The sequence below is a fragment of the Rhizophagus irregularis genome, chromosome 7 (genome assembly GCF_026210795.1).
Source record: "Rhizophagus irregularis chromosome 7, complete sequence".
Taxonomy (NCBI): Eukaryota; Fungi; Glomeromycota; class Glomeromycetes; order Glomerales; family Glomeraceae; genus Rhizophagus; species Rhizophagus irregularis.
The window spans coordinates 823,696-967,874 of NC_089435.1; the positions used below are offsets into that span (position 1 = coordinate 823,696).

The window sequence follows — 144,179 nt, forward strand, 5'->3', positions numbered from 1 at the left end:
ATCTTACTTTATATATATATGTTGGCCATGGTTATTTATACCCCAATTTTGTTATTCGTACCCCATGCCAGAATTAAGGAAAATTTTGCCAAGAGATGGTCCAAGTTACCGACTCTTAACGGATAATATCCGTATATCCGGAATTCTGCATGCATCCGTTCAATGAATATCCGCGGATATAACGGATAACTCTAATGCGTAATATAAAAAATATTGTACGGTACAGGCAATAAATAGAGTGATGATTAATGTAAAAACCCAAATAAAGAATGGTCAATCCCGTTATTGAATTTCTAAATCACGTGAGTCCCGTGAACCAAAAAACTTACCAGTTAACAAAATAACGAAACAAACTGTAAAAAGAGAAGATTACGTAATTTGAAATTTACATACAAGATTTGCATATTTATTATTGCAGAATATAAGTGAACAAACTAATGAGAATTTCTGTTATAACTTGATTTATATCAAATGAATCTTCTAAAGTTGATTTTTAGACAAATTATTAGTAGTTGGTGCTTCAAATCAAGCGATTATAAAATTCGAATTAATTATACAAAAAATAATCCACTGTTGATTAATAAGAAACCATGGCTTAAAGTTAAACAAGTCACATGCGTGTCCTACTACATCATAACCCTATACGGTATCGTTGTCATACTTTATATTGTTTCTGTTATATTACAAAAATTATAAGATAAATAAATAAATAATAAAGTGGAAGAAAAAAGAATTGCAAATTTGTTTATAAACAAGAATAATTATTTTATAAAAATATACATTTTTTTTTATTACGCAAAAAAATTCAAAAAAAGTGTATTTATCTATATATTATAAAAGTTTAAAATAGCTAATTTTTATGGTATTATATATTATGATATTACGTGATTTGTTATATAGATCATAATTTAGTTTATTAAAAAAAGAAATTGTTTAATTTTATTAAATCATATATAACTTTTAAATAAAGTGAATTATTCAAATTACAAACTAAGAAACTTTGCAAATATTGCTACTCTAAACCTTAGTGTTTAAATAATTCTAAATAATAACAACAATAAAATTTAATTTAATAGATAGTTAAGATCCATCTTACCTAAAAATTGGTTATTAAAGTTAATAATAATAATAGTAAGCAAGAAGATATTTTAAAAATATACTTACAGTCAGAAACTTTTAATTCATCTTGTTCTTCTGGATGAAAATTGGGATTATATATTTCATCATCATCTAATTTTAGGATTAAAATAAAATTATAAGTATCTTATTTTATTACACATATAATTCTTAAATAATTTTTATAATAACGAAATAAAATTTCTGAGATCTAGAAATAATTACCATTATCATTATTATCCAACTTTACTTTCTTGAGGTTAATAGTTAAATCATCTTGTCCTTCTACTTTTAAGTAATAGAAAATTAATTATTTTACTTACTGCTGATAAATAATTCATAAAATAACTCATTACCGTTAAAATAAATTCTTTTATTAGATTCATCTTTTACTTCTTAAAAAAAAAAATAATAAACTATTAAATTATTTCAATTAAGAAATTTCAAAATTATGCATTAATTATACCTGTAATCATGTCATCTTGTAAATCAAAGTCAAATTGTATACTATGATAATCTATAAAACAAATGTTATAAATACTATACTTTTCCATATATAATTTGTTTTGATAAATATTGATGATTACCTTCTTGTTCTTCTATTAAATAAATATAGATGACCAGTTATTATGATGTTAACTAATCTTGATAAATAAAATTTTTTACCTTTAGTTGCATTTCTTGGTTCAGGCAAATCTTTAAAATAATAAACTCTGCTACTAGAATTTCTAAAAAAGGAGTTAATAGAGTTAGTAGAACTAATACTAAAATTTGTATTTAATTGAAAGTTATCTATGCTTGTAATGTTATTTGTCTGTTGTTCTTCATTTTCATTAATAAGATATGATCTATATAAAGATCTTATTTCATCCCAAAGGTCAAAAATATCAGGTCTTTTTGTTGGGTCAGCATCCCAACATTGTTCCATTAGTTCTTTATATTTTAAAGGAGTTCCCGGTATTATTCTTGGCCTCATTCCATTTATTATTTTTAGTGCAAGATCATAATTATGTTTATAAACAAAAGGTGGTTGTCCGGATGAGATTTCCCACATAAGCATGCCAATACTATATACATCAGACGCAAAAGAATATTTCATTTTTACAATAACTTCGGGAGCTATATAAGGAAGATTTCCGTATATACTATTTAATGGTTTATCAGCTGGTCCACAAAATCCTAAATCACTTATACGAATATTTACATCATTAAACAATATATTTCCAGAATGCAAATCTCTGTGAATTGCTTTTTCTTTATGAATTCTAGATACACCATACAATATATGATAAATAATATGAATTCTTCTTTTCCATGTAAGTTTATTATGATTTTGATGTAAATATTCTCTTAAATTATTATCCAATTCAAACATTACAAGCATATAATTCCCATCTGATGGATCTTTTGTTATACCAAAGCATTCAACAATATAACTATATTTGTTACTTATAGATAAATGAGATTTACTCTATAAAAAAATAACGGATATTATTATATAGTAATTATTTTAGTCACTTTTTCAAATAATTTTAAATTACATACCTCTTCAAACCAACTTTTATTAGCACTTTCAACATTTTCTAACTTTTTGAGTACTACATTATGTCCTCCATATCTTTTTAATTGGTTTTTTTTTGAATCCCATTCTTCATAACTTCCATCAATCCTGTATGCTGTATAAATTTCAGAACATCCACCTTTAGTTAAATATTCAATATTTTGTAATTTATCATATGGAATCCATTCTACTATTCTATTTGGTTTAAGTGTTTCCATTTGACATTGTTTTATTAAATTATCAATATCATTATTTCCAGATGTCCAGTTTGAAAATTTTGATTTTAAATAATTTCGAACACAATGTTCACAGTATAATGTAGCTAAGCATTCATCATGACAATTTTCACAAATTCTTTTTATTCCTTCATTATCAAGAATTTTAAAATAGTCAAAATCTTTATTTAATAATTTTACTGCATATGATTTTTCATCTTTTGTAAGAGATTTGTCAGCAAGAATAGTTTGTTGCCTAAATTCAAATTGTTTGTCTAAGGTATCTTGAGTATTAAAATCTGTTAATGCATATGCTCTATGATACGCAGCAAAAACTATGTCTTCTCGAATAGAAGTCATAATGTGAGATAAACATAAATTTTTTTTATTAAAAATGAAAATTATGGATTAACAAATTCCGGAGCGAGTAATTCTTGCTTTATTGCGCGATCTTTTTAATTAGACGAGTTAATTGTATCATTCATGCGTAATAGAGTTTGTATCCGTTCATCTGGATATCAGATATCCGTTTATAGCTAATTTATCCAGATTTAATCCGTCCATCCGGATATCCGATTTTTGTGTTATCCGTTTATCCGGATATCCAATTATTTTTGCAGGCTAAATCAAGCCAAATTTATAATTCCGACCAGGATTATACCTTGGTAAGATGGTTATTTCCATTTTTATTAGCGATAGCCGTTCCATAAAAATTACTTTTCTAAAAATCGAAATTTTCCTTTTTATGAGGTTGTGTAGCATATATTTCTAAAAAAGGAAATAATTTAGCATAATTCCGGCCGGCATTATAAAATTGGTCCAAGTTACTCTTAGCGGATAATATCCGTATATCCGGAATTCTGCATGCATCCGTTCAATCTTGATATTCGAATATCCGCGGATATAACGGATAACTCTAATGCGTAATATAAAAAATATTGTACGGTACAGGCGATAAATAGTGTGATGATTAATGTAAAAACCCAAATAAAGAATGGTCAATCCCGTTATTGAATTTCTAAATCACGTGAGTCACGTGAACCAACCAAAGAACTTACCAGTTAACAAAATAACGAAACAAACTGTAAAAAGAGAAGATTACGTAATTTGAAATTTACACACAAGATTTGTATATTTATTATTGCAGAATATAAGTGAACAAACTAATGAGAATTTCTGTTATAACTTGATTTATATCAATGAATCTTCTAAAGTTGATTTTTAGACAAATTAGTAGTTGGTGCTTCAAATCAAGCGATATATAACATTCGAATTAATTATACAAAAAATAATCCACTGTTGACTAATAAGAAACCATGGCTTAAAGTTAAACAAGTCACATGCGTGTCCTACTACATCATAACCCTATACAGTATCGTTGTCATACTTTATATTGTTTCTGTTATATTACAAAAATTATAAAATAAATACTGAAAAAAGATTTGCAAATTTATTTATAAACAGAATAATTCTACATGTCACAGAATTAGTACTTAATAAATTCTAATTTTTTTTATAAAAAAGGTACGATCAAAAATTAAATTTTTTTCTGATATAAAATTTTATAAAAATATACATATATTTTTTTTTATTACGCAAAAAAATTCAAAAATTATGAACAATCAAAACTGCGCCATATACCAAATCACGCGTACACTGAATCACGTGCCTAAGCTTTTTTTGACGTGGAAGATAAATTGTAATACCTACGCAACATATGCTGCGTTGTATTCCGTTGTTACTACTACACCATAGCACTTATTTGAGAAATAGTTGTTGGAGTAGATATAATAAAAACATGTTCGTAGCTCTGGAAGTTTAGATAATTCAAAAATGGTACTTTAGAATTTATGCATGAGGTATAACTTAATTATTAATTATTCTGATGTTTTATAATTAAGATAATCTTGCTAATATATATTTAATATAGATTACATAGTACATAATAAAGGGAAAATAAACAATGCTTTTATTATTGGATTTTATAGAATAACTCAGGATTCAGAAACAAAAAATTATATGATAGTTTTAAATTATGCGAGAAATGGAAGTTTACGAAATTATTTAGATAAAGAATATAACAAATTAAATTGGAATAGAAAGATCGATTATATTTATGATATTATAATTGGAACGTATTCATGAAAGGAATTAATTCATTGAGATTTACATATTGGAAATATATTAAAGCTTAAATATGATACTGCTATAACTGATATGGGATTATGTAAACTCGCAAATTATATTGAATCAGAAAATAACATATTGTGTTTACCTTATATAGCTTCTAAAATTTTAAGAGGATAAAATTATACAAAGGCTGCCGATATTTATAGTTTTGGCATAATTATGTATGAAGTAATTTCTGGACTACTCTCATACATTTAAGCCATGATAAAAATTTAGTAATAAGAATATGTCAAGGGCTCAACTCAATTAATTGTATATTTCTTAAGAGATATTTAGATGCAAATCCACTAAATCGACCGATAGCAAGAGAAGTTAAAGATGCTATAAACAAATGGAGATATGAACCAGTAGAATTGCAACCACAAAATTAAAGAAACAGAAATAAACAATTCATTAAATAACATCATTCCATCGACTAGTTTAGGATTATCATACAAAACATATTCGGAAGCAAGTACTGTAGATTGCTCGATTTTAAGAACCTTCTTGAACCAAAAAATTGTTGATTAATGATAATATAATAAGCACGAAATTTTCAGGTATTAATAATAATTTCATAATGAAAACAATTCTTAAAGATACTAATAAAATTTTTAATTAATTAAATGGAAACTTTATAATTTATTATTTCTCAATTAAATACTAATTAAGATGTAATTTACACGATTAATAATTAATATTGATTTTTCTATGATTTAATATTAATTTATTTGTATTTTTTAATGTTCAAATATCAAATTTAATAATACAAAAAACAGGTTGAACAAAAATCATAATTCAAAGGTAATTAACAACTAAACTTTAGTTGACGTTGCCGATATTGTTGTGATATTTATAGTATAATATTCTTGATATATCGTGAATTACGCTAAACAATTTAAATTTTATTGTATTTTTAAATTATTTACTTGATTAACTTGATTATTTAATATTTTTGATATAATGAATATTGTTGATTTCGTTGTATATAATTTCCGACCTGACATAAAAGTTAAAACTAGTTAATATAAATGTAAAAAAATTAACTCTTACAAATAAAACAAGTAACACTTCAACAATGTTGTTATTTGAAATATCTTAACTAATGTGTTAATCCAAAATCTTTTTTATACTTGTGTAATAAAAAACGACTTTGCTAATTATTTCAATTTTAATTAAATAAACGTGCTTGTTTAACCCAATTTAGAGCTATCCAGAATCAATATCACAATTTAATCTAATTTATTAAATTTATAAAACATGTTATAAACGTTATAAACGTTATCTCCTTACCTAAACTTATTCAAATTGACCTTTAACATAAAAATTCTTGTTCATTTTTACGTAAATACAATATAAAAATTTCAATTTCTCTGATAATTTGTTAAGAGAAAAAAATTTTATATTGTTAATATAATATTTACTTATTTGAAAATAAAATAAAATTGAATTGTATGTTTAGATTATCAGCAGATAAATATCATTCGACATTTATAATCTATATAATTAAAATATTTAGATTACCATGTATAAATTAATTTGAATTGTGTAATGTGTAACAAATCGTTCTCTATAAGTTAGAATATTATTTAAAATCACTCTTGATAAAAGAAGGAGTTTGATTAGACAAATTAATTCTTTTTAAATTAAGAATACTATAAAAAAATTAAAAGATAAATTCCAATCAAATTTTGTTGAATTCATTTTCTAATAAAAAAAATATATATATATATATTTATATATGATATAATTCAGAAAAATAATGAGTGATTATCTTAAATGTATGAATTTGTCTTCTAGTATGTTTTGTTATTCTTTTCCTGCAATATGTATAATATGGTTTAAAAGCTATATACGCATTATTTTTAATTATCTTGAATAACCTAATAAAAAATCATCAAATTTTCTAATTAATTAATTTAAAAATCATTAATTTCGACGTCACAAACAAAATTCTATAATAAATTTATAAATTTTGAAATATCATCACTCGCTCCACCTCATAATAATTTCCATTTTGTCATTAATAAAAACATTACATCCTACTGATTCATATATGAATAATAAAATCTAAATTCATTTTTTTTACTCTTTCTCCTTTTTATTTAAAATTTTAACCATGTTCGGTAAAAAAAAATAATCATTTTTTATTTTCTTTTTTTACGAAGTTGATTACTTACATACTAAAAAATTGTCATATTTTAGACAATTACTTACATACGGAATGATTCACCGATGGAATACCGTGTCTATACATGTTATTCAGAAGAAAAGAATAAATGAGTTTATTTTCATCTCACGTATTCATGAACTATTCATGATAATACAACGATTATCATAATCTTGATGAATTTAATAAGTACCGTAATGTAAGTTAGTTAACATTTAGTTATTTGTATGTAAAAGATTTCCATCTTAATATATTCTATAGTTATGATAGTTCTTAAATTCTGCTTGTAACATTAAAAGAAGACTCTTATTTATAAAATAAGACGGCTTATACGCCGTATAAATAAGTGTGTACTCCAATGTTATAAATATGACCATAAACTTAACAGGTACTATCAGGATATCTTATCCCAATACGATATTTCTTAGGATATCTAAAGTTTTCCTGTCTCTTGATCATATGTCAATTACTCAGGATGAATTTCGTAGATTGTCCCAGATAGTCTATTAACCAGTAATTAACCTCCACCCAATTCCCAAATTTCGATCACCTCGGATTGCTCGGAATAATCTAACACGCATACGACCTATCCTGTCTTTTATTCTTAACAGTGATAAGGCCAGTTGTTCTATCATATGTATGCCCATATTTGGTGGGATTACATAACGGTATGTACTGCGTGGGATTAGCTACTGTCTTGCGCCTGTTGTTCCTTCCTCCGGTCGACATAACACCCTCAAAATAAATTTTTTCGGAAGGGGTAATCCAATTCAATTAATCCGATTGAGGCTTTGCATGTTTAGTCTTGTCACTGGAGGTTTAAATTTCTTTTTAGGCCGATTTGAAACTTCTTGCATTTCTTCTTCAGATTCATATGAATCGGAAAAATTCCCACATTTTTCGCTAATTAGCAAGGGAACCATTTCATTTATTATAATAAAAAACAAAGTATATATAAATTTGGATCGGAAAATAATCTTGATTAAACAATCCTTCAACTCTTTTAAGTCTAATTGAAAGAGTTTGTATGCCGTACCAGTTAGCTATATTTGTATATAAAGAATAACTCACAGAGACATACAGCAGAATGAAAAGATTACATCCTTTATTGTTAGAATAAGAAACTTGCAAAATATTTTTGCGATAATTACACGTATATCTCTATAAAATATAAAAATACATTGACTTTTAAAAATTAATAATCTCTATTTATATTCTTAATAGGCTGATATATTTTTGGCATTTCAACATTTTTTCCAATAAAATTATCAATCCTATTATTAACCGAATGAGGAAATGGGATTTCAGGTAGTCTAGATACCGCATCAAGTCTTGCCATTTGCTCAGACGTCAGTCTAATAATAAATAAATAAATAAATAAAATTAATAAACCAAAAAAAAAAGCAAACCACTTTTTTTAATAACATGACACTTACTTGAATTCAAGAGCTTTAATATTTTCTTCAAGTTGAGCAACAGTTGTAGAACCAATTAGAGGAGAAGTAATTCCAGGTTTTTGTTTAATCCAATTCAAAGTAACCTTAAATAAAAAAAACAATATTTTTTTTTATATCAATTAAAAAAAGAATTACTTTATATAAATTATAAATAATTACTTGAGCAGGAGTTCTATTAATCTCCTTTGAAATGGCAATAACTTCATCTAAAATTTCCCAATTTTTTTCATTTTTCGCAGTATCCGCAATTACTCGACCGCGATATCCTGATTTTGGATCAGGAAGTGTTTCTTTCGTATATTTTCCTGAAAGAAACCTATTTTATAAAAATATTATTATATTGCAATGTAATTTGTTAAGGTATAAATGATCAATTACCCCTCTGCGATGGATCCCCATGGTATAATCCCAACCTAAAATATTTTTTCAAAAAAAAAATAAAATAAAAATAAATAAAAATATCGATTAATTTACTTAATATAATACAAATATACAATGTATAAAGGTATAATAGGTATAATAATACATACACCAAGTTCAGCACAAGCGGGTTGTAAATCAAATTCCAACCAACGATTCAACAAATTATAACGCGTTTGAAGTCCAATGAAAGGACTAAACACAGTTGATATATATGTGTGAAATTATATTATAAATTTGTTAATTATTTATAATTTCGTACCTCCATCCGCGTAAATTGGCAATAGTATTACTACAAGCGAGTGCCCAAGATGGAATATTACTTGCTGCAACATACAAAGCCTATTCGTCCAAATTTATTTTTTTTTAATAAATCAATTTAATTATTTTTCAAATAAAATAAAAGGATTTACTTACTTTCCCACTCCGAACGACATCATCCAATGATCTCATCATTTCTTCAATTGGAGTTCTATATTCATGGTAATGAGTATACAAAATATCAACATAACCCATATTCAATCGTTTCAAACTTTCATCTAGATTTTCCACGAGACTTTTTCTATGATTTCCTCCTAAAAAAATATATATATATATATTGATTTTTTTATAATCAGTTAATATAGAAGGTTAATAATTTGTGTATGTATAAATTAGATTACCGGCATTCGGATTGTATCTCATGCCTTCATACATTTCGGTTTTATTTACTATAAACGAATTTTTTTAATTTAAATGTACAGTAAAAAAAAAAAATTTCAAATTAGATTTAGCACGATTCATACATGTATATTTTGTGGCAATCACGACTTCAGATCTTTTATCGGCAACATAACCTCCAAGGAAACGTTCACACTAAATTATTTTAAATGATTTTATTATTAAGATCAACGACTTTTTGAAAAATATTTACTTTTTTATTACTTACTTGACCATTATTGTAAATATTTGCAGTATCTAAAAAAAATAATAATAATAATAATAAATAAATAAACGAAATTAAATTAAAATATCAAAGATTAAGTGAAATAACTACAATAACTACGTAAAAAAGTTACCAAAAAAATTTCCTCCTTTTTCATAATAATGATCGAAAATTTTCTTCGAATTCTCATAATCACTATCTTTATCAAATCCCTGATAAATATAAGTGTACATAATATTTTGAATTCAAATTAATATTTCTTAAATTATTATTTCAATAAATCTTTTTAAGATAGTGATCTTACCAAAGCACCAAGACATAATGGAGAAATTCTTAACCCACTACGACCTAATAAAACATAATCATCAAGAGCTCCAATGGTTTCAGTGGACGAAGAAGTATCCTGAGCCATTTTCTTTTTTTTTTAAAAAAAAAAACCCTCTATTGATATGAGCTTATAAATATAGTTTTTTCAGAGTTTCCCGAGCTAAACTTTAAAAGGTTAAATTTATTGATGTACATTGTACAAGATCCACGGATAAAAAAATATCCGTCTCGATTCGCTATCCGGGTATTTAATAAATCCACCAAAAACATTATTACAATTAATCAATTAATCGTAATTCTTAATTTTAATTTTTTTTTAGAATTTTGAATTTTTAGGATAAAATTAGACTACTACAATCATAGAATTTTTCAATTATGGGAAAACTTACATAAACATTTTAAAGCATGTGATAATTTCAAAACTTTTTCTAATTAAAGAAAAATTCAAGTCCTTAACAAATAAAACGAGTTTTTATTCAAGATTTTAACATAAAAAGATTTAAATATAAATTTAACTCCTTAAAAATTACGTCAATTCGTTAATTTGACGAACAATCATTTTTTTTTTTTATGTATTACCCGATATATTAATCACACAATTGCTTAATATAGGAAAGTTACTATATTACATAAACGTTATTTCCCAATTAAAGTCACAATTTAATGTATTCATAAAAGGAAATTGTGTAAATAAAAAAAAATTTTTTTTCCCAATCTCTTTCTTTTTTTTTAATAATTTTTTTTCTAATATATAATATTATTTGTAAAACTGTTCTTTCTACTCATAATAAAGTTAAATTTAAGAGCGAACTTAACAAACTAATGATTAAATTACTCAACTAATATAATTCACACGAAGTGTATCTAAATCTTCCATTACAACCAACCTATTATAAACGAATTCAATATGACAAAACCACAGTCCTCAATATATATAAAAAAAACTTTAGAAGATTCAACTACATAAGAAATAATATAACTATATTAAATACATAATAATATTAAATAATTTAAAGCAATCATCTACATGCAATAATATAACTATAATACATAATAATATTATACCGACGCAATTTAAAGAACTATCAACGACTACGCGTAATTAAAATTACCGAAAAAGACGTTATTTTACGAAGTTTTCACGAAGACCTTCTTTGCTGGTTAAATAATTTAAAAGCAATCTTTATTGGATAATGGATGGAACGTTCAAACACTTCCAAATTCCAATCATATTTAAACAGTTATATACTCACATGAGTTATGTATGCCTCTTGTTTACGCATTAATAACTAGCAAGTCTAAGGACAGGATTTATTGATTCTATTCATAATATTTTGAAATCACAATTTGTTTTAACAGATTTTGAAAAATCTTCTATTGATACTATTCAGCTTTTACTTTAATATATGAAGCAATTCAAAATAAAAATCTTTTCTTTTAGTTGAAATTACTATATGTAAATCATTCAAAACAAAGGACTATTATATCTATTATCAGTAAATACATACTTCTGATCTTATTACTTAGTATAACATAGATGAAAATTTTAGTTTATTAATTCGACACATTCCTGCTTTTGGATTTTTTCTGCCTGGTGACGTTTCTATTAATTGAAGACTAATATGCCAATAGAAAGAAGCAAATGTAATTATGGAATGGTCTGAAGATTATTATGTTCATGATAGAGTAATGATATACATCAAGAAGTGAAAAGTAATATGATCTCACTAATATTTCCACCTTCACTTTGGTCAGTCACCGATAATATTGAACTCAAAATTCAGTAGAAGGTGTGAGACATTATTAGGTAGTGCATAATCATAATCGATGAGAAGAGTATGGTTGGAAGAAGAATGCTCATGCGGTTACGACAAGCCTTTCCCGAGAATAAGAACGAACCATTCGGTGGCAGATTTATATTTTTTCAGCAACTTCGAACAAAGTGTATTTAAAATTATAAAGGAAATCCAAAAAGAATAAATCAAATAGATCCAACTTGAAATAGCGAAGTTTACTAGAAAAAAGACCATGAGCGTGAATCCCAAATTCAAACGATGTGTAATTGACTTCCTTCGCGAAATTGCACATAATATGTCTTTTTAAATAATCTTAATTCCTTTTTTATATTATGGATTAAAATAGTGGTGGTTAATATTGTATAGAAGTGTCAAGAAAATGGATAAATGCGAAATTGTGTAATTATATTTAGTATCAAGCATAACTTTATATCTGAAAGTTTACGTAAACAGAAAATTTATATCTTTCTTTTATATCTCATTGTAGTTAAAGATTTATTTATATTTTCAATACTGTTGTATTAATATTTATTTAATTTTACATATACAATTGCAATTTAATTATTATATACTTGTTCATTTGTCCAATTGTCTTTATAAAATATTTTACACTTGATTCTGTATTAAAATTGAAATATTCATTTTGTCATTTTGATTGTTGATAAAATGTACTTGTTGATAAATATATTTGTTAATACTATTACAAGACTTTGCAAATAGATCATAGTCAGTTATAAATATGTGACATAATGTTTAATGTTATAAAGTGAGTGGAAAGAAATAATTTGATGCCTATATATTTTTTATAGCATTGCTCACTTCTTTATGTATCTGAAAAACTGATTAAAATTTCCCACAATTCAGGATACTCCGGCCAAAACTAATACGATTTTGTCCTATAATAATGACACATAAAATACAGACTAATAAAAATCTTTTTTGTCAATTTTTTTGTATAGCCATTATTTAGGGTTTTTATTCTTTTATGGATGTTGATTGATTAATCATGACCGCATGACGACTCTTTATTCAAAATGAATTAATACGTACGGTATCAAATAGAAATGTGACTTCGTGATAATTATTCATGAGTCATAATATTACGAAACATAAGTTTTAAATAGTTGTAATAACTAAAAGCGAGGATAAAAAAATGGTAATAACCATTTAATAGTGATCATATACATCTAATGGTGGTTCATGTTGGTTGTTCTGATATATATAGGCGCTTAGACTTTTGCATTTTGAAAACAAATCTTGGACGAAATTAAAATAAAATGAAGGAGCTCATCGACTTCTTGCAGCAGAAGGAGGACGACTTGGAACTTGAGAAGGAGGACTTGGAAATTGTTCGCAAGAAAAGGATTAATGGCTGTGGCTTTTTAAGGATAACTGAAAAAAAGCTTGAAAAATGGGTATGTCTGGTGGTCCAGCGGCTAGACTTGCCTACTTTTCCAAGGAATATAAGAAGAGAAAGTTGTGCTCGTTCTCCTTGTACAAGACCCAGAAAGACTTGAATGAGATGCTTGAGAAATATGGAATCGTTACCCTATAAAAAATTTTTATCCGAATATTTCCATTATTTCTCCGTGTCTTCCGTAAAAATTCCGTGAAAATGATACATTCACGGATATCCATGTTAGCAAGATGAAAATTTCCATGATTTAAGGCTATAAATTCCATGAAAATGATACATTTACTGAAAAAACATGGAAAGATAAAACACGGATCAGATTTTTTACAGGGTTAGCGGTGATATAGCTCGCATTCCACAGTTCATACCACGTAAGTAATCACATGTCATGTTCTTTATTGAAATATTTCAAACTCACTTATAAAGGATTACAGCTATCCAACCAATCGACGAAAATGCCCCGCAATTTGAGCTTTGCATTAACGATATTCTTCGCAGGATAAGAAATATGGGACCGGTTATAGATAGTAATGAGGCTATACGTTGTGAGTATATTTCTACAATCTTGCACACGGCAGTAAGTCTTCTCGAGGATTTGATGATCACACCTCAGGCAAATATAAACACAGGTCGTGTTGATTATGCAATCAAAAAAATTATCAATGAAATTTTGGAGGAGATAATTTGCATAACCGAGAGCAAACCATTTCAGACGACTTTGAGTGTTTGCCAAAATTTACTGCAGTGTCAAAGTGCGTGTGATGTAAGTATAACAATTTGTTCTACTCCATTGCTCGTTAAGGTTGATCATGGGTATTGCTAACTTGCTTCGCTACCCCAGATGAACATAAAAATGAACAAGAAAAAGCGAAAGGCAAGTGATGTGTTCAATCCTGATTACGAATATGTCTATGGTATAGTCAGTACTGGGACTGACTGGTACTTCACTCTTCATAGCACTGAGGGCATATATAGTACAAGCAGGACCGAATATCGAATTTCATTGACAGAAAATACTCTTAAGGACTCAACCGAGTTGCGCAAAAATGTAAAGAGGATTTTGGAGGTTATTGTGGGCTTGTTAATGGATAGGGCATCAGTTAGTAGAGAACCTGCAACTAAGAAGCGTCACGTGGAGGAAATAACAAATGTATTATAATAAATGTATATTTTTTATCTTTGTATTACAGTAAGGCTGGTTGAATTTATCTTCTTGAATTACTTAAATTTTGATAAAGATGAATCTCGCCTAACTGATGATATAAGTGGGTTAAGTACTATATGCAGGAAAATTTTCTCTGATGATATATATTTGACTTGAGTTAATCATGGTCAACTATATTTTGCATGAATCATTACGTGTATCAGTCTATTAGGATACTGATATTTATATTTTTATGATCTTGTTTGGCGTAATTGAATTTAGTTACCGGTATTTTAAATTTCGATATAATTTGATATCGGAACTCATAATCATGATAATCAGTTTTTATTTTTTTTTTTAAGTTAGAGCTGTGGTCAGTTACCAGTTTATCGGGTATACTCGGGTATTTATGATTATGGGTTATTGAAATATGTTTACTATTAATTAGAATTATAATAGATATTTAATAAAATAAATACAGTAGAAATAATGTTATTACATAATATTTATCAATATGTCTGTGTAAACCCGTGGGAAACTGGAGACTATATAGACTATCTGAACTATCTGAGTTAATTTATTTAATAGACGCGAAAACTGATATTTTTCGCGTTTTCGTGTGTTTATTGCTCATAGTTTATAAAAAGTTTGTACAACAAAAAAATATATAAAAAGGTCTTAATATCCTTTTCAATTTCAATATGAAAAAATTTATTTCTACGAAAAAATTTTACGAAATAAATTTTAATTTATAATTTTAATTTATATATTTTACGAAAAACTCTTTACGAAAATTTAACTTTATAATTTTTTTACCCAACTTCACACCAACTTCATCAAATTCACCCAAATGCCACGACATAAGAAATCGTCTAAAGGACATTCTTAGGGTAATTTGATAGTTGTTTATCAAAACGTAATTTCAATAAAAAAATATTTTAATATACAAAAAAGTATTCGTTATTTAATCATGTTGAAAATAATAGTACTCCGGAAAAAACACTACACAAGTTCCATCCCCACCACCCCATCTTCACAGCAATCACAAACTGAAAAAGAACAAGAGCAAAGAACAAGAGCCTGCTGTTGAGAAATCCGAAAAAGAAATTTTGAAGCCCCCAACTAATAAACCTGGTTCTTTAACAGTAAATAACAAAAACCAAAACTTCCTTTATCAACTCGTGATCACGTAGTTCAAATAATTAATGATTCAACGGTTGGAGATGACGAGTCAATTTGGGATGAGGGAGATCAACCTACTACTTCTTATAATATAGCCAGAAAACTTTCTAGTGTCGAAGAAGACGCTAACAAAGGTGATGGAATAGATTATAATGCATTAGAAGAATATACTACAGAAGAAAAAATTTCAGCAAAAAAAGATGAGGGAAATTATCATTTATTGCCTTCGTCTATTGATGTTAAACAGAATAAGGATAGGCAGAACGAGATTAGGGTATTACGTGGTATGTATAAATTAACAAGTTTGCCGGATGGACGTGAGTAGGTGCGCACACTGCAGGGTTCACGCCTCGCATGAGACATGCTTGGTGCATCCAAGGTTACAGCTGAAGCCTTCCGGATGGTGACTCAAGAGACTTTAAAAGAGGTGTGTATTTTTTTATTTGCAAAGTGGGTAACTTCCTAAGCTAAAATTAGAACGGATAACTCATTGAGTCGGGGAGTTCACAAATTTTACTTAGGAGGGTACTGGATTTGTTTGTTTTGGTTGGGTAAGGGTGAGCAAAGTGGGTAATTCCTATGAAATTACCTGCTTTTTTTTTTATTTTATTTTTATTTTTATTTTTTTATTCCCTTTTTTTCTTCTTTTTTATTTTATTTTTTTTTATTTCTCTTGTTCACTTGATAACCAACTAAAGCAGATAAATCCTACTTTGTTATTAGTAAAGTCTGCTAATTCTAAAGGAGGAATTAGCTATGTCTTCTTTACCATTAAATAAAAATTTAGCACACTATCAACAATTTCTTCTTTTTCATAATAGATAAATGCAACCCCTTGGAAAAATAATTTCCCATTCATAGTACTAGACTACTAGTACATGATTTAAATTACAATTTAGCAACCCTACACTGAATGTTGGAAATCCGCAATTCCTTTTTTATTTTTATGAAAATCATATAATAAAAAAGCAATTGAATTTATCAGTCATACAAATAATTTAAATAGTTTGCAATTATAATTACATAAAAAAAATCCAAAGGTTTTTTATTTCAAGTTTACCAATATATTGTATAAACAAATGATTTTTTGTCTTTTTTTTTCGTATTTCGTGAGTCAATTACAGAATCTACAGAGTCAACTCGTAAATATCTTTGTGATCGGAGGCAGTATAGACACCTTATTCTCATTCAACGATTATTGAATAATCTTACGCTAATTGGTTAAAAAATTGCGCAGTACTTTGTTTGATATATTTTAACTTTTTTCGCGTGTTGCAGTTGTATAAATTATTGGTTTCGAGTGAGGCAATGACAAAGCTCTAACTCGAATTCATAAGAACTGCGCCAATTAGACACGTGTTAATGATCATGAGAAAATCAAATGTGCTAACAGCTAAACAGAACAAGAGTGGTAATTATGTTCGCCTTGATTTTGTACGTCTATAAAGCCAAAAAATTCATGTGAATCATTATGAAAAGCTATCGTTAAATATTAATAAGAAATTTCTTTAATACTTGTGATGCCAACAAAATAACGAGTCACTGCGAGTGTGATGTCACTAACTTGTTACTCACGATTAGTAACTGATTTTTGATATAAATTTGACTAAAAATATTACTTCAAACTTTCACTTTTTTTTTTATTATTTTCACTTTTGATGAAAATGTCTGAATTAATTGAATTAACTGAATTGGTTTTAGGAATTTGTATAATGATTTTTATTAATGTTTGTTGTTGCGGTTGCATTTGGAGTAATTATCAAACATGGTTATAATTTTAATTATTCTCAAATCAATCGATTTATATATTAAATCACTTTCTATCACTTTCTATTGTATGACTAGAACCATTGATCTGGATCTTATTCAGAACGAAACGACGGTAATAATTAATTTACATACTTCTCTCGATTTCTAAGATATTTTAAATAACAAAATATTTTTCTCATGTTAACTCTATCAAAAAAAATAATAATAATAATTTATCGATTATTTAGTGTTCTACCTGATAACGAACACACATTCATCATTCTTTCACTCAAAGAAGAAAAACCTATAAGAGAATGTAATAATAAACATGAAAGCGATTCACTCAAAGAAGAAAAACCTATAGGAGAATGTAATAATAAATATGAAAGTGAACCTATTATCGAGAAAATAAGGTAATCATACAAAGAATCTCGATTTTTAATTATCTGACAATAGTCATAATATCTAATATGTCAATTATTTATTATGTCATTAGTAACGAACATACTGATATTGCTCCTTCACTTAAACAAATAGAAACAATAGAATCTGAGAAAGGATGTAATACACACATATATATATTAAATTGTTTAATTCTTTATTTTAAAAAAATTAATTTTTTTTTTTTGAAAAATAGTGTTTGATGATGATGATGAAAACCTTCACAAATATTTTGAAAGACTCAGTAAAAAAGTCGAAGTAGAAATTGAACGTAAAATTGATTATTAAATTTCTTTATTATCGGTATTATCTATTATTCTTAATAGGATTTCTTTATATTCTAGGAAAATTCCGGGATGGTACAACAATTAATGAAAGAGAATTTGAAAAGATTTAACTAAAATATGTAAATATATAATTCTGATACTAAAGTAATTGGGTTTCCAGTAATATCTAATGGAAACATCGGAAAAATAATTTAGAATATTAATATTATTATCTAAAATTCCTTTTACATTTAAAATGATTCAATATGTATGAGTTAATTTTACTTATATATAATTTTGTAATTAAATAATTAAAAATCCCAAGTCATTCCTCTCTAAAAATTAACTTTTTTTCAAGCAAAACCTTAGTTATCCAAATGCTTTAATTTGTGGTACGTAAATTTACATGAAGCGTTTTTAAAATAATTGTTTCAAAAATACGGTAATTTGACTAATTTCAACCAAGAATCGATAAAATGTATTTAAGAACTTCATTTCGGATCACGTGCTTGCGGTCTGAATTACTGCGTCATTTTAATTTGATCGTATCTAAATTCGTAAACATTTAAACATTTACATTAATTACAAAATTAACTAACTTATTAATAGACTTGGACTTTTCAAAAATATGAATATTAATGTAGAGAATAAAGTTGCTAATCTTGCGAACTCAGATGATTCTTCCGATGAACGAATAAAATGTAATAAATCAAATACTTTTCTTAATTGACGCAAAGAATGTAACTCCAAAAGATTTCAACAAAATTTTGACAATTGGACCATTGGAAATGAACATGTTGATAAAGTTATTTAAAAAGTACAATTAAACCCAAGGAGTAATTGGGAGTTACTTGAATGGATCCCTTATATAAAATTAAGAAAAATAATTATAAAGATGCAAATTACCCTGGAATTAAAAATCCTCTTAAAAGTAGTGCAAAGTATGATTATTCAGTAGTACTTAAAAGTTTAAATGATTCATCAAGTATTAATGAGAGTTTTTAAATGAGGCAAGCAATTATTAAATATACTGTGACAAAACAATGAGTGAAAATTTAGGTATGTATAGCATAATATACATATCCTGTATAATGAAAAAATGAAAAAATCAACTACTGTATTATAACATACTTATTTTAGATGAATATAATCGAAGATTGAAATATAAGAAAATAAATTTCTTATGAAATTACATTAGCATCAAAGAATTTTTTTAAAAAAAATATGGTTTACTAGTTTAGTTTATTTACAATTTTATATTATTTTTACAATATATATAAAAGAAATTGAAAATTACTAATGAAAATAAACTCTGCAATACGAAATAATAAAATAATGCAACATTTTAAAACTTCAAGATTTTTACGTATTCTCCTAAATACGCCTCTTTATCACACATTTATACATATCTAAAAAAAAGATCGTGTCAATTACTATAATACAAATCAATTTAGTATATCTGTTTCTAATGAAGTCCAACCACCCATCATTGGTTTGATAATGTTTCTAGAAATAACTGTTTTGCGTAAATCTGCTCGCCTATTTGAAAAGCTCGAGCGATCATTTTTGCTTGATATCCCATTTTTGTTATTTTTCTAGCTTACCTCTGCTTGATCCGCAACCACTTCACAACATGTTTTCCAAATGTTATTGTGAATTTTATTTACCATTCGAATTAAAATATCTTTTCTTCTCCAAGAAAGACTATTAATTTCAGAATCAATCCTTCGTTCTGTTCAAAAATATTTTGATGATAGCAAGAACACCTTATACCTAAATATAATTTTTATGCTTAAAGATCTGTCTTAGCTACCGTAGTAATACTGTATACTCCTATTCAGCAAGAGAGCTGAAAATTAAATTTTTATTCATGGTATTGAAGTTTTAATTGCACGAATACGGCAATATATAATAAAAGTTCTAAGACAATAAATAATTAGGCGGGATCCCACCATATCAGCATCAACAAAGTAAATGGTCTGAAAGTGACTTCTGGTTTTATTATATTTGGTGATGCTAAGTCTCATTTGAAGATAAGCAAAGCAATCTTGGTAGTTAGACGTTCAAAATAAACACTATGAATTATAAGTCAATCTGTACGAATAATAACATTCTTTGTCGCGGATTGAGAAATAAAAGAAATTCATGAATTTTATTGATAAAATACCAAAATAAAAATATTCATATCTAGCCTATCTGATCAGATCTCATTGAAAGAATTCGATGTGATGTTAATGAAAGATTCCATTTGGCAATGTCTCATTTTATCTCTAATATGGTTTAATAAAATAACATGACTTCGTTATTTTTCATAATGCAAACTAACCTACACACGCACACTAGCATGCAAGTAGCTAATAAGCGCCTTATTAATTCTTATAAAAAGATAAATTAGGTATATGATTCGGCTCATAGCTATGATACAAGGGTTTATTTTACAAAATGAAATGGCATCCCTAAACTAATACTGCGAACTAAATTAATCTAAACTAACACATGATCCAGTTTCATTTGTCTCAATCATCAATATTCTGAATAGAAAAAAATGGTCATCAGTTATATTTGAGACATGCAGTGTAAGAAATAAATTAACTTCATCTAACCTTAGTAAAGCCTCTCTCCTATTCAATAATAAAGTTGTACTGATTTACTTCTGTTAAAAATCCTTCCCAATGTGTTAGAAGTACTAGTATCAGTGGTGACGGAATACACTATAAAACTTCATTTGACGTAAGTCCTGAAAACAAAAAATGGGATGAGCAAATAAATACTATGAAAATACCTGACTAGAAAGACATTTATTGAATAACACGTCGTTAAACTATTTTATGATAGAACCTACTTTAATTATTCAACTGAGTGATAAAGTCTGCAATGTTCATGGCTGGTCCTCTCCTTAAACCATCTTGCAAAAGCGTATTTTTGGTAAAGAAACGCTACACCGTTTCTAAATCTCGATTTCACCATTGTTAAGAGAAAATTTATCTTTGTGGGAATTTAAAAAATTTTTGACAGCCACTACGCTCCAACCTTCAACTCCCTCAACTGACGGATTAGCGTGAGTACTTGTAGAACTTAACATGTCATTAAATTTAGACAAATATGTTGAATAGAAAAAATAGGATTTGGGTATATATAAGAGATCTATTATCGCACAATTAATCAGATACAATAATAGTAATAGCAAATATTAAGTAGCGAGAGAAATATATGATACTATCAAAGTACGCGGATCCTGGGCAGTTCCAGCATCATTTTGTTTCATTTCCGAGAGACTGGTTCCCAAAGACGAAGCTCCAAAAACAAAAAGGTAGCGGAACACAATAACGTTGTTGAATAATAAGACGTAAAATAGTAATAACTTTAATTATTCAACCGCACCACAACCTTGCATCAGTTTTTGTCCAGACTCGATCTTAAAATTCCTGTTTGTATCAAGGAACGCTAGAACAATCCTCAATTTCCCAATTTAAACATAAATAAGAAACAACTCCACTTCTTTGGACTTCAAAATAATGTTTGACCGCGTGAACTGTTTCAAATGGAGAATTTATAGAAGAGTACATTTCTTTGTTTTTCAGTGCAAAAAAATAGAGTCGGGATATATATATATAATCGATTGTCGCACGACACGATCCGCACGATCATTACATCATCGCATCGATCACGAGAGCTGTCAAAAATTTTGGAGGCAAAGTAAAAAAAATTCCGATTTACTCTCATTATTCTAACTTTGCAACCTATTCAAGGAGTGATCGAGTTGCTTACACGTTAATTAAAATCAGGTGACTAACGAAATCGATCATATGAAATTTTAAAAATAAATCACGTGCGTACAATTAAATCATAATGACGTTTCTTTCGTTTCTACTATTTTCAAATCCGTATTTTTAAACAAAACCACAATCACGTTCAGAACTTCTTTCACATTATTATGCGACACTTAATATGCATTGAAATTTGTCCTCGACCTTCTTCGTTAAATTTGATGACATATGAGATTTCGAAAACCTGATTGACTAGGACTAAAAGTCAGAAAATTTCAATCCCTGCAGATATCACAATACCGTAAATATTATCAAAATCGGCATCATCCTTTCATTTGTTTTATTTGTTTTCAATCTCTCTCGGATCTAGTCATAGATACTGTGTTAATTCCGTTCTAGATTCAGAAATTGCAATACAGATAGGATAGTAACATCGTTATGCAAATAGATTTATTTGATATATATATTTTAACATGGCCAAAATCTAAGAAAGTTGCATGAAACATTAAATTAGAATAATATAATTATATTCACTTATTTTAATAACTTTATCCAACTTTTGACCAAAATTCAAGGTTAGTTTATACACATTGCCATAATTCAAATCAATAATCTTATCCATATTTCTAAATTCAATTATTATTATCCAGAATTTAAATCCAAATAAATTTAATACAGTTAAAAATCTTTAATCTAGATCTCATTCAATGCATGCTAAACTACACGATTCGAAGCAAAAATCGCGGAATACACTAAACAACATGTACTGTACAGCGAGAAAGTAAAAGAACTTTTGAAACAGCTAATCATAGACTACTAAAGTTAGTCTATTGCAAGATAGAAACAAAAATGTATTCAAATTATTATGAATATTAACGTGTATAGAATAGCTACAGGATTAGGATCATTTACTATCACTTAATTCAGTAAATTGTTAGATTATTAATTATCGCTTTAATTCCGGCCAAGATATATGATAATTCCATTCTGACCAGCATTATGAACTTTGCCTTTTGTTTTGTAACTTTAGGTTACACTTTATTGGCATTAGCTGAATAATGAACAAAAGGAAAAAAAATACTAACAGCTAAAGATTATGATTTAAAAAATGATACACAACTGATAATCAATTCCTTCTCGCAAAATTAGTGGATCTATTGCTTTTTCTTTTATAAGATGAACAATATTCTATTTGAAATAATTTATTGGTGGAGCAGATTTTTTTTTTACTACTTAGGAATTTGAAATTTTCAATGAAGGAAAAACTCTCACGTTTAGAATAAAATAGGGAAAATCTCAAGGTTTTCATATGGTAGAAATATTTGGGGATGGTCACGAGCTAAAATAAGAATGTTCGACATTTCGAAGTTAATCCTTGCCTAAAAATTTGCAAACATATAAATAAATATATACCATGTTACAATCCGAATTTCGTGCGATTACATAATCTATCAAAAGAAATAATAAATAAATAAATAAAAGAAAAATATTTTAATATTTCATTAATTTAGGATATTATTATTTAATTAAATAATTAAAAATAAAATTGGCGTATAGATAGATAACAATGGCTTAAATATATTTGAACATGCTTTTTGTAAAATCGCCGGCCGATATGAACAGGTGAGAGTGTGTGTATCATTTGTATCATTTGTAATACATTATTGTTTGGTATTAAATGTTGTGACTGATTAATATTTGAAGTTGCTATTTATTCAGTCAAATTACAGTAAATCCCTTTTTACTATTTATTCTCCCAATACAAAAAGGATTTTGTTTGCAACACATGACGAATTAACCCAAAATTGTAAAGATTTGATAGGAAAAAAAGAGAAATCAAATAAGTACTCCCAAACATTTCTGCCTCATGTACCTTATCACATTTTCTAAATTATCCGTCCAAACATCTACACTTCTCTTAATTAACTCTTCCTCGGAAACCTTTTGAAATCAAAATTCTTTCATTTTTTAATTTTTTAAAATTTTTTAAAAGCAAAAAGTAACAATGGATGCTCGTGAATTGCGATCGGTTGCGATGTCTATAATACTCAAACAAAGAGTATGTCGGATGCTACCAACGCCTTCATCTTTACATAATAAACAGGGATTCCAAACTTATCCACCGATAAATCGTAGAAGACGTCAAACCTATGAATACAAAGAAATAGACATTTCAGCATTTGACGCCTTATTTGAAGGGAAACTTATCGAAGGCATTCCAGACATGATGCCCTCTCCAAAACCAACAACTACCTTTACATTTAACGAAAAAAGATCTCGATATAGACATATTAAAGAAAGAGAGTTCTTTATAAATTGTAAAAAATCTGTTTCGCAACTCATACTTTATTGGGAAACTGTGTGGCTAGTTGGAAAGGATAGCGCTGGAAGGTGTGCTGGTTGGAATTGGTAAAATAAAATTAATAAGATTACATAATTATATATATACATATACTGTGTATATATGTTTAATCGATCTGATCATATTTCATTGTCTCGCCCGTATATAAACATTCTTAATAATAGACTTGTATATTTTTTCAAAAATTTTTTTATTCTTAATTCATATAATTAACTTATAGACATCTCAGAAGGTTTTTATTATTATAGTAATCAGATTAAGATTCTCTTTTATTTACCAACTGTAAGAGAGAGTTTTAACTCTAAAACCTATTTAGTTATTATTTATATATTAATAAAAATATCTTCTTTTCTTTCAAATGATGAATGATTAGAACAATCAATGATTAATTTAAATGATGAAAAAAATAGAATATATATAGTTACATAAATTTTCTATCATTAGTACTTATTCTCAATATAATGTTGAATAACTTTTGGTTCATATTTGAAGTCTACCATTTTCACCCAGGTTTCAATATCAACTGGTTTATAATTACCAGGTATAACACTAACAATAGCTGATTGATTATTAAAATAAACTTTTGAATCTACCACGAAAGGTTTAGAATCAAATTGAGTTTTAATCCTATTAGCACATCCCTCGCAACTTATTCCATTGATTTGAACAACAAATATTTCAACTTCTTCTGTTAAAGGCTTTTCTAAATTAAATGGTGATATTGTAATTTTTCCTTGATTATATAAAGAAATCAATTCTGGAGATGTTGATAAAGATAACGAAATCAGCAATGTAACTAAGGTTTGTTTCGAATTTAACCCATACTTAGTCATCGTATATAATATCAGGACCGTGGTAAAAGATAGAAATATTGGTCGATATGGTGTTAAAATGCTGAATCCTGCACAACTGATCGAGAATATGTTAAGGATTAGTTGTATAATACAACAGCTTGAGCCTAGAAGGCCAGTAGTAATTGCCCAAATATATGATGATTTATCCGAAGGAAAAGCGCTTTTAGGTTGCATATTGTATAAAAATAATTTTGAAAATTAAGAAATTGAGGAAGAACACGCATAACGACCAGCAACCATAAACAACACATATATCCATAGAACTATTGTAACACAAGTCACCAGATTTAATTAACGCATTTGATTAGATGTTAGAAATCTTCATTTATTAGAACTATTAATTTTTATTCATGTCTTTTAGACGAGTAATTCCTTTATTTAAACTCTTCACTAATACCGAAAACTATAACAGACGTGTATTATGTCATACCATTCCTTTTTCTAGTCCACAAAAACATTTTATCAAATTTCGGTATTATTCAAATACAAGGGATTTACCCGACAGGGTAGAATTTCTATTGAGTAAAATTGGAAAAGAATCTGGTAATTTGCTTTTACTTTACGCATATGTGAAGTTTTAAAGCTTAAACCTACTTATTTTTATATTGAATATAAGATATATCTCAAACGTCAACAACGACTGAAAAAGCCACTACAGAAATTAAAGAAATTATCGGTTCAACATATGGGTAAATAAAGTTTCTCTTATTTACGTTACGATTAAGTAAAAAATTAAGAACATCTTATTCTTTAGAGTAAATTATCGATTAAAATGGATGGAACCTCCACGCTCAGTTCTGGTTGTGAAAAAACCGTTTACCAAATCAACTGATAAAGCACTCTTGGAAATTGTAAAGTACGTCTGAAAAAAAAAATTCCTTACATATGATTTATTATTAAATCATTAAACTTATTTCCACAATAAACTCTTCAGTTGGTTACATGAATCTTATCCTAATATAAATATCATTGTTGAACCTGAGGTAGCTAAAAAATTTGAAAATGAATTACCATACGTGTTTATTTCACAAGGTGGGTGGTTTAATCAAATGTTTTTTTTATATGAATTAAACTAAATGATATTTTAAAACAAAATTAGGACATGGAGATGAATATACACGTATTGTAGATTTTGTTATAACAATAGGTGGCGATGGAACAATTCTTCACGTTTCATCACTTTTCAATCAATGTGTTCCTCCAGTCATATCATTCTCGATGGGGACATTAGGATTTCTGCTTCCTTTTCGTATCCTTAATAAACTGTGTGAATAAATATCAATACATACTTTAGAATACCTTGACTGATGTAATATCATTGGATAGATTTACAACATTACAAATCTGCGTTAGAAGACATAATCAAAGGAAACGTCTCGCTATTACTTCGCATGAGACTTTCTTGCTCGATGTGGAACACAGAAGGGAAAAGAATTACAAAAGATGACATTGAGATTGGTAATTAATGGCTACACAGCAGCGTAAATTTTATTTAAACAATAGTTCTGATTTAGATATTGTATTTTTTTTTTAATCAGGTAATTTACAATCCATGAATGAAGTCAATTTACATCGAGGGCGTTATCCACACCTTACTGCCATCGAATGCTTTGTGGATGGACAATTTTTAACGGATGCTGTGGTAAATTATCTTAATGGTTTACTAAGTAATCTTATGAAGTCAACCCCTTTTCTCCACAGATGAAATATGAAATATTTTTAGAATACAGTATAAGATATAGCTAATCACATTTTCATTCTTTTATCTAGGCGGATGGGTTGATAATTGCCACTCCTACAGGCTCAACAGCATACTCATTGTCAGCTGGCATGTTTTCTTATTTATTTACTTATGAATAGAAATTTTTGAAAGAACTGAATATTGACCTGGCATATATCAGTGGAAGATGTTTATCTCTTCAATGGTTTGGATCAAATTGCCTGGGGTTTATTAATCAATGATGAATCTTACCATTGAAGGGATAAGTAGCTCAAGGTACAAGTTGGACGCGTTTTATGCTCGAAATATTATTGATAAGATCATATTATTTTATTGATAATGCCAGAATCCAAAAAAGATACTCGTAAATTAAAATTAGAAACTCAATGTATTGGATTGTAAATTAATATAGGAGGACCTATAATACATCCATCTGTGCAAAGTCTCATTGTTACCCCTATTTGTCCAAGATCACTTTCTTTTCGACCTATTTTATTACCACCAGATGTAAAAATACAACTAATGGTAAGCTTGATTAGTATGTAATTACGTAATATTAATTTTACTCTTCATTTTTAAAGTTTTGATTTAAATTTCTAGATTGGTGAAGAAAGTCGTGCTCCAGTAGAAGTTACAATAGATGGAAGAATAATATGCATGTTGAAAAAAGGAGAATGGTTAGAGGTAAGATCATATAATTTAATTTGACTTTTTTTTTAAAAAAAAAAGAAATATATAGTTTTTCTCTAAGGGCGTCATAGCACAATCAAATTAAAGATATGGTGGTTTACAAAAAAGATACAGTATACAGAGAATGAGAATCGGTTTGATTCTGAAAAAGGGTCCTAATCAAATACATGGTACTTGCGCTAAATGTGCCAATAAAAGAACCATATTCGTCAATAAGGATATGAAAGTTTAACATAATATTTATTTTATTTATTTAATAGGTACAAATGTCACCTTATCCAATTCCTTGCGTGAACAGAATTGATGAGGGAGTTGATTGGGTTAAGGATATTAATGATTTATTAAAGTGGAACCAAAACTTTGTAAATAAGCAATTACTTACACACGGATTTGTTTAATATACATTTATCCTTAATAATTATTTTCGTAGAATTACTTTCAGGAAAAATTTAATAAATAAGACAAATTATTGTTAAAAAATAATATTAAAAAAACTTTTTTCAGTATTTTCACAAGGTTATTTTAATACTAGTGGCAGAAGGGATATAAGGAGATTATTTTAATAAATGTCAAATTAATATATAGATCCTATCTAAGGAAGTCATGGTTATTACTTATTGAAGTTCTTGTAAGAACTTTTCTCAAATTCTCTAAGTTTAAATTTTCGTTTCCTCTTTTTCACTTTAACTCGAGGTTCTATTATATTACGTTCTTCTAAACTAACCATCCTATCACGAAATAGGTTTCCTTCCGGCTGTTTGTTTAAGAATATTTTTATTAGATTTTGTTCAAAATGTATTTATGCATTATAAAATTACGATACCTTTAATGTTCTTAATGATTCAGACAGTTCTTCCTGAAGTTGTACATCAATTGGCAATTTTTTAACTCTAATCATAGCAAAAATAAATAAAAATTCACATTTTTTTAGTCGACAAAATTGATTAGGATAAGAGAATATACAGAGCTAAATTACATACGAATATTTTCCAATCTTCTTCAACGGTAAGTTTGCTTTTTCCTCAGCTGCCTTGGCTTTTTCAGCTTGCTGTTTCTCACGTTCTGTAAATTCTTGATTGAAGCTTTGAATTATCTCTGGGAGCCTAAGCATTAATTGTAAAGTTAAATTTTTTTGTTTGAAAAAAAAAATCATTGAGTATATAAATTTTTAATACTTTTCCAATTCTCTCCTAAATTCTTTTTTAGCTTTTCTTCCTTGTTCTTCTTTTAATCTAGCAAATTTCCTTTTTTCTTTATTTCGTTCTGTCCTTGTTTTTTTATGCTGATTATTAACTTGTTTTTCAATCACTTCATTTCTTTCATTTTCCTCAACTTCATCCTCCGAAGATTTTTCTTCATCAATATCTTTAACCACCATATCCTCTGGATTCATTACTGAAGTTGGCATTTCAGATAACACAGGAAGCTGAGATTGCAATTTTTCTTTTTTCTGTAATTTGACTACTTCTTCTTCGTGAGCAATTTTAAGTAGAGACTTTTTGATTTAATAAAACAATATTATTAATATGCAAATTTCATGTGTTATAATAATATAAATACTAAGCTACTAAGTTAGTTAACGGGCAGCAACGCCTATACTAAGATGGAAGTAAGTATAATTTATACCTGATGATCCTCAAATTTTGGATTATAACTAGTTCCTGGATGCGGAAAATGTACAGCTGGAATAGTATCAAATGGTTTCACGTTCATAGTTGGAGGTGGCTTTCAAATTAAGAAATAAATAATAATAATTTAATAATTATTAAACGAACTAATTTTTAATAATTTTGAATGATTAATTCACCTTAATTTTCCGTTTCTTCATTGGAGGCAAGAAATCATTGTCATCATCTCGAAGTAGTTCATCGGATTCTAAATAATCATAATAAAATTATTAAGTCTACATCAGAAAAAAAAAATCTGTTTTTTTTTCCCAAAAATTAATTCATACCTTCTTCATTCCATACATCATATTCACCAGTTTTTAATAAAACTTTAGTAGGTACAGAATTTTCAGTAGTTAATTTAACATGATCACTTTTTTTTTTTTTTACCAACTCTTTTGATTCTTTTGATTCTTTCGATTCTTCTTCTTCTGATTCTTCTGATTTAAATTTATTATACTTTGATACATAATGTTTTTTATGATCATTTTGTTTTTTTGGTTTTGAAAATATTGCGGGAATTTTACTATTATTTTCTATTATTTGATCAATTTTTAGTTTGGCAAATTTTTTATTTATTTTCTTCCTAACTTTAGATTCAATAGAACGAATCAATGGAAAAAAAAATGAAATTATTAAATAGTTTTTTTTTTTTAGAAAAAATTTTATTTAACATTAAAATATGATAAAATAATATTTTACCTTCAACATCACCCAATGTATCAATTGTAAAAATTTTTTCGTCCGGTAAATCACGAATTCTACCTCTAATATTCAAAAATAAAATAAAAAATAAATATTATGATATTATTATTACAATTAAAAAGAAAAAATTGATATAAAATAACAATAATTATTTTATCTTTTTTTTTACAAACCCAGTAATTCTCTCTTCGTCTCTTATCCCTTCTAACGTTTTTTCTATTTCAGTAATATCAACATTCTTTCTCCAAGCCTTTTTTCCCTTACGACTCGGTTGAGTTTTCTTTTTTTTTATCACAGGTTCAATAGGTTCAATAGGAATTACCGAAGCCATTTTTTCAAAAAAAAAAAAAATCGATCGAGATCTATGTATGTCACTTTTTCAGTGTACTAAAAAATGTAATATAAAAAAAAAATATTTTATTTTATGATTGGATGATCAAATCATATTGTGAATCGTGATGTGCGTTTGATTAATTTGAGTTAATTTTTGAATTAACCATTTCAATGCGTATTTATTAATTAAAAATCTTTAAAATTTTCTTTTTTTGCGAAAATCCCAAATTTTAAGAGTTTTTAATTAAAATTTTATTATTTTGATTTACACGTGTTAATTAAAAAGCATGATTTTTACATGAAAGAAGCTTTTTTTCTTCTTAGTCTTTCTTTTTAAGTGTTTTTTTTAAAAAAGTGTGTGAATGTTCTTTACAATTAATTATTATTATAATCAAGTCTATCTATTGCTGTATAAACTGGTAAAATGTAATAAAATGCTATACTTTTTTCTATATTAAGAAAAGTAAAAAAAAAAAAATCGTCTAAAAGCAAATGTTATTATTATATTAAGGATTAAAGTTTTACCAATCAAAATTCCTTCCACCACAACCAGAAGCAAAACTACCATTCATTGAACCCCGATATAAATCTTTGATTACTAAACCCTCAATTATAGTATGCTCTATTATGCTTTTAGCATGACATGGTATAACTCTTCCGTACCATATTCCTTTTCCTTCTTTATATACAATAACATTACCAGCGAATCGATGTCCTAAAATTTTAAAAAATTAAAAAATTTGAATCGAATTTTCGCAAAAAAAAAAAAAAAATATAATATAATAATATATATAATAATATATACCTCCAGTGTGACTGCTTAAAAAAACTCCAACGCCATCGTTTTTACGCGTTTGAGGATCCAATCCTTTTTCTTTCAAGACTTTGTCAAATTCTTCCTTTAACAAAGGACCAGTAATACCACAACGTTTATCCCTTCGTTTATGAGAACAGATTACAATAATAGCTTTATAAGGCATTTTTTCAATTATAAAATTATCATCAAGATAACTATTATCCAAATAATTTTCTGCATTTTCTGGTATTAAAAATCTTTTATAAAAATCCGTAACTTGTTTAGTAGTAACATCTTTAATTAAGATATTTTCAGGGAATATTAATATATCATTTCCTTTTGTAGATGATGAATCATTTTCTCTTGAAGAATTTGTGATTATAACCCTTGAATGATCAGTATTTTCATGTTCTTCATGATTATTTTTCAACGACTTTTCATTTAATTTAATATTATTGATAACTTTATGTAAATTAGCAGCAAAACTATCACGTTCATCTTCAATATTTGTTTCCCAATCACCTTTACCAGTTGATATTAAAACATGTTTTATATATGGTTTGACAGTATTATGCATAGAAGATTCATAATCAATTTTCAAATAAGATGGATAATTAGAATGAGAATCACAAGGATTCAAACAATTCAAACACGAATCATCATCAGATTTTTCCAGTTGTTGTAATTCATCAAAAGATATTAATTCATTTGGCGAAGGAACAGTTTGTAAAAGAGCAGCAGTTTCAGCATCAGGAAATTCACTAACAGTTTGAGTAGGCTGAGGTTGAGGTTGAGGTTGAGGTTGAGGTTGAGGTTGAGGTTGGGATTGGGATTGGGATTGGGGTTGGGATTGAGGTGGCGAAGATAATGATGATTGGCTTTTTTCCGAAGAAATGGGAGATGATGATGATGACAGCGACACAGAACGAGACGATAAAAATGTGGAAGAAATTATATTAAATAATTTTGAACTAATACGACGAACCGGTTTTGGCATTTTTAATAATATTATAAAAATTAATAATATTATAGTATAAAATATTAAGATTGGAGCGAAAAATTGAATATTTTTATTTAAAGTTGTTATTAATTGATGTTGTGTTAATAAGTTTTTCATAGTAATAAATCTATGTACATATATAATATTATTATTATTATTAAGAACGATTATTTTTAATAAAAGAAAAAAAATAATATTTTTTTTTCTTTCTCGAAAAAAAAAACTGGGGTCGTATTTATAACCGTTTTTTAAAGTACAATATATATATGTTGAGTATAGTTGAGTATATAAAAAAAAGATCTCCGAGTATAATAAAACGTGTAAATTACATATAACTTTTTTTTTATCAGATTTTTTTTTTTCAGAGTTTCCAATTCAGGTTAGATTTATTGCATGCGCTCATCCACAAATCACTTAATATTGTCAAATAGGGACTTATCACTTATCAGATCCCGATACGAATTGTTCCTATAGTTGTTCCTTATAATATTTTTATATTATTTTGAACCAGCCCCATTTCCTATTCAAGTTTATCAGATCCTAAACAACAAAAAAACCTTGTACACAAGGAAATTAAGATAATTTATTTTTTTTCTTCAACATCTTTATCTGAGAAGACTTTATAAAAAAAAGAATTCCATCTAAAAAATCAAAAAAATTCGTCACATGATAATAACAATATTTCCATAAAAATTCAAATAGTTTACTCTTTAGGAGGAGTGATCGGGGAAGGTTTGGTAAAAGTAATTCAATGGTGTCACATTAGTTTACCATGTCAGTAGGGGTTTAAACTTGTTAAACGTTACTTTGCAAGAACTAATTAAATGATTTCTTCTATACACAGAATTTGTATCATTTAAATTTATTTATATAGGGATAGACTGAAACTATATATATACATGATAATTATTAATACGGTTTTTCTTAAACAATAAAAATTTATAATACAATAAATTTATAATACAATAAATATACTTGTTTTTAAACATTTATAAACAAGTGTGAACTTAAAATTTGCACTGCCACGAGATCAATTATTGAGATCTGAGCTAAAAATGATTGAAATCCAATGAAAATAATGATGCAAAATCATGTTATCTCATTCAAACACGCCAGAATTATTACATTATTATTAAAGAACAAATCAAAAATCATAATGATTAGCCCTTCTAGATACGTTCTTTAACCATATTAATCATATAAGTATAAAATGATCTACATATGTAGGACAATTTGTCACGTTTGGTTGCATATTGCATGTATCAAAATCTGATAATTAATTTATTTGTTTATTTTTTACTGGCTTATTATAAACCACCCCACACTTAACATACCTGATTTATTCTTTTTTTTAAAAAAAAAAAATATATTCATTATGAGTCAGTGGGGAGTATGAGAATGAGTAAAATGAGTAAAATATCAATTTGAATAATGTCAATAGTAAATTGGAAATATCATTGTTCATGTAAAATTTCATGCATTGTTTAAATTGCGAAATTATGAGATTTACTTTCTTACCAGATGGTCGTATCAGGTGATAATTGATGATCAGCGGACTCCCGTCATCCGCCGAAAAAGACTCATATTATACATAAAAATATTATTGGAAAGAAAATCGTCTAACCCATTTTTATTAATTGTTTAACAGACACTTGTCTATCAATTATCTCTAGTCTTATCCTTATCTCGTAAAATCATTAAAAAGATTTAAATCAAAAAAATATAATATTTTAGGAATAATGAATTTTATTTTGTAAAACTAAATGTTCAACATGAAACAAGTTCAAGATGCCTTTCAAAGAATCATCAAATAATTTCAATTCTGAGCAGTAATTATCTACTTGATCTTGTTGTACTGGTATAGTCGTCACTTCTACTATCCAATTTTCTTTTGGGTCGAACGGTGTTAATTTCGACACATCATGCCGAACTTCCAACTATTAGATCATGTTATTTATTAATTTACAATCACGAGTAAAGAACGAAAATAAAGATTTCGTTACCTTGAAGATTTGTGTAATACTTATTTTTAAAATATCACGATATGTAAATATAATTCCCTTCTTTGTATATTCGAATGCATAACTAAAAGGTACGTTAAATAATTATTATTCAAATCTGAAAAATTTTAAAATTTTTTTTTTTGTTTCTAACCTGTATCCAAGCACTGTCATAAATTTAAGTGCATCACCAACTGTAATTTTTGAATATAATACAGGTCTAACTGTAACGGTTCTACCTCTTGTTTCTGGATGTCCAAGTTGACATAATGTCCTAGATTGAAATTTTAAATATTATATTATATATATTTAAATTAAATATGTAAATATGTTATAAATATACCATTGTCGTTTGGTTAAATCATTTTCTTCAATTGGTGATTTTATTCTTAATAAAACATCCTCATTTCGTTGAGGTCCTTCCGCAGTTTGCGCTATAAATTAATAATTAATTATTAATTATTATATATTTTCTTTATTGATTGTTTTACTTTTAATAAAAATTCATAAAATTCATAGTATAATTGTTTTATTTAACTTGTTGGTATAAACCCAATTTCATGTTCAAAAAATGGAAAAGGATGAGTCCCACAAATTCCTATTAACCTATCTAATAGTTTCGCTTTTAACTTATTGCTAATATGACCATGTAAGCTACACTCAAATACAGTTACCATATTTTTTTTTTAAAAGAAAAGAAAAGAAGTGAACAAAGGAACTCTAAACAATTACAGATTGACTGCGGATTCAGTTCAGTTTTATACTGGTGTTACAAAAAAAAGATTACATTAAAATTGGTAAGATTTGACAATTTTTTTTTTTTGGCGACCAAAAAGTCCGCTGCTCCTCATTGGCAGTAGTAATTATCTTTTCCTTCGTTTAGTTCACAAAATGTCAACAAAAGAAGCAAAAGAAGCAAAAGATGAAGACTCTAATTCGGCTACTTCAACTACAGCAGCTACACCTATACCTTTTGTTACTTCAAGTTTAGCTTTTCAACGTACTCAGTCTTGGTCTACAACTTCTTCAGGTGAAGAACATCGTCAATTTGAAGAGCTTATACCACCTGATAACTTTAATATGGTGTCAAATTGGGTTTATAGAAGTAGTTTTCCAAAAAAAAAAAATTTTGCTTTCTTGAAGAAACTTGGGCTAAAAAGTATTCTGTATGAATAGTAAATATCTATAATATATTGTGTTTTACCACAATTGAATTATCGATTCGATTGAATCGTTATTTTTTATATATAATTCGTAAAAAAAAAAGAACGTTGATCTTAGAAGAATACCCTGAACAAAATATGAAGTTCTTGGAAGCTAATGATATTAAATTTTTTCAATTTGAAATCGCTGGTAACAAGGTAAAAAAAATCACGTGTTTCAATGCTATTATATATGTATAAAAAGTTTGCATTTAACATTAATTCTTACTCATATTTATAGGAACCTTTTTGTCATAGTAAACATCATATGATTTAAACTTTCTTCGTAATTTTTTCGTGTCGTTTTTTCAAGATCAGTGTTTAATAATATTTTATTACCAATTTATTAGTACCTGAAGACAAAATAAGTGCTGCTTTGGCCGTAATTTTGGGTATGTTTAATTAGAAAATAAAAATTATATAATTCATTTAAATCTAAATTATTACTGTTGAAATTTTCATTCTAGATCGACGTAATCACCCTATCTTAATTCATTGTAATAAGGGCAAAGTAAATATAATAATATTTTTATTATATATATATATATATATATATATATATATATATTAATTTTGTTTCTTTAAAAAGCATCGAACAGGGTGTCTGATCGGATGTCTTCGCAAGCTTCAACGATGGACGTATACTTCAATCTTTGATGAGTATCGACGCTTTTCGCATCCAAAATCACGCTCAATGGATCAACAGTTTATTGAATTATTCGATGTATCTCAAGTATGGAAACTCGTTGATAGAAATTATGTTCCGAATTGGGATGTTTTGGGTAATTATAATGAATTTAAATATCTGATATATTTGTTTCATTTAAATCGTTTATTTTTATACATTTTATGATTTCATCATAGGTTGCCCTTGGTGAATATTTAGTGATAGATAATTAGATGGGTTTTTTTTTATTGCCAAACTATTTAAATAAAATTATATCAAAAGATTTACATTAATATTTATAATTTATTAAAAATGAGTGCATATTATAATTATCAAAAGAAGTAACCACGGTACAGCTAGTGTAACGAAATAAAAATTACTTATCCCATTAAAAGGATCTTATATACTATATTGTAATCTCGATTTGGGAGATTTATCCTGTTATGATCACAATCAATCTTGTACAAACCCCAGCGAAATAATGGCGGTCAGTTTATTTTAATATCACATAAACTTTATAATAAAGTTGCGGAGGTTTTTTTTATTTTCGGGAAGAGGATCAGAAATCAGAATACATAATTAATATTAGGTTTGTCCTCCATCTGCATCAAATTTGATTTTGCATGCTATTATTACTAATAACTTCGCTATTAATAAATAATAACTATGATATTTTCAAAATTATTTAAATGGTTCGTAAATCCCCCCGTATTACCACTTTCCTTTCCCTGACTTTTCTCAAAATTAAAAAAATGTGAAATGATCATCATTTATGAATTTTTTTTAAGGATAACTTTAGTGTGACATTTTGGCTTTTTTGTGTTGCTTATAGAAATGCAAAAAATTTTCTGTTCTAAAGGTAAATCCATTTTGAGTAATAAAAACAAAGATAATGTCGGTTACTTTTTTTTATTGCTTTTTAAAAGAGCATTCCACTGTTTCAATTTGGTATAATAAGCAATGATCTATTCGGGATAGTAATGAAGTTATGTCCAAATTAAGAAGCGGTGTTCTCACCTCCATTATTTTCGCCGAGGACTACATAAAAATTGTAACGTGAGCGTGGAAAACTAATGTCGTCCAATGTCACTTGATATCCGTGATTGCCGGTTTTACTGTACAAACCTAGTAGATTTCGTCATTTTCACATGGAAAAAGCATGATTTTAATTTAATTATATAACAACTAATCTACAAATTTGTCCTTCATAGCAAGTTTAACGTAATTATTATTTGTAATTTACCATTGCGGGTCAATAGGAATTTATCTCCACTCACTTTGAAACCCATACCAGTACAGATCAATATACGACATAATAAGTCTTAAATAGCTCAAAAGTTGAACTGTACGTACTTTAATAATTTTTTATTAATAAACTGGTTGGAATTCACAATGTTGGTGGAGGTAAGATCTAGATAATTTTATTTAAAACGTGTATAACGCGCTATTTTATTATACTAACACGTAAAGTTTTGATTTTTTATAGATTATAAATTTCTTTCTTTCCCCACTTTATTTTCTTTTCGAGCCTTACATTACCCGTTTCACAAATGCACTGACTTCTCAAAAAACTCAGCGGACTGCTGTAAAAACAATTTTTATAAGCGCTGTTGCCTTTATATTAATTTCAGTCGCATTTGTGTCATATTTGGGCTTTTATATGATATATGTTCCAAAAATTGCTCATGCGAAACCTGTATATTTACAATATCAGTAAGTGATAAAATTTTGTTGATCATGATCAATCTACTAAAAAAATATGGAGCTTTATTAATTATATTAATTATATTACGCTTTTTTTTTAAAAAAAAAACTTCAGTAAAGATGATTCTCCTTATGCGATTATTGATTTTACTGAAAATGGCCGATACGACAGCGTGAGTTTTTATGTCTTTTTTTTAGTAGCACTTATGCCTAAAATTAAACTATTTTTTTTTTATATAGTTTTTAACAGCAGATCAAGCATATGATATTTTAATTGATCTAGATGTTCCTAGTTCGGATAGAAATGTTGCATTAGGTAAGGCTAATGGTTATTTTTAATCAATCATATTATTCGTGTATTCGTGTTTAAATTCATCATCTTTTCGTGATGACGGTAATTATAATTATAATTAACCCACGATCCATCATTTCAGGAAATTTTATGGTCGGTTTGGAATTAATGGCCAAGAATGAGACGGTGCAATATTCGAGTCGCCCTGTAAGCTTTTTTTTTAATACCTTTTGTATTTTATTATTTTCAAAAAACCTGAGTTCTTAAAAGATTTTTATTTTTTATCTTAGTGCATTCTTACATATCAATCGGGTCTATTTCGCGTCATTTATACTTTTTGGCGGTTGATCCCTTTAGTTCTAGGTTTCACAAAAGAAGATCAACAACTCAAAGTAGTTATGTTTGAGAACATGATTGAGAGTGCCGTAAGTCTTTTATAAACGAATTTTGTATTTATCATCATTTATTTTAGTGTATGTAATCTCAAACTTTTAATTATGCAGGAAAAGCCAATAACTAAAGCATTAATTACTATATCAAATAGTAACCTTGATGTATATAATGCTCAAATTCGGTTGGATGCTCACTTCCGTGGCTTACGGTATGATATAAAAAATATTTTTTTTATAAAATAAAGAAAAAGGTGAAATTAATTAATTCTTAATAATCTTATTATAGGTACTTCATGTATTATCATTCAATTCCTACCGCTATTACTTTCATGTCTATGTTCCTTACCTGGGAAATATTATTCTCAATCATTGCATGGAGATCATTTGTTTCATGGTGGCAAAGGAAAGTTCTTGCAGATTCATTAACAAGTCCAATTACACCAATTATGAAAGTTACCGACAATATTACTGAGAACAATTATCAAGATGACGAATCGGATAGAACAACTAGTCGACGTAGTGAAAGAGTAGAAAGAATTTCGGATGATAATGGAACAGTAACTGAATCGGAGAGTGAATATGAATCGGTAAATAAATTATTTGTGATGTTTATATATTCATTAATATTATTGATTAATTTACATTTTCAATTTGTAGTCGCGTCCTGTTTCGGTAATTTCTCCAACAGACACGGCACTAGTCTCTGAGTCCGGAGAGATGAGTTATAATACAGAATCATATGTCACAGATGATGACGAGTCCAATAGCGTTATTTCACGATCTTTGGATGATGATGATGCTGCTAGCGAATCTAATGATGGTCAAATTGATGATGATGATCAAACGGAAGGAAGTGCTACACCAACTACTCGAAGTCGAAAGAGTACAATATCCGAAGCCTCAACAACAAATAAGTCAGAAGCTGAAGGTGCGCCTAGTACTAGTAGTGCTACTTTAACTTCTAGATTACAAAGTGATTATACGAAACCATACGTTAAAAAGGCCAGCTCGAGCGGTGGTAATAATGGAAGTGATAGGGAATAATTATATTGCTAGTTGGTAAAAAGTATAAAGGGAATGACGTATTCTTTTTACCTCTATATAAATTTTCTTACCTTTGCATTTTTATGATTTCATTACAATTTTAATTATTTGCTTAATAACATATAAACATATGGATACTAGGATCGCAAAGAAACTTATAAAATTGGAATATTAAGAAAATTGTTGTAAAATTGTTATTATATTTTCTTATATTACATTTTTTACATTATTAAATTCTTTACGAACATAACGCATTATTTCATAAATAAACACAAATAAAAAAACCAATTAAAACCATTATTAATGAATTAGAAGAATTTACTAAAGAAATTCTCAAATGGCTTAAAATGTGTCATTAATGGAATTCTTGGCTTTATAAAAACATTTGATGATGATGATGTTGAAGTAATAGCGGGATTTGTTAAACTACAAAAAAAAATGGACCGTTTAATATTTTTTCCTTTTTTTTTAATAAATCCAAAATGGTTTTTTTTTACTTACGTAGTAAAACTTTTCAACCATTTACCATTTAATTTTCTAGCAGTTTTAGCATTAGTACTAGTACGTTGGCCCCTTACAGGATAACCCATAGCATGACGTTTACCTTTATAATTACCGATTGCTCTATGATGTAAAATATTATTTCTAACTTGACGACGTAAATCACTTTCTATAGTCATATTATTTAATTCTAAAGAAATTGCATTTAATTGAGATTCTGTTAAATCAGATATTTTACATGTATCATGAATTGAGAATTTACTACATAATTTTTGAGCTGTTTTATGCCCTATTCCATAAAAATAGGTTAAAGCAATCTAAAAGAAAGGAAAGAAAAATAAAAAAATTTATATATATTTTTTTTCCTTTTTTGTAAAAAAATTATTTAATTCAATAATTTTATACTTACTCTAACGAGCTTTTTATCGGGTAAACTAACACCAAGTAACAAAACTGGCATTATTAAATTAATTTTTTTAAAAAAAAGATAAAAGTTTGAAACATTTTTAAATTTTTAAGTTTTTAAATTTTATCAATCAATTTTTGATTGGATATTCACATCTTGTATGACAACGAATTAAATTTTGTGCTATAAATATTTAGTTAAAATATTTATAGAAAAAATTTGGGAAATTTTTATATTGTGATATTTAAGGTATTCAAAAATACCAAGCAAGCTAAATAATACTAACACTGCAAAATTTTCTTTTTTTTTATTTACTTAACTCAATGAATAATGCTTTTTAAAAATGAATCTAGTTTATAATAATACTTTTCCTTGATATTATTATTATTTTTTTTTTGTAAAGAAAAAGAACTAAAGGATTTATTACAAAAAAAAATTTTGTTTGTTTCATTTAATACATTATACATTTATATAACTAAGAAGTAATTCACAAAAGTATGGCAAATTAAAATGATGTTATCAAATAGCTATCCTGCATTTTATATTATTATTACATTGTGGTTTTTTTAATAAATAGTTCAAAGAAGTGCCTATTATAGCACTCATAATATGATAATAGAATGGAATGAAGGAGATACTAAAAACTTTACCACCGGAATTTGAAATGAGATACGACAAAGTTTTTAACAGCCAAGATAATAAGAAAATTAGTTCAAAATTGGTTCCTGAACTATTAAGATCATTAAGACCAAGATATAATCCTTCATATATACAATTAAAGAATGGCTTCGATCATTACATAAACATTGAAGAGACAGCCATTTGTTAATTATGAAAAGAACATAGGATCAGACCAATAGACGTGTTCATAATAACAATTGTGTCGCTGAGGTATGAAATCCATTAATAAATTTGCATTTATATCACTTTAACATTCTACTAACATTTACTTTACTAACGTTTTGTAAACATTTAACATTCTGTTCATATAGAAAAGACCCAAAGAAGGTATATTGTAGCAGTATCTTAGCAAATCAATAATGATATTAAAACTTTTAGGGAGGAATTTAATAATATGAGATTCAATGACCTAAAAAATGATACGAATATGAATAGGGCACCTCGTCTTAATGATAAAGATGTTGAGACATTAAGCAAGGCCCTGTATTATTCTAAGAAGGCATATGAAGAAGCTCTTTTAGCTAAAGAATTGTCACTTTGAACAGAAAACGTGATCAAGGGGATTTGACGGTATGAACAGGAAATTTGACGACGTCAAAAGCGATATGCAAATTTTTTAATTCTCAAGATAATCGATGACAAACACGATCATTGAAATGAATTTCTCAACAACCGTTAAAATACAAATAATTAATGACAAAAAAATCGCCCAACCCTAACGATAAATTAGATAAATTACAGGATGTTATTGACGGTATTTGTAATCAATCGAAAAAAATAAAAAAAAAAAGAATTAGATTGTTAGATTTTAGGAAATTGGTGTTATATGGTATGTATACAATTTAAATTAAAGGATAAAATAATTTTATTTATTATTAATATATTTTATTTATTTTACATGAAAAAGGATGAATTATATTACGAGTTGTCATTTCTTTACCAGTCATACTCCGGTCACTATAAAGAGAAAAACAAAAAATATTTATTTCATTGTAGATAAAGGTTGTCCAAAGACATACATGTGTATGAAAATTTTAAAGTAATTTTAAAAAGAATTTTCCAAATATAGAATTCTGATGAATCAGTAATATTGAAATATGGAGTGAAAATTTAAACGGAGATAGACGATTATTCAACATTGTCATATTACCATGACCAGGGTTGGGAATTGTACTAGTACAGTACTAGTACAGTATAGTACAGTACTAAGTACTGTACTTGTACTTGAAAATTTAGTACAAATACAATTTTAATACATACTATTAATAAATTTTATTGGTTAATTTTATAAATATAAACAATATTGATCACATGATATCTACCTAAAATGGTTAAATTATATCCTAAAAAGTAATAATTGTATTAGTACAGTGTACTTAGTACTTGTACGAAATTTTTGCTAGTACAGTACGTACTAGAATTTTGCTAGTACAGGTGTACTACCACAACCCTGACCATGACCAGTGATGTAACTCTTCTGTCATGAAGTGAATGATTATTATTATTATTTAGCCAACCGACATGATATATTATGGGTAATTTGTTTGTTGATCAAATTTAAATTATCTAAAATAATTTCTTAAAATATTAATATTAATTTTATTGGCAAAAGATGGAGGAAGAGGTAGTGGCGGTAATGGTAGTCATGGTGGTCATGGTGGTTATAAAGATTGAAAATAATCTCTCTACGAGGTTCAAAGTGAATATTATTCTACTAAAAATGTCAGTTATATCACTCATATGTGTAACTAAGAGTCATAAAGTGCAAAATCAAGACATTTCAAATAGCAATTGATACTATGTTACAGATAAATTATTAATGTTGTTTAGGCATTCTATTTATCTATTGGAAATTCAGTCATCCTTCCATTTGGAGAATATGATATCATGAAGATTAGCTTCGTATTCATTTCATCTCAAGATAATAATGATGGTCCAAAATCGAGGTTGCTGCTAAGACGGAGATGATATCATTTTTGTTAATCAAAAATTTTCTTTTCAAGATCATGCTTATGAAGGTTTATTTATTTTAATTCTATTATTTTTATAAAAGATACAGTATCTATTTTCTAATTTTTTTTTTTTAGAAATTTAATATAGCATTTTTCAATTGTAGATTTTTTTCATCATTTAATTCATATAATGAAACAACATTACAATTAAACACCTTACCAAAACTTTTACATAAATTTGGTAAAACTTCTTCTACACTGATTTCCTCCATCAAATCATTCTTATTTTTTAAATTATTTAATTCTTTTGAAATAGAAGTCATTTTCTTGTCTTGTAATCCACATGGCATTATATGTTCAAACCAATTTAAATCTGTATTACAATTTAACGCAAAACCATGTGATGTTATATATCTTTGTACTTGAATTCCTATTAAAATATTTATAACAAAATTATGAGAATTTTTTTTTTTTTGGTAAAACAAGGTTAAAATCAAAATATTATATTACCTATTGCACATAATTTTTCATCATCATTAATCCAAACTCCTGTATTCTTGGTGGTTTTAGCCTTAATTCCATATGTTGAACATGTGTCTATAATCACTTGTTCTATAGCTTCAACATAACATCTTACCGAAAGCTATCATTAAAAGAAACTATTAATTAACGTTTAATAATATTATTCTTAATGAATTATATATTTTTTTACCTTAAAATTTCGTATATTCAAAATTGGATATCCAACCAATTGTCCAGGTCCGTGAAATGTAACTTGACCACCTCTTAGCGTCTATTCAATAAATAAATAATTATAAATCAAACATATTTTATTTAAATATTTAATAATCGAAACACCTTTCAAATATGATATTTTACTTCATAATATTCCGCACCAAATTTTTTTAAACGGATTCTTTCATTTTCACTCTTCTCTTTTTCTCTTCTACCAGTTGTATAAGTAGGAGGATGCTGGACCAACAATAATACGTTGCCTAATTTATTTTCTATTCTATTTTTTACTAAATAATTTTGAAGATTTAATGCTTTTATGTATGTTATTTGATTCAAATAAATGTATGGAAGGACTAATGAATGCGAATGTATTAATGGAAACGTGCATGTTGATTTATATACTTTTTGAAGTGAATTAAAAGAATACATTTAAATTTTTTTTTCATATATTATTATACAGATAAATTATCAATTATACATTAAATTTCATTGGTTAATATTGTTATAGCTCACCGCAGCAAGGTAAATACTAGTTAATAATAATACTATTAATTCATATCTTTTCATATCTTTGTTGATCTTTTTTCTTATTAATATAACTATCGTGCTTATTCATTGAATCTATCAATGATGTTCTTAATATAAATATTCTCCGAGACTTATATTGCTTTGCAAATAAGTATGTAATATTATAAATATGTAAAAAGTTTATAAAAGTTTATAAGTCGAAATTACAACAAAAAAAACCCAAGTTCCTACAATGCGATCTATATAAAAAAATTGAAAATCTCATTTTTTATCTGCTTTATCTACTTTATCTGCTTTATCTGAGTCTGTCGCCCTTGAAGTACCCGGTTTCTCTGGGAGTGAATGATGTCTGTATTCTTTTTTTGAACGTTTTTTAGGCTGATCAGAATTGTCTTCCTGTTCATCACCATCTGAACCACGTCTTTTTTCCTTACGCATGCGTTTCGAATTTTCAGGAATATCTTTCCGTTCGTCAGCTAACCCTCGCCTATTTTTTGAATGTTCTTGATTAGCAATATAAATACGATTACGTTTTTTATTAGGCTCATGGTCACGCTGTCTTTCTGGACTTCGTGCTCTCTTTGACTTTTTACGTTGTTCTCTTCGATCATACCCTTGACGTTTTTCTGTCGACGTGATTTTTGAAGACGTTTCCTCTATTTTATTATGTTCTTTCTTCTCTTTTGGTTTATTACGCCGATTGTACTCATGACTTGACTCATATTGTGGTAAGCTGATAATAAAGATCACATTAGAACACTATAATACTATACGAATATGGTTTGTAACTTACTCTTTAGGTTCTGCAGGTAAAGGATCTGTCCAGAGATAATCATGGTCCAATGCTTGAAATGCATTTAGCCGTTGTCTTGGATCAAGTACAAGTAATTTATCCATTAAATCAGCTGCTTGTTCACCATATCTTAAAAATCAACAACTTTAGATTATTAGTCTGATCAAATAAATCAAAATTTGTTTTTTTTTAAAAAAAAAAAAGATTATTCTCTCAACCTTTCGTATTCAGCTATTACTTTTCGTGGAGATTCTTTTTCAGGCTCGACTTGCAGATCTGATATTCCCAAGTCTTTAAAGGTATCAGTTGTTGGTGTCCCGCACAATTTATAGATAATTTCTAACTGATGAATATCAGAATTACCTATAATTATATTAAAGCAATAAACGACACTTAGTTATTGTTAATATCTCTGATATGGGCTACACTATATTTTATAATTTTGTTAAAATTGACAATAACCCATCAGTATTGGTTGTCTTTTTAACATCTCGCCAAAAACGCAACTAGAAAAAAAATTTCATAAATGAGTATAATGTATAATAATTAAGAACAGTAAAAATTTTATTATCTACTTACCCAATTGCCCACATATCAATCGCGGGTGTATATCGTTTTGCACCGAGTAATAGTTCTGGTGATCTATACCACCGCGTTACCACGCAACCTGTTAATGATTTATCGTTTATTATCGGACGGGAAAGGCCAAAGTCTGCAATCTTAAGAATGCCGTTATTATCAATTAACAAATTGGCAGCTACAAGAAAAATTAATTGTACAATTGTGTGAGTGTGAATTAAAATTTAATTAAAATTCGATTTATTATTTTTTTTTTTCTATAGTTTTTATAGAGAAATACCTACCTTTCAGATCACGATGTAATATTCGTTGCTAATTAAGAAAATTCAAATTAAATATAATATCTTCAAGATTATTTTACAAATTAAATTAAAACTACACACTTGATGCAGATAAAAGGTCCCTTCTAATAATTGCCTTAGATAACATTTGATTTGTGGAGCAGCGAATTGGACATCTTTATTTTCTAGGAGCCCAGCTAGATCGTGATCCATATAAGGAAAAACCATATATATTGAAGGTTGATCTTCCTTATCACCTTTAAAAATAAATTTCTTGGTTACGATTTGCGTTTTTTAATAATTAAACTGAAGAAAATTTACCAAGAAAATTTACCATATTCAAATGCCATATCACTCAATGTGACCACATTTGGGTTACTAAGTTGCCGGAGGATCTTGATCTCTCTAATCGCAGTAATTGGAATGCCTTCTTTTTCATTATGCATCAAGATCCTTTTCAGAGCAACAACGTTCTTTGTCTTTTTATGAATGCCTTTGTGTACCTCACTATTATGTAATTGTAATTAACGAATTACAGTGAATAGACGCAAATGTAACTTCGGAAACAAGTATTGGAGATCTAATTATAAACTTGTATATTTTCATACCCAAATGTTCCCTCACCAAGTTTATCCTTTATCTCATAGTCAGTTATTGAAGAACACCCTACAAATGTGTGATCACTAAAATAAAAATAAAATTAATATATTAAATAATTTAAAAAAATGAATAAATGAACTCTTGTAAAGATCAAAATATATTTCATACGGATAAAAGTTATGGGGAGGGCTATAAGATTGTACATTTTTCGGTGTTTTAATTCTATAGGGGGAACCGGCGGGAGTAACAACACTACAGCCTCCATTTTCGTCACTGTATATTCCTTGAGCTTCATTGCCAGAATCATTGAAAGAAAAATGTTCCTCTTGCGATGAAGGCCTTGAAGGTGCATCCGCAGGACTAATTGGATGCTCATTTGTTTTATAAGTAGATGAGGGAGAGGCTGATAGGTTTAAAGCATCGTCAGCTGTCATTATGTATTTTGAAGGTATAACTAAAAATTAGAGAGTTTTTGCTATTATGAAGGAAGGAAATATTTATTTTTTTTTTTATTTCAATAAATGGAGAATTGAACTGAAGATACTCTGAAGCTCAAATATTTATACAGAACATTATCAAACTATCATAAGTCACGTGCTTTGATGTAATCTTAAATCAACATAATTACTAACTGGCTAAATTACTCATTAAAAATATCATTAAATATAGTATTATATGCATAAACTAATAAACTTAGTACGGAGATTTTCCAATTCTTTCACATAAAGTTTTCCAATAAGTTTCATGATGATATTCAAAAGCGTTCGATCCGCCATACTCCGACTCTAATTGATTTTCGTTAATAAAATCTAAACAATTAACCCATTGGGCGTTTTGAACCGTTTTACCAGGATTATGTATATCTACGAACTTAATTTTGTTTTTTGTAACGGGATCAATAAAGGGAGATAATAATTTAAAAAATCCCCAAAAATACCAAGGAGCTAAAAAAAAAAATGAATTTCATTTAATTTTTTTTAAAGAAAGAAATTAAATATAAATATATATATTTATATATTCACCATTAATAATCAAAGAATATCCTAATCGTTCAGGATAATGAGAACTCAAGGCATGCATAAATTCTTTAGCAACTCCCAAACCGGGACTACTTCGAGCGGTACATTTATTAAAATCAATAATAATTACAATGTTTTCTACATTTTCCGGCATTATTGTAATTGCGCTTTCGAAATTAAATATTACAAAGCGTAATTGATCAGGACCAGGTAAAGTATTCTCCAATCCAGGTCTCAAATAAAAAATTGGGCGACCATTATTATCAAATCCATTTAAATGTTGTTTACCTGTAACAGCCTTAATTAAATACATAAAAAATTCATCAGCAGTTAGCGTTTATAAATACTTTTTATATAGTAATCATTAATTAATACCTCTGCTTCAACCGTTTTAGGATCAATATCCGAAGGTTTATATTCTCTTCTCCATTCTAGACTATATTTTATTCTATTCTTTGCATCTGTTAAATTCCACTTAGCTGCTCGCAAATTACGTTTTAAGCAAGCATCAGATGCCCAATTTTTTTCTTCTTGATAACGATCATCTTCCTTTGGGAGTAAAATGCTATCTACGTATTCTCTGACTTTACTAAATTTTTCTTCCTGTTCTGCAGTAAGTTCAGGAGGAACGGGTAAAGTTACATTATCAGGACAAGTTAAAATTGGAATTTTGGTATATAGGGATTTAATATCTGTCTCTTTATTATTTGTCATTTTAAATTTTTAAAAGTAAACATTAAAACAGTAGAAAATTTGAAAAAGAAATATTCGGACATTTTTATACTTTCTTAAGAGATACGGAAAATAATAAATCCTTTTTTTTTTGATGCAGCTATAAATACCGTGCAAACATTACTGTAACACCTAAGCACCTAAGATTATAGGGGTCGTTGTCACACATTATTCCTCGTTTATAAGGTAAAGTTTTCTTTAAGATGCATAAGTTCCGTATCCAATTAATTTCCTTTGAGTTGTAATATAATCCCTTTAATGTCGAAAATATACCAGCAACGAGATGAATAAATAGAATAAATAAGTATTTTTTTTATTATCATTTTATGATGGAGCTTGTCAACCTCACTTTTTTAAATATGAATTTCAAACTGAAGTTGATCAAGTCTTACGTAAGATGGTTCGAGATTCAAATTTTTTAATCACATTATTTGAAAAATTGTATTAAACGTGGGGATTTCCGATCCAGATTTCTTCCAGCATCTGAAAGTTCTTTACGAGCGAAACCAATAAAGAAATAAAATAAAACCTCCATAAATGCGTAGTAGGTGGACATTGTACAACGGAACTGCGCATTGAAGTATCTCGGAAAGTCTAGTTGTCTTTGTAAGTTTAAAAAGAACATCGAGAATCCCCCAACAAGGGGAGAAGATTGTGACTTTTCCTGGAGAGTTGTATTCCCGTTAAAATTCCAGGAGTTGCAACGGTAGATATAATTGCGGGAAACTTAGATATATCGAGAATTTTATGAAATTCTTTGTAAATGCTTGATATTCTTATGCTTTTTATGCTTTTATATCTGTTTTAATTTAGCACATTAATGATTCATTGTTAATGCAACTTTGGAAATTCATGATAATAATATTAAACAAGAAAAAGTCTTATCAACCTTTTGGAAATAAAAAAAATACATCCGTAATTTATTACTTGTCAAAGTACAATCGGAATTCTTAATGTCTGAATCAAATATTTAAATATTTAGATAATGACTAATTTTCATAGGGGAGAAGACCTTTGTAGTTTGTGATTATAAAAGGTGATCGGGCAAGAATTTATTTTTAGAACTAAAATGAAAAATAATAGAATTCATAAATCAACTTTTTTTTCTCCTTTGTTTTCTCAATTTTCTTAGCTTTCTTGACTTTTTGGACTGACATCTTCAACGCCCAAACCGGTTTCTTCAAGTTCAAGGAAGTCGCATCATGCTTTCAACATTCCTCTTCAAAGAATTTCCAAAACATTTCAGACATCATGTCAAGGTCAAACACGTGACTATAACAGTCTAATAAACGCCTTACAAATGATGATATATGATTGAACAAAATCATAAGAGAATGATGTTATAAAGATGTTATAAACTTTTCTTCATTCTGAAGTGAAAGGATTATTTTTTAAAAATCGTCCATCTGAGTCTTATTGGGTTTAAATCATGTTCTTTGGCACCTTTCTTATTTCTTTATTGTTGCGCCTCATCATTGAGATTATTACTGAGACCATTGGCGGTCACTTCCAGTTGTCTCCATCATCTGAATCAATATAATCTTTAATAAATTTAAGTTGGTTAAATATTCTCTGAGATCCTATTATCCGTTATCCTTGTTCGTGATATCGATTTTTACATAGGTGATATCCATTATTATTGGTAGTTTTATGTTAAGCTGAAACATGAATGTCGTGAACTTGTTTGTTTTGTGTTGGATATGCAAAAATTATCAAATGTTGATAATATTCGATTTGCACAAAATTTCCATAAGAAATGCTACCTGGATCTTAAATGTCCACAAGAGGCAATCATAAGAAATTGAATTATTTGACATTTTGACTGATTAAAGGTTTTTTTCATCGATTCCAATTCTCTATTATTTTTTATAAATAAAATAAAAAATATAAAGAATGATAAGAAAAGAAAGAAAAAAATAAAGAATTTAATAAAAAATTAAAAAATAAAAGAAAATAAATAGTAGAAATATCAAGAATTAAAAGAAAAGATAAAAGATTTTAATATTTTGTATTAGTTATTTACGGGGCGCATGAAAAGTAGGTTTGAAGGAGGGAAAAGAAATAGGTAAGGATATTAAGGTGACAAATTGCGTGACGACCGTATAATGATTTTTTTTTTTAGAAATAAAAAATAATGTTTTATTACACAAGGTTGACATGTGATTCCTATATTTTAACCAATATTGTATATATTAAAAAATAAACGTGTTTCACAGAATTTTGCTAAGTTAAATAATCATTACATCATATTTTTTTGCGCCAATTTAAAAATAAGTAGTATGTTTTGTAAAATTTATGCCGCGCCATCATTACTTGGTAAGGTTATGTATTTTATTCTTTTATCCTTTAATTTTTTAATAGCAAAAGAAAGATTGCAAGTGAAATTATAGTGAATGCAATCAATGGTCAAATGTTTTTATTTGTAAAAGCTATGCTACATATTATAAATTAAATAATCAGGTATTAATTATGTACTTTGTCCTAATAATAAATTACATATTCAATAATAAAATAAATATTAACAATTATATATATACATATGATAATATGATGATTTTTTTTTTTTTAAAAAAAAAAATAAAAAAAATAAAAAATGTTTAAATTCTATATAACAAAGGAATTTTTTTTTAAAAAAAAATTATTGAATTATTTCGCGAATTTTTTTCGTATGTTAGTCCATCAAAAATATTATGACAATTTTTGTCCAAAACTTCCGGTATCTGTATGCTTTTCATACAGACTATACTCGTTTTTTCAACAGGGAAATGATTTTATCAACGATGTAGTCAAATGATTATTAGAGAGGAGGATCATCTAAAGAATTGCAGTTGTATCAGTAAGTGATGAAACATGAATACAAATATATCTCCTGAATGATTTGGAAATAGAAAGAATATTAAAGTTCTTTACCATCTGGAAATTCGCGGTTATCATCATCATCTGCTGCAAAGTTAATAGCATGAGTATCAGAATAGAACATTATCGAACAAGAAAAAAATTTTCTTACCATCCAGAATTTCATGGTCATCATCATCTGTTGCAAAGTTAAAATTGGCGTGAGTATTAAAGATAGAACTTGAATAAATAAGAAAAAAAATGTTACCGTCTGGAATTTCATAACCATCGTCATCTTTATGTTAAAATGATAAAATAGGGTAAGTATCAGGATAGAGTATGGACAAGTAAGAAAAAAAGAATTGTATAAGTTTCATACCATCCGAAAGTTCCTTACTATCATCCGGAAGTTCTTTGCTAATGCCTATAAAGTAAAGTGCGTGAATGTCAGAACAGAGCACGAACAAATAAGAAAAAAGTATATAAAAATTTCTTACCATCCGGAGGTTCTTTGTTGTCGTTCAGAAGTTCTCTGCTATCATCCGGAAGTTCTTTGCTAATGACTGTAAAGTAAAAATGCGTGAATGTCAGAACGGAGCACGAACAAATTAAAAAAGTATATAAAATTTCTTACCATCCGGAGATTCTTTGTTATCATTCAAAAGTTCTTTGCTATCATCCAGAAGTTCTTTGCTAATGTCTGTAAAGTAAAGGTGCGTGAGTATTAGGACTGAGATGAATAATTAAGATGAATACAAAAGTTCATACCATTTGGAAGTTCTTTGCTAATGTCTGTAAAGTAAAAGTGCGTGAATGTCAGAACAGAGCACGAACAAATAAAAAAGTATATAAAAATTTCTTACCATCCGGAGATTCTTTGTTATCATTCAAAAGTTCTTTGCTATCATCCAGAAGTTCTTTGCTAATGTCTGTAAAGTAAAGGTTCGTGAGTATTAGGACTGAGATGAATAATTAAGATGAATGTGAAAGTTCATACTATCTGGAAGTTCTTTGCTAATGCCTGTAAAGTAAAAGCGCGTGAGTGGATTGAGCATGAAAAATTATTAAAAGAATGCAAAAGTTGTTTACCATCCGGAAGTTCTTTACTATCATCTTGAGATTCTTTGCTAATGTCTATATATAGTAAAATGCATGTCAGCATAGGACATAAGCAAAATAAGAAAAAAAATTGTAAAGATTCCTTACCGTCGGGACTATCGTTATTATCTACAAATTAAAAAGATGAATGAATATAAATATAGAATAAACAAATAAATAAAAAAGTAGATTTCCATTACCATCTAAAAGTTCATCATCAATATCTGCAAAGCAAAAACACGTTAGGTGTTAAGATGAAAATGAGAAAATAAGAAATACTGTATGTAGTATAAATTTTCTTACCTGGAAGTTCACGATCTTGATCATCATCAACTTCTGCAAAAGTTAAAATTGGATGAGTTTCAATATAGGGCACGAACAAATAAGATATGATTTAAGAATTTACCTGCAGATGGTTCTTGCGGTTTAGGAGGTGGATTATATATTTTTGCACGATATCTTCTGTCCTCTTTGCTTTTTTCATCATCAGCTTCCTCAAATTGTTTCGCTTCCTCATCATTGCGGCTCACCTCAGTAGGAAACCAACCAAGAACGGATTGCCATTCCATTATTTTTTCTTTAATATCTAGCGCAGTTGGCCGTTTTTGTGGATCACTATTCCAACAATTTCTTATCAAAGTTGCATAACATTCAGGCATTTCTTTGGGAATGTTAGGTCTTCGACCTCTCTTGATCTGATCGGCAAGTGCTTCATCATCGGCGAGATCTGCATAAGGTTTTTCACCAGTTCCCACTTCCCATAAGATCATTGCAAAGCTATAAATATCAGATGCTTCAGAGTATGGATTTTTATTTAATACTTCAGGAGCAATGTAAGGTGTGACACCAATAATTTTTTCCGTTTTTTCTTCACTGGCTTGTTTAGATAACCCCAAGTCGGTAATTCGTGAGGGATACAGAAGATCTTTGAACTGCAAAATATTTCCAGTATGGAGATCACGATGTGTCATACCAGTCACATGAATTATTTCTAAGCCCGCGACTATGTTTCGAAGAATATCAAGTTTCCGACGCCAATATAATTTAGCTTTGTTATTTTGAAGATATGTTCGTAAATCACCATTTTCAGCGAATTCCATTACTATTGCATAATCTTTTGTATCCGGATTTTGAGTGATACCGAGATAGCTAATAAGATGACGACTAGCACATTTAAAATATGCTTCAAGCTGCAAATTGAATTGTTTAATAAGTTAATTAAAAAAATGGTGGCATAATACAATTAATGACATTAATAACGTTGAAATATGTATATGATTATATAATGATATAATACCTCAGTGATAAAATTATCACTAATATTGTCCTTCATAGTTTTTATAACAACTTGCATTTTTCCTTGTCTATGCCATTGTTTTTTATTATGATTCCATCGTACAACATAACCATTTATCCAAGTTGCCAGAGATATTGTTCCAAAACCACCTTCAGCAAAATCTTTTTTGTCTATTTCAAGATCTTCATAGGGAATCCATTCAAGAAAAAGGATAGTGTTAATAAGGGAAGGCCTAACGTATTTAACTAATTTGTCAATTTTTTCGTTTCCGCATGACCAATTTTCATATTCTTTTTGATATCGCTCTTGAATACAAGGTTGGCAAGGGAGTTTGTCTATTTTACACTGATTACATTTTGAACAGTTGTGCGGCATTGGCCTACGTAGAAAATCAAGATATGAAAAACAAGAACGTGCTTTGACTCCTTTCTTTCCTATTGTGAAAGGATTTGTAAAATACATGTTTTTAAAATTAAATAAGACAAGAAGAGAAACGAAGAATTATTTTATAGGTTACCCAATTTATAAATTCATTAACATACACAATTTGATAACAAATTCTTATTGGAAGGAAGAAATTTCTGAACATGCTACAAATAGGAGATTCCTTTTTTGGAATGGCATGATTGGGATGAATTGATCAACAAAAACAAATAATTCTTTATAAAGTTTCTTTATTTCTCAATTTCATTTTTAAGCTGAATAAGCACAATTGCCACAAAAAGTTTATAATTAATCATTTTCATTCGAATAATAAATAATAAATTTAGTTATTTTTTTTAGGATAAGGTGATTTATTTAATTATTTACGGAATCCAAGGCCGCTCATATTGCTATTATGTGTCACACTGTGAAGTTATCCGTTGCACAATTTAATTACAATGAAAAAAATTTGGCGTTTTAAGGAGAGAACATTCTGGGCAAAACCACAGAAATATCCAAATTTGTCAAATTGGCTTAAATTCTTTAAATTTTTGTTTATTTTTTTATTTACATACACGGAGTGAGTTTATGCGAGTGTTACAGAATTGCATGCATTGTTGGATTTGTTTGTAAATTAAATTAAATTAATTAAAAATATTTAGTGTTTACATTTTTTTATATAAATAGAATATATAATAAAGCCAAATCTTAAAAGAGTATTATTGGTTATTTACCAGCAAAATAATTTTTATTATATTTTCGATCGTTGAAATTATAAAAGATTATATATTATAATAAAATCTTTTTCATCAATTCTTTTTATTTGGTATAATGAAGACAAATTTAACAAGCAAATGATTATTACTATAATTATAATTCTTTATTATATAAAAAAAGGAAAAAGTTTCAGAATTTGTAGAATTTGTTTGGAAATGGAGATCAGCTCATCAGCATGTGTAACAAATTTATTTTTTCTAGAGAGTGGAACGGTATGAATGGATGCCGTGTTCCATTTAATAGATATCATATAAATGACTGAATAGATTTTAAAAATTATTTAATTATTTTATTTAATTATTATATTGTAAAAGAAAACAATTATCATGAAAGAAACATTTTCTAGTTTTACCGTTGATATGTCAGAGTGCGTTAAAGATCATGGAATAAATATTATACAAACAACCGCAGATATTATTCAAAATTTAGAACCACATTTTGATATAGCAATTAAAATAGCATCTTATATATTAGTTATTTATGATAAAGCTAAAACTAATAAAAAAATTTGTAGAGTATTTGCTGATAGAGTAGATTTAGCTTTAACATCAATAAAATATTTACAAAGGCATATTGATAAAAATATTGAAAAATTTCATGAAAAAAGTTATTTTGAAAGTTTTATGCATTTTATTGAAGTATTAGAACATATTAAAAATTTTGTTGAAGAAGTTTCTGAATTTAAAGGTTTTAAAAAATTTTTCGTTGCTAGTGTTGTTAATCAACAACTTAATGAAATTAGAGATGATTTTGATAATTGTTATAAATCATTACAACTTGCTATTGCTATTGATGATGTTGTTAATCGTGAAAATGAAAATGAAGAGATAAAAAGTGATTTAAGTCAATTAAAAGGTTTTTTTGAAGATATTAAACATAGTTTTAATATAACTGATCAAAAATTATCAATTATTACTGCAAAAATTGAAATGTTGGAAAAAAATTCTTCGATTTTGGATAAATCGAAACCGCCTACAATTGGTCCGGAAAATCTTATAGTACCAGAAGATATCATAGAACGTAATAGTGTTGTATTAAGAAAATATAGAAATTTGGATGTCGCTTGTAAGCCAACTAAATATTCAACTGACGATAATAATCCAGAATCAAAAAAAGCTGGTGCAACTTTAACGATTTGGAATGAATTAAGTGAATGTCCTTATATAATTAAATTTCTTGGAGTTTCAAATTTGGATATTTATAATGAAAATGTTACGGTTCTAGAATGGGCTGAATTTGGAGATTTAAAAAGTCTTTATGAGAGTAAGAATCTTAATTGGAAACTTAAATTAAGTATGGCGAGAGATGTTTTTCGTGGTCTTTGTTTCTTGAATCATATTCGTAAGTTCCATTTATTTTATTAATTGCCGGTATTTTACGTCCGTGAACTAATTTCATATGAATAATAGGTGTTTTACATCATGATGTTAGATGTGAAAATATTTTGGTAAGTTCTTTGATTCATCAATATACTCTAATTACTCTATGTTGAATTTATATTTAATTTATATATTTTAAATACTGTAGGTGGTTGAAGGATTTAAATGTAAAATAACAAATTTTACTTTAAGTCGTAAAACACAATATGTAACTTCCAAAGTACATGATGGTGAGAGTGTGAAACAAATGATGCGTTGGATGGCTCCTGAGAAACTTAAACCTTATCAAAAATCAAATCAAAATACGAAGATAGAACCATATACTTATGCATGTGAAATGTTTAGGTATGTCGAACGAATTGGCTAAAAAAGATTAAAAAAAATAAATCTTTTAAAATTCTTTCCTTTTTTTTTTTTTATAGTTTTGGAATGCTTCTTTGGGAACTTTCTTTTAATAGAGTACCATATAAAGATATGGAATATGAATATGATGAAATAGTTGAACATGTTATGAGTGGAAAACGAGAAACGTTAAACTTTGTAAATTGTCCACCTGATATAATTGATGGTTTCACCGAAATTATTACATCGGCATGGCAGCATGAAAATCGTAAACGTCCATCAACCCAAAAGGTCTCAAAAATTCTTGAATCATTATATAAATCTCATGAAAATAATTTGTTAAATTTAAATGAAGAAACAAATTATGAACCTCAAAAATCTCAAGAAAGTTCTTTTACTACCTCTACCATTTCTACCAATAATAACGCTATTGAAGTTGTTAATAAACATGTCATTGATCTTTTACCATTATCAGATGGTATTGAACATCATAATACAAAGGCTAAGAGAACAAAATCAAAACAAGATTATAAAATTTGTTGGGAATGTTTCAATGCACATGCAAATATTGGTAATAAAACGGCTATGTATTGGAAAGGTCTTTATTTATGGAAAGGTTTTGTTGAAAAGAATCAAATTGAAGCAAAAAAATTATTTAAAATTGCAGCTGACGCTGGAATGGCTGATGCTCAATTGGAATATGCTTTTGCTTATGATAGTAAGAATCTTAAAAATCCTGATTTACCTTTTGATAAAAAAGAATGTTGGAAATATTTAAATATGGCCGCTGAAAATAATAATTCTATAGCATTATACCACGTAGGTATTACTTATTATAACGGAAAAATGGGAGTAAAACAAGATAAAGAAAAAGGTATTGGATATCTTAAACTTTCCGCTTTACAAGATAATCCTAAAGCAATTGAAACATTAGATAAACACGGAATTAATCTTTAATAGTTAGTTATCTGTTATCTAAATTTCTTTATTTTATTTTGTTTATATTTATTAAATTATAAATTATAATAGTCTTTATATGTTAACATTAAATAAAACAAATCATATCTTTATAAAAAAAAAAATTATTATCTAGTATTGTTTGTTTATAATTTATAATTTTACAAGTTGATGATAAATTTAAAGGTACTGGAAATTACAAAATTATTGATTGTCCTTATCATCTTCGGGTTCTTCAAACTCTTTAGATTCTTCGAGTTCTTCAGGTTCCTCAGCTTCTTCAAGTTCTTCAAGTTCTTCAGATTCTTCTGGTTCTTCAGGTATAAAGAGACTAATACTTGCAGAGCCTAATAAAAAAGAAGAAAAAAACACGTTATCATCCATTAGATTCTTGAGTTTGAATAAAACAGACTAAACTATAAAGTTATTTACCTCCAGCAATTTCAGGTGTGATCTCATGACGTTTGAATTTCCGACTAGTATAAACAGGAGTCTGTGGAGTGATAGTTTGACTATATATAGCGCCGCTATAACTCTTGTCATTCTTGTTTTTGGCGTCATCTGCTGCTTCAAATTGCGATGTTTCAGAATGTTCCCTACTACTAGAAGTTGGAAACCAACCAAGCACTAATAACCATTCATAGATCTTCTCTTTAATCTGACTGGCAGTTGGACGTTGTTTAGGATCATCATCCCAACACTGATTCACTAACGTGCTGAAACATTCTGGGATTTCACTAGCAGCTGTTTCTGGAATGATGGGACGCACACCATTATGAATATCCACGACAAGTGAAGTATCATGAGAACGATCAGCGAAAGGTCGACTACCACATGAAATTTCCCATAGAATCATGGCGAAACTGTATATGTCCGAAGCTTGGGTGTATGATTGACCTCGTAAAATTTCAGGCGCCATGTATGGTAAAGTACCTTGAATCTCACCCGACGCGATATTTGGAGTATATAAACCAAGATCATTTATACGAGCATTTACAAAGACGTTTTTGACTTTGAGAATGTTGCCAGTGTGTAAATTGCGATGAGTTATACCAGAATCATGAATGATTTCAAGGCCAGAAATTACATCTCTTATAAGTTCTAATTTGCGACGCCAGTAAAGCTTGAACTTGTTGGCTGCCAAAAATTGGCGGAGATCACCCGGGTCGGCATATTCCATTATAATTGAATAATCACTTGTAGCTGTTTCTTGTGAAATTCCATAGTAGGTTATATGATATTGACTTGCACATTTGAAATATTCGTCAAGCTTTAAAATTGAAATATGTAATTTTTGTAATTAATTCATTTTCGGTTTGGTTCAAGTATAAATTGAAATAAAAAAATATTCTTACCCCGGCAACATAATCATCAAGTTTGCTCTGGGAATCTTTTAAAGTTTTGATAGCTACTCTTGTCTCACCAGTTCTTATCCAACGTTTTTCGTCATGACTCCATCTTACGTATTTTCCATCTAACCAAGTGGCTGTAGAAGTTGTTCCACCACCACCTTTTGTCAAATAAGTAACATCCTTCAAACGGTCAAAAGGTATCCATTGAAGAAAGGAAATATTATCATCTTCAGAATATCTGATATACTTAACGAGGTTGTCAAGTGTTTCATTCCCACTAGAAAAATCTTTTTGAGTTTTTTCATAATGATGCTCAAAGCATGACTTGCAAAATTTTTCGTTTAAACATTTATAACAAGTGTCACATTCATGGGGTGAAACCTTTATTCTCTTAGTTGTAGGTTCTTCACCCGAAAGTTTATGTTTGGAAGCAGAAGTAGTAGGTTCCATGGTATAAAATTTGAGAATTGGGTAACTGAAAAAATTATGATTTTATAATTTTGAAAATTTGGTTGAACAAATAGCTTTTTTTATAGGAATTGGAAGTATCGGAAATAACGGAAATAACGTACCGTAATTTTAATAAATTCGGAGATTTTGAAAGTGACCTAAATGAATATGTTAAACGAAACATGGAAGTTTTCAATGAAGCGTAGTTTTTTTTGGAAATATTTAAAAGAAAAAAAAAATTTTTTTTTCACTCTGTTTAAATTACCTTAATTAGACTTGAAGGAAATAAAAAAAGAAAAAGAAGAGAAAAAAGGAAAAAATGAGAAAGAAACCGTATATATTCAAAAATTGCATGTTTATATGCTTCATTTTCCAGTGCATGAATTGAAACGTAACACGATGATCCAATGAAACCAATGAATTTAAGAAATTGATGTTCAAAATAACGACCTTATTTGGCTACTAGAGGGATTTTCCAATCAAAAGTGGAATATTTTCTTTTCCGGAATTTAGTTCCTTAATGATTTATACGCATGCAGTTTATTCTTGCATTATAACAAATTTGGTTTAATTGAAATAAAATAATGAAATAAATGATTGTTTCGCAATAATTAGTAAGGAAATAAATCAATGAAGTAAGAATCGCTCAGATAAATGGCGCATAAAAATTAAAGAATCGTCTAAAAAGAAATATGAAAATAGAAGGCTCGCCTTAAAAAGAAAAAATAAAGATCGTCTGAAAAGAAAGAAAAGCTCTTGAGATGTTCTCAACAAAAATTAGCCGTCAAATTATCCGACCGAAAATTATATTTTATCATCATATTATAACAAAATATAATTAATTACTTGGATATCTTTAGTTGAAAATATTTTTATTGATTATCTGATTATCTCTGTTATATCTGATTATCTCGTTATGAAGAACGCGTAAAACCGCGTATAAATTATTACGCGAAAACAATTATTTATATATTTGGATAGATTGATCAATTGATCAGTAAGTACTGTAATGAGTCATTGATGTATTTTTTGTATATACTCACTTTTACATGTCATGACTAATTTATGGAAAAGTTTGTATAACCGAAAAATATATAAAAATCCCTTATTTTTTTTTTGAAATTTCTTACTCTCTCTCTTTATTAAAACCGAACTTTTTTTTTATAAACATATTTCAAAACAGGAGAAAGTAATACAAAAGGAGATGAAAATAGAATGGTTATCTTATTTTTTCGTCTTCTTTTTTAAATCTATCTTCTCTCTGTCTAGTTCTTCTCTTTATTAGGTCTTCTTTTAAGCTCTTTTTCCTTACATCTTCTTTTAGGTATGTAGGTTGGGAGTGTGGTTGGAAGTGCGGGTTTGTGTGTGAGTTGGGAGTGTGAAAGTGGGGTTTGTATGTGGGTTTGGGTGAGCGATGTTTTATCTTATTTTTTGTCTTCTTTTTTTAGGTCTATCTTCTCTGGTCAAGCCACAGGACATTAGATTGCGAAAAAAAGAAGCAATGAAATTTCATTAGATCTTACAGACAGACAAAAGCTCTTTACCAGTTTTCTAGATGTGTGTAAAATGGCTTAGGAGACTTTAAAAGAGGTGTGTATTTTTTTATTTGCAAAGTGAGTAACTTCCTAAGCTAAAATTAGAACGGATAACTCATTGAGTCGGGGAGTTCACAAATTTTACTTAGGAGGGTACTGGATTTGTTTGTTTGGTTGGGTAAGGGTGAGCAAAGTGGGTAATTCCTATGAAATTACCTGCTTTTTCTTTTTTATTTTATTTTTATTTTTATTTTTTTATTCCCTTTTTTTCTTCTTTTTTTATTTTTTTTATTTCTCTTGTTCACCTGATAATCAACTCAAGCAGACAACATCCTACTTTGTTATTGGTAAAGTCAGCTAATTCTAAAGGAGGAATTGGCTATGTCTTCTTTACCATTAAATAAAAATTTAGCACATTATTAATAATTTCTTTTTTCTAATAACAGATAATAGGCAATGCAGAGATTTACAATCACTGGAGTGCAGTTTATTATATATTATAAATTGGATAACCAACTCTAACTGTAACTTTTCTACTACGAAATAAATAGAGGATAATGAAAAAAGTGCAGCATAACATTAACGATCACGTGAATATATATTTGTAGTTCAGGCCGGGAATTACAGGTTCGGCCTGAATTACCGCAACGCATTAAAATCATCATCTGCGTTAAATTAACAGTATGAGGAAATTGATGCTGTTCTTGCTATATGTTTTTGATTTTGTTTATTTTTTTCCATTTATATAAAAAGTAACTTCCGAATGATAGTAATAATGCCAAATGAAGATCCGGTTATAAAAATGGGGATGATGAATCCATAATATTATTAGGAATTGAAGGATCAAATATTCTTGTCCATATGTATTCATATAACCATATATTTTCCAATTACGTGTGCTTTATGAAAAATTCTGGATTTTGGGATTTTTCCAAAAATAATTGGAATAGACCATTCTCCTTTCCCTCCAAAAATTATTACTTTTTTACCATCTAATCCTATTAAAATAATAAAAACGATTAAAAACTGAAAATCCAAAAAAAAATTATTTATTTGTTTTTATTTACAGTAATACATGTACATACCGAGTACAACAGATAAATCATATCTTTTCGAAGGTATTGAACCTGAAGTCTTCTTTAGTTAAATTATTAGTTGTTATAATTATTTATAGTAACAATAATGATATAATGATACTAATGATAATGATAATACATTTTGACTTACTTTTATTCGGGTAGCTTCCGATCTTTGGAAAAAGTGGAACCAAGATTCGTAAGTAAGTACGAATCTTGGTTTTATTTTTTTTTATTTTTTTTTAAAAAAATACTATGAACGGTTACTAATAACCGTTCTTTTCTTTTTTATAGGTTCGGGTGGACTTCCGACGAATGGAGGAACTAAGATTCGTAAGTACGAGTACGAATCTTGGTTTATTTTATTATTATTATTTTATTATTATGAACGGTTACTAACCGTTCTTTTCTTTTCTTTTTTATAGGTTTGGTGTCTCGGGTGGGCTTCCGAAGAACAGAAGTTTCGTAAGTAGAATCTTAGCTTGGTTTTTTTTTTTTTGCTTTTTTTTAATATTATGGAACGGTTACTAACCGTTCTTTTCTTTTTTTATAGTTTCGGTGGGTTTCCAAAAGATCAAGATTCGTTAGCGTCGCCTCCAAAAAATGGTAGCCGGATCTAATTTGCCGGGTTACACGTGATTTCGGTTCATACCATTGTAAAAATAAAATAAAATAAAATATTATACACATCTCAATTGACAGAGTTTTATTAAAACACAACATACATATTTTATTTAAACATGTTTCTGAAAATTTAATACTATAATAAGAATACAAGGTATTGGGAATAGTAATCTTTCCAAATTTTTGGCCTAGTTCTACGATTTTCAAGTGCTATAATATCAATTATTCATTTTTTTTCCAATGAGTTAAGATTAGAACGAACATTTTTTAAATCATAAATGCCGTTTTGGCTTGTTACGAGATTCTTCTAATAACTCTTAATTAATATTTACATCAATAAAAAATTTAAAAATTAAATTTTTTATATCGTAATATTCGTGTATATCTTTTTTAGTATTTCCTGCAAGTAGTCTTTATATTATTTCAGTATTATTTCGGCAACGTAAACACTTTTTAAAGCAACACCTTTTATATTCAGAAACATTTAAAACATGACACCCTTTACAGACTTTTGTTTTGTTAACTTGACATAATCAAATAATAAACAGTTCATTAAAATGAAGAGAAAAAAAAACCTGATTCAAAATTGATCAAACGAAAAAGTTATGCCACGTATCGACGATACGTCAAAGCGACGCTAGCCGTGATCAGAAGTAATGTGATCTAAAAAGTATTTACTTATAAATTAATGAAACAATTATATGAAAATAAGAGATCAAAAAAAAGATATATATTCAACTGAAATTAGGATGTATGAAGAATAAGTTTTTTATAATTGATAATTTTGAGATGAAAATAATTTACTTAAAAAACTACGTTTTTGATTATTAAAGTAGGACCCAGAAATATATATAAAAGGGTCAGGTTTGAGTTTGCGTATTTTGAACTAAAAAAATAATGAAAATCTTTCCTTTTTTAGATAATTTTTGATAATGCCAGTCAGGATTTTATTTCCTATTATAGTAACTGACTGGCATTATCATAATTCCGGCCCTGAAAAAATGCGTACAGCTTCATAGTAAAAAATTTTTTTCATCACCTGACCCTATATATATATTTCTGGGTCCTATTAAAGTCCTCAAAATTGTAAAATACTTTTTATTTATATTTGGAATAACAACTTCAATAACAAATATATGAGATACTTCGTTTTTTTCTATGTTAGGCAATATTTGTTCATCTTTTATAATTTTATCTGAATAGGGTACTTCCGAATAGTTGAGAATAAACATCGCGGTTAATCATTACAATTAAGAATCCATCAGAGTTGATCCATCAAAGTTTATCCCGAAAGAAAATAAAGACAATGTCCAAGCGTTGAAATATTTGAGAAAAGGTTTGTTTGAGATATGATAAATTCATGCGTCTAATCATTAAATTATTTATTGTTTTAAAAACAATTTCATTGTCTAAGTTGAAATTTAAGAATAAAGAATAGTTTGCTGTCTAAATTCAAATCGTTTTGTCTAAAGTATCTTGAATATTATAATCTGCTAATGCATATGCTCTATTATGTGCAGCAAAAACACTATGTCTTCTTGAATAAAAGTCATAATAAAAATATTATTTTTTATCAATTTTAAATAAGTGGAAAAAAAAATGAATTCGTTAAATAAATAAATCCTTAAAGAGCGAAGTATGCGTTTAATTGTACGACTTTTTTTTCTAAGTTAGGATAATTTCAATTGTAAAAATAAAATTTTCTGAGATTTGCTAGTGGTTTAATAATTGAATAAACCGAAAACAATTATTATATTTTAAGGTAAACTTCCCTTTTTTCAAAAAAAAAAAAAATAACAGATAATTTATCCATGTTGTATATTATTGGTCGCATGAAAAGACAAACTTCAAAATCGATATCATAATAAAGAATATTTTCAAATATTCTTTATGTACCATAACTTCTTGTAAATTTAGAAGTTTTTAGTATTTTAACTAATTCTCAAATTTGAAAAAAAAAATAACGAATGAAGCTCCGATAATATTTAAATCATACAAAATAAATAACTTTGTCTTACGTAAAAATTTTTAATTCTCAGAAAAAAAAAATACTATTAATTAACTAATTTACTATAATAAATAATACTTCAAACTGAACATTAGGCAAAATAATATAAAAAATATTAAACCTAATTTTTTGTACTCTCTACCATCAGTTCCAATGGTAGGTATTCTAGGTAATATACTTGGTATTTCGATAATTTGTGGTATTTCAGTTTTTTTTCCACTTAAATCTAATAATTTAATTTAACGCCAATTTCTATTTTATATATGTTTCTTGTGATAAGCTATTTTTTTTTTGTTATGATAGCATTTGTTAAAAGATGTTTTGAGTTTGCTTTAGAAGGTGATCCTGGTATCGATGTTATTTGTAATGAAAGTCCTGTAATTATATCAGTCACTAAAATCAATAAAATCACAGCACTACATTTAAATAAATGAATTATTCGTTTATTTTTTTTTTTGAAAAAAACTAAAATATTGGATTTGAATAACTTACTTCTTTTGGGGAAATCCGCAATGTCATTTCTAACGAAGGTTTCTCAAAAGAATATAATTATATTCGGACTTAATCTATAAAATCTCCATTTTTTATTAACCACGATTCTCTTCCCAAGACTTGTTGTGGAATTCATGGAACATTTGTAGTGTTTGCAACACGAACCCAACCTCCTGTTATTAAACAATTTAATACGTTGATTCTTTAAAAATTTATATGATTCCAAATACAGTACAATCTACTACGTAAATTCTTACGTTACGAATATATATATACAGTATATATATACATGTATTAGTATTTGTATTAATTCAAAATCAAAATCATCTTAGATTTAAAAATTAAATTATTTACCTCATTGTCATCTAATTCTAATTCTTTATTTATAAACTTCCAACACAATATCTCTTTCAAATTCATATAATTGTTTTGTCGCTTCATCTCTTAATAAAAATTTTAATTGACTTCTCACTAAAGTTTAAAGCTTGATCCTTTAGGAAAGTCACCAGCCTTGAGCCTTCCATTTCATTCCATAGTCTTGAAAAATGATTTGACAATTATATAATAAATCTTTTCAAATGTTAGCTTAATTCTTTCGATGTTAAGAAAATCAAGTTAGCTTGTTAGTCAATCATCTATGACAGCTTAATACGATCCATTAGGTTACATTTTAAAATCCTATTAACATTATTATTTATAAATTATTGGTATGCACGACTGCACAAGTTCGTACAAAAATGAAAATATATCTCTCTTTGCATTTATAGGAAAGATAAACGGCGAGAAGAAAAAAGAATAATATATACATATAATGTATAAAAACATACATGAAAAAATGTTTAAAATAAATGTCACCTAACAGTTTTTCAAAACGGAAAAATTTTCTTAATTAATTCATAAGTTTTTTATTTTTTATTTTTAATTCACAAAATGAACCGAGTTAGAGTACAAATTACCGGACCCTACATACTAGGGCCGAAAGCAATTTACAAAACTGAAAACCAAACACGTCTGACCCTTACGGAGACAGTATAGGTGTCGTCGAAATTAATTACGGCATATGAAGCTTATACCGTAATACCATTCTACCACAATTATGCCGTAATTATTTAATAAATTATTGAATGCCGATCTTGATATTTTAAGGCCAAATTCCCATTTTGCCGTAATGCCGTAATTATATATACGGCATTTCGACGACACCTATAGGAGACAGGGTGTTGCCATCTTGATTGGAAAAAAATGTAAATGAACGGGAGTGAGGTGAACTCTCTTCCGGACAAAAAACCAAGGAACAAAACATTAAACGAACCGTGAATAAAAAATAAAAAGTCTATACTATAAGATTACAAATAAAAGAAGTATTATAAAATGAGACTTTATTATGAGGTAAAAGAAAAATAGAAAATTCTCTATGAGTAGTCCAATCTCCTCCATGTAAAATACTACTCTAGATATCCAGCGTATATAGGCAGATTCGTTAATACGGTTTACGCTGTTATTGTATCCTAAAACGTTGGATCGTGCGAGGTTGAGTACGATGTGTAATTATATTGTCTTCACGTAACATATCAGAATGTTCTATTTTCCCGAAGCGTTGATGATAAGTTTTTTTTTTGGGCATAGTAATACCCAGAGTTAATTCCCGTTCTTTAATGGCGTTGGCGTGATCTCGTCAAATATCATTATTGATGTCTTTCATAAGTGGAGTGATGAATTCTAATAAAGCACTATTAATTCATAAGTTTTCTATGCACAATTTTTTACTCCTATTGGATCATGTGACTTTTTTTGCCGCTCTTACCCATTTTTAAATTCTGTTTTCCTACCAAAGAAATATTTTTATGGTACAGACTATTTCTTTGATTATTACTTTATTATTCGTAGACTATTACATGATTTATTATTATTATTGTTGTTATTTTTTGTATGACATAAAGTGCATGTGATGAAAAAATTTCAATATTTTATTTCTTTTATTGTTAATCGGACTTTGAACTCAGAATCTGGAATCAGTGTGATTAACTAATTTTGGCAAATTCCGACTTTTTATTTCTACTTTTTACTTTGAAATTTTGACTGTATTCCCAAAAAGTATACCCGATTTTAGACCATTATCTCAATTCCCAACAGATACAATCGTGACTCAACAGAAGATTAGAAAATATACTTCATTCTGCCATCTTTAATTTACATAAACGATCTTCTAGGGTGATTTATATATGATTTAAGGTTAACTTTATTAAGCTATATATACGCGTCTTAAATCTGATTAAACTTTTATTATGAGGACGCGTTTTGCAAGTCAGGAGTATGTACTGATCTTACTGATGATTATTATGTTAAATTAAATTAGTCAGGAGTTGCAGACCATCAGTTCTCTTCGCATTATGGACTTTTTTGATGAAACCGACATCCGCCAATGGACGTGCAACAACGTTATAAAACACTATAAAGAAAAAAATGTCGAATATGATATAACAAATTTTCGATACCATGAATAAAGATATTAAACATGTGGTAAGGTCTAATAAAGATCCGTCGCGTAGAGAAAAGGCCCAAAGTATACTCAATAATTGGAAAGTATGTTAATATTGTTTTACTAGAAATATTGTGGTGAAAAGATATTTAAAGCATGGCCAAGCTGTACACTCTTAATCGATCAGTTATGAACTCTTAGTTCGTGCCTACTTTAACTTCCTTTGGCAGAAGCCGTGCACTCTTAGTCGATCAGTTATGAACTCTTAGTTCCCTGCCAAGAGCATCAAAGCCTTACACTCTTAGTCGATCGGTTATGAACTCTTAGTTCGATGCTCTAATGAATACCAATATTGTGCATTTAATTATTAACCTGTTGAACTTTGCTAATTATACTTCTTTTCACTTAGAGTTGGGTTAATGACTTCAAAAAATTCAATCGGGATAATAAAAAATTGCAAAAACTAATTTCAGAACGTAATAGTATTTTGATGGTAATAATCATTTAAACGTATTTATGTGAGAAAATGTACTTAACTATGCGAGAATTAATTGTTTTCTTTCCTTTCTTATTTCATAGGCAGTACAAAAAAATGAAATTATTAAATTTACAGTAGTGAGAGATAAGGTAGCACGTACAATGCTTACGCGACAATTAGAAAACTTCAAGGATGAGAGGCCAAAAAAGTGCATGGTATTTTAATAACTGAGAAATATCTAGATATTGCTTCTATATATAATATATCTAACATTATCTTTGTATATAGCATATAGAACAAGATCCAACTATTCAATCTCATCAAACTCCACAACCCATTGAAATCATTGAGATTTCAAGCGATGATGACAATTCGGATATATATTCTGACTTTGATGACGAAAATAACAATAAGGACGATTTAGAAATTGTGATCGAAGTTGGTCCAGATATTGCTCCCACCGAACTAAAGTCAAAGGGAACTATATCGGTATATCCGGCTGAAGATAGGCCAACAGACACTTGGGTGTTGCCCTCTGGAAAGTTTGTGGCTGATGCGATATGTGGTCCCCCTACCCTTCATAAATCCCAGTAAGTTCTATATCTTTATCTTTTTTTCATTGCTTAACATTCTAACTTATTTTTTATTTAACTTAGTCCATCTAATATGGGGATTGTACATCTTGGAGCAAAGGTCTAATGACCCGAGTGGATAGATAAGGAAGATTGGGAGTATCTACAAGAAAGTGTCGAATATCCCAATGATACTCTAAGCCCTGACATAGAAAAACTTTTCAGTGATTTATTAGAAACTGTAATTATTTAAGAAAACTTATTATAATAATGCACTAGTGTATATTTATTTTATTATTAACTAATTACAGAATTCCCTTGTGGAATATTCGGAATATCTCCACAATATAAGATTTGATACAAAAAATAAACAGATGGAATTCGCCATAAATATACTCTGGTGGTTGTAAGTATTTTTATATAATGGTACATTTAATGTTGTTAATACCTTAACCATTTGATTTATTTTAATTTTAAGCACGGACGTAGTGTTTAACCCATGTAGCGCATTCCATTGTCCTTGCGAACAAGAATCAATTTTAGGGTCACTTTTAATACATCCCATTTTGCAATATGTTTTAAAACATTCACAACAAATATGTATATATACCGTATGTTTCAGATTTCAATATAAAAATATATGTATATCTTTTTTTTTATTTGCTTGTAATAAATAATTAAAAGCTTTCTTTTAAATAGAGGCGAATTCTACCTTCAAACAAGCGCAAATCAGCGCTTAATTCAGCGTAAACTTAAGCTGGAAGATGGCAATCCATTAGGTCTTAAGATTGATAGAGTTTTCCAGTCTGCTGATAACAAGCCATTCGAATTTGGGATGATAGAATTGTCTGGTGGATATAATACTAATGATTTTCCTCGATATCTAAAAGATCATGTTCGTGGTTGCTGGGGTATGCAAAATAACATTGCAACAAAGCTTGCATTTGGTGATTATAAGAATATGAGGCAGCTTCGTGCGTGGTTCCTTCATACGCATGGTGGTAAGTGAAGTGTGAAATTTTGAGGTTTAACTTCTAAATAACTATTAAATCAAGTGTCTTTGTTTACTAATAGGACAAGACGTTCAAGTTTGGGGAATGGATATACCCGTCAGTTAAGAAAGTTTATTGTATGTTTCTCCTTGGCGCTTTTCGGTTCCCGATCAACTGGGAAGATCATCATGAACTTTTGCACGCACTACCAATATTATGGAATTTCGGTGTAAGTTCATGATTTTTTTTGTAAAGTATCTGAAGTATCTCATTTCTGATCTTTTTTTTTATACAGAAAGGTTTAAATGACACTGTTGATGTACTTGAAAATTTAAAGAAGTCACACAATCGCAATTCAATTATATCTAAAAAATCGGAATTAAAAACATATATTTATCATATTAAACAATCTCCAAAAAAACCTACTGGCAAAAAAGCGCATAATATCAATCCAATGAAGCGTGAAGAAATCAAGGATCCACCTTCACCTTCACCAATGCCAAAAAATGAATCTTTTTAATAGCCAGACAAAATAGACAGAATAATAATATATGAACATTAATTTGTTTAATTGCAAAGAAACAAATCTTACAATGTATACAAAACTTTTAGCTAAAAAAATAATAAATATGCATATATACGGTGTATTTTATTTTTATCGTAATTGAAGTGATTGAAGAGGTTAGCTAACGTTTAATTTGAAGAAATAATTCTAAATTTTTATAGGTTGTCGAGCTCTTTATCCCGCCCTATTTGTTAACCGATTTTGGCACATACGCATTTCTTTATTAATAATTTAAATATAAAATAATACAAATTACGTTACATTAAAGGATATATTTAGCAGTTAAACCTTATTTTCGGAGCGTAACGGAAGTTAGTTTTTTGTACTAGTTCTCTGTAATGTCTAAACGGAATAGTCTAACCAAAAAATTCTATATAATTATAGTGTATATATTAATTTCCGCAAAGTCTAACCTAAAGTCTAACTCAAAAATTCTAATCGAAAATAAAAATCTGACCAGAATATCCATGTAAAAATTTCGTATAGTAATTAATGTGTTAGATTCTGAAATGTCTAACCTAAATTGTCTATCCAAAAATTTTTAACCAACAATTGTTTAGCAAAAGAAACATATCTAACCGAAAAATATCACCAAAAAATCGTATGAATATACAAAAAAAAAATAATTAAATTAAAAAATTCGGGTCAGAAAAAAAAGTAAAAGAAAAAGGAGGAAACTAAAAAAAAGTTTAAATATTATATGTATTGTATTGAATGAAGTTTTTTTTTATATATTTTTAATACTTTATTATAAAAAAATCATTTTTTCAAGTTACTACGCAACATTTATACTTTATAAATGTAATCAATTATTTGAAAAAAATAAATAAAATGAGTGGCTAACAAACAAATAAAAAGTAATTTTAGGTATTTTTTTTTTCATCAAATGAAGGTATGGTTAAAAAAAAATATACTGTAATAACAAATTTTATGAACCCCTAAAATTTCTGCAAAGTGTTAAACCACATTTAGTTATAATTTGAACAAATTTGGTAATTGTAGATAAATCTAAACTTAAAATTATGCGCGATTGGATTGTTATACGATAACTAATAGATCATGCTTATAAATATTTTATCATTAGTTAATTTATTAGATTTGGTTAACTTCTAATTTCTAATTTTGATATTCCTATTTAACACAAAATTTGAGACGTCATAGCGAATTTAAGAAAATAAATATAAACTCTCAAGTTTATTACACAATTTATGATTTTGCATAATAAAAAAAATATCACATTTTTTTGCAAATCTTTTTATATCAGAAAAAAAGTTTAATTTTGACGTACTGTACTTTTTTTATAAAAAAATAAAAAAAAAAAATTAGGAGAATTTTATAAGTATTAATCCTGCGACATGTCGAATTAGTAAATTCTATTTTTCTTCCAATTTATTTTGTAATATAGCAGAAACAATATAAATCAAGTATGATAACGTTACTATAAAGAGTTATGGTGTAAAACGTACGACTTGTTTAACTTTAAACCATGGTTTCTTATTAGTCAACAGTGAATTTTTTTTTTAATTCTAATGTTATAATTGCTTAATTTAAAGCACAAACTACTATATTAAACAGAGGGTTATATTTAATGCACCAGATGATTTAATTCAAAATTAGTTAAACGTAATATAAATTCAATATAAATAATTATGCATGTTCATCATCAAGTGTTTGTAAAATTTTCAAATTACATAATCTCTTTTTACAGTTATCACGTGATTCAGAAATTCTTTTTTATTTATGCACCTGCAGCCCCTGCAGCACAATTTCATCACATTAATCATCACTCTATTTATCACCTGTACCGTACAATATTTATTTATATTATGCATGAGCGTGACAATTAACTCGTTTGCTTTGTTTACGAAATTTTGTGAAACTCGCTCCGGAATTTGTTAATCCATAAATTTCATTTTTAACAAAAAAAATTTAAAGTACGCTACTTAGACAAAAGTATTGGACCTTCTATTTTGTTAATTACTCAAACAATAATACTTGAAATTTTAATATGTTGACGTAGACCCTACAAAACATATATTCAAAATTTCGTAGTTCTAGCCTTCATATAACTATGTTAATTAAAAAAGAATTTGGTAATTGTTACATTGGATCCTCTATTTTTGTTAATTACTTAAAATTACACATAATAAAAATGCTTGAAATTTTAATGTATTAATTAAAAAAATTTGAAAAATTTCTGATTGATCGTTAAATTAAAAAAAAAAAAGAATAATTTTTTTTATAGATACTTGTTAATTTCTAAAAAGACAAAAATATAAAAAATTCATATATTTTATCCTTTAAAACTTTGGCTTTCAAACAATATAAAATTAAAGCATTTTATTATATAAAATTTTTGATAAATATAAGCGTACAGTACTGTTATTATTTTTAAAAATTAATTTTCTCCCAATTTTTTTTTATATTTTTAATTAATGAAAAAATTACATTTTATCTTTTTTTTTATTCATTTTATTAATTGTTTTTTTATTATTTAATAAAATTTGTGCAAAAAAATGCAATTATCATAAATAATTTTTTGGGTAAAAAAAAAACCAAATTCGGAAATTTTTTCATCTAAAAAAGCATTTTTTTAATGAAAAGATAAAAAAATCAAGAATCAGAATCTAAAAAGTATTTTTTAATGTAACAAAAGAAATTTTAGTTCAAAAAAAAAAAAAGAAAAGAAAAAACTGACAATAAAACATTACCTACCAGCAGCTTCCATTATGATCGGTTCCTTCCATTTAAAACGCTAAGACCAAACCTAAGGTGAGAAAAACAATTCTTTCCGATGGGTCTCATTAAGAAAAAAAAATTATTTATTAGAAATAATTGTCATTTTTTTTTTAGTGGAATAACCTACCGATCATCCGCAGCAAAGTAGTATCAGAACGTGGGTGCGACCTACTGAAAAAAATTTTAAACAATTAATAATTAATAAATGTATTACTAATCAGTCAATAAATACCGATTATCTTGAATTTTAAGGTAATTAATTAACTAAAATAATAAAATAAGAAGTTAAATTATTGACTAGAATTATTTGAATAAATAATGATGAAAAAAATTAACTGCAGCAAGTACTTTGCATTAAATGAATGATTTTCATAATTTGCATTTTCCATGTAATACCAAAAATCACCCGATAGTCTAATAAGTTGAATAAAAATCTACATTCGCGAAACTTAAATTATTCAACACGAATATATAGAAAGTAAGTAACGGAAATTGGCAAAGTAACGTAAAGTCACATGATCTATTACGTTACTTCTCTTATATAAGGTACGGAACGTAAATTTTTTTGGTAAATACTTAACGCTACTCCTTATATTTGCCACATAATCACGTCATGTTTATTTGTTTATCAAATCTCGTTTTCAATATAGGTTCATTTCCTCGGTTCCTTCCGGTTCTGCAATTAAGGTTCAGTTGTTTTTTTATTTCATTTCAGTTCTAAAATTAATAAAGGTATTTTTTTTATTTTTTTTATTTTTTTTTATTTCGTTTTTATCTTATATTTCGTTTCTTACTAACTTCATTTTTTTTTACTTTATGGTTTATTTTTACTTGGTTTCCTATCATTACCCAACCTCCTATCATGATCATTTTTTTATTTTTTGTCTCTCATCATTTTCACCTCATATTACTTCTCATTATTCGTCTCCCATTATTTCTATTACATCTTTTTATTTTCCATTATTTCTTTTTCTCTCCTGTTTACTTCCTATCATTTCTTTTTGTTTCTCATCACTTCCTTTCGTCTTCCATCACTCCTCTTTGTCTCCAATCACTTCTTTTCGTCTCCCATCTCTCCTTTTCGTCTCTCATCACTTCTTTTCGTCTCCCATCACTCCTCTTTATCTCCCATCACTTCTTTTCGTCTCCCATCACTCCTATCACTTCTTTTCGTTTCCAATCACTCCTTTTCGTCTCCCATCATTTCTTTTTGTCTCTCATCACTTCTTTTCGTCTCCCATCTCTCCTTTTCGTCTTCCATCTCTCCTTTTCGTCTTCCATCTCTCCTTTTCGTCTCTCATCACTTCTTTTCGTCTCCCATCTCTCCTCTTTGTCACCCATCATTTCTTTTCGTCTCTCATTACTCATCTTCGTCTCCCATCACTCCTTTTTATCTCTCATCATGTTCTATTTCTCCTTTTTGTTTCCTATCACTTCTCATTGCTCTTTTTTACTCCCTTTCATCTTCTATTACTTTCCATTACTCCATTGTTATTTCATTTTTTTATTAGCATCTTTTTCCTTGATCATTATAATTTACTTATCTTTTTTATTTATTGTTATTGTTTTTTTTATTTTGTATCACTTCATTAAAAATAATTAAATAAACATGGTGATTATTTCTTTAAAATCTAAAACGTGTGACTTAAATTTTAATATTTACGAATAAAATTTCATTAAATAAGATTATTTTGAATTAAATATGTTTGCAAAAAAAATTTTTTAAAAATATCTTCGCAATAAAATTTTAAGTTTAACCGATCAAAATTAGCTAAGTTAAAATGATCAGATCAGCTATCAGCCGATTCTCTATATATTGTGCATCATGTGACAATTGTGGACTTCAAAAAAAACCCAGACGATGATCGATGATCGCCCAGGCAACCCTATATTATTTTCTGTACCTTACTTATATAAGGGGAATATAATTGACTTTACGCTCCGTGAGGGAGTAACCTAAAATAGTAATATTACGTTACTTACTTAGCCAATTTCCGTTACTCACTTACTACCTGCCGATAAAACAACATCTATAATATTTTAAAAATATTTTAAAACTAATAATTTTTATAAAATTGTCTATTTTTTACATTTTTCAAATAATATAACTAATTCACATTAATTTATTATACATATTATAGGAACTTTAAACTCAAACTGATTGTAAAACATATGTACTTTCAATTTTACAATAAAAATCCCAGAAATTATTGTGTAAAGTGGATCCACAACGGATATTATCAATATTATCAGAGTCATATTTAATATATTTTGGCTTAAAAGAAGACCAAATTATTGTATAGAAAAAATTTTTTAATGTTTGTCCCCAATCATATTGTGACTTATGTAATGCTTATGTAAATCAAAAAATTAAACATGTTGATTATATAAATTTTAGAGCGCAGTAAATTTGTGTCACATGAAGATCTTATGACACAGCTGAACAAAATGGATCACGTATTAATTAAGTAAAAACTTATGGCGTAGAATGTAGTTTTGCTAAGTGAAATTAATTTGCCATCTGAAATTTCAAGTTCAAAATAATATTATCTAACTATGATAGAAAAAGCGACTATTTATCTATTGATTTTAACAACTACCCCAGTCGCACCGACAAAAATTTAGCACTACGGCATTATGCATGAACACGTGAAATAAACAAATAAGATTTTACCTACTCAAAAAAAAAAAACCTAAGTCCCTCAGATGAATAGAAACCTGACGGGGCGACGCCGGCGACGGGGCGTGCTGTCTGTGATGATCGCTAAATTTTTATCGGTGCACTGGACTGGTTGATTTTTAACTCAATGCAGATCACTTACCGGAAAAAATATGACCCAAAAAAAATCAATTTTATTTATTTATTTTTATTATTACTTCTTCTTTTGGTAAAATATTCCTTTTTTGTAACTCATTCACGATGATTTAAAAATTTTGTCAAAAAAAAAAATAAATTCTTTCAATAAAATAAGTTTCTAAATTATAAAATGGAAACGAAATTTAGCAATTTAAATATCAAAAATTGTTTATATTGCAATAACCCTTTTACTAAAGAATTATGGTGTAAAGAATGCATTAATTCTTTAGAAAAATTAGCAGAAAATGGTAATAAAGAAGCAATGTTCAATTTAACCATACATTATGGAAATGGAATGGAAAAGAATTTAGAAAAAGCCTTTTATTGGTATCAAAAAGCAGCAGAAAATGGTCTTAAAGATGCAATGCTTAATTTAGCCATACATTATGAAGGTGAAGAAGAAACAGAAATGAATTTTGAAAAAGCCTTTCATTGGCATCAAAAAGCAGCAGAAAAAGATCATATTAAAGCAATTATTAATTTGGCCATATTTTATAAAAATGGAAAACAAACAGAAAAGAATAGTGAAAAAGTCTTTTATTGTTATCTAAAAGTATTTACTTTAGCCCTACGTTATGAAAATGGAGAAGGAACAGTAAAGAATTTAGGAAAAGCCTATTATTGGTATCAAAAAGCAGTAGAAAATGGTAATGAAGAAACAATGCTTACTTTAGCCATGCGTTATGAAAATGGAGAAGGAACAGAAAAGAATTTAGATAAAGCCTTTTATTGGTATCAAAAAGCAGCAGAAAATAATTTTATTATTGCAATGGTGTATTTAGCCTTTTGTTATAAAAATGGAAAAGGAACAGAAAAGAATTTAGAAAAAACCTTTTATTGGTATCATAAAGTAGCAGAAAGGGGTATTAATGAAGTAATGCTTATTTTAGCTATACGTTATGAAAATGGAGAAGGAACAGAAAAAAATTTAGAAAAAGCCTTTTATTGGTATCAAAAAGCAGCAGAAAATGGTTGCACTGATACAATGTTTAATTTAGCCATATGTTATGAAAATGGAAAAGGAACAGAAAAGAATTTAGAAAAAGCCTTCTATTGGTATCAAAAAGCAGCTGAAAATGGTATTAAAGAAGCAATGATCATTTTAGCCTTATTTTATGAAAATGGAGAAGGAACCGAAAAGAATTTTGAAAAAGCCTTTTATTGGTTTCAAAAAGCAGCAGAAAATGGCTTTATTATTGCAATGTCTATTTTAGCCATATATTATATAATTGGAAAAGGAACAGAAAAAAATTTAGAAAAAGCCTTTTATTGGTATCAAAAAGCAGCAGAAAATGGTGTTAAAAAGGTAATGTTTAATGTGGTCAATAGATATTATAATGGAGAAGGAACAGAAACGAATTTCGAAAAAGCTTTTTATTGGTATCAAAAAGCAGCGGAAAATGGTGTTAAAGAAGCAATGATTAATTTGGCCATATGTTATAAAAATGGAGAAGGAACTGAAAAAAATTTAGGAGAAGCCTTTTATTGGTATCAAAAAGCAGCAGAAAATGGTGTTAAAGAAGCAATGATTAATTTGGCCATATGTTATAAAAATGGAGAAGGAACTGAAAAGAATTTAGAAAAAGCCTTTCATTGGTTTCAAAAAGTAGCAGAAAATGGTATTAAAGAAGCAATGCTTATTTTAGCCTTATGTTATGAAAATGGAGAAGGAACAGAGAAGAATTTAGAAAAAGCCTTTTATTGGTTTCAAAAAGCAGCAGAAAATGATTATACTGATGCAATGTTTAACTTAGCCATATGTTATGAAAATGGAGAAGGAACAGAAAAGAATTTAGAAAAAGCCTTTTATTGGTATCAAAAAGCAGCAGAAAATGGTATTAAAGAAGCAATGACTATTTTAGCCTTCTACTATGAAAATGGAAAAGGAACAGAAAAGAATTTAGAAAAAGCCTTTTATTGGTACCAAAAAGCAGCAAAAAATGGTTTTAATATTGCAATGTCTATTTTAATTGTATATTATGAAATTGGAAAAGGAACAGAAAAGAATTTGGAAAAGGTCTTTTATTGGTATCAAAAAGCAGCAGAATATGGTGATAGTGAAGCAATGTTTAATTTAGCCAATAGGTATTATAATATAGAAAGATCTGAAAAGAATTTAGAAAAAGCTTTTTATTGGTATCAAAAAGCGGCAGAAAATGGTGTTAAAGAAGCAATGTTTAGTTTGGCCATACGTTATAATAATGGAGAAGGAACAGAAGAGAATTTAGATAAAGCCTTTTATTGGTATCAAAAAGCAGCAGAAAATGGTCACACTGATGCAATGTTTAGTTTGGCCATATGTTATAAAAATGGAAAAGGAACAGAAAAGAAATTAAATGAGGCTTTTTATTGGTATCTAAAAGCAGTGGAAAATGGTCACACTGTTGCAATGTTTAATTTAGCCATATGTTATAAAAATGGAAATGGATCAGAAAAGAATATAGATAAAGCTTTTTATTGGTATCAAAAATCAGCAGAAAATAGTATTAAAGAAGCAATGTTTAGTTTAGCTATTTGTTATTATAATGGAGAAGGAACAGAAAAGAATTTAGAAAAAGCCTTTTATTGGTATCAAAAAGCAGCAGAAAAAGATCATATTGAAGCAATGAATAATTTAGCCACATGTTATGACAATGGAGAAGGAACAGAAAAGAATTTAGAAAAAGCTTTTTATTGGTATCAAAAAGTAGCAGAAAGTAATAAAGTGAACCCCAATACTAAAGTTGAATTATGTAATGAATGCAAACAACCATACACTGATTATCAGTGGTGTCAACAATGTAATGCTAAACAATTTCAACAAGATTTTTCAAAATGGACTAGTAAAAATAAGTTTATTGATAAATTTATTCGAGAAGCACAATCAAATGCTAAAAATAGTTATGAAATTTTGGAATGGATACCATATGATAAACTGTCAAGTATTAATTATTATGATAAAGGAGGATTCAGTGAAATTCATAAAGCTATCTGGTTAGATGGACCTATTTTTAGTTGGAATTTTGACAAAAAACAATGGAATAGATGTAATTTTCAAACAGGTTACGAGGTTATTCTTAAAACACTTAATAATTCATCAAATTTAAATAATAAATTTCTTGAGGAGGTATGTTATTTATATTATTTAATATCAAATTTTATTTTCTCTTGCAAAAATTTAATAATTTATTATTATTTATATAGTGGAAATATCATTATAACTGTCAGAAAAAATCATTTTCAAAGTTTATTCAATTCTTTGGAATTACTCAAGATCCAAATAGTTTAAATTATATAGTAGTAATGAGTTATGCAAAAAAAGGAAGTTTGAGAAAATGCTTATCTGATATAATTAAGTTTAAGTGGCAAGACAAATTACAATTATTAAAAAAAATTATATTAGGACTTAAAGTAATCCATGAATCAAATTTAACTCATGGTGATTTTCATGATGGCAATATTTTAATGTCAGATAATCATAATGAATTATTTATTATTGATTTAGGATTATGTAAACCTATAAATGATTCACAGGATTCTGATAATGAAATTTATGGAGTTTTACCTTATATGGCGCCTGAAATATTAAGATATAATCCCTATACTCCAGCAAGTGATATTTATAGTTTTTCAATGATAATGTGGGAATTTACATCAGGTATTCCCCCATTTAAATATGAAGCACATGATCATGATCTGATCTTGAGTATTTGTAAAGGAGAACGTCCTGAAATTATAAAAAATACTCCAAAATGTTATGTGGATTTAATGAAAAAATGTTGGGATTCAAATCCTGCCAATAGACCAACTATAATAATGCTTGAGAATATTATATCTGAATGGATTGAATGTATTAGTGATTATTATAGAATAAACAGGGATGGAAATTATATATTTGATGTACCTAATATTGATAATCAATTAAAAGATGTTATGTTGGAATTTGTTATAGCAAACAAATCTTTATCACAGGAACAAGTAAATCCTTCTATTACACAATCTCATCCACAAGCACATTATACAAGTCGCAAGCTTGCTGAAATTTTAGTTCAAGAGACTCAGGGTTTTGAATGTGTAATTGAAGATTAACATATCTGTTGTTTATTCTTTATTTATTTTTTATCAGTTAATAATTATTATATAGTAAATAATTGTGCTATTCTACCATTTTTACAATAAAGTAATCATTGGCAAGATTTTTTACATTCTTCTAGTTATTTTATATTAATTTTAATTTTTAGTTACAAAATTATGCAATTACATGAAATAAATAGATTGAATATACTGGTAAACCATAAACTCTATCTATTAATTAATATTCGCTAATATTAATGATGATATTGTATTTAATTATTAATATACCTTATTTAAATCATTTATATTGATTATCCTAGCTTTAAAACTAATTTTTATATCTTCAGTTCTTCACTATTATAATTCCAAAAGTAATAATACGGTAATACTTTTTTAATATTCTATATTAGGTACTATAAAGTATAAGTAACTAATAGCAATGCTAGGTATCCATCATGACGAGAATTATTTGCTTGTAATATATTAAAATGGATATAAATTTGAAATGAATAAATAACTCGTAATGATAGAAATGTATTATATGGCTAATATTAAAACGGAAAACGATTTAATATTAAAGATCTTGGATCTTGTAGAACAGCTATACTTCATATGGTTCCCAAAGTTATACACATATTAATATAAACTTTTAAATTAAATATAAATTTTTGTTGAACGACTATGCTTTAGTAATTTTTTTTAGAAATTTTAGTAGCTAAAAATTAAGAAAGCAGAGTTATTTTTGTTATTTGAAAAAAGTACGCGTTTAAAAAATACTTATATATATATTGAATTTTATTTTTCATAACTTGCTAGTTATATTTAGATTATTGGTAAGGTTAAACAATCATGAATAATTTCTTAATTTATAAAATTCTAAATTCGTATTTATTTTAAAAATATTTTAATGGTAAAAATTATAATAAGTAAGATTATATAATAATGTTATTTAAATATGATGATTTTATAATTCATATCGATATTTTGAATATACTTGAATTAAATAAATCGATAAATATTTGCATATAATTAAGTTTTTATTTACCGAGATTATCTAATTTTTGAATCTTCGGATTTAAATCCAAGTTCCTCCGATCGGTTCGGATTTAGGTAAAAACTTTCCGCTTCTGTGTTTTATTTTTACAAAAGTAAAAATTGTTTTTTTTTCTTTCCGGCCATTAAACAACCAAAACTTCTGCGTAAATTATTACAGCAGTAATAGATTATATTTATTAGAGATATGGTATAATGAAAGGAATCATCGACTCAATTTTCAAGTGGGCGGACAGATGTACATTTTTGTGTGACCGTCATTCACGACTAATAATTCTATTCTTAAGATTTTCATCTTTTGTAATTTCGTTTTATAAATTCATCGTGGCCATTTTAGAAAAGGTTATGACGGCAAGAGCGAAAGAAAAATTTGAAAAGTAATTTGCAAGAAGTGCAGTATATAATAATTTCAGCGTCTAATCTGAAAAGGCGTGATAGCAAACATAAAATTCGAAGGAAATTTTGTTGAAAATTTAGGTAGTATCTTCATTATTATAATCTGTTAATCTTATCAATTGTAGTAAGAACTAAGTCTTCTCGAATAGTAATCATAATGTTTGAAATATAATTTTTTTTTGTTAAAAAATGAAATTTAAGTGTGAACTTGAATTAATTTTAAACATTTACCACGTCTCATTCGTCTCAGGCCAAATTTTATTAATAGATTATAATAATAATATTTAATATATTTATTTGATCAAACCATAATCCTATTTGAAAAAAATAAAAATATTTTTTTCTTTTTTTTTTATTCATGATATGGAAAAACTAAAAAGTACAAATAAATAAATAAATAAAATAAATATACAGTATTGTATATACATCATATATCAAAAAAAAAATATGTATAATAATTTTATTTTACAATTTTACATTGTAAAAATTTAATTCTTCCTAGCAAGAAAATTATAATCAAATAAATTCATGGTAAAATTTGAAATTTTAATAAAATTATTTCTAAAAATAGAACCAATATATCCAACTGGAGAAGTTTGTTTTAATTCTATAAATCTAGAATTTAGAACGTCAGCAGAACTTCGTTTTAACATTTCAGTTTCATATTCTTTAATACAAGAAATATAATTTTCTGAAGAATAATTAAGTAATGCTTGAGAAAGAACTTCAGCATCTTGAATAGCATTATTTGCTCCTGATGCTAATACAGGACTCGTAGCATGAGCGGCATCTCCTAATAATGTAATTCTATTACTTGTCCATGTATTGACAGATAATGGATCAATGTCTTGTAGCTTCCTTCTTCGTGTAGGATTGTAAGTTTTAGAAGTCGTTTTAGGAACCAAGTCCCATAATTCCAATATAATATTAGTCAATTCACATTCTGGTCTTAATTTTCGAATCATATACTTAACATGATCAGCAACAGATGCGGGATCATTATCATCAACATTAATTTGATCATCATCTAATTTAGTTGGATATTCAAAAAATATTGTTGTCCTATAATAAGATTCACTCTTATCCTCATCATTGTTTTGTTCTATTGGAATAAAACGAAGAACAGTGGCCGTAACTTCTCCATTTAATCCAACAGTCCCCTGAAATGTATCATTTCCATTGAGTTTAATTAATCTGTCTATAAGATTTTTAGGTGCGGTCACATCTGTAACAATTATGGTTACTCCATAATCAAAAATTTGTAATTCTGGTAATTTTTGTTTTCGAACTAAAAGAGAGAGAAAAAGAAATACGATTAATTATTAATAAAAGATTAAATGTTTTAAGTATCTTTATTTTTATTTGACTTTTTTACCTGGAGAATTGATACCATCTGCACCAACTAAAATATCACAAAATTCTTTCGAATCATCTTCAAAAAGTACCCAAACACCATCATCAGTTTCTTCATAACCAATACATTTTTTACCCCATTGAACTGGTACATTTTCTAATAGAACATGTCTAAGTTTATCACGGTAAGTTATAATTACTGATAAACCAACAGATGTATTTGCAACTTCGAAAACATCTTTAGCTTGTTTAGTTGGAGGTCTTAATAACAGATTTCCTGTATGGTCGGAGAGTGAAAATCCATGATATTCTACATTAGGAACTGGATTTGGCATTGCTATTGGAAGGTTTAAAGCGATTGACGAAGGGATACAGTTTATAAGAGATCGAGCTCCATAATTGTTTATGCATATATGATAACCTTGCCATCGATCTAGAAATTAGTGTTCGAGTTAGTCAAGTGATTCTTTAAAAAAATATTATGAAAAATGATTATACAATATATTTTTACGTATACCTTGAGGACTGGATTCTCGATCAAAGATTTTTACATTGAATTCTTTTTTATCTTTATTTTTTATCAAGGCGTGATAAAGGGTAAGACCTCCTAGACCTGCACCAACAATAATTACAGTCGGAAGTTTTTGTTGCATTTTTTTTTAAAAAAAAAAAAATTATTTTTTGGACGAAATAAACGTAAAATTTGCCGAATTATTATAGGAGATTGAGGATTTACGTAATCACATGTCAGCCGCCGAACCATAACACAAATGACATATGATTACGCTAGATGTGTTGTGATGAGATCACGTGATTGTGCGTAAGCTTAGCCAAATAAGAATAAAACTTTCTTTTTTGATCATTTTAACTACTCTTTTAGAAAAATATAAATGATACCAAAAAGGGTCGAACATATAATTTTACTTAATTGATCTTAGAAATTATATAAAAAAAAAATTGATGAGATCACAATTTAAAATAGGATTTTAATAACATTTGAAACAAGGTTTTTGTAATCTTCTGCGGCGATTACGAACTTGCTTTCATATGATTGTAAAACATTCATTTGATTATTAAAGTAACCAATAACCATAATAATAATTGTCCGAAGCGTAAATAATTTTTTTTTATTAAATATAGATATAGGTTTATTCTTATAGTTATTGGGCGTATAGATGGAAATCGGAGGCTTAGAGATAGGTGGCTAAGGTCAAAGAGGATTTAAACAGGCAAAATCGTCTGATCAGCGAATTTGACCGGAAGGAGGATGGTAAATTTGTCCGATAAGCAAATTAGTACCGGATTTCAGACGATATATATACGACCGATTGTGAAGGTTTTGTCAATATAAGATAATGAACACTATAATCAAATAAACGAATACAATATTACTGCCTCTGTCGGCGCTCTGTACGTATATGTCGGTCGATTTTTGGATACATTTCCATCAAGAGAGTAGATTTACGGATTTATTTCTTAATGTTTTAATTTTTTTATTTTATTTTGTTTTTCTTTTTAGTTTACATCAATTTTTTTTTTAGAAAGTACAATTTTTTAGTGTTTGTTTTTATTTTTTTCCTTGAAGTCAATAAATATTTCAACGCTTTAACTCAGAGAAAATTTTAGAAAATACAGAAAACAGGAAAAATTAAAAAAAAATTAAAAAAAAATTTCAAAAAAATATTTTTAGATTAGTAGTGCTTTTTACACAAAGGATAGATTTTGGAAAGACTAACAATTGTTTTTTAGATTTATCTTAAGTATTTTTTTCTTTCTAGGTGTTATAATTTTTTATGTAATCAATGTTTTAAATAAATAACGCGCTACTATTCACCTTTTGTTACATATTGTTTAATTGTCTTCACTATTTGCGCACACATAATCCGATTTACTTCACCACTTGATATTTAACGTCATATTATCTTGCTAATTATTAACCGGTCCTTATTTATCTTTCTGTTACTACCTAACCGCATGTTATAAACCGGTGGTAACACACACAATATTCAATAAATATCACTATATCAGTATGATCTTCGTATAACAAAGTTATATATAAAAAACTAAACGTTATAATTAATTCATTATTAAGCACTATTTATTATTTGTTTCACATTTTGTTTATTTTCTGTTGTGAAGCTTTCTTATGAACTTGAAATACTTTTTGCTGTCCTTGTTACTTTGATCGTGATTGTTCCTATTACCTCAATGTAAGAGACCTCCTGCACTTGGCCGTATTTTAAAACTCATGTTATTAATATAGAATACGTTATATTTCTATATTCCAATAAATTATTAATAAAGGTTCATATATACATTTTATTAGTTTAAATCCATTCAAATACGAATTATTCCTTTTGTTTATATTTTATTTGACCTAATTGTAATTAATCAATTCATCTCTTTTTTTTTGTGATTTTGTTTACTATAACGATATTTTTAATTTTTCATCTTATATTAAGTAAATAGAATCCTATAAATTAATTAAAAATTTATTTAATAACAGTTACATAATTGTTTAACTTGATTAATAGACCAACTATAATTAAAAAAAATCCAGATTTATGATATACCCTTCCGACTTTTGTACGTTAGATAAATATACATTATCGTTGTGGAATATTTTTATTAGTCTATATTTTTTTGAACCTGTTCTATCGCGATATTCTTCAGATCTTTTATTAATCAATCAGAAATTTATTTCATGTTTTAGTTTAAATTTAAAAGTATTAATTTTAATTTTAAATTTATAATTACACGTTACATATTGAATTGAAGGCTATAAATATATATGTCGCTATAAATTTAGTATGTAATAATTTCGTGAACTTAAACCCATCGTTTCAATATCAACGCAAATACTCAAAATTATTTACTTATGTTTTAAATCTTTAATCATGTATTCATCTAATAAAATGGTAAAAAAAATAAGAATTAATTTTAATCATTATTTTTTTTTTTGGATTACAATATATTACTTATTTAGACATACCTAAATTTTCGCTAATAAATTCATTATCATGTATCAAACATTCATTTAATTTAGTTGAATAATTAATTTTTCTGCTTGTATAACAAGATTTTGGATGATATACAATTTCTGGTTCGTAATCTATAATTAATTAAGAATAATTAATAAGTAAATAATTAAATTTAAAATTCAAATTATATATTACCAGGAACAGGTATTCTTTTTTTATCATCATTTTCTTTTGGATATTCATCATCCCATTCATCAAAAATCATAAACAATTCTTTAGCAGTTGGTCTTTTTTTAGGGTCATTATCCCAACATCTTTTCATTAATTCTACATATTCCGGTAAAGTTCCTTCTATAATTTCTGGTCTAAACCCTTTACAAATATCTAAAGAAAGTTGAAAATCATGAGAAATATCATGAAATGCTGGAATTCCTGATGTCAACTCCCACATTATAATACCTAAACTATATACATCAGCAGCTTTTGTATAAGGTTTACCACGTAAAACTTCTGGTGCAATATAAGGAAGGACACCAAATATTTCATCATTTGTATTTGATTGATTAACTGGTTTACATAATCCAAGATCACTAATCACTGAAGTACCATAATATATATTAAGTATATTTCCACTATGAAAATCTCCATGAATTAAATTTAATTTATGAATTGCTTTAAGTTGTACTGTAATATTATATAAGATTCTAAATTTATCATTTGGATTATATTTTATTGTTAATAAATCATCTCTTAAATTACCCAATGCTACATGCATTACAATCATATAATTTAATGTATCTGGATCCTGTGTTATTCCATATAATGAAATAATAAAAGAACCATATGCTCTTGCTTTATGCTGACATTTTAAATGTAATTTCCACTATAAATTTAAAAATATAAATAAGAATAATTATAATATTAACGAATTTTTATTAATTTAGACAATTATATTTACCTCATTTAAGAAATCCTCTTTAACGTTTGATGAATCATTTAAACTTTTAAGAACTATTGGATAAGCATAATTTTCATTACTTTTAAGAGGATTTTTAATTTTAGGATCATTTACTTCATAATTTATTTCATAAGTATCACGATTCCAATCTTGTTTCTCATAATCCCAATTAGTTATTAATCCATCTAACCAAATTCCTCTATAAACAGTACTAAAACCACCTTGTGCAAGAAACTTAATATTCCTTAATTTTGTATAAGGAATCCATTCAAGTAACTCATATCTATTCTTTGCTTCTAATTGTGCTTCTTGAATAAATTTATCAATACACTCATTTCCGCTGGTCCAATTATCAAAATTTTTCTGAAATCTTTTAGAATTACATTCTTTGCACCAATTCACATGTGTATTTGGTTGATTACATTCAGGACATAATCCAAATTTTTGATTAAATTCTTCTTGCTCATATAACAGGCTAATATTCATTTTTTTCGGATTCGGAATAGAAAAAAAAAAATTTTTTCCGTTTTGATTTACCTTTAATATATTGTTCGTGTTACCACCGATTTATGACTATTCGTAAGGTAGTAATAATCAAATAGGTAACGATTATATAACAAGCGATAACAATTAACAATAAAATATATCAAATTAAATAAATAGTGTATATATGATTGAATCAAAAACAATCGTTAACAATAAGTCATATAAAGTCTATTAATAAATTAGATAACAATCGGTAGTAAACTAACAATAAGAATAATAACAAAATGTATAAACGGAAACTGATCGGCGGGTTTCTTTATTAACGAACAAAAAGGAGTTTACAATATTACTGCCTCCCTCGGCGCTCTGTAATATGAATACAATTCTATCTTTCAGTTAATAATCAAATTCCACATCTTTTACCCCAGCGCAAACTCATCCTATATATATATAGTTCGAAACTTGGTACGATTTCGTCCAAAGTCCAATACTGGTTGCCGGCCAATTTGGTTTCCCGGCCGATTTGTCCAAAAGCCAAGATCGTCTTCCGGTCAATTTTGTCCGAAGTATGAAATCGTCCATGTTTTACCACCCAGCCTTCCGAATCGGCCAAGCCTCAATTCCGGTTTAATGTCCCACTAACCATAAAATATACTATATATATAAAAAAATAAACTAAAAAAATAAACAATATATTCAATTAATGTCTATATTTAAAATATTCCGTGATTTAACCGAGATTTACACTCTAAACTTATTCTATTTGATCAACTACTAATTTACTGTAGTATAACATTCGATAATTGTAAAATCGTACATATTCGGAAATCGGAACTCGACATAATGACTATATGATATAACGGTAAGTCTATCATTTTTTTTTTTTCGTTCAAAAATATCGATATTCATTAAAAATTAATTATATTAAAAGTTGTATGATACAGTAGTATTTTTGTTAATAACAATTAGAATATGACGATAATATTAATTAAATTTCAATCTTGTATTCATTCCTTTTATCTATGTTTATATATTATTTTGAATTTGAGCAAAGCAAAAAATATGAAAAAATATTTTATTTTATTAATGAGAAATATCGCATACGTATTTTGATTATCTTGTTACTTTTTTGTGATGTTCATGAATTTTTTTCTTTTTATATATCGAAACTGAATTGATATTGCAGCAAGGTCATAATTAAAATTTCATAGAATTAAAATAAACATAATAATTTCAGTAAAAGAATAGAAATCATTTAAAAATAATTAACTGTTAATAAATGATTTATTTGAATAAAATAATATTTATATTAAATTATTAGTATTTAGTTATATTTATATATGTAAAATGTGAAATGTACAGAATTATGCGAAAAACAATTGGATGCGGTCATAAATTGATAAATGTCTAAATTAATGATCTACAAAGGATAAATTTAAACGGGATCCGTACAAAATCCCGTTTATTCGTACCAGACCCGTTTCAGTTACCATTTTGTTCATCCCTATTGACCAATACAAACATGGAAAATGTCGTGATATATTATAATTTTGCGGACAAATATGTAAAGAAGCGAATGTTCACCATATGAAAATAATCGTACACATAAGAATAGTCAATAATGCATGTTTTATTTATAAATTAAAATTATGTATGACCTTGTAAAAAAAATTTATTAATGAAAATTTCATAAAATTATAATTCGAAATAACAAAAACAAGTTTTACTATGATAAATTTCTAATCTTACTAATATATTATGACTCTAAATTCTTTTTATTTTATTCATTCAAATTCTGCAAAAAAAAAAAAAATTCTCTCATATTAAAAGACATTCATGTTTCAACAATAATGTAGTATAGTTTTTTTGGAATTATAATAGTAAAGATAATCTGCAATTTAAGTAATCAATATAAATGATTTAAATAAGGTTATATTAATTAATCATTAATGTTAGCGAATATTAGTAGATAGATTTTATATAGTTTACCTATAATATTCAATCTATGTATCTTTATATATTTGTATAATTTTGTAACTAAAATAAATTAATTCGTGATCTGCTACACGATTTTCATTCCTTAAATAATGCTCACCCACGTATTTTAATACATAATATTTATCCAAAAATTTCAAATAGTTTGTTTTTTTACAATAAATTTTCACATGATTTTTCACTTTTATTTGACGTCACGACAGATTCCCATTTTCTGCAGATCGTTCGCAGGGGTGAGCGGACTGAGCGGTCAACTATGTAAATCAAAACTCTATATGGTATCATATAAAAATTTACTATTGAAGATTTTCACGTGTTAATTCCATTATATTTTCCTAATACGATTTTATAAATACAATAATACTGCAACTATAATTAATAATAATCACTATTGCCTATGATACAATTAAGAAGGATTGACGCAATAACTTCCCCTGCCATGGGTAATTAATTGACTTGTTATTTCCTTGATAGTATTATTATGGTCATGTTTCTAGACTCTTTTGGGCTGCTTTCCGAGCTTGATACTTTCGTTTATATGATTTGTAAATACTCATGCTAAATTTAGATGTCTAGCCTTAATTCTAACTCGTTTTGCGACCAAAAACATTTTAAAGTTCAGAATAACAGAGTTACGTTGCTAAATTTGAAATATTTTACCAATTAATGAAAAAATAACCTTCTTTTTACTCAATATTAATATAGAGAGAGGAATACAAAAATAACCAACGTAACTTTGTCAGAGATATGTATGAGAATGGATATTTTAATATAAAAAAAAGTAATAAATAATAAGAAAGTTCACTCTAGACATTTAAAAATTCGTGAACTATTCTTTTATTATTGTGGTCTATGTAAAAGAGACTCTCTATTAAGTATCTGTTATGATTTAAAAAATCTTTTAATTAAGCTACCTGATTTACATAGTTGACCGATCACCCATTGACACGTGGATCACGGATTAATATATAATAACTAGAAGAAATATAAAAATCTCGAGAGAGTTCTTAGAATAAAGATTTGTTGCTTAATAGATGACATTGTTTATTGCAAACCAGTATCAAAAGAATTTTTAAATTATTCATCTATTTTACGAAATATTATGACTTGGCTTTTTTTTTTGAATCGTAGATTGATTTGATCCTTGGTTGATAAATTTAATCATTTTATCTAGTCTTTGAAATTCATCTCTTATATAATTTGCTAAAATGATTATAAAGAGCAAAAATTAATAACATTAATTTCAACGTTTTATAATTTTTTCATTATGATATTCTACATTTTTACAATAAATTAATTTTACTGAAATAATCAACTAAATTTTAATTGCTTACTAAAAAAAAATTGATTAAGGTTTAGAAATTTTAAAAATATCAAGTATATAAAAATAAAATTTATGTTGTTTGTATTGCAAAATATTTTAGAAAAATATTATTGACTTCGATACCAGAAAAGGCCGGTACTTCTTGCTTGCACTACGAAGCAACAAAGACTTACCCTGTCGATCATTAACGATTTCAAAGTCTACACCATTAAAACATTTTGTAACAATTTGTTTGGAAAATTGTCTATTTAGGGAGAAGAAGAACATGTGATACTGAGATAAGTCCCTAAAATGTGACTAAAACTGGGCTTGCTAGATGTAGATCGAAATGTGTGTTGATGTTCACATGAAAGTTCTATGTCATTGGTGTTGCGCCAACTTCTGCAAGAAAAACTTCTTATCATACCAATAATACCAGTAATAAGAATAGAAGGACTAAAACGTATATTCGTTTCAGTTCGTGATTCATTTAGGATTTTACCTCAGATGTGGAACCGAATGTGAACAACCTACCGCTGTCGTCATGTCTAAGAACCGTTGGCGTTGCAGAGCTCATATTTATTGAGGAACATCGGTACAGTTTACCAAAAGAGCCTAGATTTTATAAAGAACAAATGTCGAAGTTACTGACTCCTAGCGCCCTCAAAAACAAATGCAACACCAAGATGGTACATTCGGAACGTCTTGGATTGAGCTACTATGCCCTATAAAAAAAGAAAATTCGGAATTTGTCCTGAAAAGTATGGAAAATGTCCGGAAATTTTCCGTGCGTCCGGAAAACATTCGGAAACGGTCACGTTTTGGAACATTTTCCGGACGCACAAATTCCAGACATTTTCTTGACACTCCAGAATTTGTCCGGAATTTGTCCAGAATCGAGCGTCCGGAAAATGTTCCAAAACGTGACCGTTTCCGAATGTTTTCCGGACGCACGGAAAATTTCCGGACATTTTCCATACTTTTCAGGACAAATTCCGAATTTTCTTTTTTTATAGGGATGACGTCACTATACGAAAATATAAAGATCTCCCAAGCAATTCTAAAGCAACGGAACGCCCGTACTACAAAGCGTACTCCCGTTTAGAATTTGACGTCGTTCGTTCGCCCCAACAAATCGCGCGTTGGAATGAATAGATTGACGAAAAGTGTTCTCAATTATGAATATCACTCGAGGTAGGCCAAATTATTTATTCTTAAGACGCCTACTACCACACCAAGACGTAACAACCCTACTGTCTTCAAGCAACTTCAACATCTTCCTCGACGACCGCGTGCTGTCGGTCCACCGAATGGACTCCATACCGCTGCTAGGACAGCCGAATACTCGAAAGCAAGAAAACGTGAAAAAATTGGCTCCGACGTATTAAAAAGCGCAATAAGGCCAAGAAACCTTTACCTGCCTTACCACCTGGTACTCCTGGTGACCCACGCATATTCTATCTCAAAACGTACTACAACATCAGCCTATTTGACTACAAGGTCCGACGTCGTTTTGACGTCAGTTCCATCCCTCAATACAACTACAGTTATCACAAAGCTACAATTTCGCTCCTCCGTGACGGAGGACGGAGGACCTCGCCATCAACTCCAACACCAACAACGTTCACTTCATTATTAGTGAGAAAGATCAAGCTATCATTAATGCACCGGAGGTCTACTTTAGACGCACTCCACCTCCGGATGACGCTTCAAACATTACAACGAGTGACGTCTCATATACTTCCGCTGCCGAAACCATGGCCTGACAGTGTTTACGTACAACAACACCGGGCGCGATCGACGATGTTGAAAGAAAAATACGTGTATCTATATCGAAGTGTAAGTAGCCTACCTGAACTCTTTTTTAGCTTTAATTAGTTTTCTTGCTCAACGATATAGGTATGAGACATAAGGTTACACCTATAATTTTTAATAACAGGCAGGACAACTCCGTTAGGGGTTGGATGTTAACTTTCGTATAGTTTATTTTACTATTTGTAAAGGTGCTAACTTACATGGATTTCCTTAGTTGTTATCACCCCAGTGCCCAGTCCACGTCTATATTGAATAAAATAAAATAAAACAAATAAACCTTTTTGTCAATAGTAAAGAAACCTTACAAAATAGTTAATATTTCGTTATTAGTAACTTTAAATTTTTAAATTAAATAATAAATAATTCAATAATATCTCAATTGTATTGGGTTGAGAGTCAAACTATTAAGAAAAAGAAAAATTTTTTAGAAATAAAATTTTAAAATATGGATTACTTAAGAGCATGGTTTAGGAAACGGAATCCCGTTATTATCGTTATTATCGCCTTTTTCAAATTAATGCGATCCTTACATAACACCTCAATTTGCAATTTTATTGTACCATTATATAGAAATGGCTAATTATCAGCGATTTCTGGAAGAAATTTTAGTAATTTCTTGATTCTTAGGGTAATTTCATTATAAACGAATTTTAAAATTTTGTACAACACTAACGTTTTTGGCAAGGAAACTACTCTAAGAATTGAGGAATTACCAAAATTTCTCTTTTCTACATATAAATGATACAATAAAATTGCAGATAACTCACAAATTAAGGGGTATTTCGGGCGCACTAATTTGAAAAAGGAGACAAGTCCGAAATGCTATTTTAGGTCTTAATACTGTTTTATTATTGTATATCATCATGTGCTGGACGGCATATCACCTTGCGTAGAATTATGTTGCTTGCATTTCAGACAAATTCGTTGATTATAGTCATGTGTATCCAGAAAATTTTCTATATTTCACTTCCTAATATTCCATTGATCTTTTCCTATGTAAAGAGTAAAGGGCTTTCAGATAATACCCTAAAAAAAATTTTTTTTTAATATTATTATATGTATTTCAGAATTTTTAATTTATAATAATCATTTATTATTATATGTATGTAACTATCATATTTTTCAAATGAACAGAAATCCAAAGCGAAATAATTCAGTATAATGATTTTCGTGCTAAGTTTTATATATGAAAATATTCAATTTACTTATTTTTCCAACAATTTCATTGGTGAAAATGTTGATAAAAATGCTTCTTATAATCTTATAACTTTTTCAAAAATTAAACTTTTTTTATTTTTTTTTTACATCAACATTTTCTTAATTATGGAAAAAATGACTAACTTATTTTATCGATATGGTTTTGACGTAGATCGGTTGGTGATCTGGAACATCATTAACATTTTCTTAATTGTGGAAAAAGTGACTAACTTATTTTATCGAAATGGTTTTGACGTAGATTAGTTGGTGATCTGGAAATTAATCTGCATTAGCTTTCTACTTTTGGCTAAAATACTATTTTTCTTAATAATTCATTCATGACATTCTGCGTTCCGTCGGGCGGAATTCAAAAAATAGGAAATTTCAGCGATGCATTTATTATTAATTATTGTTGTAATATGGACTACATTTTGGTCTGAATTTTTTTATTGGTTCACTTTGCAGATCATAGTCGTTTGCAATAATAAAACTCATAAATCCCGACTTCTTTTCAACTGACGCCCTCCCATATTTTTTTTTTTGAATTCTGGCGGCATATATACATAACGCATACTTACAGTAAAATAAATTTCTAAAAAACTAAATGGGAACTAAATATAGTAATTTTAATATTTCAGATAAAGATACTGATACAGCAAGCACTGCTAATTGTTTATATTGCAATAAACCTTTTATTGAAAAATTATGGTGCAAAGAATGTATTAACTCTCTAGAAAAATTAGCAGAAAATGGCGATAAAAAAGCAATGAATAATTTAGCCAATAGGTATTATAATGGAGAAGGAACAAAAAAGAATTTAGAAAAAGCCTTTTATTGGTATCAAAAAGCAGCAGAAAATGGTGTTAAAGAAGGAATGCATAATTTAGCTATTTGTTATAATAATGGAAAAGGAACAGAAAAGAATTTAGAAAAAGCATTTCATTTGTATCAAAAAGCAGCAGAAAATGGTGTTATAAAATCAATGATGTATTTAGCTATTTGTTATTATAATGGAAAAGGAACAGTAAAGAATTTAGAAAAAGCCTTTCATTGGTTTCAAAAAGCAGCAGAAAATGGTATTAAAGAAGCAATGTTTATTTTAGCCGCATGTCATAAAATTGGAGAAGGAACAGAAAAGAATTTAGAAAAAGCCTTTTACTGGTATCAAAAAGCAGTGGAAAATGGTTATACTGATGCAATGTATAATTTGGCTGTTTGTTATGAAAATGGAGAAGGAATAGAAAAGAATTTAGAAAAGGCCTTTTACTGGTATCAAAAAGCATCAGAAAATGGTGTTAATAAAGAAGCTATGTTTAATTTAGCCACACTTTTTAAAAATGGAGAAGGAACAGTAAAGAATTTAGAAAAAGCCTTTTATTGGTATCAAAAAGCAGCAGAAAATGGTGATGAAAAAGCAATGTTTAATTTAGCCATATGTAATTATTATGGAGAAGGAACAGTAAAGAATTTAGAAAAAGCCTTTTACTGGTATCAAAAAGCAGCAGAAAATGGTATTAAGAAAGCAATGTCTATTTTAGCCATATGTTATAAAAATGGAGAAGGAACAGAAAAGAATTTAGAAAAAGCCTTTCATTGGTTTCAAAAAGCAGCAGAAAATGGTGTTAAAGAAGCCATGTTTAATTTAGCCACACTTTTTAAAAATGGAGAAGGAACAGTAAAAAATTTAGAAAAAGCCTTTTATTGGTATCAAAAAGCTTCAGAAAATGGTGTTAAAGAAGCAATGTTTAATTTAGCCATTTGTTATGAAAATGAAAAGAATTTAGAAAAAGCCTTTTATTGGTATCAAAAGGCAGCAGAAAATGGTGTTAAAGAAGGAATGCATAATTTAGCTATCTGTTATTATAATGGGGAAGGAACAGAAAAGAATTTAGAAAAAGCCCTTTATTGGCATCAAAATGCAGTGAAAAATGGAAATGGAAAAGCAATGTTTAATTTAGCTAGATATTATGAAGATGGCAAAGGAATAGAAAAGAATTCAGAAAAAGCCTTTTATTGGTATCAAAAAGCAGCAGAAAAGATTATATTTACACCATTATAATGTTTACTGAAATTATAATTAACATATTTAGAAAATAATTTTGATCAATTGATTTGGAATATAACTTTGCCAATCCTTATTTTGATCTAGCAAATTGATCGACCAATGTTATGATCATAGTACTGTTATGATGTCAGTTCTTATACGCTTATAAAAATAAGCTATACATTAAAAAATGTTTATATTTAATAAAGCAGAAGGTAATTTTAAGGATCAACGTATATGTTAAAATCAATCCAATCAGATGTGAATAGAGTATCGCTTCACACTGGCGCATACAATCAGACACAAATAAGGGAAGGCAGATTAACCATATAAAACCAAACTTAAAATTAAGGTGTATACTAAAGGGTAAACATTTTATTAATTAAATTCTTCACACATGTTTCTTATATTAAAATTCAGGTCTAATTACAGGTCTATATATACATAAATTTCCAAACTAAAAATGTTTAACATATGCTACATATGCTATATATCCTATATGTGCTATATGTTCTATATATTCCATATATACTACATGTTCTATATATCCCATATATGCTACATGTTCTATATATCTCATATATGCTACATGTTCCATATATTCTATATATTCTACATATCGGACATATGCAACATATCAAACATGTCAAACATATTCGACATTTGCTACATTGATCGGCATCACGGGTCCAGTTATATCACATGATTGCTGCGCAACATTTTACTGGGTAACAGTACTACAGTTTACGACATAAATATTCGGAATTTTTATTTTTATGCATAAAGGAATGCTGTCATACCAAGTCTTGTGCAACCAAAATAATAATTAAAATGGAAGTTGATCAGCCCTTTTTAAACATAAATATAGCGTGAAAAATTCTCACCTGATTGTTTATCAGCAGCAAAATAAAATCATGGCACCCACTTCGGTATTTGAAATGCAAAGGTTGACTGTTAAGGAGCTATGGGATAATAATATACGAAAACCCTCTGAAATAATTAAAATGACTGGTTTTCCAAAGTCTACAGTATATGACATTATCAATCGTCTAAAAAAACAGGAAGTGTTGAACACTTACCCGTTCCTGGTCGTCCTCTTGTTCTGACACCAAAAAAACGTCGATATCTTGGCCGTCTTCTTAAAAATGATAATGCAACAACTTCAGCTTTAATGACAACAAAGCTGAATAATTTGTATCCAGATCTTAATGTATCAACCTGAACTGTACAACGTACTCTTAAAAATAAACTTAATTATATTGTTTGTAGACCATGGTCTGTTCCTCTTCTTAAAGAAAGTCATGTTGAAGCTCATCTTCAATGGGCCTTAAATCACATCCAAGATGACTGGACTCACACAATTTTTTCGGATGAAAGTACATTTCAGACGTTTCATAATACTCAAATTGTACGTTACAAGGCTGGAAACCCACATCCAGTACATCCTATGGTAAAACATCCATATAAGGTTCATGTTTGGGGTGCATTTTGCCGCCAAGGGCCAATTGGAGTTGCATTATTTACAGAAAACATGAATTCTGCTAAATACCGTGAAATCCTTCAATCTCAACTACTTCCTAATGCTTATCATGCTGGTTATGGATGGAATTTTCAGCAGGACAATGCGCCAATGCATACCGCGAAGCTTACTCATCAATTTTTTGTGATTAATAATGTTCCGGTTATTGATTGGCCTGCAAACTCACCTGACTTGAACCCCATCGAAAATTTATGGGCGATTCTTAAAGAAAATGTAGAAAGAAGGGTTAATAATTGGGTTATGAAAAAAAAATCACTTGGTGCTAATGATTTTCAAGGCATAATTCAGCAAGAATGGGATAATATTGATAAAAATCTCTTCTTTAGTTTAGCAGATAGCATGTCAGATCGGATTAACATGGTCATAGAAAATAATGGTTATACGATAAATTACTAACTTTTAAAGTATGTTTATCTGCACATCTTAAGCTATTTCGTCTCCCATCATTCCTTTTCGTCTCCCATCACTCCTCTTCGTCTTCCATCACTTCTCTTCGTCTCCAATTACTCCTCTTCGTCTCCCATCACTCCTTTTCATTTCCCATCACTCCTCTTCGTCTCTTACCATTTCTCTTTGTCTTACATTACTTCTCTTCGTTCCCAATCATTCCTCTTCGTCTCCCATCACTTCTTTTCGTCTCCCATTACTCCTCTTCGTCTCTAATCACTCCTTTTCATCTTTCCATCACCCCTTTTCGTCTCCCATCACCCCTCTTCCCATCACCCCCTTTTCATCTCTCATCACCCCTCTTCGTCTTCCCATCACTTCTTTTCGTCTATCATCACTCTTTTTCATCATCTATCATGTCCTATTTTTCCTTTTTGTTTCCTATCACTTCTCATTACTCTTTTTTACTCCCTTTCTTCTTCTATTATTTTCCATTACTCCATTGTTATTTCATTTTTTTATTAGCATCTTTCTCCTTGATCATTGTAATTTACTTATCTTTTTTATTTATTGTTATTGTTTTTTTATTTGTATCACTTCATTAAAAATAATACAGTGATTTTTTACTTTAAAATCAAAAATGTGGGACTTAAATTTTAATATTTGCAAATAAAATTTCATTAAATAAGATTATTTTGAATAAATATATTTGCAAAAAAAATTTTTAAAAATATCTTTGCAATAAAATTTTAAGTTTAATGGATCAAAAATTAGCCAAGAAAAAAATCAGCCATCAGTCGATTAATAAATTTACTTTATATATTGTACATCATGTGACATATTGAAAAAAACCCCAGATGATCCGTGCCTTATATAAGGGAGTAACGTAAATTGACCTAAAATAGTAATTTTACGTTACTTATTTAGCCAATTTCTGTTACTTACTTGCTATAGTGCTTTGATCCGTGCATGGATAAAACCGCGGTATCTGGATATCCAGAAAAAAAATAGCTATCCAGATACCACGGTTTTTATCTGGATAAATATCTGGATAGAAAATATCCGGTTTGACCGTTATCCAGATATAAAAAATTTTTTTTGTCATTTAAATTACTTATTTATTGACATTATTATCTATTAAATTACCATTTATTAAAATCATAATCTATCTTACTAAAATTACTAGTAGAACATTCGATGGTCAGTATAATTCAGGCCATTTATAATGCCAGCCCAAATTTTGCGAAATTGCTTGATATTTGTCAAGAGGCAGCAGTTTTCGGACCAGCTAAACAAAATTTGGGATTTTTGTAATTTTGGCCGCAATTATATGTTTGGCCCAAATTACTGTCGATACATTATTTAAAAAAAAAGATTTTTTTTTTCTAATAGATAGGTTGAATTGATTAATTTTAAGTACAAAATAGTAAAAGTATAATAAAAATAATTAGATCATGCCTAATCTTCTATTATTTTACGATTTTACTGTATTTTTTATATTTGTGATAATGTATTTATTGCAAAATTTTACATTTTTCAAATTTTCAAAAAATTGTCATAATTCAGGCAAAATTCGTAGTGCTGGCCAAAATTAAAATTTATTTTATTTAAAATTAATAAAATATCACTAATTTAGTTAAAAATATTAAGTCAAAATTTAATTAAGTTAATGCAACTGATATTATTTGTTAAGATCGATTAATGAAAAATAATTTTATATATAATCTTATCCGGGTTTCGGTTTCTATCTGGATATATCCAGATTTATATCAGAACTGGATAATCCGGATAAAAACCGGATAATTTTTTTAATTTATCCGGATAATGGTTTCTACCTGGATCAAAGCACTAACTTGCTACCTACTGATTTTATAGTTAGGTTATTAGCTTGCTTTACTCTGTTACGGATTTATAATTACATAGATTTGACAAATAAATTCATACAAACCTATATGTTTGCTGATCAAATAAATGGCCTTAACTTTTAAGTTTAAATCAGGCACTAAATCATGCGGTACACAATTCAAAAATTATTTATACAGGCTAATCTAAACGTTAGAAGATCAACATGAATTTTTTTATTATATAGATATAGATGATCATCATTTCGATAATTTTTTATTTTTATTTTTTAGTTCTAAAAAAAATATTATTATAAGGATTATTTTCAAAAAAAAAAATTATAATTAATGTTATTATACCTATAGTCGAATTATAATAATTTTATTTGTAAGTAATTTTTTTCTATAGTTAGGGGATGACCAGAAATTAAGGGGGAGGCACATCTGAAATCTGTGCCAGGTTATGCCAAGTTTGGTGACAAATAACAGGTGACAAATAAGTTTTGGACCACAAAAAAAATCCATCCCTCAGATGCAAATGTATCGTTCTTATACGATCAGCTGCTATGTTTTTATACAACGTATATGTCACATAATATAGGTTGTATAAGATAGTATGTCATACATGTATAAGAATGACACATTTGCCCCTCAGATAAATATTTGGAACTCGGGCTTGCACATGATCATGTGATGCTAAATGACGCTAAACATCACCCCTTACTCTAAAGCTAATATATTCGGCATAGCCTGGCAAAGATTTCAGACCAGCCATGATGTTATACATCTTCTATTTTTAGACACTTGTAGTTAATATAATTCTATCCAGAATTATGTTTTAATTTTACATTTCCTAAAAATGAAAATAAGGAATTTGACAAGTCGATCTATATGAAGTATCACGTGATAGACTCTACCCTTAAATTTCGTCATTTCTGGCCATCCCCTTACAAAAATTATTTTTACTTCATTGTAAATCATTTATATAATCAGTTTTTTTGTTGTCATTATTTTTTTATGTGAATTTTAATTAAGTTTTTTTTTATTAATTATTAGTAAAATCTTATAAGATGCTTTTATTAATTTTTATTAGGTCTTTGATCACGTAACAGATCTAATATTTTTGATTGGACATATGATCATGTCATCATTTTCAGTATAGGTTCATTTCCTCAGTTCTTTCAGTCTCAAGATATTTTTCTTTTCTTTTATTTTTATTTATAACTTACATTCTGCTTACACTTTGTTTCTTATTAACTCTATTTCATTATTTTTAGGTCCTAATAGTCCTTCTGGTTCTGAGTCGATGATTCCTTTCATTATACCATATCTCTAATAAATATAATCTATTACTGCTGTAATAATTTACGCAGAAGTTTTGGTTGTTTAATGGCTGAAAAGAAAAAAAAATAATTTTTACTTTTGTAAAAATAAAACACAGAAGCCAAGATATAATGGAATTTAGGAAAGTTTTTACGTAAATCCGAACTGATCGGAGGAACTTGGATTTAAATCCGAAGATTCAAAAATTAGATAATCTCGGTAAATAAAAACTTAATTATATGCAAATATTTATCGATTTATTTAATTCAAGTATATTCAAAATATCAATATGAATTATAAAATCATCATATTTAAATAACATTATTATATAATCTTACTTATTATAATTTTTACCATTAAAATATTTTTAAAATAAATACGAATTCAGAATTTTATAAATTAAGAAATTATTCATGATTGTTTAACCTTACCAATAATCTAAACATAACTAGCAAGTTATGAAAAATAAAATTCAATATATATATAAGTATTTTTTAAACGCATACTTTTTTCAAATAACAAAAATAACTCTGCTTTCTTAATTTCTAGCTACTAAAATTTCTAAAAAAAATTACTAAAGCTTAGTCGTTCAACAAAAATTTATATTTAATTTAAAAGTTTATATTAATATGTGTATAACTTTGGGAACCATATGAAGTATAGCTGGTCTACATGATCCAAAATCTTTAATATTAAATCGTTTTCCATTTTAATATTAGCCATATAATACATTTCTATCATTACGAGTTATTTATTCATTTAAAATTTATATCCATTTTAATATATCACAAGCAAATAATTCTCGTCATGATGGATACCTAGCATTGCTATTGGTTACTTATACTTTATAGTACCTAATATAGAATATTAAAAAAGTATTACCGTATTATTACTTTTGGAATTATAATAGTAAAGAACTGAAGATATAAAAATTAGTTTTAAAGCTAAAATAATCAATATAAATGATTTAAATAAGGTATATTAATAATTAAATACAATATCATCATTAATATTAGCGAATATTAATTAATAGATAGAGTTTATGGTTTACCAGTATATTCAATCTATTTATTTCATGTAATTGCATAATTTTGTAACTAAAAATTAAAATTAATATAAAATAACTAGAAGAATGTAAAAAATCTTGAGAACTAGAATTTCTCCTTACAATAAAGATTTATTGCTTAATAGATGACATTAAAAATGGAAATTATTGCAAACCAGTATCAAAGAATTTTGAAACCATTCATCCATATTATCCATATTATGAAAGAGTAATGTATGACTTGAATCATAGATTGATTTGATCACTGGTTGTAAATTTAATTATTTCACCTGGTCTTTGTTGTAAATAATTTGTTATGTTTGAAATGTTTGGCTATAAAGAGCAAAAATTGAAACATTAAATAGCCAGCCAAATTTTAATTGCTTATTAAAGAAAAAAAATTTGTTTAAGAGTTTGAAATTTTAAAATATTAATATTTAAAATTTAAATATTCTATAAAAAAAGAAAGAAAATTTTATTGGCTTGATTTAGAATCATGTGATCGGTTGTTTTCTGACCGATTTTAAATTTTTGTAAAACCTTTGTCAATAGCAAAACAATTAACATTTCATTATTAGTATCTTTAATTTTTAAATTAAATTACCTCAATTGTATTGAATCAGAAACTTCTAAATCAAGTCATAAACTTTTCGAGAGAGGAAACTGTTATTAAGTCCAAAATCTCTTTATTGTTGTACATACATCATCACGTGCCGAACGACTGGACATCAGGTTCTTCTTAAACTTTGGACTATCAAGAAATTCTGTTGATTATTATTTTCTGGCTATTTATTTTTCTATGCATTATGAACTTGTTTACGATATCAAATAACTACCGAACTATGACGTCCAGGAAATTTTCTTTATCTCACTTCCTAATATTCCTTTTATCTTTCTATGTACTAGTGTTAAGGGCTTTCAGGTAATACTCCAAAAAAAATTTTTTTTTTATATTATGTGTATTTGTGAACATGACAGGATTTTTAATTTATAATAATCATTTATTATATATATATATTGTCAAATTCTTAAAAAATTACTATTGAATGTAACTATCACATTTTCAATTATATTAGTATAATGACTTTCTATATATACTGTATTTAATAGTTTTATTGAGTATATTCAATTTATACTCATTTGTCTACCAAATTTTATTAGATAAAGATGCTTTTCTTATAATCTTAAAAATTTTTTTCCAAAAATTAATCTTTACTTTTTTACATTAACATCTTTTTATTATGGTCAACGCAGTGAATATTATAGAATTATAGAAACTATTATATATATTTCAAATTAATAGATAGCAGATTGGACTGATTGGATTTTATAATCAATCAAAAAATTTTGGAAAACTCAAAGTAATACTTTAAAGTGCTAATAAAAGATGGGTTGAAGAGATAAATATTTGAAAACGTTATTAAAAAAAATTGTATGATGCGTTAATATATATTGTTGTTGAAAGAAATTTCCACGTTTAATCAAACATACAAGGGTTCTAACAGAAATCTTGCTGTCATATCTGATCCTAGGGAGGCATGATCTGAATGTTTGCTTCTATTTTTTCATCAATATTGTGAATTACGTGACCTGTAATATCGTAATATTGTTTCATTTTGCGTGTGGTAATATGGAGAGTTTCTCCAAGCTTTGAGAGCATCATTATGTGTCACCCAAGAAAGACGTCAAGAAATCAATCATTTTTAGTCTTGGGAAATTTTTTCGTATAATTGGAAGGCGGTCAGTAGCCCTATAAAAAATATGCATACGGTTTTTACACTGTATACATGTATCTTTGATACGGTTCGTATTTTTATATACTGTATAACAGTATAATGTATACTGTTCGCAAAATGTGTTTAGCAAAAAATACAATAAAGTATACGGTAAACATACTGTGTGATACGGTATCTAAATTCATACGTTTGAAACGTATACTATTTCTACTGTATATCAGTATTTTGTATACTGTTCGCAAAAAATATTATAAATGAAGGATACGGTATATTTAATCCATACGTATATAATGTATTATTCTAAAGACTGTGTATACTATATTAAATTCATACGTTTATAACGTATTTTCTATAGTTGTACTGGATATTGTATTTGTTTTTATTGTTTTTATTAACTTTACAACTTTATACTAGATACGGCGTTGTCAACCCTACATACGGTAGACCCCATGCTCAACTTAAAAGAATACACTCCAGTAGGTTAGATGTCAGTTATAAAGTCACACTACGAAAATACCATACAGAAAAAATGAAGGTTATGGAAAATCCTGCTAATATTGCTTACGATCACTCAGTGACACTCACCAAAATGGGTATATTATAAAGAATATTCCAAATTGCGATTTGATATCGAACGAACGCCAAATCAAGTGAAACGATAGAATAGACTATCGCATAGTATTTTAAATCAGGAAGATTTTTCGAATCAACTTAAACCCTTCTTGTTACATGGACGCCAATATAAAAATGGTAAAAAATTCAATTCCATAATATTTAAACAGATACAATACGTCACCGAAAAATATTTTCTCGAAAAAACACGCTCGGAAGGCATGAATATGATCTTTCATCATATACCACATCGCATTCATTAATAAAAATTCGGGACAATTTCCTTAATAAATTTTTTTTAAAGTACAAACCCTGATCAGTAAAATTTTCTTATTACTGCTTATTTTTAACGTCCAATTTAAATTACGATCATCAATAAAAATTCGCGTGAAATTTTCTTAATAGTATTTAATCTTTAAAGCGCAAAATACTGCTTAATTTTAATGTTCAAAGTCCGATCTACATCTACTGCTTAATTTAAGAAAAATTCGCGAAAATTTTCCTTAATACCGCTTATTTTTTAAGGTTCAACCGATCTACTGCTTAATTTAAGAAAATTCGCGAGTATTTTCCTTAATATCGTTGAATTTTTATTTTAAGTTCAAACTATAAGAAATCTGTATATGGAAATGATACGTTTTATATATATTTGATATACGTTTTTATAAATTCCGTATTAAATTCCGTATACGGTAAAAAAAAAAAAATAAAAATAAATTCCGTATACGGTAAACTAAAAATCACGATTTCTAGAAAAATTCTCGCGAATTTTTCTTGATACTGCTTATTTTAAAGTTTAAAGACCGATTAGCAAACTGAAATCACGATTTCAAGAAAAATTCTCACGAATTTTTCTTGATACCGCTTATTTTTAAAGTTTAAATAAATTGAAATCACGATTTTTTAAGAAAAATTCTCGCAAATTTTTCTTGATGCTGCTTATTTTAAAGTTTAAAGACCGATTAGCAAACTGAAATCACGATTTCAAGAAAAATTCTCGCGAATTTTTCTTGATACCGCTTATTTTTAAAGTTTAAATAAATTGAAATCACGATTTTTTAAGAAAAATTCTCGTGAATTTTTCTTGATGCTGCTTATTTTAAAGTTTAAAGACCGATTAGCAAACTGAAATCACGATTTCAAGAAAAATTCTCGCGAATTTTTCTTGATACCGCTTATTTTTAAAGTTTAAATAAATTGAAATCACGATTTTTTAAGAAAAATTCTTGCGAATTTTTCTTGATGCTGCTTATTTTAAAGTTTAAAGACCGATTAGTAAACTAAAATCACGATCACTAAGAAAAATTCGCGAGAATTTCTTATTTATGTAAATTCAAAGAAAAAAAAATTTAAGCAAATATTTCTTATTTATTAGAGAATTAATAATATGAATTTTCAAGGTAAAGATTTTTATTACCAATTTTCATATTTATCTATTATATAATAATATTTTTTTTTTTCAAGGAGTACTTCAAAAAATCTGACATTTCTATCAATACCAATTACTTCCACATATTGTAAAGAACCAAAACTATCAAAAAATTTTAAATTCACACTACTATTTTTCTCTAATTTTTTGATTTTTCGAATATATGCAAACATTCGCTCTTGATTTTGAAATTCATGAACCATAAAATATTCAATTTGTCCAAAAATTTCTTTTTCTCTCAAATTTAGAGAAGCACGGTAATTTCTTTCTTGTAAGTCAACAGTTAAATTAATCTATATAATAAAATTATCTTATTAATATTTTGAATTTTGAATATATAATGAAACAATAATAATAATTAATATATTTATTTCTTACAGCGACGCAAAAATCATTTCGACTACTATCATTTTCTTTTTTCCACCACTTAGATGATATAATGTTACCATCCTTTGTACGAAGTTTTCCATACTTAGCATAGTTTTCTTTAATGTTCTATATAAAAAAAATTATATATTATTTTTTTTAAAAAAGAATATTCTTATACATATTATTATGTGAGTTATAATATAAAATCACCGTAATTTCGCTAGTATTCTTTTGAAATATAGCTGCATAACATTGCTTTAACTTTATGACTTCATTTTTTGTTAATACACAATTAACAAATGGTGAATAAAATTCGTATTCGTGAACATATAATTCATTAGAATATACTCTATGCACCAGCCATGTTTTTTTTTCTTTTTCTTTAAAATTGGAAAAAACTTTTTCATTATATATTGGTAAAAGTTGCAGATACTTAAATCTTTCTTGCATCAACACATTATTAAACAAATTCACATATGGTAGTTTTCGAGAGCTAACAAGTGGAATTAACATTCCACAAAACCTCTCCATCGGAAACTGCCAAAATCCACGACAAGGGCCAAAGTCTTCAATCAAATCTATTACATGTAATAAATAATGAAAAGAAATTAAAAATGCCGGTAATCTTTCTCCTCCAATGCCATATAAACTATTGCACAAAAAAAATTCACGCGATCAATAAAAATATCGTTTTAAGAAAAAGGCATATATAAATTTCATAAGAAAATTACTTTGCATAATGATTGTAAAATTCTATTAATAAATTTCGAATTAAATCTAGCTCTTCAAATTCTATTAGAGGTTGAATGCATAACTTGACAGCTTCAACAAATCTTGACCATCCTAAGAGGTTACTATTATTTTAAGTTAAATAATGTTATCAGCAGACTTTTTATTATTTTATCTGCCAACAATTTGATTTTTTTTATTACCTTTGCGGCAATCGCCCTTTTAGTAATGGTAAAGAGAATAAAATGATCCAATTAGCCCACTCTACAGCTTTAAACCCAGCTGAATGTTTAACGATATTGCGTGGAGGACGTCCAATATCAGGTGGCATATGAGATCTACTTCGTTCCATGATTTCACCAATTTCAACCCATGTTTTAGAACTTATTGTATATTCATTTGAGTTCCATTCATTATTTTTTGGATAGAATTTTCCTATCCAATGTCGAAACATATGGGGTGCAACATTTTCGAAAAAAAGGTGCATTATACACAGGTCGAAAAGTGAAAAATCAGGCACCAATCGGTCACCAATCAGGTAGCTGATTGGTGACTGATTGGTGCCTGATTGGCATTTTCGCCAAATACCGTCACCAATCAGGCAGTTTACTAACTTTTGATCCAGTGATCAGAAAAGAATGAAATATAGCTCATTGGAATCGTCTCAACAAGACGAATCTAATGGTAGTAAAATTGCATTTCTAGGATTAATACTTGATGAGAAATTAAGTAAAATATAAAAATAAAAATGTATCATTTATATTTTATTTAATTTTTTATTAACTTTTAATCCTAGAGATGCGATTTTACTACTATTAGATTCGTCTTGTTGAGACGATTCCAATGAGCTATATTTCATTCTTTTCTGATCACTGGATCAAAAGTTAGTAAACTGCCTGATTGGTGACGGTATTTGGCGAAAATGCCAATCAGGCACCAATCGGTCACCAATCAGGTACCTGATTGGTGACCGATTGGTGACTGATTGATGCCTGATTTTTCACTTTTTGACCTGTGATATCTACTGGAAATGAACGTGGAAAATTTATAGAAGATAACTCAAATAAAATACTCTTTCCTTTAATTCCTAATTTTTTTTATTAAACAAAAAATTTTTAAAATTGAGAAAATATATTAATATTAATTACTAAGAATTTATTTTTATTTTAAAATATTGGACCAACCGCAGTCACGTATATAAGTTTCTCTACGATCTCCCTCCAGACGTTCTATTTGATTTGTGCTATTCAGTATTTCATCATGTGTTCGAATTGGTAATCGTTTAGGATTAATATTTTGTTACAATGGATAATACACATGTCTATTCGTTTCATTTAAAGTCCCTCGAAGATTACAAAATCTGCAACCTGAGTATGAATTATGTCCTGTTAAACATAGAACCTTTAAAAGGGCAGGGATATCGCCGGTCCAAGCCAGAATGTTAGCACGTAGAGTAAACTGTTCCTCTTTGTTACCATCGTAACAAGAGATTCCATCTGTAAATATTAAAAATATTATTAATAAATATTACATTTATTACGTACCATTTATTTAAAATATACCTTGTAAGAATTTCATTTCTTGAATTAATGGATAGAGAAATGAATTAAAATCTTGAGGTTGTTTTGGCCCCGGGATTATTAAAGTTACCATTAAATTTTCTTTCTTTACTCTTAATTCTTGAGGTAAATTATTATTTAGAAACAGGAACACCCAACAATCATCGGTCTTTTGACGAAATATTTGGTAGCCGTCGCAAGAAGCAGTAAATGCGATGTCTCTTGGATCGGGAAAATATTCGTCATTTAATAATTCTTGATAAATCTGTCTATCAAAGATGTCACCTATGTTATTATGAGCAAATTCTCCTTTATTACAAGTATAATTGTGCCTATATAATAGTTCTTTAGATCTTTCAGGGTTTTTAAATTGAAGCTTTAAACGCTCAATTATAGAAGTAAAAGGTAGATTTTTTCTCGCTTTACCATTACTATAATATCGATCCTCCTTACAAAATTTACATTTTGTTTCATTTTCTAAAACTCCTACGAATGCACAACATGAATTAACGCACATATCGTATATTTTTGGTTCAATTCCTACTATTGAACCAAGCTTTCTTTTTACTTTATTAAAACTTATTTTATTTCTATTGAAGGCTTTATATATATTATTAAATGCTGCTTCAGAAAAATTAAAATTCGATTTCACATATAAAAGCCTTAATCCTTCGAACAATTCATTAGAAAAAGTCGTATTATCTAAAAAAAGTTGGTAAATTACTAATTTAAAATATTATTATAATTATTTCGAAATTCATCTTCTTTATCATCAGAGGTATCAAACTCTAATTCACTTTGAGAATCATAATGGTTTAAGTCATCGCTTTCATGATAGTAATCATCAATTTCCTCATCCTCATCTTGAAAACTGGAGAGAATTTCCATAGAAGCCTCATCATTATGTAAGGTAGTAAGATTTTCTTCCTCTATAAGAATTTCTTCATTGTCAGATATTTCCGATATTTCCATAGGAGATGAGCGTTCTTCATATGAGTTTTCTTCTTCATTTTCTTCATTTTCTTCAAAATAATTTTCTTCAGAATGAAGACTTTGGTATGCATTTTCTAGTTCTTGCTCCTCTTGTTCTTTTTTCATATGACGAATTACTGTTGTTCTATGAATTTCTTTTCCAATACCATTTGTTAAAGCTTTACAATGAGTACATGTACACAAAGGCATACTAATTAATAAAATATATATGTATTTTGGTCTTTTAATAAAAAAGTTTTGTTGGTACTATTTTCTTCGAATTTCAATCTATATATAATCAAATAAAACTAGTCCAAATGTCAGACAAATTTTTTTAGTTATATAGTTTTTTTAGTTATATAGATTTATCAAAAAATTTATTATTGATTTAATACAAAATATCTATATAATTATAAACAACCTCACAAAAAAAATTCGTTAATATCAAAAAAAATTTTCACAAATTTATTAGTCGGAAATAATATTGAAAAAATCAATCTCATAAAAAAAATTCTCATTAAATCGAAAAAAAAATCTCAATAAACAGAAAAAGTTCTCACTAAATCAAAAATTCTCACTAAAAAAAAAATTTTTACACGAATTTATTAGTCAGAACAATATCATTGACTAAAAAAAATCTCACAAAAAGCCATAGGACATAGTTCTATAGTCTTAACCCAAACCAAAAAAAAGAATAAACTATCCCTATAAAAAATTTTTATCCGAATATTTCCATTATTTTTCCGTGTCTTCCGTAAAAATTCTGTGAAAATGATACATTCACGGATATCTGTGTTAGCGAGATGAAAATTTCCATGATTTAAGGCTATAAATTCCATTAAAATGATGCATTCACGGAAAAAAATATGGAAAGATAAAACACAGATCAGATTTTTTACAGGGTATATTTTTTGGGTTAAAAAAAAAATCCAAAATTTTGATAAATTCCGATTAAAAAAAAAACCCCTAAAAAAAAATCCAATAAGAATAAAAAAATTTTGGTTAAGTTAACCAAAAGAAACAATAATGATAAAAAGAGGGATAAAAAATTAATAAAAAAAAGACTAAAAAGGTAGTTTCAGTTTTTTAGTAAAAATTATTATTATAGAAATGGTTCGTGGTAACTAAAAGAGTGGAAATGACCGCAAATAAATGCATAAGAGAAATTATACTTTTTTTTTGTTAGTATTAAAATCCAGTTAAAATTTTAATTAATTATAAATGTATTAGTTTAAAGATTGGCTATCGTAGTTAGTTAATTATGATATGATAATTACGAAATAGATTGAACGCAAGAATATCACACTTTTCAATGTTACACAATTCAAATTATTTATACCGGGTAATCTAAATATGACAAAATTTTTTTAATTAGATAGATGATGGGCTGAGATCTGGATTTCTTAGCTTTAACATTCGAAAAACAATATCTGAAGGTACTATATGTATCATCGAAAAGAAGAAATCTGTAATCTAATAAGGATGTTTAATTAAAATTAAGCCATGTTTATTAAAAGCTTTGACCGTTAAAAAGCCTTGATCATTAAAAAGCTTTGATTATTAAAAGCCTTGATCATTAAATTAAATAATTTGATTAAATTTTTTATTATTGTTAATTAATTAATCCGTTATTATTTTAAAATATTAAAACAAATATTTTTAGTTTACATCCGGATATGTACAGCATAAAATATACAATAAATAATAATAAACAATTTTTTTATAAAATCTAATCAAATGAACTGGTGGCGTCAAAAGATTTGAATTTAATTGATTCATAAAAGATGGCTGAGATCCCGTTCACAACCTCAATCGTATAATAATAAATCGACCAAATTCTTAACAGTATTACGCTTTGCTATTTATAATAAGTTTAAATCATGAGCTGATGTAAAAAAGGAATGAGGTTAAATATCACATGCACTATATTTAGTTTTTTACGGTCTTTAAACTTTAAAAATAAGCGGTATCAAGAAAAATTTGCGAGAATTTTTCTTAAAAAATCGTGATTTCAATTTATTTAAACTTTAAAAATAAGCGGTATCAAGAAAAATTCGCGAGAATTTTTCTTGAAATCGTGATTTCAGTTTGCTAATCGGTCTTTAAACTTTAAAATAAGCAGCATCAAGAAAAATTCACGAGAATTTTTCTTAAAAAATCGTGATTTCAATTTATTTAAACTTTAAAAATAAGCGGTATCAAGAAAAATTCGTGAGAATTTTTCTTAAATTCGTTACTAATCGGTCTTTAAACTTTAAAAATAAGCAGTATCAAGAAAAATTCGCGAGAATTTTCCTTGATACTGCTTAATTTTTAAATTAAAACCTTAATTAATACTAAATTAGCTAAAGCAGTATCACAGAATTATATAAATTTATATAAACCAATCTATCTAATCTCATTAAAGAAGCCCCATGTAAAAAAAAATGTTGATCCGTGTTTTATCGTTTCATGTTATCACAGAATTTTTATGGAATTACGGAGGAATAATGGAAATATTCAGATAAAAATTTTTTTATGATGGGCTTAATCAGTTTCCCGTTTTTTCTAGTAATTATACGAATTAGTTGGCTTTGTGCCACTCTGACATATTAAAAAAAAATAATTGATCATCTGTATATTTAAATACCAGTTTTCATCCAGTTTTTCACCCGATTTTAGTCTCACACTATTTTGAAAATAGTGATATAGGGTCAGATCATATTATAAATAAATATTTTTTTTCGCTCTTTTTTTTAATTCAAGCAATCATTTAGTATTGAATTCTATTTAATTTTTATTTTATATTAGATCATTATTTCATATATTATGTATTTTAAAAAAAAAATTTTTCCATTCATCTAAATCATTATTTAGTTCTTCTTTATCTATTATATAGTAAGTTTAATTAATTTTAATAAATCCTACACAATGGTCAATAGCACATACATCAATAAACTCATGAGATTCATTTCCCAAAAATGATAAAAGTCTTATATTATCTTCTTTAACTAATGGATAATTAGATATATGCATAAGCCAAAAATACATACATTTTTATCAAACTATTTACAGTACATACCATCAAATAATTAATTCTTGTTCAATCATAATTTCTTCTAATTCATTTTGAAGAGAATGACTACATAAAAATTAATAATATCCATAAATACTAACATTTGATCATAAATATTGTGTTACTGATTTCTTAGATAGCCTATGCTATATTACGCAATTAATTTTCCTATATGACTTTATTTGATTTATGTGCTACTGATTTCTTAGATAGGCTATGCTATATTACGCAATTTTACGCAATTTATTTGATTTATGGCTTGTGATTTTTAAATTTCAGACTGTTTATGGTCGATATTATGCAAATCGTATGATGATTTTAACATGGTGTCCAGTAAATTAACTTTTGTTTTACCTTATTTAATATTAAAAATTACTATGTGAATGAGAAATTAATAAAGTAAAACAAATGTAGACTTAAATAACTTAAATATCAATTTATTGGGTAATTTTGGTATTACAAACCATTTTTAAGCAATGAAGATTATTAAATATTTAGCATTTAACGTAAGAAATGCAGTAAAAAATTTTTTCCTATTAGAATGGTAGTTTTACAGTCAAAAATAAACATCTAAATACCAGAACAAGTAAAAAGCCTCAAGATAAGCTGGTCGATTTCTAATTAAGTATTAAAAAAACTACTACCAAAAAGCTTAAATACCAGAATGAGTAAAAAGCCTTAAGATAAGCAGATCAACTTCTATTTAAGTATTAGAACCAAGTAAATTTTCACACATTATTTAAATACGCAAATTTTTTTTTTTAAATACTTTTTTTCGCGCAAAATTTTTTTTAAATACTTTTTTTCGCGCAAAATTTTTTTTTTAAATACTTTTTTTCGCGCAAAATTTTTTTTTTTAAATACTTTTTTTCACGCAAATTTTTTTTACTCACACTAAGTACTCTTTTATTCACCAAGCTTTTTTACAAAAATGACTGAAGATAACGAAAGTTTTTCAGTCATAGAAAATAATGTTACTACAAAAGATATACTCAATAATATCGATAAAAGCTTTGGAGTCATCACTAATCTATCAAATTTTTTAGTTGAATTAACACGCACTCAAAATGACACGATAAATGAATTAACTCGTAATCAGAATAAAACAATACATGAGTTATTATGCATGGTAAAAACGTTAATATCATCATCATCACCACCGACATCATTTACGTCATCGTCACCACCACCTTCAATATTATCATCATCATTATCATCGTTGCCCCCATCATCATCTCCACCATCTTCATCTCCATCATCGTCATCATCATCTCCGCCTCTGCCATCATCATCCCCACCACCAGTACAACTTTATTCGGCGAAAGATATAAAAATTTGTCTGACAACCAACTGGATTTTACCAGTGGAATTTTATAGAGACCCCTGCCATATTTGCCTATATTACGGACATGGATTCAGAAATTGTCCGAATATAATTTTTACAGCACAAGAACTTCAGAATATTTGTATAAAGTGTTGGGGACCAATCCATGGAACATCGACAAATTGTACTAATGATCAGGTCACACCTCTGTTTAAAGAAGATTATATACAATCAACACAATTAATTCAAAAATTTTTTTTATATACAACCAACACAATTAATTCAAAAATTTTTTTTTAGGTAAGATTTTTAGATTTATACTTTTTGATTTTAATAATATATTAATATATTTTTTTATTACCAGTGGAATATTATAAAGACCCCTGCCATATTCGCCTATATTATGAACATGGCTTTATAAATTGTCCAAGTATAATTTTTACAGTACAAGAACTTCAGAATATTTGTATAAAGTGTTGGGGACCAATCCATGGAACATCGGGAAATTGTACTAATGATCGGGTCACACCTCTGTTTAAAGAAGGTTATATACAACCAACACAATTAATTCAAAATTTTTTTTTTAGGTAAGATTTTTAGATTTATACTTTTTGATTTTAATAATATATTAATATATTTTTTTATTAATAAATAATAATTAAATTGCCGATATTTTTTGGTCATTAAAGGTAATTAATGATTATATATATATCTTTCAATTTATTTTATTATTAATATTTTTATTAACTTTTCTTTTTATTTAAATTAAAGGTCGTAATGAAAATTTTTTTTTTAACATACATGGTTAAAGATTTTATAATTTTTTTGTTTTTTTCATATAACTGAAGTTTTACCTAGTAGGTTTGCTAGGTAGCATAACTAGGTAAAACTTTAGAATTTTTGAAGTTTTATTTTTTTGTTTTTTTTTCATGTAACTGAAGTTTTACCTAGTAGGTTAAGCTAGGTAGCATAACTAGGTAAAACTTTAGAATTTTTGAAGTTTTATTTTTTGGTTTTTTTTCATATAACTGAAGTTTTACCTAGTAGGTTGGTTAGCTAGGTAGCATAACTAGGTAAAACTTTAGAATTTTTGAAAAGTTTTAAGGTTGCCGGGTGGCATAATAAACTTTTCTTCTAATAAATAATAAAAAAAATTAAATAAATTTTTCATAAAAATTTTTAATAATTGCAATCTTAATTTATTAATGTGGATTTTTATCAAACATCTTAGTAATACTTAAATATGCAATCATGTATATATTATAGGTATAATTAAAGTACTATGATTTCATATAAAATGGACTTAGTGTCTTAATTTACGTTAAATAATCAACCAGAAAACATTGATAAAAGTTTTTTGCATACCAATGAAATACTGTAGTTCGGTAAATTTACTACCATACTTGTAAATTCCATATTTATATTAAAGAAAAAAGAAAATAAATGATAGCAAAATATTTGCGAGATTAATAGATCTAAATCACGATTGTTAAAGAACAATTCGCAAGAATTTTTCTTGATACTGCTTAATTTTTGTGATACTGCTTAATTTTTAAAGTTTAAATGTGATACCGCTTATTTTAATTTCGATTAATAAATTACACGTTATTAAGAAAAATTCGCAAGAATTTTTCTTAATGCTGCTTAATTTTTAAAGTTTAAAAATGTGATACCGCTTATTTTAATTTCGATTAATAAATTAAAGTCACGTTCTTAAGAAAAATTCGCAAAAATTTTCTTAATACTGCTTAATTTTTAAAGTTTAATTATGTGATACCGCTTATTTTAATTTCGATTAATAAATTAAAGTCACGTTCTTAAGAAAAATTCGCAAGAATTTTTCTTAATACTGCTTAATTTTTGTGATACCGTGCTTAATTCCCTGATTAATAAAATTGAAATCACGTTTTTAAGAAAAATTCGTGAGAATTTTCCTTGATACTGCTTAATTCTAATTCAGCTAATTTAGTATTAAGGTTTTAATTTAAAAATTACGCAGTATCTAATTAAATCGTTCAGTTACACTAAATTTTTTTTTTTTTTTGCGAACAAAAAAAAAAAATTTTAAATTCAAAAAAAAACGAGTTTTTTTTAGTATGTTTTAGTCGTTATCAAGAAAAATTCGCGAGAATTTTCCTTGATACTGCTTAATTCTAATTCAGCTAATTTAGTATTAAGGTTCTATCAAAGAATTTCTCGCGAATTTTTCTTGATGATCGTGATTTTTAATTTATAAATCAGACTTTTGAACTTTAAAATTAAGCAAGTATGAAGGAAATTTCTTGCAAATTTTCGTTATAAATCAGACTTCTGATGGATCTTTTATATGATCACGTGAAATTATCTATACAGTTTACAGTAGGGATCGGCATCGCGCATGAATAGAAACTGCGCCCGACCTGCTAGATCATATGGAGATGATGTAATTTTTATTTGTGAAACTAAGGATATTGTTTGTTGTTTGAATCGTTACCAATTACGTTTAAAGATAACTCTATACTTATAAAAGATGATCGTGAAATCATATGAAATAAAATTTGTATATAAGGGGAATTTTCTTGATATTCTCATGGGTAGTGGGATCACTGCATCCAAGTTTGATTCAAGTTTTAATAAGAGGAAAAAAAAAATTTTTCCTCTGCCATTTAATTAAAAAGATGAGTAAAAAAGACTATCAATATGAGTATATTAAAAGGCAAAACCGTCAGTTTGTGCTGTGATATTCACAAAATAAATATTACATATATGAGAGTATTATTGACCATAATTAGATAATTAAATTGGTAATTTAAATTTATTTTAATAAATAAAACACCCCTTTGATTTTTTAGATCAATTCGAGACAATTAATTTTTTTCTCTAAATTTTTAGATCGATTCAACACCCTTATTGACCATAATTAGATTGTAATTAAATTTATTTTAATAAATAAAACACCCCCTTGATTTTTTAGATCAATTCGAGTTTATTAAATAGACACCCTTTACAATTAATTTTTTCTCTGGATTTTTAAATCGATTCAACACCCTTATAATTAATTTTTTCTGATTTTTATCGATTTAACATCTTTAACATTAATTTTCTTCCTTCAATTTTTTCCTCAAAAATCACCCTTATAATTAATTTTTTCTTTAATTTTTTATCGATTTAACATCTTTAACACTAATTTTCTTCCTTCAATTTTTTCCTCAAACTTCCTTCATTTTTCCTTCAATTTTTTCCTCAAACTTCCTTCAATTTTTTCTTCTTCCTTCAATTTTTTCCTCAAAAATCTCAAAAATGGATTCAATCGACAAAGAAAGTAAATTAAAAGAAATTAGTATGTAATGAATGAGATATATAAATTTATGTTTTTTATTTATGTATTATAAGTTTTTTTTTATTTACTTAATAATTTTTCCAAAAGAACAAAATTTAATAAGGTTCGCCTCAAAGACATTTAAAGAGATGAAAGAATTAGAAATTAGATCTCTTAATATTTCTAATTCAAACGCTATATTAGAAAATAATGATATTGGGATATTCCAAATTCATTTTGGAGAAAACGATTTTAATGAAATTGATGAAGAAGAAGTTGATTCAAAAAAACAGTCAATTACAATAAAAAATAAAAAAGTTAATAATTTTTTTATACTTTTAATTCATTAAGATTCTATTCATTTTGACAATATATTAATTATGCATTGTTATGCGCAGAAACCGTTTTTATCATCTCCGGCTATTATAATGGCAAGGAATCTACGAGAATTATTACTAAATATCGATAAACTCCCAGATCAACAATCTTTTACGATGAACCCGACAAAATTCACAATAATTGAATCATATGTACAATTTTTGTTGAACAAATTAAAAAGTTCTTCAACAAAAGAAGCTTTTGTTGAAGAACTTAGATGTAATAATGACAATTTCTTAGAAATCGGTCTACCTCCTAATAATGAAAATTTAAAAGATAATTTTGAGATTACCTCGGAGGTAAATTTGTTAAAAATGGAGGAATCTTCCTTCGAACGAAGTAAGGAAGAAATAATAAGAGCGCTGGTCGCTCAATTAATATCAATTTATGATAATGTTCTTCAGGAATATATCGAAGCAAAGATTAATAGACGAAATGGATTTCGTAATTATTTGAATTTTTTAAAGATTTATAAAAAAATCGAAATATTTTGTAACATATACAAAATCAGATTGAAAGGTCAAACAATAAAAAATCAAACAAATACCAAAATTGTCGATTATAGCGAACAAAAAATTAAATTAACAACTCTCACCATCACTCTCAGAGCAGCAAAAAGAATTGATAGGCTATTAAGTCTTTCCAATAAAAATTTTCTCATTGTTGACATATTTCCTAATTTAGATGTAGCTTTTTTTAAATCGTCATCAATTAATGTCTCTGCATATGAATGTTGGCTGAAGATCATAGAAACGGGGGAAATAATTTCAGAGGAGCAAGGATACGAAATCTATTAACAAAAAAAGAAGGAGGAGAATTCATTAAGAGAAAATATTCTTAAACAAGTGTATGAATTGGCGGGATATGAATCGGCAGAATATGAATCGGCGGAATATTATTACATTGATGAAGAATCACCAAGATACTATCCTGATAACGACAATCCTGATAACGAAGAATCACCAAGATATTATGCCGATAACGAAGAATCTATTCTTCCTATGGATGAATCTTAACTCTTTCCTCCGCTTCCTTTCTCTCTTCTTCTCTCCCTTCTTCATTATTTTCCTCCTTTCCTCCTTCCCTTCTTCTCTCTTCTTCGCTCGTATCCTCCCTCTCTTCTTTTTCTCCTTTTTCACTCTTTTCTTCCCTTCTTTCCTTCTTCTCTCCTTCTTCGTTCTTTTCCTCCCTTCCCTTTCCTTCCTCCTTCCTTTTCCTCTTTCATTTCCCTTCCTTTCCCTTCCTCCTTCCTTTTCCTCTTTAATTTTACCAGTAGAATCCATTATTTTTTTGATTTTTTGTTCCTCGGCACTTGGTACTGATTTCGTCCGTTTCTTTGGCTCTCTTTTGACGCTTTCTTTCACGTTCATGTTTAAGTCATTGTTTGGGTGTTTTCTTCTTTTGTTATTTCATTTCTCGGGTTAGTACTTTGATATCCATTTTATTATAATTTTTAAATGTAAAAGTTTATGCGAAGCGCATGGGAATTTTATATCTGATTTTTTTATCTTAATTTTTATAGTCGTCATCTTTACTTTAAAGTACAAAATTAGAAATACAATCGCCACTGGTTACAAACCTGGATATACCGAAAACTCGTTATATCGAACCAAATAGTGCAGAACTATTTATCCAAAACTCGTGTTTGTTTGATCAAATATATTATATACTGAATGATCACGTGAATTAAAATTGGATAATCTTTTTCTTTATCGGAATACAAAATTTAAAAAAAAACCCGATATTAACACAATATATCAACAAATTATGAAAAATGTCAACTACAAAAACCTTCCCGTTCATTATTTTTGGAATAAGAAGGCGTGAATGCAAGTTAGTATTTTAATGAAATTCTTCTTGAACTTAATCTCTTGAACTTAATGCATGAAATTCTTCTAATATATATTTATTTCTTTTATTTCTTAGTTTTGATGGAAAAATTGATGACCTTGATATGTTAATTTCTAGCTGATATTAACGCGTATGGATATGTTCATATTGAGGATGAAATGCTAGAGGGTGGACTTACTGATGAAGAAATTGTTGATAGGGTATGAATACAAAAATGAAATAACTTATTTATACCAGAAAAAGTTACTTTGGCAGTAGTTAAAAGATTTATAAACGAATCTATAAGATTTTTATACGCAGAAGTGGGTAAAGAATTAAATAATATAATATAATAATAAAGATAATTCATAATTTACCTTAATTATTTTTAATCATGTGATTTGATTTTATTGGTAGAATTTATATACCGCGTTATATCCAGTAACGACCGCAATCTCAATTTTATTAATCGAAAAAAATAAGTAGTACCAAGAAAATTCTCAGAAAATTTTCTTGATGATCGCAATTAATTGGATTTAAATTTAAAAATTGTCAATCGTAATTTCAATTTCAATTTCAATTTATTTATTAATCAGCCTTTGAAAAATAAGGCCCATCAATTTCTAAAAATAGCTAAACGCGAATTTAATTTTAATGATTATTCTGTTATATTAACAAAATTGATCAATTTGCGCTTTTTTCTAACAATAATAGTTAGATAATATAAAATAGATAGTCATAACGCTATTATGTAATAATAAAAGAGTGATTTCTAATTAAACTCAATTCCAATTGTTTGTTTGTAAATTCTAATCGTTTGATTGTGACGTAAATCATGATCATCTTCCGATTTCTGAAACTATTTTTCACAAATATATACTGTATTGATATTGATGGACTGAAATTTAAAATGCCCCATGATTTTTTAGAAAACAACTTATTAGCATAGCGGCCAATCACAAAGATAGCACTGAAAATATAAGATCAGCTGATACTAACAACTGTGATCTGTATATGGTGATTAAGACCGATTAGAATCACGATTGTTAAGAAAAATTCTTGGGAATTTTTCTTGATACTGCTTATTTTAAAGTTTAAAGACCGATTAGCAAACTGAAATCACGATTTCAAGAAAAATTCTCGCGAATTTTTCTTGATACCGCTTATTTTTAAAGTTTAAATAAATTGAAATCACGATTTTTTAAGAAAAATTCTCGCGAATTTTTCTTGATGCTGCTTATTTTAAAGTTTAAAGACCGATTAGCAAACTGAAATCACGATTTCAAGAAAAATTCTCGCGAATTTTTCTTGATACCGCTTATTTTTAAAGTTTAAATAAATTGAAATCACGATTTTTTAAGAAAAATTCTCGCGAATTTTTCTTGATGCTGCTTATTTTAAAGTTTAAAGACCGATTAGCAAACTGAAATCACGATTTTAAGAAAAATTCTCACGAATTTTTCTTGATACAGACTGATTAGTAAATTGAAATCACGATTTTTAAATATGATTGTCTATATTTGACTAACTTTAATAATGATTGATCATTTTGTTAGAATTGTTAATTTTAGATACATAGTATGATATTATCGATACTTTTGCAATTGTAACGGATTTTGAAATCTATTATAAAATAGTTTTTTTTAGTTAAATAAATCATTTCGACTTTTTAGTAACTTTAGATAGTATAGAGTTATATTTGTGATCGAATTTTCTTTGTTAACGGTACACGTTTCTCTAGAGTCATACCATAGATAGTATGATAGAGTCATATTTGTGATCGAATTTTCTTTGTTAACGGTACGCGTTTCTCTAGAATCACGATTGTTCACAATTTAGTTACCCTAGATAGTATAGAGTCATATTTGTGATCGAATTTTCTTTGTTAACGGTACGCGTTTCTCTGAGTCACGATTGTTCATAAATAAATGTGATTGAATTTTCTGTTAATGGTACGTGTTTCTCCATCATTCATACATTTTGCATTTATCATTTACGTATTCTTTCTTATTTTTACGTGTTCTCATTCATATTCGTATGTTTACGTCAAAAAAATGAATCAACAAGAAGAAATTTCCTTAATCAAAAAACAAAATGAACTTATCTTGAAAAGATTAAAGTATAATAGATTTTTTATAAGAATAAATTTAAATGAATATTATTACTAATGAGTTATTTTTTAAAGTTCTTTAGATGATGGTACTTTTGCTGCGTTGTCCACAAATATTCGCAGACCTTCTACGTCATCCACAACCTCCCCCATTAACGTGTCATCTTTATCAGCTCGTGAAAATATTCGCAGACCTTCTACATCATCCACAACCTTCCCCGTTGACGTGTCATCTTTATTAGCTCGTGGAAATTCTCGCAGACCCTCTACGTCGTCCACAACCTCTCCTGTTGATGTGTCATCTTTATCAGCTCGTGGAAATATTCGCAGACCCTCTACGTCGTCCACAACCTTCCCCGTTGACGTAAGTTATTAATATAAGTCTAATCATACTTTTTAAAAAAAATTCAATTTTGTAAAAAAACTAAAAAAACTAATAATGTATGATATGTATGATTAAAAGACACACAATAAAAGTTTTGTTGCAAAACCAAAAAAAAAATACATATCTAAGTTAGATATGATAAGTACGTTAGATATAACGAATGAAATGTATACGTTGTGTATGGTACGTATATACATTAAATAATAATTGAATTTTCATACAAACAAGGCTTTTTGTAATAAATTAATAATCAATAAAACTAGTCGTCAATGAGAATATGTGCAGATTATCATCTTGATTATAATTTGTCATATAAAGACATACACAAAAACATTTTATTTAAAATAATCAAAAAGGTATTTATTTTTATTTACTTTAATCAATATGTTTATAGAATAAATATATAATATTTATAGAATAATTTTATAATTATTTTTTTTTAGTTTAAAATAAAAACTAAGGATCTTAACATTTCACTTGGATACAATGATTGGTTTGCATACGAGCTATTAAAAAAACACGTTCAGCACGTTCGTAAGTATTTCTTTTTTTATTAATATAATACAAATTAAATATGATTTTTTAAAAAATCAAAAAATATAATTTATATTTATATAATCAAAGGCGACCACAAAGCAAAAACAATAAATGGATATTTCACGAAAAGAACCTGAAGCAGAGGTGAGGAGAGGCCAGTGGAAAAAAACGTAGAAGAAAGCGGTGGTGATGAAGAAGAGAGAGAAAGTGAAGGTGAAGAAGCAGCAGCAGAAATTGAAATTCGGGATTACTCCGATTCCGATATAGACGAAGATTTAGAATGTCAACTCTTAAATTTATTTCGTAAAAGATATAAAAAAACAGGCGGAACAGATAGTAGTAAGGATGAAGAATTAGAACGCAATCTTATACGTGAAATAAGAAGTAAGTACGAGCGTAAAAAGAGGGAGAGGCAACTATAACAACAAAAAATACTACTACAACAACAACAACGAAAACAGCAGCAGGAAGAAAAAGAAAAAGAAGTTGAAGAAAAAGAGAAAGAAATTGAAGAAAAAGAGAAAGAAATAGAAGAAAAAGAGAAAGAAATAGAAGAAAAAGAGAAAGAAATAGAAGAAAAAGAGAAAGAAATAGAAGAAAAAAAAATGAAACAGCCACAAGTAATAATTTTTTTGTATATTAATTAATTAATTTAAGTATTAAAAATAACTTATTTTTATCATTTTTTCTTAAGGAGGTGGACGTACCTTACGCAAAAGGACAGTGACGGCCAATAAGGCCAATAAAAAAGCGAGGGCCAATAAAAAAAGATAATGAAAAAAATAAAAGGTAAATAATATTACGCAAAAGGACAGTGACGGCCAATAAAAAAGATAATGAAAAAATAAAAAATAAAAAGTAAATAGTTAAATATGTTTGTAATAAACAACTCATTTTTATAAAAAAAATTATTAATGAACTGAAATAAATAATAACAGTAATTTTTATATTTAATTGGCTTTTGAACCTTAAGAAAATTTGCGAGAATTTTTCTTATCGGGATTTCAATTTACTTAAACTTTAAAATGAGAAGTATCAAGAAAAATTCGTGAGAATTTTTCTTGAAATTGGGATTTTAGTTCGCGAATTTTTCTTGATACTGCTCATTTTAGTTTACTAACCGGTCTTTAAACTTTAAAAATAAGCGGTATCAAGAAAAATTTGTGAGAATTTTTCTTGAAATCGTGATTTCAGTTTGCTAATCGGTCTTTAAACTTTAAAATAAGCAGTATCAAGAAAAATTCGCGAGAATTTTTCTTAAAAAATCGTGATTTCAATTTATTTAAACTTTAAAAATAAGCGGTATCAAGAAAAATTCGCAAGAATTTTTCTTGAAATCGTGATTTCAGTTTACTAATCGGTCTTTAAACTTTAAAATAAGCAGCATCAAGAAAAATTCGCGAGAATTTTTCTTAAAAAATCGTAATTTCAATTTATTTAAAATTTAAAAATAAGCAGTATCAAGAAAAATTCGCAAGAATTTTTCTTGAAATCGTGATTTTAATTTATTTATTAGTCAGTCTTTTAAACTTTAAAATAAGCAATATCAAGAAAAATTCGCGAGAATTTTTCTTGAAATCGTGATTTCAATTTATTGGTTGGTATCTCTAATAGTCTCCGGATTCTTGTTTTTTCGTTATTAATTTCTTTTTTTTATATGTGGAGCTCGACTATTTTCAGATTTTAACAATCGAACTATCAATCTAATTGCTCGCGACTTGACTGTTTGGCATTATAACGAACAAATTTTATTATTTTGAATAAAATTAAATCTATACCATAATAGATTAATAGATGTTGTAATTCAATTTCGAATATATTATTATATCTTACAAAAATTCATATCTACAATATCGGCATAAACCCGGATATATATATATCATGTGATTTAATCGCTTTCATTCATAGATTATGATTGGATAATTATCACATGGATGCCGATCATTTGTTTGTTTTTGCATGCACGCGAATGATATAAATTGGGAAAAATACAAACTGTTTCTCTTTTACTCTTTATTCTTTATTTTGCTTTTTACTTGAAGTATTATCTCAAATATTGCACTTATTTATTTATTTCATTTTTTTATAGAAGAAAATTTTAAACGATACCAAATAAAAGGTTGCCTAATAGATATAGAAAGAAATACATTTCACAAAAAGAAAATATTTAACGTTTATGAAGTAATATTTTTTTAAACTTAAATATAATTAATTGTATTATTCTTTATTACTAATTTTTTATCTTGTCTTTTTGAACTTTTCTAAAATAGATTTATTTATAATTTAATAAAATAGGTACAGTTACTTTTATTTTCGGTCTTTATTGCTATTAATTGTATCGCTACTAATTGTATCTTTTTTTTTATCATTACTAATTGTATCTTTCTTTCATCGCTACTAATTGTATCTTTCTTTCATCGCTACTAATTGTATCTTTCTTTTATCGCTACTAATTTTTTATCATTACTAATTTTCTTCTTTTTATCACTATTAATTTTTCTTCTTTTTATCACTACTAATTATATCTTTCTTTCATTGCTACTAATTTTTCTTCTTTTTTACCACTACTAATTGTATCTTTCTTCTATTGTTACTAATTATATCTTTTTTTTATCACTACTAATTTTTCTTCTATCGCTACTAATTGTATCTTCTTTTTATCACTAATAATTTTTCTTCTTTTTATTACTACTAAATGTATCTTTCTTCTATTGTTACTAATTATATCTTTTTTTTATCACTACTAATTTTTCTTCTATCGCTATTAATTGTATCTTCTTTTTATCACTAATAATTTTTCTTCCTTTTATTACTACTAATTGTATCTTTCTTTCATCGTTATTAATTGTATCTTTTTTTTTTATTACTGCTAATTTTTCTTCTTTTTATCACTACTAATTGTATCTCTTTTTATCACTTCTTCTTTTATAACTACTAATTCTTTCTTTTTTTTATTTTCTCTATATTTAATTATAATAATTTTATTACTATAATAGAAGTATTCTTTTATTAGATTTTAATTACACAAATTATTAATTGCATATCAATTTAAATAATAAATTATCTGTTATATTTATTTATACATTATATTATTAATAAAATAAAAACATTCTATGTAAATACGTGTACTAATGGTATATTTTTAATATGTAAACATACGGATTGCTGGGATATCATGCTGTTCGCAAATTAATCAAAGTAGGAAATGTACGGTTCACACTGGGATATCGTGCTGTTCGCAAATTAATCAAAGTAGGAAACGTACGGTTCATACTGGGATATCGTGCTGTTCGCAAATTAATCAAAGTGGGAAACGTACGGTGCACACCGGGATATCGTGCTGTTCACAAATTAATCAAAGTGGGAAACGTACGGTGCACACTGGGATATTGTGCTGTTCGCAAATTAATCAAAGTGGGAAACGTACGGTGCACACCGGGATATCATGCTGTTCGCAAATTAATCAACAGTGGGAAATGTACGGTTCACACCGGGATATCGTGCTGTTCGCAAATTAATCAACAGTGGGAAACGTACGGTTTACACTGGGATATCGTGCTGTTCGCAAATTAATCAACAGTGGGAAACGTACGGTTCACACTGGGATATCGTGCTGTTTGCAAATTAATCAACAGTGGGGAACGTACGGTTCACACTGCCATATCATTCTTTATGTCAGTATAATTTTCACGTTAAACATATGTGCATTAATACAATATGTATGATACGGTGTGCAGAATACCGAATATATACCGTATGTGTAATACGATAATAATACATTATTCATACTGTAAAGATACTGATCGCAAAATACGGTTATACCGTATGATAACAGTATGTATATTTTTTTATAGGGTAGAAAAGGGGGAAATTCAAAAATTTTAAGATTTTTGGTTATTAAGCTAATTTTGTTCCCATGACCATGATTGGCAAAGTAAACTGATAAAAAAAATTTTGACCAAAATTTGGATTTTCTCCTTTTCTACTGACCACCTCCCATATTATGAATCAGGTCATGGGTAGTATTAAGTAGATGGATGATGATGTTTTTAAACAATCTAAGAAGTCAATGTCATCAGAAGGAAAAAAGGTCAGAAGGATATTATGTTATCCAATAAAATAGTAACATTTTGTGCTTTGCAATGCATGCTATCATGCTATCATTGGCTTGTTATACGTTTCTTCACAAAATCTTAAATGGGAATTGATGTTTTTCCTTTTTTATTGCATAGTGGACATTAAGGCTTGTTAGTCAAGAATTCACTGAAAATGTGAGCTTTCGTGATGTTTTTACATCATTTCCTGATGTCCCGTCAATGTTATCCCATAGTGAAGTCATTAATACTACAGTACATTTTAGGTTAATATTAATAGGAGATAAACCACATCCTTGTTTAGTTAAGTTATCCTCTTTAATAAAAGTTAACGTGATTCATTTTTGATTGACTGAACACCATAGTTGATCTTTAGTCATTTGCGCTTGGAAGTTCATTACTAATATTGCTATAAGTAGAAATGCTGTAAAATAGTCACGTATCTCATCAGGAAATTTTATAGCGCGAAAAATTGCGTAAGTTTACGATTTTGTAAGTTTACGAAAGTTTATGGCATAATATTTCGAAAAATTTCAAAATATTACGTAAGTTTACAATTTCGTAAGATTTATGTGATATTACGGTTGAAATATTACGTAAATTTTCAATATCGTAAGATTTACGCAATATTACGGTCAAAATATTCTGCAAATTTACGAAACTGTAAACCTGCGTAATATTACGGTTAAAATATTTCGAAAATTTATGAAACTGTAAACCTGCGTAATATTACGGTTGAAATATTTCGAAAATTTATGAAACTGTAAACCTGCGTAATATTACGGTTGAAATATTTCGAAAATTTACGAAACTGTAAACCTGCGTAATATTACGGTTAAAATATTTCGAAAATTTACGAAACTGTAAACCTGCGTAATATTACAGTTGAAATATTTCGAAAATTTACGAAACTGTAAACCTGCGTAATATTACAGTTGAAATATTTCGAAAATTTACGAAACTGTAAACCTGCGTAATATTACAGTTAAAATATTTCAAAAATTTACGAAACTGTAAACCTGCGTAATATTACGGTTGAAATATTTCGAAAATTTACGAGATTGTAAACTGCATATGATACAAGGAGCATGTGATACTATTGAATAATCAAAAATAATATAAACACCTTTTCTTTTATATAAACACCTTTTTTTTTAAGTTTGGGAAAGCAAATTTATTTTTATTTACGAATTTTTTATTATTTACAATTTTTATGTTAAAAATTAAAGTAAATTCTAATTTTTATTATAACTTAATAAAAAAAATACACATTTGATACTTGTTCGCTACTATTTTATAAAATAGTACCCAGGCTGTATGGCGTGGACGTCAGTATCAGTCACAGCCCAAAAAACGTGAGTCTCCAGCCGATATTTGGTACGGACTGGGCCTAGCTACTCACTTAATAAATAATAAAAAAATAAAAATAATTATCTTCTTCTACGATACGTAGGTAAGTTTCTCCTTGCCCTACGATCGTCACGCGTGACTAAAATTGATCAAATTTATCAAATTTAAAACATGAACGTAAATATTAATTATAAATTTTATTATAGTATAATTACCCGGCCTCTCCCAAAATCTCGTTCTAAATTCGCAATAATATCTTGCGCTGGTACGCATCCACAGCCGCCGCCCAGGGTTACCATTACGATAAAGGACATAGTTCTAAATATCAAAATCAGTTTGAATATTCGGTAAATACATTTAATTTATATGAATGTAATGTTATTTATTTACTTACATGGTAATCCCTGACGAGGTTCCTCCACTTTTGGCTGCACTGTTGCCCGGAAACCCTCGTTCGAAATATTCTATTTATTCTGATTCAATTAAATGGATTGGTTAATTTGAATTTAAATTCTTTCTTAAAGAAATTATAGATATTAGTCATATGAACCTATTGGCAACAGAGTCCCAAAAATCTTGGCGGCTTCTACCATTAATATTGTGGTAGGCGCGGTTTCTGTCTCGGCGTATGTCAACAAGTTCGTCCATCATAGCCCAGTTCCAATGGACGTTATAGTGGGAACGACGACGTGTGTGGCGAGGCATTATTAGTAATTTGATTTTGGGATGAGTAAAAATTTGAAAGAAAGTCGTAAAATGTCACTTTAAATAAAATTTGAACAATACCTCTTTGGTTTGATTTTATTTCTCGTTTCAATTAAAATTTAATTTATTAGACTTTTCATCATTAAACATATTAATTAAATCTCATGCGGATATGGATTATCTAAATATAAATATCATGATTCTAAATATAAATATAAATCACTTAATTTATTTTAATTTTTTTTAAAAAAAAATCTTAGTTTGATTTCAATTAAAAATAATTAAAAATCATGTACATGTTTTGGTTATTTAAATATAAATATCAATATATTATATTTAAAAATAAACCAATTTATTATTAGCACATTCTATTGAATTTTAAAAAAATCAATTTTTTTTTTAAAAAAAAATCACATATTTAAAAATAAAACAATTATATTCTGATTAAATATTTTGCGTACATTTCTTAAAAAAATCATAAAAAAAAATCTTGTACGTCGTACATGCAATTACTAAATATCATCCCCTTGTGATAAATAAAAAATTACGCAACACAAATTCAACACAAACTCAACACAAATTTAACAAATTTAACGAAATTTGGCTAAAATTAATAATTTTTTACCAGAATTATCAACACAAATTGAACACAAATTGAACACAAATTTCAGTCACGATTTATTTATGTCACACCCGCTATACGATGTACATGATTTCTGGCCAATCAAAATTAGGCTGATCCTTGCATGTGATTTAATCATTTAATCATTTAATCATGCACGCGTTTTTGTCTTATTTATTTTTGTTTCTTATTTCTTTATTCTTTTGTTCAATATTTTTAATTTTTTTGTCTCTTCTTTCTATTATTTCTTTAATTATATACAATATATTTACATATATTTCATAATTTATTGCTTTGCAGGTATAGAAATATTTGTTTATTAATACTAATTATTTTCATTTTTTTTTACCTCTTTGTTATTTTGTATCGTAATACTAACAATAATATCCATGTTTCCTTTATTCCTTTTTACTTGTACTTTAATACTAACGATACTAACAATACTAACAACATGTTTATTTTTTCCTTTCTCTTTATTTCTTTATTCTTTTGTTCAATTACTTTGCAGGTATAGAAATATTTATTTATTAATACTAATTATTTTAATATTAACGCGTTTTTTTTTACCTCTTTGTTACTTTATGTCGTAATACTAACAATACTATCTACGTTTCCTTTATTTCTTTTTACTTGTACTTTAATACTAACGATAATATCCATGTTTCTTTTACTCCTTTTACTGTTTCTTTAACTCTTTTTACCTTAATACTAACAATAATAACAATATTTCTTTTATCTTTATATCTAATACTAACGTTACTATAGCTGTTTCTTTTCTTTTTACGTCTAATAATATTGTTACTCTACTCTTTCTTTTTTTACTTTTATGTATTCTGTATATATTAATAAATACTTGTAATTTTTTATGATTATATCTAATAAAACATACATTATATAAACTTATAGTACAGAAAATGAAGTATTATTTATCGAAATATTTTGAAATATTACAAAATATTAAGTTGTGTAAAATCACAGAATATTACGAATCGTCAAATTATGGAACATTACGCATCATAAAATTTCGAAATATTTTAAAAAGTTGCGAAGTATTACGCAGTAAAATTACGGAATATTACGAATCGTAAAATTACGAAGCCTTGCATACAGTAATATTTCGAAATATTTTAAAAAGTTACAAAATATTACGCTTACGCAAACTTGCGGCGGGTCTGAAAACTTACGAAATATTATGTAAAATTACGAAATATTGCGAACTGCAAAATTACGGAATATTACAAATCGTAAAATTACGAAGCTTTGCATATCGTAATATTTCGAAATATTTTAAAAAGTTACAAAATATTACGCTTACGCAAACTTGCGGCGGGTCTGGAAGCTTACGAAATATTATGATGTGTAAACTTGCGCAACTTTTTGCACTATATAATTTCCTGATGCTGTCATTAGGACAGCATAGCTATCGCTAGGGCCTTAAGTTTTGTCAATAATGGGTTAAATGTTATATTTCCTGAGGGAAATTGTACATTAATAATAAAGATTGGCATAAAAGAAATGTAAAAATAGATCGTGACACATGATAATATTTCATTGTCATGCGGCACTAATTATTAAAATATATACCCTATAAAAAATTTTTCAGAAAAATGGCACGTGTATCAGTATATGAGTTTCTTCGTAATAAAAACTAGAAAAATGGAGTTTTTCCCAGAATTTCTTTTATAGAGATATAAAAAATATCTGTTATATATTAAATGTTATAAGTGATATTATTTTCTATTAACATGTTTCCATAAATTTCCACATTTCTTTTTCAATAGTTCCATACTAAATAAATAAAATATTAATACTAATAATAATGAACAATAATAATAAATGAAAGTTGAATTTGTAATTTTGATCTAGAAATTTAAAGATCGCATAAAAAACTACAATTATCATTCATCACTAAATTACAATCAACCTCTTATCTACAATATAGGTCATTCTCAATTATCTCTTTCAATTTGATCATATAGTGACATCAGGAGAATAAAATAAGTGTAGATTTACAAAATTATACATACGTGAAAAACCACGCAAATCTACACCACTCGCGATGATATACGAGTGTGAAAAAGTTAGAGAAATTTTCAATAGTATATAATAACGTATTTTTAAAAATGACGTAATTTTTCAATAATAAAAAATGACGTAATTATTTCAATAGTATAAAATTGTGTAATAATTTTAATAAAAAAAATAATATGTATATATTTGACAATTAAAAATAGCGTAATTATTCAACAATAAAAAAATAGTGTAATTATTTTAATGGTATAAAATCATGTAATTTATTTTAATAATAAAACCGTGTAAATTCATTTTAATAATAATAATCTTGTATTTATTTTTAACAATGTATTAGCATATTTCTAATAGTAAATAATAATGTATCTAATTTAATAATATTATTTTGTTGTATTGTAAAAATTCGTATATAATCAATCTATAATAAAAACACATAATTAATTATTCGTTTAAAATAGAGCTAAAATAAATAATGCTCACCATTTAATAATAACGTGTTAATAAATAAGTTGTTCTAATAAAATAAAAATGAATAATATGATAATAAACGACAATAAAAGCAAAAAAAAAAGAAATAATTTTTACCACTATTAGTCAAAGAGATTTCCGTCATCAGTTTCTTCTTCGGAATCATGATCTTCAATACTTTCATTATCTTTCATCTTTGATTCTTCCTTTTGAATATGCATAATATTGCTTTCTTCTGGAATCTTGTTATCGTTTAAAAGTGACTATTAAAAATCACAAGTTAACACTTATTTTATCATAAACACAATTACAAATTGATAATACTTACCAAGAAAACTACATATCTTTTTTTAACTGACTCTTCACTACATTTAATTTCGTCAGTATGTGGGTTTAAAACCACACAGCATACTGCAAGAGTAAAAGAAATTAACGAAGGTGCTAAACAACTTTTTTTTGATTCTTTTGGCATGGCCTTCGTGATTATTTTATTGATGTTAACTAAACTGCTATCATCTGAATCCCATATGTTTGAATATGCTTCAATTACACAAGGTGAATTCTTCCACTCTCCTATTTTTGAACCTGCGTTTGATTTAATTTCTGGGATCTTCAAAACCTTAAATAATGCAGATTTTATTTCTTTTGACAATGAGCCTCGACGGTGTCGCATTTTTTCAAGACACTAATATAATAAATTAAAAATAAAAAAATTGTGTTATCAAAAAAAAATAATATCACACTTACCATTGGCATAAATTGAGAATAAAATCAAGAATCCCAATTGTGTTTTCCTATGTCATTAATGTATCCATTTGATCTTTTTTCAACATATTCTTCAAGGCGTTCCTTAAACAACTCCTGTGTGGGATATAATGATGTTTTTTGGATTTCTTTTGTAATCGCAACAATCCCTTTCTATTAAAGTAATATTATGAAAAAAAAAGTATTTAGTAACTTAATAATATCAATTAAATCTTCAAAATATGATACTTACTTCAAAAAAAGCAGGTGTTAAAGCATCTTCACGACGCATTTTTCTGAGCATCTGATTCATTTCATTAAGCTTTTTTTCTTGTTTTATTTGGTTTCTCCAAATAACCTTATTCTGACTGTTCAACTTTTCCAAAAACTCCGTGGGAACCATATAATAATCAGTATTATTATCCTCTAATTTATGTAAAGTGTAAATACAGTATATAGTAGTGAGAATATACAATCAGATACGTACTACTAGCTCTTTTAGTTTTTCGTGTAGTATCAATAATATCCAAGTCATGCCCATGTTTCTTTGAAGTATCTGGCGAGTTATCCATATTTTCATCATCTTGACTTTCATCTCCTTGAGTTTCAGTTTCTTTATCCCAACTTTCATCTTCATGGATCTCAATTTCTTTCTCCCGACTTTTACCTTTTTTATTTTGTTAGCAATATTATAATGTAAAATACTTTCTAATTACTAATTTTATTATATTATTATCATATTCATTAATAGAGTTTTAGTTATACCTTCATTATTTTTTCTTGCTTTAGTTAAGGCACGTGTTTGAATTGGTACCTTTCTTGATGATGGTCTACTACTACTTTTAGATTTTATGGTTTCTGACATCATATAAAATGATTAAAGCAAATTAAAGAGTATCAAAGGTAATTGTATTAAATGAAAATAAAGAAAGAAAGAAATATTATATATAATATTTCAAGAATAGTTTATATAAATTTTATTAGACTATTTATACTTTTTTAGACTTCATTACAGCGGATTTATGAAATTTGGCAAAAATTTGCTGCGTCTTTGGAATTGAAATTGACTTACAGAAACATGTGATACTAATTAAGCTTTTTCCTAAAAAAGTAAATAATGACGTGCCTTAATACTGGAAAAATTAGTTAGATAATGTAGACAATGGGAAAATTGGTTAGACACAAGATTTGGGTACAAAATATTTTTTAAGGCCCATTTTTGACTGTTTACTAATAAATTTGAGACTTAAATACAAATTTGGTGACTAAAATAATGTCAAATATTTATTTAATATGATGAATAAATTTGGGGTATTTCATAAATCCGCCATTGATGTTGTACTTTACAATACTACTATTACATAATTAATTAATAAGTATTACAAATATTATATAAAACTATAATTAAAATAGTAAAGTATAAAAATTATGAGATAATTAAATTGAAATACATATGATATTCTAATCAAAATCAATAAATTAATATCAATCAAAAAAAAAAAGATATTTTGAATAATTTCAAAGTTAATAAATTAAGAATATAATCTAAAGAAATACTTTATACATAATGAGTCTATTATGTCCATATAAAGGATGCAATCGAACCTTTTCAAAACATCAATCATTATTACAACACATTAGAAAAAGCCACTCTGTTATTGTAGGATATGAAATAAATGATGAGGTAAGTGATGAAATAAATATAAATGAAGGTGATGTAGATCTCTTTCAGGATGAAAAACTGTTTGAAAACTTGAATTTAAAGGTAAATTTCAGAATTAAATCAATTTGTTAATTGAATGTAGATGACTGAATATAACATCTGCCATTTATAATTAAAAAGAAATTAGAAGGTACAACAGTAGAAACACAAAAATTTTTTGATTTACCTGAAGAAATGGATGATTTAATAGATGATGATGATGCTGAAGAAGAAATAAATAATTCTAATGGGAAAATGGATGATTCTAATGAAGAAATGGATGATTCCAATGAAGAAATGTATGATGATTCTAATGAAGAAATGGATGATTCTAATAAAGAAATAGATGATTCTAATGAAGAAATGAATGATTCAGATGATTTTAGTGATGAAATGGAAGGTCTAAATGATTTAAATGATGATGATTCAGATACTGAAATTGATTCAGTTGATTCTGAAGACTTTCATGGAGCTAAGTTTGAAGATGCAGTAAATGAAACACTTGATGATTCTGTTCTACAATGGCCTAATGAAACCTATCGAGAATTTGCAAAGATTTGTGTTGATTATGATTTATCAAATCAAGCTGTAGATTCATTTATTAATTTTTTCAACAAAAATGCAAATTTAAACAAATCACCTTTACCAAATAATTCCAGAGAAATGCATAAATTCATGAATTCAATAGTATCACCAAATCTTGATTTTAAAAAAAAACATATAATTGACTTTGAAGGTATCTCATATAATCTTCATTATCGCCCAATAATAAAGACAATTAAAGCACTTCTTCAAAAGCCAGATATAACTAATAACTTTATACTTAAGTTTGAAGAAAAGCGACAAGCCAATACAGTAGGTATTATATTTTTTATTTATGATTAAATATATTATCTAAATTTAATTTTAATATATATCATATTATAGAATAGTCGAATTTTCTCTGAACAGTATAATTGTAATTGGTGGCAACAGACAGAATCTCAGTTGAAAATTGGAAGTCGAGTTTTATCAATTATACTATATTCTGATGCAACTCTTTGTGATAGTCTAGGTAAAACTCAACAGCATCCAGTTTTTCTTACTTTAGGTAATATTCCTTCATGGCAAAGAAATAAAAAGAATGCCAAAGTGCTATTAGGTTATATGCCAATTCTCCAAAGTAAAAATCAAGCAACAAGAAATTCTGATAACTTTCAGAAACTTATATGTAAAGTTATAAAGCGATGTTGGAGTATTTTACTTCGTCCTATTATGAAACTGGATGAACTGGAATTAAACATCAAGAATGTACAGATTACATTTACTCCAAGAATTTCTGTATTTCTTGCAGATATGCTGGAAGCAAATGCAATTACATGTACTTACAAATCAGCTAATTGTAAGATGCCATGTCCAAGTTGTATTGTGCATATTGAAGATCTAAATAATATGAAGATTTCAAAAGGAAATATCACTTTACGAACACCTAATTCAATGGCTTCTGTAATTCAAAATAAAAAGGCTAAAGAGTATTCAATTCATGATCAAAAAAACATATTCTGGAATTTTCCATAAGAAAATAAATTGACATTTAACCTTACAAAAAAGAAATAATTTAACTAATAATTTTCTTTTTTGTTTACAGAAACTTAAATGTTTATGAGGCAGTCTTACCTGATCGTATGCACCACTTGGATTTGGGTCTCTTTAAGTATATGTTAGAATATACACAAGATCTTCTAATTGAACAATGTGGAAATTATGCAATTGAAGAATTTAACAATCGATTAGCAGCAATTCCAAAGTTTACTGGATTAAAAATCTTTAATAATGGAATAACTTCTGTTCAAACAGCTGATGAATATCGAATGATAATAAAGGTAATAATTTCAATAGTTGATGGCTTATTTGATGATAATGATTCAAGAATTATAGAACGAAGAAGTAAAAATAAAAATCCATATATATCTTCAACTCGACTTACTTCTGTATACTTCTTTTTTGTTCATATGTATATAATGAGTCGTAATGAAGAATTTTCAGAGGAAGATCTGATTAAATTTGAGGTAAAAATGCAACCAGATTTTGTTTCATTTGATTTAAATAATAAAACATATACTGTATAAACTTTGTAGGATTTAATTACAATATGGAGTTGTGAATTTGTGGAAATCTTTTCCCGGTTTAGTCCTAGTGAACTAAAGCTGCCAAAATTGCATTCTTGGAGGTATCATGTAGTACCAGCTATCTGTCAATTTGATTCAATAAATAGTTTTACAACTGAAACCTTTGAAACATTGCATAAATATTATGTTAAAATTCCATATCGCAAGAGCAACAAGAAAGAGGTTATGAACCAAATTTTGAATAAAGTAAGATATACTGTACAACTTTTAATATAAGCCAAACAGAATTTAATATTTTTGTTATTTAGGTTAGGCAAAAAGCTTTAATTGAATCTACAACCAAGTCTGTAAAACAGAAAGTTGGCCAATTATCAAGTAAACTTTATGATATACGCTTTTCAGCATTTGAGAATCATTTAGAAATTTTCCAGCAATTAGAAATACTGAATCCTTTGCAACTTGAAGGAATGGAGAATCTACTTGATTCACTTAACAAGCTTAAAGATGATATACTTTTAGATAAAGTTGACAGCTTTATACGATTATATAAAAGTGCAACAATAAAATCTGCAGATATAATCCATGCAGATCCATCATATAATAAAGTTCCATGGTTTAGTGATGTTGCTATTGTAATGGATACAACAAATGCCACTAATTATACTACAGACCAAGGCATGTGCTTTGGAAAGGTCAGTAAAGTTGCCATTACTGATTTAGATGTTATTTTTAAATGTTAACTGGTTATGTTTTATATTAGGTATTATTGTTAGGAGAAATATTTTCTAAAAGCTCACATAATACTGCAAAATTTATCTTTGCAATGGTTAAATGGTATGATTATTGTGAACAAGATGATAATGAAGATTCAGAAATCTATGGATGTCCTAGGCTAACATTATTAAAAGAATATGATGTGGTGCCATTAGAATCCATAGAACAAGCTGTTCATATTATACCAAGATTTCATAAAACAAATCAATTTTTGATGAATAGAAATATTTTTTAAATTAAATGAATTCATGAACTATTGCTAAGTGTTATAAGCAAAATATTTTTACATTTTTGTTTAATATATGTGTTAATGTAAACATCACACTACAGTTGATTAATTTTACTTATTAGTACTCTAAAATTATCCAATTTCATTTTTGGTTAAGATAGATACTATTTGATAGTTAAAGATATATATTATATTCAAGTTAATTTTTGATATAACAGCCCCAGATATATTTCTACATGCTATAATAAACAAACTATTATTACACGCAAAATTGAATAATAAGTGAATGCAATAAAATTATTCAAAACTACCTATTTGTGTAGAATTTATGAAACTTTTTAAGATAAAAAATTGATGAAGTATTTCTTAAATCATTTTTATGTGTAGATTACTTAAAATCGTATTTTTAAGAAATTATTTCAAGTTGTAAAATTTTGAAATTACCTATTCATGTAGAATTTATGAAACTTTTTAAGACAAAAAATCAATGAAGTATTTCTTAAATCATTTTTATGTGTAGATTACTTAAAATAGTATATTTAAGAAATTATTTCAAGATGTAAAACTTCGAAACTACCTATTCATGAATAATTTATGGCACTTTTTAAGATATGCCTTATTAAATAACTATGTTTTAAGTGTAATTTATGCAAAACCGTAAATTTATATATTTTTATGGAGTGAAAATTTCCAGGGATTATACATATTTGACAACTTTACGCTAATATTCGCCTCATATAATCTCCTGATGGATATTATTATGCTCAAGTATCACAGAGAATATTTTTTTTATAGCTTTGACATTAAGCAACATGTTTTTTTTTGTTTTTTTTATGATAATGAAAAAGTTAAAAGGCAATTAAAAATTTCTTGCGTTAAAAGTGAAATAATATAAACTTAAATGATAATCAAGAATTTTCTATTAATAGAAGATCATTGAGATCATTTAAAGAAAAAAATGGTTTAACTTGCTCTCTTTGAATCTTACTGATACTTTTTTGGTTGATCAGATCACTTACCAATTTATCATTTGAGTTGCTTGAGAGCACCCCTGTAAAAAAAGTCGATCCATTTTTTATATTCCATCTTTTTTTCCATAAAAGGCTCATATTTCCTCATATTTCCGGAATTTATAACCTTATATCACGGAATTTATCGAATTATTTACATTTAACATGAATGGATCCGTAAAAGGCAGATTTTTTACAAAAATACAGGGCACAAATAAAATACTTTATCAATCTAAATTAAAAATAGGATAGAAGCATTAAATAATAAGTCGTTAAATACTAGTATTGATTATGCAACTTCAATAAATGAATTTCATTATGATATTTTAGGTGTTTAGCTGCTTTTATAATTTATAAGAAATAAATCATACATGATTATAATATTACTTCAAATTTTTAAAGTATGGATTGGATATAAACTTAAATCTGCTAAACAAATTGCAAATAAAAATAAAAATATAAATAAATGCTATTTTAATAATTATAAATATTTGAATATACCGTCTAGCACTGCATATAGTATCTCCCCTTTTCCGTACCCCCACTTCATAAGACCCGGGTATTTTATTAGATATAAAAAAATTTTCCTATCTTAAGACCCGGGTATAATTCAATTTTTATTAAGGAAGTTTTACATAAGACCCGGGTATTTTAATAGATTTAAATATTAATTATTGTAACATAATAAAATAATCAAATTTAAATTGCAAAATTTAGAAAATATATTTATTTACATTATTGAATTATCATATTTTTATTTTTTATTAACGGGAGCATGAATTATCATGTTTTTTGTCTTACCAATCTACTTTTAACACGTTTTCTCTCTAAATTTAAACATGATCGTCAATTTAATTCGAACTATGTTGCGATCTTCATTTTCTTTGTAATAATCATTTTCGCTCTCACTTTCATTGCCTTCATCTTCTGATCCACTTTCATCACCTTCAACTTCTAATCCACTTTCATCATCACTTTTACTTTCCGATTCACTTCCACTTTCTGATTCGCTTTCACTACTATTTTCATTTTCTTCAATACCTTTTCCTCTGTTATTTATCTCTTACACTTTATTAAAATCAAAAATTAGGCTATCTTCTGACCCATCCAAAGAATTTGAAACACCGCAACACTTGAATGAACGCCTAATCATGTTGGTATCCATAGAATCCCAGCTTTCTTTAATCCAATTTGCCACTAATGAATAGGAAGGCCTTTTGATTTTGCCGGATGGGGTGTAATCCTCGATGGCATCATTCATCCAATTATTATAAAGATGTCGCACCTATTATTATTTACAAAATTAATTTAATTTATTAAAATAATAATAAAAAATGAATTATCATACCTTAGATTTAAAGGACTTGTTCAACGAAACATCAAGTGGTTGTAAACGGGATGTTAAATCACCTGGAATAATGGCTATATCAGTATGTTTTTCGTGAAATCAATTTTTTACAGCAGACGTTTTATGAGCAGTAAAAGAATCCAGTATTAAAAGAGATCTTGGATTTGCTCCGCGTCTTGCGCGTTGTGTCCAAACATTTTCAATCCACCAAATCATCTCACTTTCATTCATCCAACCTTCTTTATTAGCCCAGATAATCACTCCATTAGGAAACTCCTCACGTGGAACGTTTACAAGTTTGAAAATAATTACTGGTGGTAATTTTATTCCATTCGCTGTGCAGGCCAAAACAACTGTAAAATTAGAGCGCTCATGTCCAGTTGATAAAATTAAAATAGTTTTAGTACCACGTTGTTCAACTGTTGTATTATTTGGTAAGTTAAAAGACATAGGTGTTTCATCCATGTTTGCAATTAAAGATAATGGATATTGATGTTCTCTTCGACGAAATAGAACATAGGACAAAAATTCACTTTGCAAACCAACATAATTTTCTGGAAGTTTCTGAGATATTGTTGTTTTTCTTCTATTAACTAAATTATGCCGGCTCATAAAGCCATCAACCCATTTTTGCGAAAGTTTCACATTCTTTATGTCGGGATACTCTTCTTGATACACTTGCTTTTTAGATAAAGAACGTGCCTTTGCTTGAATCATATATCGCGTGACAACCTTTAATTGACTCTGAGACTCTCTAAACCATTCCATAAGTTCAACTTCAACCCTATAAAAACGAAATGTGTTAAATTTATTTTAAATTCGTGTTCATGTGTAATAAATGTCTAAAAAAGCACCATTTTATCTGATTTATGTCTTATTACAAATAAACAAAAATTAAACAAAATGGTGCTTTTTTAGACATTTATTACACATGAGCACAAATATAAAACAAATTTAGCACATTTCGTTTTTATAGGGCAAGTTGTGGATACTTTGGACGTGCACCTGTAGTGAGTTTTTGAATATAAGGAACTGCTTTTAAAAGGCGTTCTTTATTACTAATCCATTCCCGAAGTTGTTTAGGCTCAATATTAAATTTATCTGCAGTTGATCGTTTGCTGTGACCTCGTTCGTAATACGTAATCACCATCAGTTTCTCCCGTGCTGACCACTGGCGACGTCTTTTTGTTGTAACATTAGCACGAAGTTTATGAAAATTTCCACGAACCATATTTCTGAAAATATAAATTTTATAAAAATTTCTTAATGTTTTTCAAAGGTGTAAAGAAATTTCATAAAACGCGAAATTAGTAGAAAGAAAATTATATTTCCAACTCTCCCTAAAATAAGATTCAGTTACTATCATGATCCATGCATCTAAATAAATAAAATGTTCAGTTCTAACAGTTTCTATAACAGTATTTAATAAATATGATTATTTTCCTTGAACATAAAATAGTCATCCCGAAAATGTAAATTGTAAGTAGTATTACTTCATAATCAGATGTTTAGCATATTTACGGTATTCCCCTTTAATGATTATTGAATACAGAATACCAAATCTTTCTAGATTTTTCTGAATAAAAATTTCTCCCAACAATATTAAAATAAAATCCATTTGTTACGGTATATTATACTTTCAGGATCAGCCATACTGTACGCTTATCTAGCTCAATTTTTGTTCACGGTAATAAAACCTCCTTTTTTTACAATTATCAAATATACTACAAATACCAAGTTATTCTGCAATTTTTCTCAACATAAAAAATTATTTTGAGCATGAAAAATCCGTAAAAATTGCAATTGAATAGCATTCATTTGTTTTATATATATTTTAAGATCGGTTGTGTAGCATAAATAAGTGTTACAAAATACCCCCGAAGTATAATACCCCCACTTATAGTATCCTACCGTCTATAGTACTCGGTATCTAATGAAGTACCCCGGGTATTACTCAATTTTTAAAACAGGTTTCTTGTATAAGACCTGGGGTATTATATGCAGTGCTAGACGGTAATAATGATTACTTTATTGTAAAAATGGTAGAATAGCACAATTATTTACTATATAATAATTATTAACTGATAAATAATCAAATAAATAAAGAATAAACAACAGAAATGTTAATCTTCAATTACACATTCAAAACCCTGAGTCTCTTGAACTAAAATTTCAGCAAGCTTGCGACTTGTATAATGTGCTTGTGGATGAGATTGTGTAATAGAAGGATTTACTTGTTCCTGTGATAAAGATTTGTTTGCCATAACAAATTCCAACATAACATCTTTTAATTGATTATCAATATTAGGTACATCAAATTTGTAATTTCCATCCCTGTTTATTCTATAATAATCACTAATACATTCAATCCATTCAGATATAATATTCTCAAGCATTATTATAGTTGGTCTATTGGCAGGATTTGAATCCCAACATTTTTTCATTAAATCCACATAACATTTTGGAGTATTTTTTATAATTTCAGGACGTTCTCCTTTACAAATACTCAAGATCAGATCATGATCATGTGCTTCATATTTAAATGGGGGAATACCTGATGTAAATTCCCACATTATCATTGAAAAACTATAAATATCACTTGCTGGAGTATAGGGATTATATCTTAATATTTCAGGCGCCATATAAGGTAAAACTCCATAAATTTCATTATCAGAATCCTGTGAATCATTTATAGGTTTACATAATCCTAAATCAATAATAAATAATTCATTATGATTATCTGACATTAAAATATTGCCATCATGAAAATCACCATGAGTTAAATTTGATTCATGGATTACTTTAAGTCCTAATATAATTTTTTTTAATAATTGTAATTTGTCTTGCCACTTAAATTTAATTATATCAGATAAGCATTTTCTCAAACTTCCTTTTTTTGCATAACTCATTACTACTATATAATTTAAACTATTTGGATCTTGAGTAATTCCAAAGAATTGAATAAACTTTGAAAATGATTTTTTCTGACAGTTATAATGATATTTCCACTATATAAATAATAATAAATTATTAAATTTTTGCAAGAGAAAATAAAATTTGATATTAAATAATATAAATAACATACCTCCTCAAGAAATTTATTATTTAAATTTGATGAACTATTAAGTGTTTTAAGAATAACCTCGTAACCTGTTTGAAAATTACATCTATTCCATTGTTTTTTGTCAAAATTCCAACTAAAAATAGGTCCATCTAACCAGATAGCTTTATGAATTTCACTGAATCCTCCTTTATCATAATAATTAATACTTGACAGTTTATCATAAGGTATCCATTCCAAAATTTCATAACTATTTTTAGCATTTAATTGTGCTTCTCGAATAAATTTATCAATAAACTTATTTTTACTAGTCCATTTTGAAAAATCTTGTTGAAATTGTTTAGCATTACATTGTTGACACCACTGATAATCAGTGTATGGTTGTTTGCATTCATTACATAATTCAACTTTAGTATTGGGATTCACTTTATTACTTTCTGCTACTTTTTGATACCAATAAAAAGCTTTTTCTAAATTCTTTTCTGTTCCTTCTCCATTGTCATAACATGTGGCTAAATTATTCATTGCTTCAATATGATCTTTTTCTGCTGCTTTTTGATACCAATAAAAGGCTTTTTCTAAATTCTTTTCTGTTCCTTCTCCATTATAATAACAAATAGCTAAACTAAACATTGCTTCTTTAATACTATTTTCTGCTGATTTTTGATACCAATAAAAAGCTTTATCTAAATTCTTTTCTGATCCATTTCCATTTTTATAACATATGGCTAAATTAAACATTGCAACAGTGTGACCATTTTCCACTGCTTTTAGATACCAATAAAAAGCCTCATTTAATTTCTTTTCTGTTCCTTTTCCATTTTTATAACATATGGCCAAACTAAACATTGCATCAGTGTGACCATTTTCTGCTGCTTTTTGATACCAATAAAAGGCTTTATCTAAATTCTCATCTGTTCCTTCTCCATTATTATAACGTATGGCTAAACTAAACATTGCTTCTTTAACACCATTTTCTGCCGCTTTTTGATACCAATAAAAAGCTTTTTCTAAATTCTTTTCAGATCCTTCTACAGTAGAATACCTATTGGCTAAATTAAACATTGCTTCATTATCACCATATTCTGCTGCTATTTGATACCAATAAAAGGCCTTTTCTAAATTCTTTTCTGTTCCTTTTCCAATTTCATAATATACAATTAAAATAGACATTGCAATATTAAAACCATTTTTTGCTGCTTTTTGGTACCAATAAAAGGCTTTTTCTAAATTCTTTTCTGTTCCTTTTCCATTTTCATAGTAGAAGGCTAAAATAGTCATTGCTTCTTTAATACCATTTTCTGCTGCTTTTTGATACCAATAAAAGGCTTTTTCTAAATTCTTTTCTGTTCCTTCTCCATTTTCATAACATATGGCTAAGTTAAACATTGCATCAGTGTAATCATTTTCTGCTGCTTTTTGAAACCAATAAAAGGCTTTTTCTAAATTCTTTTCTGTTCCTTCTCCATTTTCATAACATAAGGCTAAAATAAGCATTGCTTCTTTAATACCATTTTCTGCTACTTTTTGAAACCAATGAAAGGCTTTTTCTAAATTCTTTTCAGTTCCTTCTCCATTTTTATAACATATGGCCAAATTAATCATTGCTTCTTTAACACCATATTCTGCTGCTTTTTGATACCAATAAAAGGCTTCTCCTAAATTTTTTTCAGTTCCTTCTCCATTTTTATAACATATGGCCAAATTAATCATTGCTTCTTTAACACCATTTTCCGCTGCTTTTTGATACCAATAAACGGCTTTTTCGAAGTTCTTTTCTGTTCCTTCTCTGTTATAATATCTATTGACCACATTAAACATTACCTTTTTAACACCATTTTCTGCTGCTTTTTGATACCAATAAAAGGCTTTTTCTAAATTCTTTTCTGTTCCTTTTCCAATTATATAATATATGGCTAAAATAGACATTGCAATAATAAAGCCATTTTCTGCTGCTTTTTGAAACCAATAAAAGGCTTTTTCAAAATTCTTTTCGGTTCCTTCTCCATTTTCATAACATAAGGCTAAAATGAGCATTGCTTCTTTAATACCATTTTCAGCTGCTTTTTGATACCAATAGAAGGCTTTTTCTAAATTCTTTTCTGTTCCTTTTCCATTTTTATAACATATGGCTAAATTAAACATTGTATCAGTGTAAC

General features: G+C 27.4%; 32 protein-coding genes across 32 annotated transcripts in view; 13 read left to right on the plus strand and 19 right to left on the minus strand.

Moving 5' to 3' along the window:
* Positions 1–1,064: 1,064 nt before the first annotated feature.
* Positions 1,065–2,044, minus strand: OCT59_027005 (uncharacterized protein; the record flags this gene model as incomplete). The annotated part of the gene is made up of 7 exons (XM_066136648.1): positions 1,065–1,096; positions 1,165–1,230; positions 1,342–1,404; positions 1,473–1,511; positions 1,583–1,633; positions 1,704–1,715; positions 1,783–2,044. 7 exons carry the CDS (start codon positions 2,042–2,044, stop codon positions 1,065–1,067), a joined length of 525 nt encoding a protein of 174 aa, XP_065993117.1.
* A 6,266-nt stretch (positions 2,045–8,310) lies between these two features.
* Positions 8,311–10,445, minus strand: OCT59_027006 (uncharacterized protein; the record flags this gene model as incomplete). The annotated part of the gene is made up of 12 exons (XM_025317691.2): positions 8,311–8,586; positions 8,668–8,771; positions 8,848–9,004; positions 9,067–9,101; positions 9,219–9,303; positions 9,371–9,450; positions 9,526–9,683; positions 9,771–9,818; positions 9,894–9,963; positions 10,037–10,065; positions 10,167–10,245; positions 10,338–10,445. The coding sequence occupies 12 exons, from the start codon at positions 10,443–10,445 to the stop codon at positions 8,427–8,429; spliced, it is 1,113 nt and encodes a 370-aa protein (XP_025177782.1). The 3' UTR covers positions 8,311–8,426.
* Positions 10,446–15,684: 5,239 nt separating this feature from the next.
* OCT59_027007 (uncharacterized protein) lies at positions 15,685–16,221 on the plus strand (the record flags this gene model as incomplete). Its single annotated transcript, XM_066136649.1, has 2 exons — positions 15,685–15,799; positions 15,908–16,221. The coding sequence occupies 2 exons, from the start codon at positions 15,685–15,687 to the stop codon at positions 16,219–16,221; spliced, it is 429 nt and encodes a 142-aa protein (XP_065993118.1).
* A 1,622-nt stretch (positions 16,222–17,843) lies between these two features.
* OCT59_027008 (uncharacterized protein) lies at positions 17,844–18,483 on the plus strand (the record flags this gene model as incomplete). The annotated part of the gene is made up of 4 exons (XM_066136650.1): positions 17,844–18,058; positions 18,142–18,206; positions 18,283–18,357; positions 18,431–18,483. 4 exons carry the CDS (start codon positions 17,844–17,846, stop codon positions 18,481–18,483), a joined length of 408 nt encoding a protein of 135 aa, XP_065993119.1.
* Positions 18,484–23,921: 5,438 nt separating this feature from the next.
* On the plus strand, positions 23,922–24,851 carry OCT59_027009 (uncharacterized protein). The gene has a single exon (XM_066136651.1). It carries the CDS (start codon positions 24,125–24,127, stop codon positions 24,530–24,532), a length of 408 nt encoding a protein of 135 aa, XP_065993120.1. The 5' UTR covers positions 23,922–24,124; the 3' UTR covers positions 24,533–24,851.
* Positions 24,852–24,921: 70 nt separating this feature from the next.
* OCT59_027010 (uncharacterized protein) lies at positions 24,922–25,509 on the minus strand (the record flags this gene model as incomplete). Its single annotated transcript, XM_025317687.2, has 1 exon — positions 24,922–25,509. One exon carries the CDS (start codon positions 25,507–25,509, stop codon positions 24,922–24,924), a length of 588 nt encoding a protein of 195 aa, XP_025177778.1.
* A 176-nt stretch (positions 25,510–25,685) lies between these two features.
* Positions 25,686–28,143, plus strand: OCT59_027011 (uncharacterized protein; the record flags this gene model as incomplete). The annotated part of the gene is made up of 12 exons (XM_066136652.1): positions 25,686–25,878; positions 25,952–26,024; positions 26,090–26,191; positions 26,270–26,367; positions 26,435–26,584; positions 26,662–26,793; positions 26,874–26,977; positions 27,106–27,163; positions 27,323–27,331; positions 27,468–27,580; positions 27,656–27,739; positions 28,006–28,143. 12 exons carry the CDS (start codon positions 25,686–25,688, stop codon positions 28,141–28,143), a joined length of 1,254 nt encoding a protein of 417 aa, XP_065993121.1.
* Positions 28,144–28,146: 3 nt separating this feature from the next.
* OCT59_027012 (uncharacterized protein) lies at positions 28,147–30,452 on the minus strand. The gene is made up of 9 exons (XM_066136653.1): positions 30,291–30,452; positions 30,115–30,179; positions 29,700–30,002; positions 29,553–29,620; positions 29,372–29,470; positions 28,921–29,240; positions 28,726–28,848; positions 28,569–28,635; positions 28,147–28,499 (listed from the first exon to the last, which is right to left on the minus strand). Exons 1-9 carry the CDS (start codon positions 30,446–30,448, stop codon positions 28,356–28,358), a joined length of 1,347 nt encoding a protein of 448 aa, XP_065993122.1. The 5' UTR covers positions 30,449–30,452; the 3' UTR covers positions 28,147–28,355.
* Positions 30,453–30,682: 230 nt separating this feature from the next.
* Positions 30,683–32,455, minus strand: OCT59_027013 (uncharacterized protein). The gene is made up of 2 exons (XM_025310857.2): positions 31,256–32,455; positions 30,683–31,165 (listed from the first exon to the last, which is right to left on the minus strand). Exons 1-2 carry the CDS (start codon positions 32,361–32,363, stop codon positions 30,972–30,974), a joined length of 1,302 nt encoding a protein of 433 aa, XP_025177775.2. The 5' UTR covers positions 32,364–32,455; the 3' UTR covers positions 30,683–30,971.
* A 1,398-nt stretch (positions 32,456–33,853) lies between these two features.
* On the minus strand, positions 33,854–34,972 carry OCT59_027014 (uncharacterized protein). Its single transcript, XM_025317685.2, has 5 exons — positions 34,785–34,972; positions 34,590–34,680; positions 34,401–34,520; positions 34,250–34,331; positions 33,854–34,183 (listed from the first exon to the last, which is right to left on the minus strand). The coding sequence occupies exons 1-5, from the start codon at positions 34,921–34,923 to the stop codon at positions 33,977–33,979; spliced, it is 639 nt and encodes a 212-aa protein (XP_025177774.1). The 5' UTR covers positions 34,924–34,972; the 3' UTR covers positions 33,854–33,976.
* A 97-nt stretch (positions 34,973–35,069) lies between these two features.
* Positions 35,070–37,183, plus strand: OCT59_027015 (Tyrosine-protein phosphatase dsp1). The gene is made up of 7 exons (XM_025317684.2): positions 35,070–35,412; positions 35,514–35,607; positions 35,690–35,705; positions 35,799–35,840; positions 35,916–35,959; positions 36,038–36,230; positions 36,313–37,183. Exons 1-7 carry the CDS (start codon positions 35,138–35,140, stop codon positions 36,324–36,326), a joined length of 678 nt encoding a protein of 225 aa, XP_025177773.1. The 5' UTR covers positions 35,070–35,137; the 3' UTR covers positions 36,327–37,183.
* A 288-nt stretch (positions 37,184–37,471) lies between these two features.
* On the plus strand, positions 37,472–39,857 carry OCT59_027016 (uncharacterized protein). Its single transcript, XM_025317683.2, has 9 exons — positions 37,472–37,519; positions 37,602–37,828; positions 37,935–37,992; positions 38,060–38,135; positions 38,254–38,318; positions 38,402–38,536; positions 38,615–38,712; positions 38,790–39,090; positions 39,161–39,857. The coding sequence occupies exons 1-9, from the start codon at positions 37,508–37,510 to the stop codon at positions 39,545–39,547; spliced, it is 1,359 nt and encodes a 452-aa protein (XP_025177772.1). The 5' UTR covers positions 37,472–37,507; the 3' UTR covers positions 39,548–39,857.
* On the minus strand, positions 39,856–40,508 carry OCT59_027017 (mitochondrial 37S ribosomal protein uS13m; the record flags this gene model as incomplete). The annotated part of the gene is made up of 3 exons (XM_025309314.2): positions 39,856–39,973; positions 40,049–40,365; positions 40,458–40,508. 3 exons carry the CDS (start codon positions 40,506–40,508, stop codon positions 39,856–39,858), a joined length of 486 nt encoding a protein of 161 aa, XP_025177771.2.
* A 2,710-nt stretch (positions 40,509–43,218) lies between these two features.
* OCT59_027018 (uncharacterized protein) lies at positions 43,219–44,251 on the minus strand (the record flags this gene model as incomplete). The annotated part of the gene is made up of 4 exons (XM_025329151.2): positions 43,219–43,517; positions 43,598–43,730; positions 43,800–43,880; positions 43,967–44,251. The coding sequence occupies 4 exons, from the start codon at positions 44,249–44,251 to the stop codon at positions 43,219–43,221; spliced, it is 798 nt and encodes a 265-aa protein (XP_025177770.1).
* Positions 44,252–44,611: 360 nt separating this feature from the next.
* On the minus strand, positions 44,612–47,037 carry OCT59_027019 (uncharacterized protein; the record flags this gene model as incomplete). Its single annotated transcript, XM_025317682.2, has 10 exons — positions 44,612–45,083; positions 45,144–45,272; positions 45,362–45,506; positions 45,606–45,649; positions 45,723–45,900; positions 46,007–46,034; positions 46,106–46,260; positions 46,338–46,510; positions 46,612–46,686; positions 46,772–47,037. 10 exons carry the CDS (start codon positions 47,035–47,037, stop codon positions 44,612–44,614), a joined length of 1,665 nt encoding a protein of 554 aa, XP_025177769.1.
* A 67-nt stretch (positions 47,038–47,104) lies between these two features.
* OCT59_027020 (uncharacterized protein) lies at positions 47,105–48,431 on the minus strand. Its single transcript, XM_025317681.2, has 3 exons — positions 47,998–48,431; positions 47,626–47,920; positions 47,105–47,547 (listed from the first exon to the last, which is right to left on the minus strand). The coding sequence occupies exons 1-3, from the start codon at positions 48,334–48,336 to the stop codon at positions 47,297–47,299; spliced, it is 885 nt and encodes a 294-aa protein (XP_025177768.1). The 5' UTR covers positions 48,337–48,431; the 3' UTR covers positions 47,105–47,296.
* A 2,720-nt stretch (positions 48,432–51,151) lies between these two features.
* OCT59_027021 (uncharacterized protein) lies at positions 51,152–54,046 on the minus strand (the record flags this gene model as incomplete). The annotated part of the gene is made up of 16 exons (XM_066136655.1): positions 51,152–51,168; positions 51,265–51,297; positions 51,362–51,388; positions 51,458–51,484; positions 51,569–51,613; positions 51,687–51,752; positions 51,824–51,889; positions 51,958–51,981; positions 52,053–52,118; positions 52,187–52,210; positions 52,279–52,323; positions 52,396–52,416; positions 52,488–52,511; positions 52,591–52,623; positions 52,694–53,477; positions 53,585–54,046. 16 exons carry the CDS (start codon positions 54,044–54,046, stop codon positions 51,152–51,154), a joined length of 1,764 nt encoding a protein of 587 aa, XP_065993123.1.
* A 1,045-nt stretch (positions 54,047–55,091) lies between these two features.
* Positions 55,092–57,462, plus strand: OCT59_027022 (uncharacterized protein; the record flags this gene model as incomplete). The annotated part of the gene is made up of 4 exons (XM_025317680.2): positions 55,092–56,125; positions 56,194–56,231; positions 56,312–56,508; positions 56,586–57,462. Exons 1-4 carry the CDS (start codon positions 55,111–55,113, stop codon positions 57,460–57,462), a joined length of 2,127 nt encoding a protein of 708 aa, XP_025177766.2. The 5' UTR covers positions 55,092–55,110.
* Positions 57,458–59,448, minus strand: OCT59_027023 (uncharacterized protein; the record flags this gene model as incomplete). The annotated part of the gene is made up of 5 exons (XM_066136656.1): positions 57,458–57,809; positions 57,895–58,212; positions 58,396–58,732; positions 58,818–59,289; positions 59,387–59,448. The coding sequence occupies 5 exons, from the start codon at positions 59,446–59,448 to the stop codon at positions 57,667–57,669; spliced, it is 1,332 nt and encodes a 443-aa protein (XP_065993124.1). The 3' UTR covers positions 57,458–57,666.
* Positions 59,449–67,495: 8,047 nt separating this feature from the next.
* OCT59_027024 (uncharacterized protein) lies at positions 67,496–70,040 on the plus strand (the record flags this gene model as incomplete). Its single annotated transcript, XM_066136657.1, has 10 exons — positions 67,496–67,582; positions 67,888–67,971; positions 68,058–68,171; positions 68,245–68,546; positions 68,613–68,649; positions 68,840–68,934; positions 69,007–69,072; positions 69,228–69,529; positions 69,603–69,641; positions 69,820–70,040. The coding sequence occupies 10 exons, from the start codon at positions 67,496–67,498 to the stop codon at positions 70,038–70,040; spliced, it is 1,347 nt and encodes a 448-aa protein (XP_065993125.1).
* Positions 70,041–75,811: 5,771 nt separating this feature from the next.
* On the plus strand, positions 75,812–79,749 carry OCT59_027025 (uncharacterized protein; the record flags this gene model as incomplete). The annotated part of the gene is made up of 4 exons (XM_066136658.1): positions 75,812–78,461; positions 78,723–78,787; positions 78,865–79,099; positions 79,379–79,749. The coding sequence occupies 4 exons, from the start codon at positions 75,812–75,814 to the stop codon at positions 79,747–79,749; spliced, it is 3,321 nt and encodes a 1,106-aa protein (XP_065993126.1).
* Positions 79,750–81,540: 1,791 nt separating this feature from the next.
* Positions 81,541–83,189, minus strand: OCT59_027026 (uncharacterized protein; the record flags this gene model as incomplete). Its single annotated transcript, XM_025332059.2, has 3 exons — positions 81,541–82,471; positions 82,559–82,969; positions 83,054–83,189. 3 exons carry the CDS (start codon positions 83,187–83,189, stop codon positions 81,672–81,674), a joined length of 1,347 nt encoding a protein of 448 aa, XP_025177762.1. The 3' UTR covers positions 81,541–81,671.
* Positions 83,190–85,408: 2,219 nt separating this feature from the next.
* Positions 85,409–86,961, minus strand: OCT59_027027 (uncharacterized protein; the record flags this gene model as incomplete). The annotated part of the gene is made up of 6 exons (XM_066136659.1): positions 85,409–85,443; positions 85,529–85,648; positions 85,713–85,901; positions 85,977–86,400; positions 86,476–86,624; positions 86,859–86,961. 6 exons carry the CDS (start codon positions 86,959–86,961, stop codon positions 85,409–85,411), a joined length of 1,020 nt encoding a protein of 339 aa, XP_065993127.1.
* Positions 86,962–93,875: 6,914 nt separating this feature from the next.
* Positions 93,876–95,330, plus strand: OCT59_027028 (uncharacterized protein; the record flags this gene model as incomplete). The annotated part of the gene is made up of 1 exon (XM_066136660.1): positions 93,876–95,330. The coding sequence occupies one exon, from the start codon at positions 93,876–93,878 to the stop codon at positions 95,328–95,330; it is 1,455 nt and encodes a 484-aa protein (XP_065993128.1).
* A 9,882-nt stretch (positions 95,331–105,212) lies between these two features.
* Positions 105,213–106,780, minus strand: OCT59_027029 (uncharacterized protein; the record flags this gene model as incomplete). Its single annotated transcript, XM_066136661.1, has 5 exons — positions 105,213–105,521; positions 105,607–105,723; positions 105,808–106,246; positions 106,329–106,451; positions 106,530–106,780. The coding sequence occupies 5 exons, from the start codon at positions 106,778–106,780 to the stop codon at positions 105,213–105,215; spliced, it is 1,239 nt and encodes a 412-aa protein (XP_065993129.1).
* Positions 106,781–108,608: 1,828 nt separating this feature from the next.
* OCT59_027030 (uncharacterized protein) lies at positions 108,609–109,067 on the minus strand (the record flags this gene model as incomplete). The annotated part of the gene is made up of 1 exon (XM_066136663.1): positions 108,609–109,067. One exon carries the CDS (start codon positions 109,065–109,067, stop codon positions 108,609–108,611), a length of 459 nt encoding a protein of 152 aa, XP_065993130.1.
* A 3,776-nt stretch (positions 109,068–112,843) lies between these two features.
* On the plus strand, positions 112,844–113,536 carry OCT59_027031 (uncharacterized protein; the record flags this gene model as incomplete). The annotated part of the gene is made up of 1 exon (XM_066136664.1): positions 112,844–113,536. The coding sequence occupies one exon, from the start codon at positions 112,844–112,846 to the stop codon at positions 113,534–113,536; it is 693 nt and encodes a 230-aa protein (XP_065993131.1).
* A 2,979-nt stretch (positions 113,537–116,515) lies between these two features.
* On the plus strand, positions 116,516–117,928 carry OCT59_027032 (uncharacterized protein; the record flags this gene model as incomplete). Its single annotated transcript, XM_066136665.1, has 4 exons — positions 116,516–116,555; positions 116,643–116,851; positions 116,933–117,644; positions 117,759–117,928. 4 exons carry the CDS (start codon positions 116,516–116,518, stop codon positions 117,926–117,928), a joined length of 1,131 nt encoding a protein of 376 aa, XP_065993132.1.
* Positions 117,929–120,796: 2,868 nt separating this feature from the next.
* OCT59_027033 (uncharacterized protein) lies at positions 120,797–122,501 on the plus strand (the record flags this gene model as incomplete). The annotated part of the gene is made up of 7 exons (XM_066136666.1): positions 120,797–120,861; positions 120,928–121,216; positions 121,316–121,420; positions 121,681–121,771; positions 121,949–122,158; positions 122,246–122,394; positions 122,469–122,501. The coding sequence occupies 7 exons, from the start codon at positions 120,797–120,799 to the stop codon at positions 122,499–122,501; spliced, it is 942 nt and encodes a 313-aa protein (XP_065993133.1).
* An 8,665-nt stretch (positions 122,502–131,166) lies between these two features.
* OCT59_027034 (uncharacterized protein) lies at positions 131,167–131,794 on the minus strand (the record flags this gene model as incomplete). The annotated part of the gene is made up of 3 exons (XM_025329699.2): positions 131,167–131,307; positions 131,373–131,729; positions 131,792–131,794. The coding sequence occupies 3 exons, from the start codon at positions 131,792–131,794 to the stop codon at positions 131,167–131,169; spliced, it is 501 nt and encodes a 166-aa protein (XP_025164860.2).
* A 21-nt stretch (positions 131,795–131,815) lies between these two features.
* OCT59_027035 (uncharacterized protein) lies at positions 131,816–132,653 on the minus strand (the record flags this gene model as incomplete). Its single annotated transcript, XM_066136667.1, has 4 exons — positions 131,816–131,962; positions 132,042–132,214; positions 132,276–132,455; positions 132,554–132,653. 4 exons carry the CDS (start codon positions 132,651–132,653, stop codon positions 131,816–131,818), a joined length of 600 nt encoding a protein of 199 aa, XP_065993134.1.
* An 8,429-nt stretch (positions 132,654–141,082) lies between these two features.
* OCT59_027036 (uncharacterized protein) overlaps positions 141,083–144,179 on the minus strand; it is a gene marked incomplete at both ends in the record, with an annotated part of 3,938 nt that continues 841 nt past the window's right edge. Inside the window, 4 exons of the mRNA XM_066136668.1 lie at positions 141,083–141,453; positions 141,733–141,967; positions 142,045–142,109; positions 142,371–144,179. The exon at positions 142,371–144,179 is cut by the window's right edge and continues 841 nt beyond it. Coding sequence (XP_065993135.1) covers positions 141,083–141,453; positions 141,733–141,967; positions 142,045–142,109; positions 142,371–144,179 — 2,480 coding nt within the window. The remainder of the gene's footprint in view (positions 141,454–141,732; positions 141,968–142,044; positions 142,110–142,370) is intronic.

Coding starts and splice junctions, on each gene's coding strand:
- OCT59_027009 (XM_066136651.1), top strand. CDS start 24,125: ATGGATGCTCGTGAATTGCGATCGGTTGCGATGTCTATAATACTCAAA.
- OCT59_027012 (XM_066136653.1), bottom strand. CDS start 30,448: ATGGCTTCGGTAATTCCTATTGAACCTATTGAACCTGTGATAAAAAAA. Junction 30,180..30,290: donor GACGAAGAGAGAATTACTGG/GTTTGTAAAAAA, acceptor TTTGAATATTAG/AGGTAGAATTCGTGATTTAC. Junction 28,500..28,568: donor AATCATTAAGAACATTAAAG/GTATCGTAATTT, acceptor TTAAACAAACAG/CCGGAAGGAAACCTATTTCG.
- OCT59_027013 (XM_025310857.2), bottom strand. CDS start 32,363: ATGAAAAACTTATTAACACAACATCAATTAATAACAACTTTAAATAAA. Junction 31,166..31,255: donor TTTAAGCAGTCACACTGGAG/GTATATATTATT, acceptor TTAAAATTTTAG/GACATCGATTCGCTGGTAAT.
- OCT59_027014 (XM_025317685.2), bottom strand. CDS start 34,923: ATGGTAACTGTATTTGAGTGTAGCTTACATGGTCATATTAGCAATAAG. Junction 34,521..34,589: donor GATTTAACCAAACGACAATG/GTATATTTATAA, acceptor ATTTCAATCTAG/GACATTATGTCAACTTGGAC. Junction 34,332..34,400: donor ATGACAGTGCTTGGATACAG/GTTAGAAACAAA, acceptor CGTACCTTTTAG/TTATGCATTCGAATATACAA.
- OCT59_027015 (XM_025317684.2), top strand. CDS start 35,138: ATGTCAACAAAAGAAGCAAAAGAAGCAAAAGATGAAGACTCTAATTCG. Junction 35,413..35,513: donor CTTGGGCTAAAAAGTATTCT/GTATGAATAGTA, acceptor TAAAAAAAAAAG/AACGTTGATCTTAGAAGAAT. Junction 35,960..36,037: donor TTCATTGTAATAAGGGCAAA/GTAAATATAATA, acceptor TTCTTTAAAAAG/CATCGAACAGGGTGTCTGAT.
- OCT59_027016 (XM_025317683.2), top strand. Junction 37,993..38,059: donor AAAATGGCCGATACGACAGC/GTGAGTTTTTAT, acceptor TTTTTTATATAG/TTTTTAACAGCAGATCAAGC. Junction 38,537..38,614: donor AGAACATGATTGAGAGTGCC/GTAAGTCTTTTA, acceptor TTAATTATGCAG/GAAAAGCCAATAACTAAAGC.
- OCT59_027020 (XM_025317681.2), bottom strand. CDS start 48,336: ATGACAAATAATAAAGAGACAGATATTAAATCCCTATATACCAAAATT. Junction 47,921..47,997: donor CTAAAACGGTTGAAGCAGAG/GTATTAATTAAT, acceptor TATTTAATTAAG/GCTGTTACAGGTAAACAACA. Junction 47,548..47,625: donor ATATTCTTTGATTATTAATG/GTGAATATATAA, acceptor TTTTTTTTTTAG/CTCCTTGGTATTTTTGGGGA.